The 107,579-nt window shown below is 39.9% G+C and overlaps 5 protein-coding genes and 1 long non-coding RNA gene across 8 annotated transcripts; all 6 read left to right on the top strand.

Annotated features, from left to right (window-relative positions):
• Positions 1-8,415: 8,415 nt before the first annotated feature.
• Positions 8,416-48,286, top strand: LOC117452949 (piwi-like protein 2). The gene is given in 14 exon segments (XM_034091774.2): positions 8,416-8,573; positions 8,576-8,600; positions 11,638-11,722; positions 15,411-15,503; positions 16,284-16,424; positions 18,191-18,304; positions 19,622-19,810; positions 23,856-23,957; positions 24,079-24,195; positions 28,736-28,824; positions 29,051-29,156; positions 38,010-38,263; positions 40,627-40,734; positions 47,760-48,286. Coding segments are annotated over 14 exon segments (1,734 nt in total). The 5' UTR covers positions 8,416-8,419; the 3' UTR covers positions 47,917-48,286.
• An 8,360-nt stretch (positions 48,287-56,646) lies between these two features.
• LOC117451868 (solute carrier family 22 member 7-like) lies at positions 56,647-71,109 on the top strand. Of its 2 annotated transcripts, none has more exons than XM_071204445.1 (11): positions 56,647-56,708; positions 58,261-58,703; positions 62,638-62,741; positions 64,027-64,181; positions 64,370-64,538; positions 64,637-64,760; positions 64,969-65,078; positions 65,580-65,794; positions 67,080-67,188; positions 68,922-69,128; positions 70,430-71,109. In XM_071204445.1, exons 2-11 carry the CDS (start codon positions 58,329-58,331, stop codon positions 70,548-70,550), a joined length of 1,689 nt encoding a protein of 562 aa, XP_071060546.1. In that variant the 5' UTR covers positions 56,647-56,708; positions 58,261-58,328; the 3' UTR covers positions 70,551-71,109. The 2 variants fall into 2 exon arrangements, with proteins under 2 accessions (XP_071060546.1, XP_033946108.1); XM_034090217.2 differs by lacking the exon at positions 56,647-56,708 and adding an exon at positions 57,593-57,699.
• A 955-nt stretch (positions 71,110-72,064) lies between these two features.
• On the top strand, positions 72,065-77,926 carry LOC117451869 (dynein regulatory complex subunit 4-like). The gene is made up of 6 exons (XM_071204282.1): positions 72,065-72,134; positions 72,234-72,311; positions 73,360-73,559; positions 75,372-75,563; positions 76,487-76,541; positions 77,915-77,926. Exons 1-4 carry the CDS (start codon positions 72,132-72,134, stop codon positions 75,397-75,399), a joined length of 309 nt encoding a protein of 102 aa, XP_071060383.1. The 5' UTR covers positions 72,065-72,131; the 3' UTR covers positions 75,400-75,563; positions 76,487-76,541; positions 77,915-77,926.
• A 4,444-nt stretch (positions 77,927-82,370) lies between these two features.
• LOC117453121 (dynein regulatory complex subunit 4-like) lies at positions 82,371-89,849 on the top strand. Of its 2 annotated transcripts, XM_071204283.1 has the most exons (7): positions 82,371-82,472; positions 82,573-82,650; positions 83,696-83,893; positions 85,687-85,878; positions 86,810-86,864; positions 88,300-88,506; positions 89,805-89,849. In XM_071204283.1, exons 1-4 carry the CDS (start codon positions 82,470-82,472, stop codon positions 85,711-85,713), a joined length of 306 nt encoding a protein of 101 aa, XP_071060384.1. In that variant the 5' UTR covers positions 82,371-82,469; the 3' UTR covers positions 85,714-85,878; positions 86,810-86,864; positions 88,300-88,506; positions 89,805-89,849. The 2 variants fall into 2 exon arrangements, with proteins under 2 accessions (XP_071060384.1, XP_071060385.1); XM_071204284.1 differs by lacking the exons at positions 85,687-85,878; positions 86,810-86,864; positions 88,300-88,506; positions 89,805-89,849 and adding an exon at positions 85,068-85,097.
• A 1,555-nt stretch (positions 89,850-91,404) lies between these two features.
• Positions 91,405-99,546, top strand: LOC117452853 (dynein regulatory complex subunit 4-like). The gene is made up of 7 exons (XM_034091643.2): positions 91,405-91,507; positions 91,608-91,685; positions 92,738-92,935; positions 94,762-94,953; positions 95,877-95,931; positions 97,358-97,564; positions 98,866-99,546. The coding sequence occupies exons 1-6, from the start codon at positions 91,505-91,507 to the stop codon at positions 97,387-97,389; spliced, it is 558 nt and encodes a 185-aa protein (XP_033947534.1). The 5' UTR covers positions 91,405-91,504; the 3' UTR covers positions 97,390-97,564; positions 98,866-99,546.
• A 915-nt stretch (positions 99,547-100,461) lies between these two features.
• Positions 100,462-102,394, top strand: LOC139434451 (uncharacterized). Its single transcript, XR_011643806.1, has 4 exons — positions 100,462-100,570; positions 100,671-100,748; positions 101,796-101,993; positions 102,252-102,394. It is a non-coding gene; the product is annotated as an uncharacterized lncRNA (long non-coding RNA).
• Positions 102,395-107,579: the final 5,185 nt, after the last annotated feature.

Raw genomic sequence — 107,579 nt, forward strand, 5'->3', positions numbered from 1 at the left:
GTATAAATGAGACGCAACATTAGCCACCTTTAGCTTAGCGGTGGAGACATGGTGAAGTCATGTGACCGTGCTGTAGCTCCTTATTATTATAATTATCTCTAAGGTTGTGGTGACTGATGTTGCACTGTCTGACCATTCCTGTGTTTTCTTTGAGAGCTCTATTTCTGTTCACACAAGTGTTCAAAAAGAGGTAACCACAAAGCGATATTTAACTGAAAATACTAGGGAAATGTTTACTCAGAATTTTTCTTCCACACTTGCCCCTGCTAACACCTCAGTAAATGAGCTAGTAGATCATTTTAATTAAAAAATTAAAAATGTTATAGATGCCATTGCTCCAACTAAGGTAAAGGAAGTGACTGGAAAGAAAATATCTCCATGGAGAAAGGCCATGGCCGTTAAAACAGAAAAAAGAGAATGTCGAAAAGCTGAACGCAGGTGGCGAAAAACAAATCTCCAGGTTCACTTTGAAATTTATAAAGAGAGACTTGGCTTTTATAATTTGGAATTGAAAAACGCACGACAATCGTTCTTCTCTGACATCATTACCAAAAACAAAAACAACGCACGTGCCTTGTTTGCTACCGTCGACAGACTAACTAACCCCCCAGTGTCAGTAGCCTCTGAATTTCTAACCACCAGGGCGTGCAATGATTTTGCCTTTTTTACTGACAAAATTCAGAAAATCAGACAAGCAGTCAGTGCGTCTGCATCAGGAACAGCAAATGTGTTGTCCCTGTGTCCACTTAACATCAATTCAGACACCATGACACAATTCCATCAGATTAATGATAAAAACCTAGAGGACATTATACAACTTCTGAAATCCGCCTCCTGCTGCCTTGATATTATTCCAACAGGATTTTTCAAAGATGTTTTGCCCTGCATGGCCTCAGAACTACTTCATATAGTAAACAAGTCTCTTCACTCAGGTATTTTTCCACAGGCCCTGAAAACTGCAGTCATTAAACCGCTCTTAAAAAAGATAATCTAGATGCTTCAGTAATGAACAATTACAGGCCCATATCAAACCTGCCATTTCTAGGTAAGATCATTGAAAAAGTTGTTTTTCAACAGTTGAGTAATTTCTTGCATTTAAATAGTTGTTTCGATGTGTTCCAGTCAGGCTTTCGTCCAAACCACAGCACAGACTGCTCTTGTAAAGGTCTTTAACGACATCCACTTAAACACAGACAGTGGCAGAACTTCAGTGTTAGTATTATTAGATCTCAGTGCTGCGTTTGACACTGTTGACCACAGCATATTACTAGACCGACTGGAAAACTGGGTGTGACTTTCGGAAACAGTTCTAAATTGGTTTGAATCCTACTTAAAGGACAGAAATAACTTTGTTTCTATAGGTAAATACACATCTGAGTTGACAAATATGACATGTGGGGTTCCTCAAGGCTCCATCTTGGGGCCTCTTCTCTTTAACATCTACATGCTACCACTGGCTCAGATAATGAAGAACAACCAAATAAGTTAGCATAGCTATGCAGATGACACACACATGTACCTAACCATTTCACCAGGAGACTATGCTCCAATTCAAACACTGAGTAAGTGCATTGAACAAATCAATGACTGGATGTGTCAGAACTTTCTCCAATTTAAAAAAAAAGATAAAACTGAGGTAATGGTTTTGGAGCCAAGGTGAGAACGTATTAAAAGTTAGCGCTGAGCTTCAGTCTGCAATGTTCAAAACACAGACAGAGCCAGAAATCTAGGTGTAGTCATGGACTCTGACCTGAGTTTCAACAGTCACATTAAAACAGTTACTAAATCAGCCTACTATCACCTAAAGAATATATCTAGGATTAAAAGACTAATGTCACAGCAGGATTTGGAAAAACTTGTCCATGCCTTTATCTTCAGTAGACTCGACTACTGCAATGGTGTCTTCACAGGTCTCACTAAAAATCTATTAGGAAGCTGCAGCTGAATTCAGAACGCCGCTGCTCGAGTCCTCACTGACACTAAGAAAGTGGATCACATCACTCCTGTTGAAGTCTTTACACTGGCTTCCTGTGTGTCAAAGAATAGATTTCAAAATACTGCTGCTGGTTTATAAAGCACCGAATGGTTTAGGCCCAAAATACATTACTGACCTCCTGCTAAATTATGAACCATCCAGATCTCTCAGGTCTTCAGGGACTGGTCAGCTTTCTGTCCCCAGAGTCAGAACTAACATGGAGAAGCAGCGTTCAGTTATTATGCTCCAAACATCTGGAACAAACTCCCAGAAACCTGCAGGTCCGCTGCAACTCTTACTACTTTTAAATCCAGGCTGAAGACTTTTCTTTTTGTCGCTGCTTTTAATTGAACTATTCATATTTTAGACTGCACTGTAACTTTTATCCATGTATTTTTTCTTGTAATGTTTAATTGAACTATTCATATTTTAGACTGCACTGTAACTTTTATCCATGTATTTTTCCTTAATGTTTATTTTATTAGCTTTCTTTTTTAATGCTTAATGTCTTTCATTTTTTTTTTAAAGCACTTTGAATTGCCTTGCGTTGAAAAGTGCTATATAAATAAACTTGCCTTTAGCTTAGCGGTTGTGACGTGAAGTCATGTGACCGTGCTGTAGTCCCTTTATAGCCCGACATTAGCCACCTTTAGCTTAGCGGTGGTGACGTGAAGTCATGTGACCGTGCTGTAGTTCCTTTACAGCCCGACATTAGCCACCTTTAGCTTAGCGGTGGTGACGTGAAGTCATGTGAACGTGCTGTAGTTCTTTTATAGCCTGACATTAGCCTCCTTTAACTTAGCGGTGGTGACGTGAAGTCATGTGACCGTGCTGTAGTTCCTTTACAGCCCGACATTAGCCACCTTTAGCTTAGCGGATGAGACGTGAAGTCTTGTGACCGTGCTGTAGTTCCTTTACAGCCCGACATTAGCCACCTTTAGCTTAGTGGTGGTGACGTGAAGTCATGTGACCGTGCTGTAGTTCCTTTATAGCCCGACATTAGCCATCTTTAGCTTAGCGGTTGTGACGTGAAGTCATGTGACCGTGCTGTAGTTCCTTTATAGCCCGACATTAGCCATCTTTAGCTTAGCGGTTGTGACGTGAAGTCATGTGACCGTGCTGTAGTTCCTTTATAGCCCAACATTAGCCTCCTTTAGCTTAGCGGTGGTGACGTGAAGTCATGTGACCGTGCTGTAGTTCCTTTACAGCCCGACATTAGCCACCTTTAGCTTAGCGGATGAGACGTGAAGTCATGTGACCGTGCTGTAGTTCCTTTACAGCCCGACATTAGCCTCCTTTAGCTTAGCGGTGGTGAAGTCATGTGACGTGCTGTAGTTCCTTTACAGCCCGACATTAGCCGCCTTTAGCTTAGCGGTGGTGACGTAAAGTCATGTGACCGTGCTGTAGTTCCTTTATAGCCCAACATTAGCTTTTTACTTCAGAAATCATAAAGTGCAGCTGTCATCAGCAGGTCATTGGTCACCCTGACTAAGGCAGTTTTCTGTACTGTGGCCCTGGCGGAAACCAGACTGGAATTTTTCAAATAGTTTATTCAGTGTTAGATGTTCCTGGATCTGAATGGCAACTACTTTCTCCAGTACCTTGGATAGGAATGGCAGGTTGGAGATGGGTCTGTAATTGGCTAGGACTTCAGGGTCTAAAGTGGGTTTTTTGAGGAGTGGTTTGATGACAGCAGCTTTTAATGGTGGTGGAACATGACCAGACTGGATGGACTGGTTTATCACTGAAGTGATCAGCGGACTTATGGCATCAATGTTCGATTTAACCAAAGCTGTGGGAAAGGGGTCCAGGGCACAGGTGGAGGGTTTCATCTTTTTGATGATGGCCTCAACTTCATGCTGCGAGATTTAGTGAAGCAGCAAAGAGGCTGGGTCGGTCCAGGCTGGGGGTTGACGGTCAGGACTAACAGAGCAGCGGAGTTTTGTGAGGAGAGAGCGGATGGTCTCTACCTTTTTCCTGAAAAATGTGATGAAATTATCACACTGCTCCTCTGTGGTGTCTTTGTGTAGCGGAGTCTGAGGTTTGAGGAGATGGTTTATGGTGGAAAAAAGTAGCTTGGAGTTGCCAGGGCTATTGTTGATGATGGCGGAGTAGAATTTTGACCGTGTGTCTCTGAGAACTTTGCGTAGGCATTTTGGTGGTCCCGGTATGCCTGTCTGTGAACAGAGAGGCCTGAAGCCTTGAAGCGCCGCTCAAGGACACGCCCCGCTGTCTTCATTTTCCTCAGCTCGCAGGTGTACCAGGGGGCTGACCGTGAGAAAGTGACTGTTCTAGTTTTGACAGGGGCGTGGAGATCCAGGAGACTGCTCAGAGATGTATTGTAAAAATCCACAGATTCATTTACTGATGTAGGAGTTATTGTGGAGAGATGCTGGAGATCCGAGGTCATGTGTGTTCATCGGCAGGTCGGTGGTGTTCTGCTTTGCTATAACTCAATACAATTAACACTGTTGACATAAAAGGTAATTGCAATTTATTTAACCAGGAAGACTCGTTATCTTTTATCTACAATTAGTATTTTTATATTGTGTTAACAGACACAACCCAAACATAGGATATATTAAATGCAAAGTTTAAATGGCTTAATCTGAATAAAAGTATGTATTTATGCTGGGGGGAAATAAGTTTTGTGACAGTCGCTCCAATCTATAATTGGTAACCTAGCAACCAACCAACCAAGCTTCAGCTAGCGGCAGTCAGACACTCGGGCATCTTCGAATCTTCTTACACATAAATATGGAAGTGTACGTTTTTGGTTGGAAAACATTGAATTTAGTGCTTGGTTGAAACCGGTGGAGGGGATCGTGTTTGAAGCCCGCTGCAACCTTTGCAAAAAAAAACGGTTAAACTCGGAGGGGGTAAAGGCTTTACAATCTCACGGTCAGTCAGGGAAACGCAAGACCCAAATAAAAACCGCCTTCCATCTCTTCTGTTTTCGCCAACGCTTCGGGAGCATCGATTGTGTCCAATGTAAGATCCCGCAACAACATGTGCTGTTATGTTCAGCCATCGTTCTTATGTCGAACGTGAATACATTTACTTTGTAAGCAATTGTGGGACGTATTTCTTCTTTCATAGCAATTTTCCTTCATACTTTCTTGCCGTGAAATTGGTCTTAAATTCTATTGAAAGTGGTCTTAAAAAGTCTTACATTTCAGTTGGTGAAACCGGCAGGAACCCTGTATTCACGTGTGCAATGCCTTGTCTTTTATGCTTCTGCATCGCAACATTTCCCATTGGGCTCAATAAAGTACTTCTTATATTATCTTAAAAGCCCTTTAATGGAATAAGCCAAACGTTGTCCCTGCATAATGCTACTATCAATTAGGATGGTCCAACGAAACAAGTCACTCTGCTTCAGGAAATGCACAATCTTTCTGTCTTATTCATAAAACCCCTTTTAATATGGAATAAGACAAACTTTGTCCCCTTATGAATAACGCTACCATGACGTTTCCATTAGGATGGTCCACTGACAGGAAATCACTCAGCGCCTTCTCTTTGTATTTCAAGGGTAATGAAAATCGTCGGGCTGAAGCTTGTCGGTCGAAATCATTACGATCCAGAGAGCGCCGTCGTCCTTGGAAAACACCGGTAAGTACGGAGACGTATTTGAACATTGGAGCATATACTCCATTTCAAAGCAGGTCCATTCACTATCGTGTGTGTGTGTGTGTGTGTGTGTGTGTGTGTGTCTCCCTGTGTGTGTAGGCTGCAAGTGTGGCCAGGTTATTCAACCGCTATCAAGCGCACAGACGGAGGCATGTACCTGAACGTGGACGTGTCGCACAAAGTCCTGAGGAATGACTCGGTCTGAATGTCATGTGAGTTTTTGCAGCTTAAAATCAACAGAATCAGACATATTTTAAATGCACGGCTTTACAGCAGCTGCAGTGCGGATTAAACGCAAAAGGGTACCCTTGCATATCAAATAAAAGGCAAGTAAAAGTACAAATAAGTACACCAGGTTAAGATGAAGTACGTTTGTTGTTACCCGGTTCGGAAATAAACACAATGCGTAAGTGTGAGTTATAGTATTTATGATAATAAAGCAAACGAGTAAAGAAATAGCTCCCGATATGAAGTCGGGGACATCAGCAGGGAAGAGAAAAATGTAGTGTGGGTTAGTGCGTATGTGTTGGGATCGGTGGGTCACAGGTTCAAACCCCACTGCAGTCAGCATGTCGTTGTGTCCCTGAGACACTTCACCCCAAATTGCACAGTACTGAGTATGTAAGTCGCTAACAAGTGACATGTAATGAAACAAATGGAAAGCATTCAGACAGTGGCAAGTTTACAGATGCATTCATGTTCTTATGTCAAACTTATGACACTTTATTTATACGATTAACATTTAATAAACTATGAATGTGTCACTCAACTGAGCTAACTGACGATATGAACCATCTTTAGCTAAATTAAAAATGAAGCTGCCGTTAGCACAGAACTGCACAAACAGATATCGATTAGCAAGCTGGGATTCCACAGGTTCCAGACGTATAAGTATCATCACTGAGCGATCAGAACGACGGGGGAAGCGAACACAGACATCGTAGCTTCACGGAGGAAACACGGAGATATTCTTCCCTTCGCTGTTTGATCAAAAGTTAATCCAATGTGTCCGTGTCACTTTGAAATGATTCCTGATAATCCATCTTCATGTTTATTATATTTAATAATGCATTTTATTTATGGGCGCCTTTCAAAGCTCTCCAGGACGAAGATCACACAGTAATACAAGACTTAAAAACAACAATCAGTTTAGAAACGTTATTAAGACATTGAATACGCCAGTTTGAAAAGGTGTGTTTTCAGGCTGGGTTTGAAGGTTGGGAGTGAGTCCATATTGCGGATGTCTTGTGGGAGAGAGTTCCAGAGACGGGGGCAGAGTGGCTGAAGGCTCGTGACCCCATGGTGGTCAGGCGGGCAGAAGGTACTAGGGATGCCAGCGATTATTCGTTACAGTCTCCATAATCGAATATTATTTTTTAAAATCGATTTTATTTATATATATTTTTTATTATTTATATGTTTTTTTTTTATTATTTATATGGTTTTTTGTTTTTTTTTGGCTTAGTTTCAACTAAAATATATATAAATATATATATGCTAGTAATAGTATTAATAATTGTAAATGGCCATTGGTCACACCACCAGTTTGTTTTACTGTAAACTTGGAGGAAGCCTGTGAGCAGAGCACGCTACACACCGACCACTTTCAAATCTATGCTCCAATGTTGGAGAACCGGAGTGATACGATTGGTGGAAGGAGTTCTGGTGATGATACGGGCGGCGGATTTTGGACCAGTTGGAGCTGACGCAGGGATTTGTGAGGAGGATACGAGTTTGAGCCTAGGTTTCAGAGCGTCACACTCATTCCTCAATGGTAACGTGTGTGTGGAACTTCCCCTTCGATTCTATTGGCTCTGACGGTTAAAAAGAGATGTCAATCACCAAAATCGACCAATGGGTTCCAGAGAAACGATAAATGACCACAAAGGTGGGTTTTTTTTTCTAAATCTCTCCAAAAAGGTCAAAGGCCACTTGTTTTGCATCAATCTTGATACAAGGCGCTTATCATGTGTTGTTTGGATTCCTAAAGCTTTTAGTACAGTCCCATCATTCAAGGGTGGTTTTCACTATAAGTAATGTTTTCTTTTTGGACGGACGCTATAATTTAAAAATGTTTACTGTGTTCAATCTTACTTTTAAAATGAAAACAAATCCATATTGATTCTGACTCTTCATCCAACTCACAGGTTTATCATTGCTTTGAGAGAAAAGAGGTTATTAATTTCCCCTTTTTAAAAGTGAAGTTATCGTTTGTTCGGGGCTTAAAGGGCTGGCCTAAAATCTTCATTTAATTTCAAACCTTTATTGACCCAGGTGTATCCTGCTCAAGTAGTTCCACATGAAACAACAACAACAAAAGGGACATTTTACAGCATCATTACAGGGATTACAATTTACAATAACTCTTATCTTGAAGCCATTTCCATTTGTTGGTGATATGCTACACTTGCCTTGTCATTTTATAAAATAAATATGAGGACATCTTTTATCATGTTTACTTTTGTATGTCCTCGAGACATGTTCATACAAATTTAAACATTGGATGTGCCATGACCATATAGCTATATAAATGTCATATTCTGTGGTATCGTCATACATATTTGAACACCAGGTTTTAAGAGAAGACGTTGTTAGTGCATCTGTCCTCCGAGACTAAACCGTCAATTCTCCCGACCACTATAACCCCTTCCTGTGGGAATGAAAGGTGAGCTGGAGGGCAGTGATGATTTCATCGATATATTATTTATAAAAGAACATCCCTGTCCTGGGTTTGCCCTTTTCCTGGAAAGGCCAAAAGACACGATGTAGCTTTTCTATTTAAAGTAAAAACGGATGTCTTCCAGGAACGTAATGTACCAAGAGTGCACGGAGTACTTCCAGGACGAATGCACCAAAGAGCTCATCGGAAACATCGTCATCACGCGATACAACAACCGCACGTACCGTATCGACAGCATCGAGTGGGACAAGTCGCCCAAAGACACGTTCACTTTGATGGACGGCACCCAACCACCTTTGTGGAATACTACAGGTGAGTTTTCGCTCTGAACACTGAGCGGGAACCCAACCACGATACATTAAAGGTCACCTATTGTTCAAAATCCACTTCTCCATGTCTCTTCTACGTCAACATGTGTCCCCTCTTCTTCATGTCTCTTCTACGTCAACATGTGTCCCCTCTTCTTCATGTCTCTTCCACATCAACATGTGTCCCCTCTTCTCATGTCTCTTCCACATCAACATGTGTCCCCTCTTCTTCATGTCTCTTCTACATCAACATGTGTCCCCTCTTCTTCATGTGTCCCCTCTTCTTCATGTCTCTTCTACATCAACATGTGTCCCCTCTTCTTCATGTCTCTTCTACATCAACATGTGTCCCCTCTTCTTCATGTCTCTCCTACATCAACATGTGTCCCCTCTTCTCCATGTCTCTTCCACATCAACATGTGTCCCTTCTTCTTCATGTGTCCCCTCTTCTTCATGTCTCTCCTACATCAACATGTGTCCCCTCTTCTTCATGTGTCCCCTCTTCTTCATGTCTCTCCTACATCAACATGTGTCCCCTCTTCTTCATGTCTCTTCCACATCAACATGTGTCCCCTCTTCTTCATGTCTCTTCTACATCAACATGTGTCCCCTCTTCTTCATCTCTTCTTCACATCAACATGTGTCCCCTCTTCTTCATGTCTCTTCTACATCAACATGTGTCCCCTCTTCTTCATGTCTCTTCCACATCAACATGTTCCCCTCTTCCCTCTCTTCATGTCTCTCTACATCAACATGTGTCCCCTCTTCCTCATGTCTCTTCTACATCAACATGTGTCCCCTCTTCTTCATGTCTCTTCCACATCAACATGTGTCCCCTCTTCTTCATGTCTCTTCTACATCAACATGTGTCCCCTCTTCTTCATGTCTCTTCTACATCAACATGTGTCCCCTCTTTCTTCATGTCTCTTCTACATCAACATGTGTCCTCCCTCTTCTTTCTGTCTCTTCTACATCAACACGTGTCCCCTCTTCTCCATGTATCTTCTACATCAACATGTGTCCCCTCTTCTTCATGTCTCTTCTACGTCAACATGTGTCCCTCTTCTTCATGTCTCTTCTACGTCAACATGTGTCCCCTCTTCTCATGTCTCTTCTACATCAACATGTGTCCCCTCTTCTTCATGTCTTTCTACATCAACATGTGTCCCCTCTTCTTCATGTCTCTTCTACAAACATGTGTCCCCCTTCTCCATGTCTCTTCTTCATCATCAACATGTGTCCCCTCTTCTTCATGTCTCTTCTACATCAACATGTGTCCCCTCTTCTTCATGTCTCTTCTACATCAACATGTGTCCCCTCTTCTTCATGTCTCTTCTACATCAACACGTGTCCCCTCTACATCAACACGTGTCCCCTCTTCTTCATGTCTCTTCTACATCAACATGTGTCCCCTCTTCTTCATGTCTCTTCATCAACATGTGTCCCCTCTTCTTCATGTCTCTTCTACATCAACATGTGTCCCCTCTTCTTCATGTCTCTTCCACATCAACATGTGTCCCCTCTTCTTCATGTCTCTTCTACATCAACATGTGTCCCCTCTTCTCATGTCTCTTCTACATCAACATGTGTCCCCTCTTCTCATGTCTCTTCCACATCAACATGTGTCCCCTCTTCTTCATGTCTCTTCTACATCAACATGTGTCCCCTCTTCTTCATGTCTCTTCTACATCAACATGTGTCCCCTCTTCTTCATGTCTCTTCCATCAACATGTGTCCCCTCTTCTTCATGTCTCTTCTACATCAAACATGTGTCCCCTCTTCTTCATGTCTCTTCTACATCAACATGTGTCCCCTCTTCTCATGTCTCTTCTACATCAACATGTGTCCCCTCTTCTTCTTCTCTCTTCTACATCAACACGTGTCCCCTCTTCTTCTCATGTATCTTCTACATCAAACATGTCCCCTCTTCTTCATGTCTCTTCTACGTCAACATGTGTCCCCTCTTCTTCATGTCTCTTCTACGTCAACATGTCCCCTCTTCTTCATGTCTCTTCTACGTCAACATGTGTCCCCTCTTCTTCATGTCTCTTCTACGTCAACATGTGTCCCCTCTTCTTCATGTCTCTTCTACATCAACATGTGTCCCTCTTCTCATGTCTCTTCTTCATCAACATGTGTCCCCTCTTCTTCATGTCTCTTCTACATCAACATGTGTCCCTCTTCTTCATGTCTCTTCTACATCAACACGTGTCCCCTCTTCTTCATGTCTCTTCTACATCAACATGTGTCCCCTCTTCTTCATGTCTCTTCTACATCAACATGTGTCCCCTCTTCTTCATGTCTCTTCTACATCAACGTGTGTCCCCTCTTCTTCATGTCTCTTCTACATCAACGTGTGTCCCCTCTTCTTCATGTCTCTTCTACATCAACGTGTGTCCTCTCTTCTTCATGTCTCTTCTCTCAACAGTGTCCCTCTTCTTCATGTCTCTTCTACATCAACGTGTGTCCCCTCTTCTTCATGTCTCTTCTACATCAACGTGTGTCCCCTCTTCTTCATGTCTCTTCTACATCAACATGTGTCCCCTCTGTGTAAAGAGACTCTGAAAGTTTCAGGAACAAAGATTCTCTCTCTTTTTGATCCATTTCTATAAAAACCTGTCTGAAAACGAGCTGATCAGATTTTGGCCACTTTATGATGTCATAACGATGTGTTGTCTTGTGTAGCCAATCAGCAACCAAGGTAACCCCCCCCCCCCCCCTTATCACCTGAATCTCCTCTAGAGCACCATTGAGTTCTTTGTAACCAAATGTCTCTCAGAGGGGCGTGGGGAGGGCTCCTTATTTCATCTAAAGTAACAGACAGAGAATCAGCACTTTGGAAACGGGCTGAACAGAGGGGATTATGGTAATGCTGCAATGATCTTGGTGTTTCAGCCAATCAGAGACAGGCTCTGTATATATCTGGACCTGTGATATATTGATAAAAACAGTATAATAGGGGACCTTTAATTAAGAGCAGCGATGAAGCCTCAACTGGTACTTACACGTGTATTTATTGCAATTTCTCGTGCTTTTTACAGCAAGAACTACGGGATTACAATTAAAGAGATGGACCAACCGCTGCTCATGCATCGCCCGAAGGAGAGGGCCAAGCCAGGAGGAAAGGTAGAATCTCACTTTCGCCTCACTTTACTTCTAACCAAATATTTCTCCTTTTTCTGACCTGTCTCTGTAAACCCGAGAGATGGTTTCTTCTTGAAAATCCCAGTAGATCAGCACTTCCTGAAAAACCACGTCACGGTCAAAGTAACTTTAGTAGGGCTGAACGATTAATCGATTTTAAATCTTCTTCTTGTGTGTCAGTCATCCACACCAATCAGAAGTGCTGTGCTCCACATGCACCAGCCATTGTTAACCAATCAGAAGTGGCCCCTGATAGAAGGTGATAGACAGATTGATCCAAGTGCTTCTGAAAGTGCCTGCCCTTTCCAAATGGCTTCCTATGGAGCTTTCCTAGATGGTTTCTGAGTCCGGTTAGTGATGCTCCGTCACATGTTTCTATTACAGGGTGAGTCTGAAACTGAAGCTTGACTTTAAAGCAACCCAACGGAAGTTTCATGTAAGTTTAGTTCTTTCACTCGTAGCTCGGGGTGCTAGAGACGGGAGTACGTTGATGCGACCTTCCTAGCCGGAGTTATGGCCACATTTGACAATAAACTTACGTTGGGACGCTTAAAAACAAATATCGCAATTAGATTTTTTTCCCAAAATCGTGCAGCCCTAAACTTAAGTCACGTTTCGTCCCCGTTCTGATGCTCTTCACCAGGGCGTCTTCACCATGCATTGAGTTGCTGCCATGTGATTGGCTGATTAGATATGTGCGTTAACGAGCAGGTGAACAGGTGTACCTAATAAAGTGGCCATTGAGGGGATAGTTGCATGTCTGTGTGTGATATGTTAAGATTAGATGGACTTGTATTGATCCCCATCGGAAGGTCCGGTGCTCCAGCAGCAATGGAATAAGAGAAATACAGGACGGAATGAACACGAGGAAAATACAAGTATTAGTAAACATGTCGGATTCAATTCAAGGCTTTGTTGTCATGTGCACAGGGCTCCTCCAACAATGCAACATGTGTATAGCACATCAAACTAATAAAACCAATCAAATAGTTCAAGAAATAACAGAATAGAAATAAAACAGTGCAAGAGAACAATATGACCTTCATCAAAGTGTGAATATGTGCATGTATAGCCGGTTGTTTTACATGGGTTACAATCGTTAAGCTTTGATTATGTCTGAGGTGCTTTGTGATTTAAACATCAGTAAATGCTTTAGGACTTTGCTAAACAGTGAGTCCTCTGTACAGGAGATCACTCGGCTGACAGCAACTCTTGCATCAGAATGCCATCTTGTGGCGACAACGGTTCATAGCAATGACTAGAAAGACACAACATATTTAGGTTCATTAGGATCGTCATATCCAGCTGTTTAGATTGTATCCGATGGGAGAAGCACTCTGTGTTTGCTTGAACAACCTACTTTATCTTTACTTGTTATATACATGAATACTATAGGTTCTGATGATTCTAAGTTGTACCAAAATCTTAATATGTACCAGTGAAATATTCAAATCGGAGGAAACACAATATTTATAAAGGCTCTATGTGTGTTAATATTTAATTTTGAATGAAGTTTTGTGAAGCTGGTCAGATATCCTGGCCTACAAACCATATTGTGCAGACTTAACACTAGGGTTGGGAACCGAAACTCAGATAAGAAAATGCCGGGTACCCGTACAAAATACACCTTTTCGGTTCTGCTTAACGGTTCCTAAACGCGGTAGACCCTGTATTCCAGCGGGTCCGTCTGCGCCGCGGTGACCCGTAGAATACAGGGCGGACCTGGAGAATCACAGAACGGCCGGCTCGGTTTGCTGACGGCCGGCACCGCCCTTATTTTTTTTTAACCGGCATCGTGTAAGTTGCGCTGTCAGGCGACCGAGGACCACAGTTGCCCCGCAGCGAGGCTCCCCCCGTTGACGGTTCACGAGCTCAGTCGCTTCATAACACCAACGATGGGTCGCGCTAACGCTCTGAAGTGAGGAGTCACTACACTAAGAAAGACGAGGCGCAGTGTAATGCCTGTTAATAGCTGGCCACAGGCACAGCTCAGTTAAAATAAAGCACAGCTATTGTGCAATACGTATTGTATTGCATGTATATTTTTTATTTGTAACAATTTCAGTTAAAGCTTAAAAGAATAAAGATATTTTTGTTATCTAAACGTTTGACCTTTTTCTTTTAATATTTTGGAATCGAAACGGGGAATCGATAAGAACTGGAATCGATACATTTCAAACGATACCCATCCCCACTTAACACATATTGTTTGGTATTTCCTCTTAAGGCGAGACACGGCAGGCAAAGACATCGTTTTTCATGCACTGGTCAATTTTGTGCTATTTTGATTCCACAACATGTTTTCTTTCAGTCTTTTGGAATGAAAACGTACAAAATACACATTTAGGTGTTTACTTTACTTTGTCTGTTCGTGTCTGTAGATTTCTCCTAAATTCATCAAAAGTTAGCGTTCTCTGAGATCCAGAGAACAGGAGGGTTTAGGTAGCGCCACACGGCAATCTTTCAAGGTCGTTTCCTCAAAATGAGTTGTTTCATGAGACATAGGATATTTCCACTTCAGTAGCACTTACACCAAACCTTCCAGTTATATTCCTATCAATATTCTGAAGGTTTTTAAAGAAGGGTTTGATCATATATAATTCATAGCCTGAATTATATAACATTTTATGCCTAGAAACATGGCGAAAATTGATATGTTAGGGCTGTTGACAGTATTTTCTGATTTATGGAGTGATACAAAGAGATATCCGAAATCCCTTCTGTGAGGGAAACTTCTGAAGCATTTGGAAACAGGACTCAGAGAGACACGAGGAGAGCTGGAGCTTTGATGGCAGTGTATTTGGAGTTACGGCCGGAGAAGAAGAAGACAGCTGGTGTGTCACGAGTTGACAGCGGTTGCCAAACCAATTCTGAAGAACTCTTTCTGCAGCTCGAGGTTTTAACTAGTTCGCAGTGTAATAATCAACATTCTTTATCAGCGAGACTACACAATGATGGACCCTGAATCTATAGAGCTCTCGTCCATAGAGAAGAATGTTCGCGAGGGAACCTTCGTCCCAGATAAAAGAAAGGCCTCTCGATGTCCCTGAATAATAAACTATCTCATGTCAGCTTGTGCTCGGTGATAAGCTGACATCAACAATGCGCCCAAGCTGCCCCTCCTTAAGAGAGATAGCAGCGATACCCAAGGCCGTAGACCTGTGCCGTGGGAAAGGAGACGGTGAGAGGAGAAAACGATGAACTGTGTCGAGCAAATGATTCTCTAACACCTTCTGTAAACACTTTAGATTCGAATATGACTACAAAATGAACAAGAATTTTGAACCTGGCTTTATTCAATGTTCAGATTTGTGTTCCTGAAATGTGTTAAAATATGCGCATATTAATGAGATAATGGCTCATTTGCATATTTAAACATGCTATTTCAGAAAACCTGTAATACAAAAAACAATTGTCTTAATGTAAGAAATTAACTGGAGAAATGTCTTGCTGATATCTTTAAGTTAAAAAAAGTACCCTATTCACCTGGAGTGTCTCGCCTTAATATATTTTGTATATAACAAACTCCTCCAATATCGCAATAACAGTCAAAAGACATGCAATTAGCTCATAATTTCTTAATGGTAAAGAAGGAAATGTAATAACAAATACGTCGGCGGACAGGTAACTCGCTGTGTAGATAACTTTAGTATTAAAATGTTTATTGCAGCAAATCATCACTGGAGAGATTCTGCTCGTGCCGGAGCTTTCCTTCATGACGGGAATCCCAGACAAAATGAGGAAGGACTTCAGAGCCATGAAGGTACATGTGTACTGTCTTTTATAATATATTATGTTAGACAGGATGTATAGCTTCGTTATGATTATTAGATATTAGTTCAAATACTTTATTTATCTTAGGGGAAGCTAGGTTTGTGACTTCATTTTGGAATAGTGTTTAATAAATACATATAAATGTGGATGTTACAATGCAAACAGTGGTGGATAAGTATTAATAGATATCAGGGGTTTCTTCTGTGATACTGTGGCGCTGATCTTGGATAAGATGTATACCAATTCCCACGAGAACATGACGCCCGTAAACAAGATGGCACCACGGACGTAAACAACAACATGACGTCAAAGCTGTCTGTTGCTCTGTTTCGACACCATTCTCCTATTTTAGGAATAATTGAACGGTTTGTGACGAACAGAAATAATGTTTTCTAGCATCGCTTTAAAGGTTTAGACAAAACTCTGGATATGTTGATATTCAAAACCAGATGATTTGCTATACAGTATTAGTCCTTGTATACAAATAATATGTCGTATTAGGAGATACAGGTCTGAAAATAAACTTAACACAAAAGGTAAGGCAATTGGTAGATTATTTCTTTGTTTGCATCGTATACCGTTGGAGAGCCTGTTTTCTTACCTTTCCAATGGCGCCACATTCGTGAGGAACGAGCCTTTGTGGGATGAGCAGCAGATCTGAGCATGTGGGGTGCGCCCATGAAGCAATCATCTACCAGAACACACATTGCCTTCCTTTTTGCGTTAAGTTCATAAATGTATGTATAATGATATGTTTCCTGTTCGTTAGGACCTGACCATGCACATCAATGTGAGCGGAGAGCAGCACACGCAAGCCATCAAACAGCTTCTGAAGAACATCAGCACCAACCCTGACAGTCAGAAGGAGCTGAGCCGCTGGGGCCTGGACCTCGACTCCGATATCATCTTGGTCGGTTTATATACATGTTGGAAAAATCTCACTCGTCCCCGGCTTGAGCTTCAGCCTCAGGATCTATGTGTGTCTGATCCTCTCCAGAAAGGAAGCAGTCATCACATACAGAGCATCAGCTAGTTCCTGAGCAGTGTCCTTCACATGCTGACATCCAAGAGAGGGACACAGTCACAAGATGGAGGAATTATGACTTTTCCTCAAAATTATTACTTTTCCTCAAAATTATTACTTTTTCCTCAAAATCTCATAATTACTTTTTTCTCAAAATTATTACTTTTTCCTCAAAATCATTACTTTTTCTCAAAATTCTGACTTTTTCTCAAAATCTCAAAATTCTGACTTTCTGAATACTTAAAAATGTTAATAATACCTCGTCACCGGCTTGAGCTTCAACCTCAGGATCCATGTATCTGTGATCCTCTCCAGAAAGGAAGCAGTCATCACATGCAGAGCATCAAGTAGTTCCTGAGCAGAGTCCTTCACACGCTGATATCCAAGAGAGGGACACAGTCACAAGATGGAGGAATTATGACTTTTCCTCAAAATTATTACTTTTCCTCAAAATCTCATAATTATTACTTTTTTCTCAAAATTATTACTTTTTCCTCAAAATCTCAAAATCATTACTTTTTTCTCAAAATCATTACTTTTTTCACAAAATCATTACTTTTTCTCAAAATTCTGACTTTTTCTCAAAATTGTGACTTTCTGAATACTTAAAAATGTTAATAATCTCTCGTCACCGGCTTGAGCTTCAACCTCAGGATCCATGTATCTGCACCAGCACTGGGTCTGTATTAAAAAAACGCTTACATTTTATTGATATTTGATTTAGAAAAGGTCACACATTTAACATCTGTATTTCATAAAGTACAATATACTTAGTCATATGTTAGGAAAGTCTCACTGGTCCCCGGCTTGATCTTCAACCTCAGGATCCATGTGTCTGATCCTCTCCAGAATGGAAGGAGTCATCACATACAGAGCATTAGCTAGTTCCTGAGCAGTGTCCTTCACATGCTGATATCCAAGAGAGGGACACAGTCACAAGATGGAGAAGTAGAAAGCAGTATTCAATGTTTACTTCAGATTAGCTCCACGTCAGAAATGAGCATGCTTGTCATATGTCTATCTCCATAGAGGCTGAATCATCATGTCAATCACATAGCTATCATCTGCCTCAAACAGTCCTGATGCACTTCCAGGTCATCAGACATCCTGTCATGTTCACAGCTACAGTTGGGATACCTTTGTTATCATGTTGCTCTGATATTGGAAGAGGACATCCAGTGTTTTCCCAACAATACAAAGGGGCTTTATTGGCATGACCACATTTTAAACATAGTATTGCCAAAGCATTCCACACAGGGCGTCATAACAGAACAAAACATAAATATCAACAATACATAACACAAAACATACTGTAGCAAATACATATTAGTATATAAGTGTTATATCAACATTTCATACTTCAAAGAATATTTTATCAGTACCAGTAAAAAGTTTGGACACACCTTCTCATTCAAAGGTTTGTATTTGTTTTAATTATGTTATACATTGTAGGTTGATGCTGAACACATCACAACTATGAAAGCGTACATGTGGAATGATGTAGTAAACATTTTATCCCGTGTCATGTTAAATTCAAACACAAGAAAAAGACACTGAATGCATGTGTTGCTTTTTACGCTTCAGGTGATCCTTGGCCACTTTATTTGTTGTATATATTGACATTAACTTCGACGTGTGTTCTCTCTCGTCAGACTAAAGCCAGAGTTCTTCCCATGGAGACCATCTGTCTGCAGTCCAACTCTTTCACCTGCGGCTCCGATGTCTCCTGGTCCAGAGAGATCTGCCGGGATCGTTCAATCAGCTCAGTGAGTGCTGTCTCCTCTTCATTTGTGATTTGGAGAATTTAGCGTCTAAAAACTGGGAGAAACGGATTCAAGTGGACGCCATTGAAATCAAAGTACTCGTTTAAAAGGTCTTAATTCCCTCATATTAATTGAAGTTTCTCTCTAAAGCACACTTTGCAAGATTACATATGAACACAGGATAACGTAACAACATCTCGTCCAGGGCGGTTATTATAAATTGCAATATGGACGAGTATAGAGTATCCGAATCGCAGTTAGCGCGATATTGGGGTAAATCCAAAATACGTGTAAATATCTGAATGAAGTACCGTAATTTTCGGACTATAAGCCGCGCCTTTTTTCCCATTTTTCGACCCTGCGGCTTATATAACGGTGCGGCTAATCTATGGATTTGTACAGCTAACGGCCACTAGGGGACCTCCTAAATCTATGGATTTTACAGGTTACAGTCCACCTTTAACTCTATGGGCTCTATGGCCGTTCCACGTCCGCCACCTTTAAGCGGCGGGTCGGAAAAGAGTGAGACAGGTCGCGCGCCAAAGTAAAAGTGGAACCGAGAGACAGAACGAGAGCAAGACAGACGGACATTACGAGAGCGAGACAGTTTGTGCACAGGAAGTTTTCATGCACAAACCCTTCGCTCAGTGGGAGGCGTGGATGACTAGCGGCGATAAATCATTCACCAAAACTGGTCGCATGCGAAAAGCAACTTTCGCTCAAGTTTGCGAGTGGATCCTGACGGCGTGGAGGAGTGTCAAAACATCCACGATCACCAACGGGTTCCGAAAGGCTGGACTGCTTACATATGGTAATTAAACATTAAAACACCTGCTTATAGTCCAGTGCGGTTTATAGTCCGAAAATTACGGTATTGTGAAGCTGCCGGGAAGTCCAAGCCTACAAATCTTATTCTACTGACTTAAATAAATACTCCATGTTTGTTACAGATCGTCTACAGCAGGGGGGTCAAACTCAAATACACAGTGGGCCAAAATAAAAAAAATGGGTACTCGTCGAGGGCCGGACTGGTTCAATGATTATTGGCAGAACTTATTGAAATGAACTTATTGCACATATTAAACCTGGAACTAACAAAGCTTAAATTATTGCCTATAAAAACAACATTAAATAATCAGTTGCATTCATTTCTTATGGCTCTAACTGCAGCTTCATTCCTTATGATTACATTTTCCCACAGGCCGACAACAGCTTCAAAAAAACTATTTCCCTCAAGAGAAAACCAACATGCCCTGCTGTCGTGAGAGAGACGGGGCATGCTGTATTTCTGTGTTTCTTCACTGACTGTCTCTCTCTCAGGTCCCACTGAACATCTGGGCCATCTTCTACCCTCGCCGCTGTGCAGAGCAGGCGGAGGAGCTCGTCTCCGTCTTCAACAAAGTGTCCGGTCCCATCGGGATGAGGCTGGCGCGACCGATCCACGTGGAGCTGAAGGACGACCGCGTCGAGACCTACGTCAAAAGCATCCACTCTCAGCTCACCAGCGAGGTATGAAAGAAACTTTGACAAATGCTATCTAGTGGCCAAAACTAAAAGGTCACCTATTGTGCAAAATCCACTTCTTCATGTCTCTTCTACATCAACATGTGTCCCCTCTTCTTCATATCTCTTCTACATCGACATGTGTCCCCTCTTCTTCATGTCTCTTCTACATCAACATGTGTCCCCTCTTCTTCATGTCTCTTTACATCAACTTGTGTCCCCTCTTCTTCATGTCTCTTCTACATCAACTTGTGTCCCCTCTTCTCCATGTCTCTTCTACATCAACACGTGTCCCCTCTTCTTCATGTCTCTTCTACATCAACACGTGTCCCCTCTTCTTCATGTCTCTTCTACATCAACACGTGTCCCCTCTTCTTCATGTCTCTTCTCAGGCATGAGAATCACTCACCTTTCGGCGAAATTCGCCGTTTTGAATCCAAAATAAGTCGTTTGTGTGATTCATGTAGATCTGCAATAAAAATATTTTTGGGGTATTGGCGAGCTGTTATGTGCCATCATGACCGCATGGTGTTCTTTTTGTATATATTATAATAATGCAGCGTGAGCTGAGTCTTCCTGCCTGTCGGCTCTGCTGCTCCGCGATGATGGTCTAGCTTCAGCAGCCACATTAGCTACGGGTGCGTTCGTTAATATTAACTGTGCGGTCCGGAGTCACTGTGGCACAGACTGGACCGCTGGTGAACAGCTGTTAGAACGGGCTGTTCAGGTGTTCAGAGCAGAGCTCCCTGTCGGAGCGCAGAGCGTGATGTGCACTTAGATGTCGCAATATTATCGTTGAGCTAGCTAGCTAGGTAGCATACATTGTCACTATCTGCTAACGTTAACTTTAGCCTTCGTTTTCTAATAGTTTTTTTTTCATAGGCAATAAACGGAGGTGGTATAAGTATAGATCTTGTACTAGAGTAAAAGTAGAAGTACTCAGATCTTGTACTTGATTAAAAGCAGAAATACTCAGATCTTGTACTTGAGTAAAAGTAGAAGTACCAGAGTGTAGGAATAGGAATACTCTGTTAGTAAAAGTACTGCATTCAAAATGTTCCTCAAGTAAAAGCAGAAAAGTATTCTCATCTAAATATAGTGAAAGTAGTCGTTGTGCAGATTGGTCCATTTCAGAATAATATATATGATATGTTTTATAATGATTGATCATGAAAGTGTTCTCAAAGCTGGTGAAGATGCAGCTAGTCTGAATGGCTTTGTAGACTGCAGGGTAGCTGGTGGATTTACTCCAGGTGGAACTAAAGTCTGATTCAACACTTGATTAGATTTCACATCATTCATCCAGATCTGTGAAGTAACTAAAGGTATTAATACATGTAGTGGAGTAAAAGTACACCATGTACCTCTGAACTGTAGAGGAGAAGAAGAACAAAGTAGCAAAACATTGAAATACTTAAATAAAGTACAAGTATCTCAAAATTGTACCCGCGTTTATGAATTTAGTTACTTTACAACCAGATGCCATAAAGATAGAAAGACTCAGCCTTGCACAGGAGGCATGACAATACATTTTCAAAATGCTCAACAGTGCTGCCAGAATTATAAACTGACACAATTAAAATAAATGCTTTTATATATTTCTATTAGATGTGACTCTTTGGCGTTTCTGTTATTATTAACTGCTGCTTTAGTTGTTCTGACTGCTAAAATCCTCTGTTATTCCTCATTTTAAAGCCGTTATCCCGTGGGGTCGGGGGGCTTGGGTCCTTGTCACCTTTTCCATACCTGATGAGTTTGCATCCCTGATAATACTGAGTAAGGAGGTCATAATATGTTTGACTCATGGCTGAAGTTAAGTTTCTCCAGCTCTGCCCAGGTTGGCAAAAAAATGCATCTCAAAATGCATCAGATTGATGCTTTAAAACAGGGGTGGGGAACCTCCGGCCTCCGGGCCGTATACGGCCCGCGAGACAATTTGGTACGGCCCTCGAGGTAATTTATAAACACACGCAAAAAATGAAACAAAATCTAGACCGCAAAAAAATTAAACAAGCGAGTGCCTGTTTTTCCTGGCCACGGTCAGGGTCCTTGAACACAACACGAGCCTAACGTGTCATCACGTGGTATTATGTCTCGACTGACAGGGGTGCAGTTCTGACGGAGAGCACCAGAACGCCACTCCAGCACTTCAGACATTGCAGTACCGATAAGTCCATACACATGCCGCAGTTTCTGCGTGTCTGTGTCTTTAGTTGAAAGCCCAGTGGCGATCTGCTCATCTGTCACACTGATCAGACAGTCAATAACTGTGTTGTTATCATTAGCATCTGGTTAGCTAGCTATGCTAACGAATATAAGAAGAATATTAAAAAAAGAGAGAATAAAGTAAACAGGTATAAAATACTATATGACAGTTATTAATAAAGAAGAATACAGTTTGAAAGGGGAGTGATTTGTCAAAAATCCATAAATTAAAAGAAAATCTGCTTACAGTTCTGTTTGGGTGTTGAGAGATGTGTCCATAGATCTCCTAATGTTGCTCTCAAAGTGCACCAGATTGATGCTTTTAACTTCAACATTTAAAAAAAAAAATCTTCCCAGGGGAGCATGCCCCCCGGACCCCCCTAGAGGAGTTAGGTCCCCCCCCCACTTAAATCATATTCACATGGATAGGAAACTAAATACATTTGCACACATCTTGTGTCCATATCTTTCTGTGTTGGTGGTCACGCCACACCGTGCACGTGCATACGCGAGTCATGGCGAGATATCTGGATTCAGAGGTTGCTTTTTCTTTGCACAGAATGAAATGAATGGGCTGTGATTTTAGTTTTTTTTAAGCAGAGGTCAATAACTTGTACGGCCCTCTGAGGATATTGTAAAAATTGAAATGGCCCTTGAGAGGAAAAAGGTTCCCCACCCCTGCTTTAAAATATGAAATGTTCTTCCGGGGGAGCATGCCCCCGGACCCCCCTAGAGGGATAATATCCTTCTCACCTTTTTCATCCCTGACCCGTTTTCATGCCTGTCTTCTACATCAACATGAGTCCCCTCTTCTACATCAACATGTGTCCCCTCTTCTACATCAACATGTGTCCCCTCTTCCTCTTGTCTCTTCTACATCAACATGTGTCCCCTCTTCTACATGTCTGTTCTACATCAACATGTGTCCCCTCTTCTTCATGTCTGTTCTACATCAACATGTGTCCCTCTTCTTCATGTCTCTTCTACATCAACATGTGTCCCCTCTTCCTCTTGTCTCTTCTACATCAACATGTGTCCCCTCTTCATGTCTCTTCTACATCAAAATGTGTCCCCTCTTCTTCATGTCTCTTCTACATCAACATGTGTCCCCTCTTCTTCATGTCTCTTCTACATCAACATGTGTCCCTCTTCTTCATGTCTCCTCTACATCAACATGTGTCCCCTCTTCTTCATGTCTCTTCTACATCAACATGTGTCCCCTCTTCTTCATGTCTCTTCTACATCAACATGTGTCCCCTCTTCCTCATGTCTCTTCTACATCAACATGTGTCTCCTCTGTGGAAAGACATTCTCTCTCTTTTTGTCCTGATCCATTTCTATAAAAACCTGTCTGAAAATGAGCAGATCAGATTTAGACCACTTTGTGATGTCATAACGATGTGTTGTCTTGTGTAGCCATTAGCCAATCAGCAACCAAGGTACCCCCCCCCCTTATCACCTGAATCTCCTCTAGAGCACCATTGAGTTCTTTGTAACCAAATCTCTCTCAGAGGGGCGTGGGGAGGGGCCTCCTCATTTTCATCTAAAGTAACAGACAGAGAATCAGCACTTTGGAAACAGGGGCTGAAACAGAGGGGATTATGGGTAATGCTGCCATGATCTGTTTGGTCTTTCCATATGCAATTGTTTGATTAATTGTGTCGCCAGAATAAGTATTTCAGACATTGAGGATGCTTGTTTCAAATGGGAGTACTGCCAGCATTTTGAAATAGAAATACCTGTCTTACCTTACCTCTGCATAAACGCATATAAATAAACTAATGCAAGAGAAATCCAGTTCATTGATTGGCTCTTGCCGCGATTGAATGTTCGTTCTTGTGTCCAGCCCAACATGCAGCTGGTGGTGTGCATCATGACGGGAAACAGAGACGATCTGTACAGCGCCATCAAGAAGCTCTGCTGTGTCAGAAGCCCCATCCCATCTCAGGTGTGTTCCCACGCTCCAAGTGGTTCTGCAAAGCTGGTCTACATTAGAAAAAGATAATGATTATTTTTCGTCTAAAATGTCGTTCTCTTTTACGTTCTTAAGTCTTTTTTTTTTATCGTAGGCCATCAATATCCGGACGATTTCCCAGCCGCAGAAGTTGAAGAGTGTGGCCCAAAAGATTCTCCTGCAGATGAACAGCAAGTTGGGAGGAGAGCTGTGGACGGTCAATGTCCCTCTGGTGAGTTTGTGTATTTATTAGAGATGTCCCGATCCGATCACGTGATCGGGGATCGGAGCCGATCACGTGATTTTCCAAAAATCGGGGATCGGGATTTTTTTTTTTTTTATCAAATTTTTTTTTTTATTTAATGTTACAAACAAAAATGACCATGTTCACGTCTTAAAGTCATCCTGAGGACTTAGTTTTGGTTTAAAATTACACAACATCATGTATGTGTTGCTTTCTTTGGGCTTGTTTAGACCTGGTTGCTTATTCCTCTGAAATCTGGCAACAGAGTGGGCGCAGTGTCTAATAGTAGCAGTAAGCTAACGAGAGGCTACGTTCAGCTGGTGACTCGGGAGTCGGGACAGAGCAAATGTCAGGAGTTTGGAAGTATTATAAAATTGAAAGCGAAGGCAGTGTAACGGCCAGATGCAATGTTTGCAAGGCAGAGGTTCCTTGTGGTGGAAAGAACAGAGCTACGTTCAACACGACCAATCTAATACGCTACCTGAGAAACAAACACCAACAACAACACGACGAGTACACAGCGCCCACTCGGGTAACGGCACTGAAACAACCGACACTTTCAGAGGCTTTTAAAAGGAAAGAGAAACTGCCCCAGAACAGGGAAAAGGCCAACACAATAACAGCCAAGATAGCTGAATTCATCGCGTTGGATGACCAGCCGTTATCTGTTAACTTTTTTTTCTCTTAATGCATTGCATAAAGATCGGATCGGGAAAAATCGGTATCGGCAGATTGTCAAAATCAAATGATCGGAATCGGATCGGGAGCAAAAAAAGGTGATCGGGACATCCCTAGTATTTATGCTTAAAATATCTATGAAGAGAATCAGGACACCTTATCCAGTTGGGCTCAATAGTTTGGGGAAAACATCGTGATTGTCCTGACCAATAATGTGGTGAAAAGTAACAAAGTAACTTTCCTCAAATACTGTACTTGGATAAAGTCTCAATCGCCACTATGTTTTGGAAGCCAATGTTGTGCTGTTTACTCCACTAAATACATAACGGCTTAACTTACTTACAGATTTAGATTATTAGCTAATACAAAATAACCATTTTTAAATAAACATTGGGATATCGTGATAGGTTAAGATATCCATCAGCTGTATATAGTAGGGATGTAACGATACCAAAAACTCACGGTACGATATTTATCGCGATAAAAAGTCCACTATTGAAAAATAAAGGGATTGCATTTTTTTTTTTTTTTATAGTAGTATTTTAAAGTGTCAACAATATAATAATCAGACCCTGCAATAGAATAAATCAAGCTTCACTTTAGCTTTTCAAGTAACTCAACTCTCACTCACTCGCTCAGCGTCATCAAGGTTATCTTTTAGGAATATGAGCACGTCCACATTTCCAGGTAGAAGCTGGGATGTTTGGGTGTTTACAAAATCCTCTGCTGTGGAAACAACTCTCTTGCTTGGTGCTGATGTTGCTGGGACGGAGAGATATGCTTTGGCCATGGGTAACAGCAGTGGGTCAAACGGTGCATCGTCTCTCCACCTCTTCAAAAACAATACGGTTGTTGCCAAGAAGGTGAGGCTTATTGACAGAGATATGAATATACTGTTGGTACTTGTCCATGTCTCTAGGTGTGTGCATGTAGCCCTGTAGATACGAGGTCCTTTTGTGTTATCTGTTGTTTTATGTTCATGGTGTAACCTACTTGCTGCCATGTTGGACAGGTCTCCCTTGAGAAAGAGATCGATTATCTCAATGGGACCAACTGGTTAAATAAAGGTTTAAAAAAAAATCGCGGTAATTTTTACCACGATATTCGATATATCGTTACATCCCTAGTATATAGTATTTAAATACATATTTTCCAGCTGTGATGAACACATGAATGCATCAGTAATTAGATATAGGAGTTTCACAAAGGCCTTTATTCAATACCCATACTTTTACTAAAGTAAGATTATAAATGCAGGACTTCTACTTGTAACGGAGTATTTTTAAAATGTTGTATTGCTACTTGTTTATCACACAGTGCTTTGTGTCAGAAAATTAACTACTAGGCAATCCATCAGAGCTTATGTTGCCATGCTAGGTGATGTTCAGGGTCATAATGTTCAAATAGTAGTTTATATAGGAATGCTTTTAGGGCTGCCATTGGTCATGTCGCGGAAACATTTAAACAGTTCAGGTCACATGCAGGTTTGATGACATCACATAACATTGCATTATTACCAGCTATTTTTAAGGGGTTGATTAATGTTACATTTGTACTAATTCTCTTATTTATATGTACATTTAATTGCTAAGCATGTAATGGCGCATTTCCACTACAGCGCGGTTTAAGCGTGCCGTGCCAAACCCGGCCCGTTTTTTGTTGCGTTTCCACTTGGCGTAGTTCCGGCTAACGGGTACTGATTCACAGTTTTTCTGGCCCTCCAAAAAATCGTGGTTCTTTCCGGGCCAACAACCGGGCTGAGTCGGGCTGAGTGTGCTAAACTAGTGTGAGAATCGCTGGCAAGGGGGCTACAACTACAACAAAATTAACATATTTGACCGTGATTTAATTGTAATACACGTTTCAAAATGATGCCGAAGTAACAACATACTGATACCGGTTAGTGAAAACCATGAATTAATGCTTTGACAAGTCTGCAGACAGACGGCAGGCGAAAAACCTTTTAAAATGCGTGTTTTCTGAATGGAGATCGGCTAAGCTAACGTTATATATGCTCCGACCGTCCACACTCACAACAACGGCCTACAGACATAAATAAACCAGCGACTGTATTCGCCACGACACAGACAGTCTGTGATTTGTACTTGTTTAACTTTGTCTAGTTTCTGAACAGATATGAGGAGCTGTGAGCTCTGAGGGCTAACAGCTAACGGCTGATGTTGGTTTTCTGTGGTTCGCATTGAAGATGACGTCACGGCTCCGCCTACACTGCGTTACCATAGTTACTGCCCCAGTTCCTAAACTGTAATGAAAACGCAGCATAAAGTGAGCCTGGCCTACAAAGGCCTAACTATACCGTACTAATCCGTGCAAGGCCCTGCAGTGGAAACGTGCCATAAGATACATTGCTTAGATAAGTTATAGCCTTAGACCAGGGGTGTCAAACGCAAGGCCCGGGGGCCAAATCCAGCCCGCGACTTCATTTCATGTGGCCCGCAAGAGCTCTGAAAGAATGTAATATGTTTATTGTACTTTACATGCTGATTTACAGATGCACGATGTCCATAAACTACATGTCCCACAATGCATCTTAAATTTGACTCTTTTTTTTAATGTCACTTTTTTTTCAGAATGTGGCTCTTCTTTTTTTCTTTTAAAATCATTTTGTGACATTCTCACTGAAGAGACTTGCACTTATTTGCCCTAGACTTCTGCTTTCAGATGTAGTTATTTATGAAGTTTTTACCCTATCCGATAATATCCAATGCAGAGGCAATAAAGTAATTACATTATTTATATATATTAAATATTTTTATATGTATGTTTATAAAGTCTTAAAGTTACAACCGGCCCTTTGAGTGCAACCATAATGCTGATGTGGCCCGTGATGAAATTGAGTTTGACACCCCTGCCTTAGACTACACATTTTCAATCAGAGTAACTTAGTGGTGCGTCCTAGGATCTGATACCCGTTAGATTAAATGATCTCTAGAGAAGAGAAGGAACCTTGAGTAACATTGGAACTGCATTCCGGAGATGTTGTTTATCATGTTAAGCCCCGAGCCTGTTTCCCAGGTCTCAGGCTTGAAAATGACATTCCCAGAACGAATGACCATATCTTCTAAAAGGGGAACATTAATAATCTTTTTTCTCAAAGCAATGATAAACCTGTGAGTTGGATGTAAAAAAGTCAGAATCAATACAGAATGATGGGATAGTAGACTAAAAGCTTTAGGAATCCAAAGTACAACATATAAGTACCCTGTATCAAGATTGATGCAAAAAAAAGTGACATTTGACCTTTTTAGAGAGGTTTAGAAGAAGCAAAACTCTTCTGGGGTCATTTGGGTGGATTTGCCATATATCTGGCCCCCCTCTGTCGATTTTGATGATTGACACCTCTTTTGAACCGTTAGAGCCAATAGAATCGAGGGGAAGTTCCTAAAAATCCCTCTAAACATTACCCATTGGTGAATGAGTGATGCGTAGCCAGAATGCCCAAAACCGGAAGCTGTCATACGCTCTGAAAACTGAAAACTAGGTTATAGCCATAAATATGATGATGGATTATCAGTAATCATTTCAAAGTGACACAGACACATTGGGTTAACCTATGGATTAACCTTCAGCAGTGTTTTTTATCGTTTTAATGCCATTGAACACAACTTTTGATCAGAAACTGCAAAAGGTAAGAATATTTCCCGTTTATGCTCCGTAAAGCTACGTCGTGTGTGGTCTGGGTTTACTTCCCCTGCCGCGAGTTTTGATCGCTTGCTAGCTGATCGCTTGCTAGCTGATCTCTTGTATCCGGTACCGGGGCATGGGGCTTAACTGGTTAAATAGTGAGCCGTAAATGGGGAAATAATGAATCTTTATTTCACTTTTATAGAAACACTTGATGGTGGTGGGTGTTGACGTCCACCATGACACCAGCAAATCTCATCAATCAGTCATGGGCTTTGTCGCAAGTCTGAACAGGTAAGGTGGTTTTTTTTTCTCAGTTGTTATTTATTAATATTGATTGTGTCGCACAATATCAAGAGTTTATTTTGCGTTTTTTTTGCCACACATAATAAGACTCACCGCTTTTAAAGTATGCAAAAAGTATTTTACAACATACATATAATATCTGCATATTAGTGATTTAAATGTATTAGGTACAAGATATTATAAACATTTTGTGATTTTGCTGCTTATTTCCCAGCTCTTTGACCCGCTGGTACTCCAGAGTCACTTTCCAGTCTCCCACTGAAGAACTGATATATGGCTTCAGAGTTTGCTTACTGGCTGCACTACGGAAGTACTATGAAGTAAGTATTGCAAGCACACATTACATAAAACATTTGTTATTCAATCCCCCTTCTGAACCACGCAGATAATCTTCTTCTTCGCTGGTTTCCTTCTCTAGTGTCGTAAAACAAATATCCACTGGGGGTCAGGAGTGGCATGTGTTAACTAAATAAAGCACGGGCCTTTAAAGAAACAATAACTTGAATCTCTGATGTGAATGCTCCATTAAAACAAAAAAGCACACAGACTTTATAGTCTTATGACCCAGATTCAAGTCAGCGTTTTATCACTTCCTGTCCCCTTGTCTCAATGGCTTTCTGAATGTGTTTTGGTTGTTAGTCTGAATTAATAAGGTCTGTGGTTAACACAAGCTAAAGAGATTTGTATTCTACGTCAGTAAATACCCCACTGTGTATAAATGAGACGCAACATTAGCCACCTTTAGCTTAGCGGTGGAGACATGGTGAAGTCATGTGACCGTGCTGTAGCTCCTTATTATTATAATTATCTCTAAGGTTGTGGTGACTGATGTTGCACTGTCTGACCATTCCTGTGTTTTCTTTGAGAGCTCTATTTCTGTTCACACAAGTGTTCAAAAGAGGTAACCACAAAGCGATATTTAACTGAAAATACTAGGGAAATGTTTACTCAGAATTTTCTTCCACACTTGCCCCTGCTAACACCTCAGTAAATGAGCTAGTAGATCATTTTAATTAAAAAATTAAAAAATGTTATAGATGCCATTGCTCCAACTAAGGTAAAGGAAGTGACTGGAAAGAAAATATCTCCATGGAGAAAGGCCATGGCCGTTAAAACAGAAAAAAGAGAATGTCGAAAAGCTGAACGCAGGTGGCGAAAAACAAATCTCCAGGTTCACTTTGAAATTTATAAAGAGAGACTTGGCTTTTATAATTTGGAATTGAAAAACGCACGACAATCGTTCTTCTCTGACATCATTACCAAAAACAAAAACAACGCACGTGCCTTGTTTGCTACCGTCGACAGACTAACTAACCCCCCAGTGTCAGTAGCCTCTGAATTTCTAACCACCAGGGCGTGCAATGATTTTGCCTTTTTTACTGACAAAATTCAGAAAATCAGACAAGCAGTCAGTGCGTCTGCATCAGGAACAGCAAATGTGTTGTCCCTGTGTCCACTTAACATCAATTCAGACACCATGACACAATTCCATCAGATTAATGATAAAAACCTAGAGGACATTATACAACTTCTGAAATCCGCCTCCTGCTGCCTTGATATTATTCCAACAGGATTTTTTCAAAGATGTTTTGCCCTGCATGGCCTCAGAACTACTTCATATAGTAAACAAGTCTCTTCACTCAGGTATTTTTCCACAGGCCCTGAAAACTGCAGTCATTAAACCGCTCTTAAAAAAGAATAATCTAGATGCTTCAGTAATGAACAATTACAGGCCCATATCAAACCTGCCATTTCTAGGTAAGATCATTGAAAAAGTTGTTTTTCAACAGTTGAGTAATTTCTTGCATTTAAATAGTTGTTTCGATGTGTTCCAGTCAGGCTTTCGTCCAAACCACAGCACAGACTGCTCTTGTAAAGGTCTTTAACGACATCCACTTAAACACAGACAGTGGCAGAACTTCAGTGTTAGTATTATTAGATCTCAGTGCTGCGTTTGACACTGTTGACCACAGCATATTACTAGACCGACTGGAAACTGGGTGTGACTTTCGGAAACAGTTCTAAATTGGTTTGAATCCTACTTAAAGGACAGAAATAACTTGTTTCTATAGGTAAATACACATCTGAGTTGACAAATATGACATGTGGGGTTCCTCAAGGCTCCATCTTGGGGCCTCTTCTCTTTAACATCTACATGCTACCACTGGCTCAGATAATGAAGAACAACCAAATAAGTTACCATAGCTATGCAGATGACACACAAATGTACGTAACAATTTCACCAGGAGACTATGCTCCAATTCAAACACTGAGTAAGTGCATTGAACAAATCAATGACTGGATGTGTCAGAACTTTCTCCAATTTAAAAAAAAAAGATAAAACTGAGGTAATGGTTTTTGGAGCCAAGGCAGAACGTTTAAAAGTGAGCGCTGAGCTTCAGTCTGCAATGTTCAAAACAACAGACAGAGCCAGAAATCTAGGTGTAGTCATGGACTCTGACCTGAGTTTCAACAGTCACATTAAAACAGTTACTAAATCAGCCTACTATCACCTAAAGAATATATCTAGGATTAAAAGACTAATGTCACAGCAGGATTTGGAAAAACTTGTCCATGCCTTTATCTTCAGTAGACTCGACTACTGCAATGGTGTCTTCACAGGTCTCACTAAAAAATCTATTAGGAAGCTGCAGCTGAATTCAGAACGCCGCTGCTCGAGTCCTCACTGACACTAAGAAAGTGGATCACATCACTCCTGTTCTGAAGTCTTTACACTGGCTTCCTGTGTGTCAAAGAATAGATTTCAAAATACTGCTGCTGGTTTATAAAGCACCGAATGGTTTAGGCCCAAAATACATTACTGACCTCCTGCTAAATTATGAACCATCCAGATCTCTCAGGTCTTCAGGGACTGGTCAGCTTTCTGTCCCCAGAGTCAGAACTAAACATGGAGAAGCAGCGTTCAGTTATTATGCTCCAAACATCTGGAACAACTCCCAGAAACCTGCAGGTCCGCTGAAACTCTTACTTTTAAATCCAGGCTGAAGACTTTTCTTTTTGTCGCTGCTTTTAATTGAACTATTCATATTTTAGACTGCACTGTAACTTTTATCCATGTATTTTTTCTTGTAATGTTTAATTGAACTATTCATATTTTAGACTGCACTGTAACTTTTATCCATGTATTTTTCCTTAATGTTTATTTTATTAGCTTTTCTTTTTTAATGCTTAATGTCTTTCATTTTTTTTTTGTAAAGCACTTTGAATTGCCTTGCGTTGAAAAGTGCTATATAAATAAACTTGCCTTTAGCTTAGCGGTTGTGACGTGAAGTCATGTGACCGTGCTGTAGTCCCTTTATAGCCCGACATTAGCCACCTTTAGCTTAGCGGTGGTGACGTGAAGTCATGTGACCGTGCTGTAGTTCCTTTACAGCCCGACATTAGCCACCTTTAGCTTAGCGGTGGTGACGTGAAGTCATGTGAACGTGCTGTAGTTCTTTTATAGCCTGACATTAGCCTCCTTTAACTTAGCGGTGGTGACGTGAAGTCATGTGACCGTGCTGTAGTTCCTTTACAGCCCGACATTAGCCACCTTTAGCTTAGCGGATGAGACGTGAAGTCTTGTGACCGTGCTGTAGTTCCTTTACAGCCCGACATTAGCCACCTTTAGCTTAGTGGTGGTGACGTGAAGTCATGTGACCGTGCTGTAGTTCCTTTATAGCCCGACATTAGCCACCTTTAGCTTAGCGGTTGTGACGTGAAGTCATGTGACCGTGCTTGTAGTTCCTTTATAGCCCGACATTAGCCATCTTTAGCTTAGCGGTTGTGACGTGAAGTCATGTGACCGTGCTGTAGTTCCTTTATAGCCCAACATTAGCCTCCTTTAGCTTAGCGGTGGTGACGTGAAGTCATGTGACCGTGCTGTAGTTCCTTTACAGCCCGACATTAGCCACCTTTAGCTTAGCGGATGAGACGTGAAGTCATGTGACCGTGCTGTAGTTCCTTTACAGCCCGACATTAGCCTCCTTTAGCTTAGCGGTGGTGAAGTCATGTGACGTGCTGTAGTTCCTTTACAGCCCGACATTAGCCGCCTTTAGCTTAGCGGTGGTGACGTAAAGTCATGTGACCGTGCTGTAGTTCCTTTATAGCCCAACATTAGCTTTTTACTTCAGAAATCATAAAGTGGTGTTAATATGCGGAGATTATCCTGCTGAAAGAAACGTGTTAAGTATCATAAACATTGAGAATATCTTTCCTGCAATAACTCAAAATCACATGGAGAAATCCCAATTGCTTTTTGTGGAGGGAACCAGGGAGATGCTGCCTTCAGGGTCAGAATACAAAAATACGTCTTCACTGCACCACTCTATTGCAATGGGATTTTTGTATTCAATCACCCACACCGCTTTGCTCTTTTCTGCTGTAACAAATGTAAATGTCCCCTCTGTGGGACGAATAAAGTTATTCTGATTCTGACACACAGCAGGGATGCAAACTTGTCACCTTTCTGCGAAATTCGCCGTTTTGAATCCAAAATAGGTCGTTTGTGTGATTCATGTAGATCTGCAATAAAAATATTTTTGGGGTATGGGGGGGCCGAGAGCTGTTATGTGCCATCATTACCGCATGGTGTTCTTTTTGTATATATTATAATGAAGCGCAAGCTGTGTGCTCGAGTCTTCCTGCCTGTCGGCTCTGCTCATGGATGTATTATAAGGCTCTGCTGCTCCGCGATGAGTGTCTAGCTTCAGCAGCTACATTACCTACGGGTCCGTTCGTTAATATTAACTGTGTGTTCCGGAGTCACTGTGGCACAGACTGGACCCCTGGTGAACAGCTGTTAGAACGGGGTGTTCAGAGCAGAGCTCCCTGTCGGAGCGCAGAGCGTGATGTGCACTGAGAAGTTTTTCTGTCACAATATTATTTAATGAATCGTTGAGTTAGCTAACTAGCATACATTGTCACTCTCTGCTAACGTTAGCTTTAGCCTTCGTTTTCTAATAGTTTTTTTCATAGGCTATAAACAGAGGTGGTATAAGTATAGATATTGTACTTGAGTAATAAGCCGCGTTCACACTGCGGTACTTTTCCCACAAAGGTTCATGCGAACTGGCAGGCTGCAAACCACTTCACGGCGTATACTGCCGCCCAAAGTCCCCGGCCGGAAGTCCCCGGAGTTGGGGACTGGCTTCAGTAGAAGCTGCTGGGAGTCCCAGCAGCTTCTACTGAAGCCTTCCGAGTAAATCGCCAGAACGCCAACACCTCCTCATCTCCACCGCTCCCATGTTTTATTTTGTGTTGCCATAAGTTAGTCTCTCTGCGTTTCTGCGCTGGGCTAATGCTAATGCTAATAATGCTAATGCGAGGATAATAAAATGGCGGCTTCACAAAACTTTTTGGGAGTTTTACGGGGCGTGGTTTGCAATCCGCCCAGCCAATCAGACATATAGCTCTTTTCTCACAAAAGAGCCGCTCGAAAGTCCCTGCTCTCTAGCAGGGACTTTCGAGGGGGTAAAAAGGTTCGCATGAACTACTTTTAGTACCGGCTCTTTTTGGTGTGAACGCGATCATGGACTAATTTCGCATGAACCTTTGTGGGAAAAGTACCGCAGTGTGAACGCTATAGAAGCACTCAGATCTTGTACTAGAGTAAAAGTAGAAGTACTCAGTTCTTGTACTGGAGTAATTAGAAGTACTCAGGTCTTGTACTTGAGTAAAAGTAGAAGTACTCAGGTCTTGTACTTGAGTAAAAGTAGAAGTACTTGAGTAAAAGTAGAAGTACTAAGATCTTGTACTTGAGTAAAAGTAGAAGTACTCAGATCTTGTACTAGAGTAAAAGTAGAAGTACTCAGATCTTGTACTTGAGTAAAAGTAGAAGTACTCAGATCTTGTACTTAGTAAAAGTAGAATTACTCAGATCTTGTACTTGAGTAAAAGTAGAATTACTCAGATCTTGTACTTGAGTCAAAGTAGAAGTACTCAGATCTTGTACTTGAGTAAAAGTAGAAGTACTCAGATATTGTACTTGAGTAAAAGTAGAAGTACTCAGATCTTGTACTTGAGTAAAAGTAGAAGTACCAGAGTGTAGGAATACTCTGTTACAGTAAAAGTCCTGCATTCAAAATGTTCCTCAAGTGAAAGTAGAAAAGTATTCTCATCAAAATATAGTGAAAGACAGTAAAAGTAGTCGTTGTGCAGATTGGTCCATTTCAGAATAATATATATGATATGTTTTATAATGATTGATCATGAAAGTGTTCTCAAAGCTGGTGAAGGTGCAGCTAGTCTGAATGGCTTTGTAGACTGCAGGGTAGCTGGTGGATTTACTCCAGGTGGAACTAAAGTCTGATTCAACGCTTGATTATATTTCACATCATTCATCCACATCTGTAAACTAAAGGGATTAAATACATGTAGTGGAGTAAAAGTACACCATGTACCTCTGAACTGTAGAGGAGAAGAAGTACACCATGTACCTCTGAACTGTAGAGGAGAAGAAGTACACCGTGTACCTCTGAACTGTAGAGAAGAAGAATAACAAAGTAGCAAAACATTGAAGTTAGAGATGTCCCGATCAAGTGATCGGGGATCGGAGCCGATCACGTGATTTTCAAAAAATCGGGGATCGGGAGAAAAAAATCGGGGATCGGGATTTTTTTTTTTTTTATGTCTTCATTTTTATTATTATTTTTAATGTTACAAAACAAAAATGACCATGTTCACGTCTTAAAGTCATCCTGAGGACTTAGTTTTGGTTTAAAATTACACAACATCATGGATGTGTTGCTTTCTTTGGGCTTGTTTTCATAGACCTGGTTGCTTATTCCTCTGAAATCTGGCAACAGAGTGGGCGCAGTGTCTAATACAGGGGTGCCCAACCAGTCGATCGCGATCGACCGGTCGATCGCGATCGACCGGTCGATCGCGGGGAGATTCCCAGTCGATCGCGAGATGTGTCTAAAAATAGAACAACAATATTCTGTTTTATCGTTAATGTCCTGTAACATAATCTTCCTGTGCCAGAATAATGCACTTGAACGCATCAAAGCTTTGTGATTGGCCGGCGTGACCCCATGTGTCGGGGCGTGGCTGGTGAGCAGTGGGCAGTGCACTAGTTCGCTAACGTTGTCCGTGTCAACAGGAGTGACAGTCCGCACACACACACAAGACCTCAATTATGGCAGAAGCAAAACATATATAATGTTCACTCCGAGTGGGAGGATGATTATTTTTATATCTATTCCAATTCAAAGTCCATCTGTCTCATCTGCAATGCCAGCGTGGCTTTATCGAAGAAGGGTAATTTAGGAGCGGCATTTCAAAACAGTGCACAAACGCTATGAGACGGAATTCCCTCCTAATTCTGCCCTACGCTCCAAAAGGGGAGGAGCCTGAAAGGACAGCTAAATGCACAGCAGTCCATTTTCACCAGGCCCAACAACAAGAGCAAGGCTGCTCCAGAGCATCTCATCGTGTCAGTCACGTTCTTGCGAAACACATGACGTCTTTCAAAGATGGTGAAGTTGTGAAAGAAGCTTTCCTGGAGGCTGTCGATGCGTAATAAAACAGTAATAACAGTAGCATTTCAACATGTTTTTGATATGATAAAAACTCAAGTTAGATACCGTTATTAATCAGCTGTAAGTTTGAGTTTGTTTGAACTTATTCATTATAATTATTGTACAAAATGGTATAAGAATGCAAACTTAAATTGATTATAGTCTATTATCAATTCAGGTTAAGAAACTAGTGTTGCTTGCATCCTATTTTAAAGGCATTTCTTTTTATACTCTACTAAAATGCAACAAAAAAGGGTTTGATTCTATTAATTTAGTCTCTTTTATTGCACTTTGGCAGCAGATTCCTGTGTAGCTTCAGATCTGAGTTGTCTTATTAGTAAGCCTCATTTATACTTTTGTAGCAACACTATTTTTATATAATGGCAAAGAAAGGGTTCAGAGTCTTTTCTTTTTTTCCTGTGTCATGTGGCAGCACTGTTCAATGTTTCTTGAAAACATTACCCACTGTAGTGACGTGTGCATAAACTCCAACTCTGTATCAACAACACTGCTGTGTAACTTCAGTTAAATACTTGTATGTGTGTAGATTAGAAAGAGGTAAGATAAAGGATCTGCAGTATTTTATGAAGTATTAATCGTACAAAGGTCAGTTTTATACAAGTAGAAGTGTGTATTTACCTGGCAGTAGGCTGTCAGTACGCCTCTCTATTTGGACTGGTAGATCTCGGCAGACTGGCAACTTCAAAAGTAGCTCTCGGTTCAAAAAAGATTGTGCACCCCTGGTCTAATAGTAGCAGTAGGCTAACGAGAGGCTACGTTCAGCTGGTGACTCGGGAGTCGGGACAGAGAAAATGTCAGGAGTTTGGAAGTATTATAAAATTGAAAGCGAAGGCAGTGTAACAGCCAGATGCAATGTTTGCAAGGCAGAGGTTCCGCGTGGTGGAAAGAACAGAGCTACGTTCAACACGACCAATCTAATACGCCACCTGAGAAACAAACACCAACAACAACACGACGAGTACACAGCGGCCACTCAGGTAACGGCACTGAAGCAACCGACACTTTCAGAGGCTTTTAAAAGGAAAGAGAAACTGCCCCAGAACAGTGAAAAGGCCAAAAGAATAACAGCCAAGATAGCTGAATTCATCGCGTTGGATGACCAGCCGTTATCTGTTACCTTTTTTTTCTCTTAATGCATTGCATAAAGATCGGATCGGGAAAAATCGGTATCGGCAGATTGTCAAAATCAAATGATCGGAATCGGATCGGGAGCAAAAAAAGGTGATCGGGACATCCCTAATTGAAGTATCTCAAAATTGTACCCAAGTATAGTAGCTACTTGTTGAGTTGATGAATTTAGTTACTTTACACCACTGGCTATACAGATAGAAAGACTAAGCCTTGAACAGAGGCATGGAAATACATTTTCAAAATGCTCAACAGTGCTGCCAAAATGATAAACTGACTGCTACACAATTAAAATTAATGCTTTTATATATTTCTATTAGATGTGACTCTTTAACGTTTCTGTTATTATTAACTGCTGCTTTAGTTGTTCTGACGGCTAACATCCTGTTATTCCTCATTTTAAAGCCGATATCCTGTGGGGTCGGGGGATCGGGTCCTTGTCACCTTTTTCATACCGGATGAGTTTGCATCCCTGCACACACTTGTCCATGTTGTTTTGTACAGGTGAACCACAACCTGCCGGAGAAGATCGTGGTGTATCGCGATGGCGTGTCGGACGGTCAGATGAAGATGGTGGAGCAGTACGAGATCCCACAGCTGATCAAATGCTTTGAGACTTTCCCCCACTACGAGCCCAAGCTGGTGTTCATTGTGGTGCAGAAGCGCATCAACACCACCCTCTACGCCTTTTCTGGAAACAACGTGGCCACGCCTCCACCTGGAACCATCCTGGATCACACCCTCACTCAGAAAGACTGGTCAGTGTTTTACAGGATGTCTGCAGCAAAACTCCAGATGTGCGAACACAGTAATCGTTCAAATATCAATGTGTGGGTTTCTTAACACTAGGGATGCCAGCGATTATTCGATTATTCGCTACAGTCTCCATAATCGAATATTATTTAAAATTTTTATTATTATTTTTTTTTTAATTTATTTTTCTGGCTTAGTTTCAACCAAAATATATATAAATATATATATGCTAATAATAGTAATAGTATTAATAATTGTAAATGGTCATTGGTCACACCACCAGTTTGTTTTACTGTAAACTTGGAGGAAGCCTGTGCAGAGCAGACTGCTGCTGCAGCACGCTACACACCGACCCCACCCCCACCCCCCCTCACACGTGCGACTAAAGATGAACAAAGCGGCAGGTAACAAGAGTTCCTCGTGGAACTACTTCGAACTTACAAGTCCAAAGGAAGTTAAATGCAAGCTCTGCGAAAAGACGTTGGTCTATCACAGCTCAACCTGTCGGGGGTCGGTCGAATAATCGATTATTATTCGCCAGGGCTGCCGAATAATCGATTTTGATCATGGTCAGTTTCTGGCAACCCTACTTAACACACCGTTGTTTTTTTTTGTTCTCATCCAGCCGTAGGTTATAGGAATAGGGCTTTGCGATAAGGAGAAAATCAAACATCACAATATACCCGATGAAATGCCCTGTAATCGATATTAGACAGTGGACTTTTGGTGCTTTTAACAAAGTATTTACAGAATTTATGGTTCAAATAATATCATCTAATACGTGGATTATAGACTAAATGGTTAAAGACAAACAAACAAGTTCAGAAAATTAATTCTCTTTCATGTTATGCAGCCTTAAAAACCAGGAAGCGACACTTGTGACGATATGTAGTAGTTTATCACAGTATAGATGTAATATCATTATATATTGTCCAGCCCTGACGTTGTGTTCTGTGACCCGTTGAATTCTTTGGTTTATTATTCTTGTTTTTTACAATTTAAAAAATGCACAAACAGAAAAACCTCGACAACATTTCAGAGAACATAGGATTAATTATTTCTAAAAGCAAACAGCAGAAGCTTCGGTAAGAATTCTTAATGTGTGTGTGAACAAGCAGCGAGGACACACACACACACACACACACACGTATGGAGCTATTTCAGGGTCATAAGTTTTGATCATTCAAAAAAATATAATTTATTTGAAAGTTCAAGTTTTTATCCTGAACTTTGAAAAATACAATGATGTATTCAAAATAAAAACAGTTATTTTAAATAATTTTTCAATTTGGATATTATTTTGATTCAGTTCAGGACTTTTTTTGAATAAAATATTTATTTTCAGATTTCACTTTTATACATATTTTGATATTTGAATCCGTATTTTTTTCCATTGCAGATTTTTCGTTTTCAGATTCAAAACAATTATTTTTTCAGTTTCTACCCTGAAATAGCTCCATACACACGGCGCATTTTCTCTCCTTCATATCTGAATATAACGACCCAATAACTACTACACAGGAAACGGAAACACCAACAGATGTGCGCGTCAGTAGAAATCCCTCAGCACACTACTATATATGTTGATACAAAGCTAGGTTACTGCCGGACTCACTGCTGCTGTTCTGGGATAATTAAGCTCCGTGTTTTGTTATGAAGGGAAAAATTAGGCGACAAATACTTAAGTCGACTAATTACATAATACTTGTTAGTCCAGGGGTGGCAAACTCAATTTCATCGTGAGCCACATTAGCACTATGGTTGCACTCAAAGGGCCGGTTGTAACTTTAAGCCTATATAAAAATATACATATATAATGTATATAAAATAATGTTTTATATTACATGATTGCCTCTGCATTGGATTCTTATCGGAAAGGGTAATAACTTCATTATTAACTACGTCTGAAAGCAGAAGTCTGGGGCAAATAATTGCATGTCTCTTCAGTGTGGATGTCACAAAACTAGATGCATTGTGGGACATGTAGTTTATGGACAATGTGCTCCTGTAAAGCGGCATGTAACCGTATAATAAACTTATTTAATTCTTTCATAACTCTTGCGGGCCACATAAAATGAAGTCGATTTGGCCCCCGGACCTTGAGTTTGACACCCCTGTGTTAGACGTACTGTGGGCAATCCCCGCAGGAGCATTTTTGGGGTGAAGTGTCTCAGGGACACAACGACATGCTGACTGCAGTGGGGTTTGAACCTGTGCTCCCCTGATCCGAATACCAACGCACTAGTCCACTGCGCCACAAGCCTCCTAATTGGTGGCAGCGCTCATGATGACACCATCGAAAACAGAGTATTTGCTGTCAGCTTTTTCACGTCTCTAACAGTAACGTTTCTGTATTTCTTTTATTCAGGGTGGATTTCTATCTGATGGCACATAGCATCCGCCAAGGCTGTGGACTCCCCACTCACTACGTCACTCTGTACAACACGGCCAACCTCTCTCCGGACATTCTGCAGCGGTACTGATCACCTTTATATTGTTTTCTCTACACTGAGCAATATATTGATTACTGCTACAAATGTAAAACATGTTTTTTCACTATGTATATACTTTTTTTTTTGTGATCACATTTGTATTGATTAATTCACAACATGTACAACCAAAAGCACAACATTTTTCTTTTTTAAATACAATTACTAGAAGTACATAAGAAAAAGAAAAAATGAGACGAAAGCAATTACTTACAAAATATACAAAATACATATGTAAGCTAAAAAATAATAACATAGACAAACAGAAATAAAATAAAACATACCACACCCTCCCTCCCAGACATATAAACACACACACACCAGGGTTTCCGTTAGCCGGTAATTACCGGTTTTTAGCTGGTAAAATTTATAAAAAACCGGTAAATTCAAAACCTGACGGTCAAAATGTCTGGTAATAATTAGGGAGGCTCCGATCGATCGGCCGCCGGTCATTATCGGCCGATATTCACTCTTAATAGTTTGATCGGTGCTCTCTATAAAGGCCGATCAGGAGAGCTGGGTCTGATCCATATGGACATAAACGCGAGTGAAGTGTAACCGGACGCGAGAGAGAGATCAGATCAGCTGCTGAGTCTGACCAAGACACGCAGCTCTGCAGGATCACCTGAAGCCCCGCCCTCTGTTTAGCGAGCTGCAGGAGCTGCATGAGAAACTGACGGGCTGTCAGGAGAGAGAGAGGGAGGGAGAGGATCCGTTTCTCCCGTGTTATTATTCAAAGTTGATGTAAACTTCTGAATAATGTACGTTATCTACTACAAGTAGTTTGTTTGAATGTAATAATTATGTTGTTTGTTGTTTGTGGAATCATTTATTGAAAAATGAATCTGGTCTGTTACGATTATAAACTGAAGCGATATAAAAATGAGCCCCGTGAACTGAGTTTTAAACTGAAGCATATCCGCTCATAGTCCGGTAATTACCTGCTTACGGAAACTCTGCTACACAACTATTATTATTATTATTGAAATATGACCGGTAAGTTTCAAATTAGTCCGGTAAAATAAATTCTACCCGGACATTTGACCGGCGAGAAAAAATCCTAGCGGAAACCCTGACACACACACTTATATACTTCCTGATTTATTTATTTTTAACTTATTTTTACTTAAAGGGGACCTATCATGCAAAATGCACTTGTGTACGTCTTTTAATGAATATGTGTCCCCGGTGTGTCAGGGAACTCACCAAGTATCAGAAAACACAACCCTCTCTCTTTTCCTCCATACCCAAATCTCTAGAAACGGGGCTGCAACGGATCTGATTATTATTTTAATTGTTCTGATGTCAGAAAAGGGGTGCTCCGCCTATATGGGCAACTCTCCACCTATCAGGGGAATGAGAGACCGCTCGAAAGCGCTGGAGACGCTGTAGTACATATGGCAGGCCTGTAAGTGGCGCTGTAGTCTGCCACAAAAGCAGAATCAGCCGTTGCAAAAACAGGACTGGAAAAGAGCAAATAGAGCGAAATGAGGCGTGGCTACAATGCATGATCTGTTTGTGAAGTGTTTTTTTTCAAAATACCAGACATGTTTTATAGGTATGGCTAGGGTTGGGTACCGAGAACCGGTTCCGGTTCGGAACCGGTTCTAACATTTCGATTCCAACGGCATCATTTAGAAATGTGAATTTCGGTTCCGCTTTTCGATTCCTGAGGAAATGTTTCTCGCCGCTCTCCGTAGCCTACTGCATGACTGCAGCGGGGCGGGAAATGTAGCGTTGTATCTACATTTCCTACAGTGTAACCTGAGACCAGGGCCGGCCCGTCGCACTGGCATTATAAATCTTCGCCTAGGGCGCCAGATCTGTGGAGGCGCTGCGCTGACAGCTCTGGGAGAAAAAATAAATGTTTTGACCATTGGTGCTCATCCTAATTTTCGGCCTTGATGTAACAACATTCATAATTAAGTAAATGTAACACCCTTTTCATCCCGGTTACACTTTTCATTTGCCCTGTACGATGGGCGCTGCAAGTGATGAAAATGAGGGATGTTGGCTTATCTGGCAACCGCAGCTCACAGCCAAAGTGCGAGGGAGAAGGGGAGGGTGCACTGGAACCGGCGCTGTTGTTATTAGCATCTGGTGCTAGCTGCTCTAACGGAAGAAGATGTTTCTACAATGATGTGGAGGGAGAGTCCTCTCCAGTCAGACTGAGAGGCTAATAACTTCAGCTCAGTGAGGTAAAGGACTCTGAGTGTTTAGATAGTTCACTTTAGTCTAAGTTATCTCAGTGGGTCTCAAACGTTTTGATCACAAGGCACTCCTTTATAATTATTGGGATAAAACAGGTTTGAAATCATTCCAATGTATACTATAGGACAGTAAACCAGACATATCGTTTTAAAAAAATATGCATAAATAAAATGGTAAAATAAGATATGAATGAACAACAAAAATAAAATGCGTTACATGTAGGCTATTTGTTATTTAATTATTAAAATGTAAACCGATCTTTTTCATATGGGTGTTTAGAGTTGTACCCCCTAGATCTAGTCTCTAGTAATTCTGCGTGTGCACCAGATTGAAGCATTTTACTTCAAAATGTTCAAACATTTCTTCCCGGTATGCCTGAGAAGGCAGATATGCTTGTTTTTCTCAACAAGAACTGTTTTTAAAAGTTGGACTGTTGCACTGTTGTAGCTTCAGTGGTTCTCAGGTTAAAGTTACATAGCAGTGAATATAAACAGACTGATTCATGTGAATATTACTTTAAACTAACCTGTGTAAAAGTTTCTCGAATAAATGTAATTTTATTGGTGGAAGAAGCATGTATCATTTTTTTACCCTGCCCCTCAAAGAATCGGAATCGAGAACCGTTAAGAACCGGAATCGAAAAGTAGAATCGGAATCGTGGAAATTCAAACGATACCCAACCCTAGGTATGGCCCTCCAATATATGTTTCAAATATAGCATGATAGGTCCACTTTAAGTTGTTACTTATTCCTAGGTTGCTTTTTTGGGTGTTCAAAGTATTCTGATCCAGTTGCATTGTTTTGAGTTGGATAGTAGTTTAACTTTTATTTTCTTGATGTTTTGTGGGAGAGAAACTCATTTTACAACATTTTAGCCTTTGCAGACCATTTACATGCACACAAACCTATATAAGACACTAGTGTTGCACGGTGTACCGATACTTGAAAGGTACCGCGATACCCTGCCGTTAAAAACGTTACGATTCCGCCGTTTCATTAGTATCGGTACTTTAAGAATGACGGGGAAAAGTACTCCGGAGAGAAAGTGCTGTTTTAATAAGAGCCGTGTGTGTTCAGCGCTCTGCTTCCACTCCCTGCACTGCAGCCGTGCCTGTAGTCCCTCCCCTCTCAAGCACGCTCTAAGTCCCGCCCCTCTCAAGCACGCTCTAAGTCCCGCCCCTCTCAGGCACGCTCTAAGTCCCTCCCCTCTCTCGTGCACGCGAAGAAAACGAGAAGCGTGGCTCAAGTATTTGAGCTATATCTCTGACAGTGAGGGCAAGCCTACGGACACCACGAGGCCTGTCTGTCAGACGTGTTGGTTCCCTTGGTTTGCAGGGATCTAAAACACATCAGACTTGGCTAAGCACCTAGCCGACCGGCATCCAGAGCTGTTTAAAGAATTTAAAGACAGACAGGTTAGCGAATATGATAGATAGGGTTCGTACGGTCATTGAAAACCTGGAAAAGTCATGGAAATTCAAAATGCAAATTCCAGGCCCTGAAAGTTATGGAAAACAATATTTTTCCCAAAGTTTTGGAAAAGTCATGGAAATGTGACTAAAGTTGCGTCAAATATAATTTACATTTTATCTAATCGCCGAAATAATCTGCGGTCGCGAGCTGTTATGTGCCATCATGACGCGCATGGTGTTATTTTTTAATATATGAAATGCGAGCTGTGTGCTCGAGTCTTCCTGTCTGTCGGCTGAACTCTGCTGCTCCGGGATGAAGGTCAGCTACATTAGCTACGGTGCGTTCGTTAACTGTGCGGAGTCACTGTGGCACAGACTGAGCCGCTGGTGAACAGCTGTTACAACGGGCCGTTCAGGTGTTCAGAGCAGAGCGGCAGAGCGTGATGTGCACTGAAGAGTTTTTCTGTTGCAATATCATTTAAGGAATCGTTGAGCTAGCTAGCATACATTGTCACTATCTGCTAACGTTAGCTTTAGCCTTCGTTTTCTAATAGTTTTTTTCATAGGCTATAAACGGAGGTGGTATAAGTAGATATTGTGCTAGAGTCAAAGTAGAAGTACTCAGATCTTGTACTTTAGTAGAAGTACTCAGGTCTTGTACTTGAGTAAAAGTAGAAGTACTCAGGTCTTGTACTTGAGTAAAAGTAGAAGTACTCAGGTCTTGTACTTGAGTTAAAGTAGAAGTACTCAGAAAAGTAAAAGTACTCGGATCTTGTACTCGAGTAGAAGTACCGTACTTTTCGGACTATAAAGCGCACCTGCATATAAGCCGCAGCAGCTAAATGGTCCGTCTGTCTTGCTCTCGTTCTGTCTCTCGGTTCCACTTTTACTTTGGCGCGCTACCTGTCTCACTCTTTTCCGGCCTCCAGCTTTTCCTGCTGGAGCCCGTCGCTTAAAGGTGGCGGGCGCGGACCGGTCCTAGAGCCCATAGGGTTAAAGGTGGTTAATTTTACCTGTAAAATCCATAGATTTAGGAGGTTCCCTAGTGGCCGTTAGCTGTACAAACAAAATGGGGGGGGGGAGGCACGGCTTATAGTCCGAAAAATACGGTTATCAGATCTTGTACTTGAGTAAAAGTAGAAGTACTCAGATCTTGTACTTGAGTAAAAGCAGAAGTACTCAGATCTTGTACTTGAGTAAAAGTAGAAGTACTCAGATCTTGTACTTGAGTAAACGTAGAAGTACTCAGATCTTGTAGTAAAAGTAGAAGTACTCGGATCTTGTACTTGAGTAAAAGTAGAAGTACTCAGATCTTGTACTTGAGTAAAAGCAGAAGTACTCAGATCTTGTACTTGAGTAAAAGTAGAAGTACTCAGATCTTGTACTTGAGTAAAAGTAGAAGTACTCAGATCTTGTACTTGAGTAAACGTAGAAGTACTCAGATCTTGTAGTAAAAGTAGAAGTACTCGGATCTTGTACTTGAGTAAAAGTAGAAGTACTCAGATCTTGTACTTGAGTAAAAGCAGAAGTACTCAGATCTTGTACTTGAGTAAAAGTAGAATTACTCAGATCTTGTACTTGAGTAAAAGTAGAATTACTCTGATCTTGTACTTGAGTAAAAGTAGAAGTACCAGAGTGTAGGAATACTCTGTCACAGTAAAAGTCCTGCATTCAAAATGTTCCTCAAGTAAAAGTAGAAAAGTATTATCATCAAAATATAGTGAAAGTAGCGACAGTAAAAGTAGTCGTTGTGCAGATTGGTCCATTTCAGAATAATATATATGATATGTTTTATAATGATTGATCATTGAAGTGTTCTCAAAGCTGGTGAAGGTGCAGCTAGTCTGAAGTACTTTGTAGACTGCAGGGTAGCTGGTGGATTTACTCCAGGTGGAACTAAAGTCTGATTTAACACTTGGTTAGATTTCACATCATTCATCCAGATCTGTGAAGTCACTAAGGTATTAAATACATGTAGTGGAGTAAAAGTACACCATGTACCTCTGAACTGTAGAGGAGTCGAAGTACACCATGTACCTCTGAACTGTAGTGGAGTCGAAGTACACCATGTACCTCTGAACTGTAGTGGAGTCGAAGTACACCATGTACCTCTGAACTGTAGTGGAGTCGAAGTACACCATGTACCTCTGAACTGTAGTGGAGTCGAAGTACACCATGTACCTCTGAACTGTAGTGGAGTCGAAGTACACCATGTACCTCTGAACTGTAGTGGAGTCGAAGTACACCATGTACCTCTGAACTGTAGTGGAGTCGAAGTACACCATGTACCTCTGAACTGTAGTGGAGTCGAAGTACACCATGTACCTCTGAACTGTAGTGGAGTCGAAGTACACCATGTACCTCTGAACTGTAGAGGAGTAGAAGTACACCTTTTACCTCTGAACTGTAGTGGAGTCGAAGTACAAAGTAGCAAAACTTTGAAATACTTAAATAAAGTACAAGTATCTCAAAATTGTACCCACGTATAGTACTTGTTGAGTTTATGAACTTAGTCACTTTACACCAGTGGCTATAAAAGATAGAAAGACTCAGCCTTGAACAGAGGCATGAAAATACATTTTCAAAATGCTCAACAGTGCTGCCAGAATTAAAAACTGACTGCTACACAATTAAAATAAATGCTTTTATATATTTCTACTAGATGTGACTCTAGTGTTAATTTCGTCAGCTATTTTTTTATTTAGTTTTAGTCTTAGTCCTGTGTTAAATTTCCTTTTTAGTTTTAGTCATATTTAGTCACCTTCATCCTGTTTTTATTTAGTCAAGTTTTATTCGACTAAAAGTCTGAGCATGTTAGTCTTATTTTAGTCGACTAAAACAGTAAACATTTTAGTCAAGATTTAGTCGACTAAAAGTCTGAGCATTTTAGTCTTATTTTAGTCGACTAAAACAGTAAACATTTTAGTCAAGATTTAGTCGACTAAAAGTCTGAGCATTTTAGTCTTATTTTAGTCGACTAAAACAGTAAACATTTTAGTCAAGATTTAGTCGACTAAAAGTCTGAGCATTTTAGTCTTATTTTAGTCAAAGAAAACTAATTATTTAATTTACTTTTTGTCAATGAAAACTGTTGAGTCTTTTTTAGTCATCAGATTATATAGAACATTTCAGTCAAACTAGTCTAGCCAAAACCAATAATTTGTCATTTTAGTATATATAAATAAATAAGATTATCTTGTCCTTATTTGATGAACAACACAGGTTGAATGATTAAGAAGCTTTGCAGAGAGTATCTGGTCAGATTTGTGGTGTTTTTACCAGCTGTGTTTTGGCCACATTGCTTCCCTTCTGATGAAACAATGCATTCGCTTTTTTTCTATTTTTATTAGAGCCTCTTTAACATGTTGCTGTGTTGCCATTCATTCCAGGATGACCTTCAAGATGTGCCATTTGTACTGGAACTGGCCGGGCACCATCCGGGTTCCCGCTCCCTGCAAGTACGCCCACAAACTGGCCTTCCTGTCGGGTCAGTTCCTGCACTCTGAGCCGGGCATCCAGCTCTCCGACAAGCTCTTCTTCCTCTGAGCTGCTCCGGTATCTTCCCCCGGCAAACTGCTCACGGCAAAACCATAAAATCTTAACCGGATGACAACAGACTCATTGGATGCTATGAAGGATTCATTACAAGTATTTTCCTATTCGGATCAAGCCTTAAAGGGTAACACCAAGATTGCACTACTACTGTAATAATGATGTGTTGCATATAATCGTTCTAAGTTCAAAACCAGTAGAAAGTTTGGAGCAAGTTTTCTTTAGTTTTTAAAGTATATTTTAGCCTTTGTTCCTGTGGCATAAGGATTGGTCTCTGTTCTGTTAATGTTCAGACCCACTGTGAAAGATTTTAATTTGTATAAACAGGTTAAAGATTTATAACATTTGATTTGAAATAAAGAGATTTGGAAGTTAATACAGTTTCAGCTTTATTGTCCTTAACACAAAAATCTGCATTGTATAAAGTACCTGCGCCTCTTTTTCTCTTCACACATTTAAACTTAATCACATTTGGTATATGTTGTGTCTCCATATTAAGTTGAATAATTAAATTAATATAATCAAATATATTCTTGTTTAACCCACAATGAAAATGCATTATATTTCATGTTCTATAAGCACAGTATACACAAACGTAAGTGGTTTGGTCAATTGAGGCCTATTATAGTGATACTATGGGTGTCAGTGTCTCGCAGAGGGAGACCGTTGTCTTCACTCACAGCTGGCTGTGCACAGCCTGAATCAATGGAAAAGTACTGGAGCCCCAAAATGTGTTTAGGCCATACCATAGGACAGTGACCACCAACTGGCGGCCCGCGGGCCACATCCGGCCCGCACGACGGGGGTGACTGTGGCGTTGGCGGAGTGGTTACTGCGTTCGCCCCCCCACCCATTTCTTTGTTTACAACGTCTCGTGAGTAAGGTGCAGTACCGGAGTCCAACAGAGAGGCAGCAGCTGCGGGACAGTAGACTGCGTACTGCGAAACCTTCCCTCCCCTGAAGAAGAAGTGATCCTTCATTGTGAAGAGTGGTTAATGCGCTCTGCACCACAGCAGTAGCCCCGCTGCGACGGAGTCCAACAGAGAGGCAGGAGCTGCGGGACAGTAGCCGAGAAGCAGGGTTGGGTTGTAACGGAAAACATAACGGCGTTACGTAATCAGAATACAAAAATCAAGTAGGCTAACTGTATTGAGCTGGCGTTACATTTGAAAAACGAGTAATCTGATTACAGTTACTTTCGTAAACCTGAAGTGAATACATTTTGGAATACTTATTGGAATTATTGGTGGAAAAGTTTCCTCTCAAAATGTAATATTCATTACCGGCAGAACTGTGTGCACACTGCACAGCGCTGCAGCATGTCTGTGAGCGAGAGAGAGATGCAGCGTGTCTGTGAGCGAGAGAGAGATGCAGCATGTCTGTGAGGCCCCGCCCCCGCACGCAGATGAGAGAGAGAGATCTCTTTTAAAATATATTGAAAGTTAGAAACGGAGATGGTTAGATAAAATGTGCAAGATAACGTTTATGTACCATTTCTTTATTGTCGAAATGATGACATTTCATAACGGGATGAAATCAAAGTGAATGGCCTGCTGCTGCTGAAGGCATGGGGCAAGTGACTGGAAAATGTTTTAAAAGTTATTACATCGTTTCAGATAATAAATAATAATGATAATTCATTCTATTTAGGGGCGCCTTTCAACGCACCCAAGGACACCTTACAATGCATAACATATTCCAAGGAAAGGTTTTAAGACAGTACAAAGAATGCAGTCCGGCCGGGTGATGTTTTTTATGTGGGGAGCTATCCAGAATGACACCAAGATGTTGTGTTTGAGTTCTTGATAAGCCATGAAAACAGTAAAAGAAGTGTCTCCTGTGCACCAAAACATACCCATCTGTTATGGAAAAAGAAAGTATTCCAAAAGTAATCTGAATACTATTTATAAAATTCTGGGCTATATAAAAATCGCTGGCCCGCGATAGTGTCTATTGGTTACATTTTGGCCCTTGGGCAAATGTAGTTGGTGATCCCTGACATAGCATAATATGTCCCGTCCTGCACACCAGAGGACCATGACCTTCTCCCACATATATGGGTATGAAGGAGGTGTCTTTGGTTTTTTCCTTTCCCTGTGTGGATTATAAAAAGCACTGTTTGAGAGGGAGAAAAGCTTCAGAGCGGGGTTTCTCCTTGGTGAGTTCTCTCAAATTAGTTTTGTTTTGACTGTATTTTACTAATACAACTGAAGTGGGCAGTTGAAGTTAGAATTTAATGTAAGAAATGTAAAACTGTGAATTGAGGTTTTATATTAGAAAAATACCACAGCAATATATATTTTGTAGGATTGTCATATTGTAACGAGAGAAGGTAAAAACCCTGTATAAGTGTGGACCATTTTCTTCAAATAAAATCTATCGATTCAAATAGATGACCAAATGTAAAAAAAACTAATTCAGTTGGTGACGTCATCACGTGTGTTTTGCGCGCCGTTATGCTCCAACGTTATCGGTCTTTTTATCGATACTGGAGACATTTAAAAAAGATGTCATATGTATTATTGCTACATACACATATCACAGTCTTAGTTTCGCCAACTCGTTTCTAATATGCAATAAGACAAACAAACCCTTCTGATAAAACAATGCATTCGCTTTTTTTCTCCACCTCATTGTAGCGAAAATGGCCCCAAATATCACATCGTTTCTTTCTCCCAAGCAGTGGTGGCGTTAGACTTTTTCGTTGTCACTCATTTTGACGGACAGGATCGTAACATTTCCGTCATAATCCATTTATTACCCGTCTAGTCTACTCTGTACACAACTCGTCACTCACTCACTCGCGCTGACGGGGGGGTATTCGGTTAACGCGACCACTGCTCCTAAGCCTTGTTGTTGCCATTTTATTTTCTGTTAAATAAGGTTAGTTAGACCATGAGTTAGACCCGCTAGTCTTCCTGACAGTTCACAGTGTGCCGCTGGCCCGGGTTGCGGTCGTTTAGTCCACAAATCAGCTCCTAAGGTCTATCCCTATCGTCTATCCCTTGACCTCTGTGTGAAACGTCACGGGGTTAAGGGATAGTGGATAGGAGAATTCAAAAGGATTTAGGAGAAGAGTGCGGTACTTTAGAGCAGTGGTTGTCAAATGAATAAAACGACATAAGTAGGCTAATGCATTTACACAAACTATTAGATTAACTACTTTATTCAAAGTTGTACAGTAATTCTGGATAATAAAATGGGAAAAATAAACGGGGTGCTCTCTTTTCCTCTCCCTCTCCTGACAGCCCGTCAGTCTCGAGTCGTGCAGCTCGCTGAACCTGTCATGAGTGACCCGACAGTAAAGAATACACATATTTATAACTAGTTTAGCTAGTTCTAAAGTAGATAAACTGCTAAGTGTGTTAAGTCTAACTCGTAGTGTATTTAATTTTTCTCCACTCAACGGTCCGTCACAGCGGCGGAGCTGTGGTCATGCAGAGCTGCGTGTTGTCCGTCAGCAGCAGCTAATCTGATCTCTCTCTCGTGTCCGATTATACTTCACTCGCGTTGATGTCCAAATCTGTCAGATCCAGCTAGTTCTAGTTAATTATATGACTGCCTGCTTATCAAAGGACACCTAAACAATAAGCGTTGCTTGGCAACGGCGTGTGGCCGCAAGTAGAGCGCAGCATTATGCATATATGAGGGCTCAAAATCCCATGCTCATAAAATGCTCATATTTGTTTCTCTTCATTCCCCACGCCACAAAATAAATAAATATACCAATTTTAGGAAAAGTAACGAAGTTTGAGCAGTGTGGGTTTTATATTAACATAGTTACACATATTTCAAAACGCGAAGTGCAATAACTGCAGTATAGCCTTCCTGTCACTGAGAATAACAAAGATCCTCAGTGAAGCACAAGCCCATGGTTCTCACTTCATTGCAACTTATTAAAAAGATCAGTTCAATGCAACTAATGTCGTCTTAGTGTTATTGCATGATGTTAAAATTGGTGTGTCATGAATTTAGTGATGGATTTAAGTTTTTCTCAGTTATGTTGTTGTTTTAATAAATGATGGTGCAGCACTGTAGGCCTACTGTACCTCTTTATATAGGCATTTTTTTCTTAAATTGTTTTTGCGCTGATCAGGGGTTACTTGGCTGAATCTTTTTTTTCAAAGGGGGTACATTATTGAAAAAAGTTTGAGAACCACTGCTTTAGAGAATCCGACTGCACTTTCACTATCCAACGTGTTTATGATGCACCAGTGGACGTCATAAATGTGCGTCTGATGCTGTGGGGAAACTACAGTTTTCTATGGCGGACTACAACATGGATGTATAATAAGAACGAGGGACTCACTCATCTAGAGACTCTGCACCGTGCTCTGATGCTGCTGCTTTGCTTTATGAACGTGGACAACAGAGAAACATATTCTTCATGACCAAAGTTGGAATTGAAATAATAAAGGAAAGTGAAACTTATGCTCGTCACCCTCTCCCTCCGGTCCACATCAATACAAATGATCCCAATACGTATGATTGTATGAACTAAAGATCTTAAAATCAATACAGATGTATTTATTATAAACGTTAGTCCTTAACATCTATCACTGTGTATATCACCATTCAAACATCTTTTAAAAGTTGAACAAACCCCACACAGCTCAGTAAAGACTGAAATGTTGACTTTATTTGGTCCTTTCAGTAAAAACTCATATTTCTCTTTTTGATACTGATGAACGTTCAGAACAAAGCACAACTAGTCAACATTTCACAGTCTTTACTGAGCTGTGGGGGTTGTTCAAAGATGGTTGAAATTGAACGTAAACTATATCAAACACCACATGCATGGCAGTTAACCCATTTTTGCCCACTATTTAAATTGAATTTAGTTGAAGTTAATACAAATATAGATGGTTTGTTTAAATAACTAGTGACAATAATAATAATTAATATAAAATATTGCAAAAAAGACATATATAACCTGGCCGGCTCAGTGTGTATTTCTTCAAGCACCACAAGATTCAGAGTTTATAAAGTACAACATGGGCCATTGATTGTGTCATTTCTCCAAACACACAGTAAAAATGCCTGTTTTGAAGCCTTACAATGGGGCAGGAAAAGGACTTTACATTGTTATACTTAAAGACAGGGCTATTCAGTTAAGAGAAGAGAAAAAGGAAAGCAAATTGTTATAATGGCTGATGTAACATTAATGACAGACATAATACGAGGTCCTTGGCACTGTGTGATCATGGGGTTTCACCCTTACAGCATCAGGCCACTGGAGTGTGCTGGAGGCTGAGGCGTTGACTGGGACTGATGAAGGATGAGGCTGAAGAATCTGTGACGAACTAGCGGCTGAGAAATAATCATATATTAAAAGACAGCAGCATCATAAGAGGGCAACAAGAGTGACGGAGTGTGTCAGTGTGCAGTCTACCATCCTCTTAAAATACTCTGTCCAACAATATCAGTCTCATGGAGAAAGGTTTTTTAACGCTTATTCAAAATAGCAGAGAAACATGCATTCTTGTTCTCAGGAGGGGACATTGACAGAGGATTGTTGGAAAAGTACACAGTAAGTACTTCATAGTACTTGTGGGGGTAGTTTCACTAGTACTGAGTCCAACAGGATCAACCTCACGAAGAACTAATGGCAACAAAAAAGAATTCCCTCATCAAACTTAGCAGAAGTGGCTTGATTGTGTTCTCAGCAGGGGACTTTGACAGAGTATTCCTCAAACCATACACAGTAAAAGTACTTCAATGTATTGTAAGTATAGGCTAACTAATACAAAGTCAAACAGTATCAATTTCATTAAGAACTAATGGTAAAATTATATTTGTATCACTCATCAAAGATAGCAGAAAAACATGCATTATGTACAGGGCCGGCCCTGACCAATTTGCCGCCCTAGGCAAGATTTTAGCTGGCGCCCCCCCCCCCCCCCAAAATGCAGACACTTACTATGATTCGCGCGTGCATGGTGTGGCATGACCACCAAAACAGAAAGATATTGACACAAGATGTGTGCAACTGTATTTAGTTTCCTATCCATTTGAACATGATTTAAGTGGTGGGGGGGGGACCTCACCTCCTCTAGGGGGGTCCAGGGGCATGCACCCCCGGGAAGACTTTTTTTTTTTAATATTGAAGTTAAAAGCATCGATCTGGTGCACTTTGAGAGCAGCATTAGGAGATCTATGGAAACATCTCTCAACACCCAACTGGAAGCAGATTTTCTATTTCTTTATGGATATTTTACAAATCACTCCCCTTTCAAACTGTTTTCTTGTTTATTAATAACAACTTTTTTGTACTGTCAATATTTTATACCTGTTTTTCATCTATTCTCTTATTTTTTTATAACTATAACGATCATATAGAAGTGTGCCTTTACCTCACTGAGCTGAGGTTATCAGAGCCTCTCAGTCTTCCAGGAGAGAGCTCTCTGAAGCTCTCCCCCCACGGCCGCTTACAATGTTAATAAAAGCACACAGAAGCTGTGTACGTTTTTTGGGAGTTTGATTTATTTTAAATTAACACAAATACAAGATTAAAACCTATAATTTCACACCATTATTTCAACAATTTCACATAAACCTCTGGTTTTTACTGGGACTGGGGCAGTTCAACTTGATTTGGGGGGGATGTGCCATAGTTTACGGGCGCTGTACGCAATATATGCGTAGTTCCGTTAGTATAAGATAATAAGATGTACTTTGTTGATCCAAAATCGGGAAATTGTGTTATGAAATTGTAAAAAAAATATGTTTTTTTTTTTTTTTTTTTTCGGCGCCCCCTATGGGTTGATGCGCCCTTAGCATTCGCCTATACTGCCTATGCCGAGGGCCGGCCCTGATTATGTACTATGGAGGGGACTCTGACAGAGGATTACTCACAAAGTACACAGTAAAAGTACTTCATTTTATTTCTGGTAGAAGTCAAACTAGTACCGAGTCCAACAGAGTCAGTTTTCTTAAGAACTTGTGGTAAAACATATTTGTATCACTCGTCAAATATAGCAGGAATGAAGAGCAGCTGATTTAAAAAAACAAACGCGAGAGACGGCTGAGTGACCGCAGTGCAGAACCACTGTATAGTTTAAATCTCCTAACAATGTTGTCCATTTTAGACATAGGCTTATTATATTTACAGCCTTAATAACATCCATTTTCTGGGCTCAATGTGTGTCTTGGCCGTTTTCGTTGTGATCGCTAAATTCCCCTTGTTTATAATAATCACCGGTCCTTCAGCAGGATACCGTCGTGATTCAAATGTGATTTTAGCAAACGAGTGCTTTTGTTTTGAAATCACTTCCGTGCGTTTCGCCCCGCCCCTCGCTCCAAGGACCATTTGACCATTTAGTAAGGTGAAAAGCAAAAACGCCTCTCAAACGCTCTTCCGTTTACGTGTTTAATAAAGAAAAACAATTGGAGTACATACAGATACACGGATTAGAGTCTCTAGATGAGTTTACAGTGGTCCCTCGTTCTTATTATACATCCATGTAGTCCGCTGTATAGAAAACTGTAGTTTCCAGCAGCAGACGCACATTTATGACGTCCGCTGGCGCATCATAAACAGTCGGATAGTGAAAGTGCAGTCGGATTCTCTAAGCACCGCAGTGTCTTCTCCTTTTGAATTGTCCTATCCGCTATCCCTTCACCTCGGCTGAAGTCGAATAGTCCATTTAGCTTAGGAACCTTCCTAAAGGAGTGAAATGACCCGGGAGTCCCTCAGTGGCAGCCATGATAAGTGCCGTTCCAATTCTCTAGAATGATGAGAATGAAAGGAAAGGAGGTTTCAAACTTCCTTTATAACCTCCTTTAGCTTAGGAACCACTGGACCTCCCTAACCGACAGGAGAAGCGAAAATGCTGCCCCACAATGCCTTGCAGCCGCAGCATTTGCCGTCACTCAACAGTCGGCCGTTCACGGAAACAACCGATTATGACCGAGAAATTATATCATGAAAGTTACGGTGCTTATTAAGCATTTTAAAACATAGGTGGTAAGTTGCCAATGTGCTTTGTTTTGAACGTTCATCAGTATTATAATCAAAAAGAGAAATATGAACGTTAGTTTTCACTGAAATGATCAAATAAAGTCAACATTTCAGTCTTTACTGAGCTGTGTGGGGTTTGTTCAACTTTTAAAAGATGTTTGAATGGTGATATACACAGTGATAGGTGTTAAGGACTAACGTTTATAATAAATACATCTGTATTGATTTTAAGATCTTTAGTTCATACAATCATACGTATTGGGATCATTGGTATTAATGTGGTCCGGAGGGAGAGGGTGACGAGCATAAGTTTCACTTTCCTTTTGTATTTCAATTCCAGCTTTGGTCATGAAGAATATGTTTCTCTGTTGTCCACGTTCATAAAGCAAAGCAGCAGCATCAGAGCACGGAGCAGAGTCTCTAGATGAGTTCACATCAGTCCCTCGTTCTTATTGAACATCCATGTTGTAGTCCGCTGTATAGAAAACTGTAGTTTCCATGGTTTCCCCACAGCAGCAGACGCACATTCAGGACGTCCGCTGGCGCATCATAAACACACATCATAAACAAGTGCATTCGGATTTTCTAAAGTACCGCAGTCTCTTCTCCTAAGTCCTTTTGAATTCCCCTATCCACTATCCCTTAACCCCGTGACGTTTCACTCAGAGGTCAAGGAATAGACGATAGGGTTAGAATTTAGGAGCTGATTTTTGGACTATTCGACTGCAGCCCCGGTGTAATTCAAATGTACCGCCGCGCGCAACACAGACACACAGCTGCAGCACCGGAAATGGAACTGCTTGGAGAACAACTGACTCTCAGAGATGTAACGTTATCTTTGATAATATTTCCTCGTCACTTTTCGTCAACGATATTGCATGTTGATTGTTTACTGCCGTCGGTGCCGTCTCTTCATCATCTCGTTTTAGTCATGGGAAAAAAGGTCGTTGAAGAACATATTTTGTCATAGTTTTAGTTCAATGAATGCACCGTTTTCGACTGTCTTTCTAGTAGCTCTACAGTCCCCTCCACGAGGTATGGTCAGGTATGTTATGCACGCTACTGTAGCAGCAGCAACACGCGGAGTTAACTAAATGATACAAACATGGGTTAATGATTAGAGGTAACTGAGTTATTTATTTTGTTTAAGTTTCAGCTATTCTGTTAACAGTTCTGTCATCAGATTATTTATTATTATTATCTTTTGATGTGAAATATTATTTATTTAATTTAAATAAAAAGCAATGTTCATTTTGTTCACAATTTGTTTAGTTAGTTTACCTTGTTTTTTTTCAAAAGAACTGATAAGAGTACCGTTAAAGGACCGGATCGATAAGCGGTATCGATAAAAGTAGTAGTACCGTTAAAACCATAACGATCCGAATAGTCGATTAATCGTTTCATTAATCGATTATCAAATTATTCGTGTGTTGCAGCCCTTCTGATAGGTCAATTAGTAGGTCTGAGTAATTGCCGGAATAAATTAACAGGCCTCCCGACTCCAACAATGTAATGCTAATTTTAAATAGTGAAGTTAAAAGCTTTCCTATGAAATATCAGAAAAGCTGAGGATTTCAGAAAGTAGTTGAAGTATTGTAAAAAAAAAAAAACAGCAGCTCTTTGAACTAATTACTGATTTCCCAGAGTTAAAGATCAACAGCTGTGTGCATTGCTGCTGATTGTTTGCAAGGCATGTTGGTGACCTTACATGCTGTAGATTGTAGTTGTGGTTGCATTAGATAATTGTGAATGAAGAAGTTTCGTTGTAGACAAAAAATTAACAAAATGTTCTCTGAAAAAGAAGACTAATGCCAAAGGTAAGACACTTTAATTTTGTATTTTATGAGAATATGCAGCATCGTTACATTACATTACATTTAGCTGACGCTTTTATGTATTCCACCAAGAAGATACAAACTTGTAGAAAACAGAATCATATAAGTACATCAGCCAAAACATTTCAAGTGCTACTCAACTGGCTTTAGATAAGCCAGTCCTTTATTAGTATATAAGTGCTCTGTTAGTAATTGTATCGCTCGAAGTGGAGTCGAAAGAGATGAGTTTTCAGTCTGCACCGGAAGATGTGTGCATCACACATGGAAAATATGTTGTTGATGCACTAAATGCACGTCATGAAGCCCAAGACGATATTTATTTACAGTAAACTCCAGTTAACCTGTTATTGAATAAAACATGAGTATTGTATTTGTTACACTACTTAACTTGTGCACGTTACTTAGTAATTTATGCAGATTTATTTAGTCATTCCACCATCTTATTAAGGAGCAATTGTCTGGCAGTGATAGCAATGGTCATTTTGTGCAATGACATACAAAACATAATGATTAACGTGGAGCTGGTGAATGTGTCTCTTCCAGCTCTTCTTCTCCTTCACTGCGGGAACATTAAGCTTCATGTCGGCGTTGACAGTGCAGCAGCAGCAAACATGAATTTTGACAGCCTACTCTCGGAAATAAATGGATTTGGAAAATTTCAAATCCAACTGGTGTTGATTCAGGCCTTGTCTCGAGTCTCGCTGCCCTGCCACTTTCTGCTGAATAACTTCATGGCAGCGGTTCCCGATCACCACTGCAACGTCCTGGACGATGGAGGCCTCTTCGGGAACTTAACGCAGGAACAGAAGCTGTCTCTTGGGATTCCAGCGGAAACGGACGGGACCCCGAGCTCCTGCCTGATGTTTACAAAACCCCAATATGAACATCTGGCGGGTTTCAACAGCAGCGACGAGGCTTTCACGGTCCGGTGTCAGAACGGATGGGTGTACGACAACAGCACATATAAATCCACTTTGGCCACAGAGGTAAGTGTCGCCAAATGACAGCAGTACTCCTTCATGTTATACATAATAATGCATTTTCGCTTTTAGCGCTTTTCTTGAAACTCAAAGACGTGAGAAGAGTACAAATTAGAGTCCTATTGGGTCATTCATAAATTCAAGGAGATATAAACAACTATATAACATATTTGCTTTTGTGGCTGCTAACCTCACTGGTCCCCTGTTGTCTGATTATATTATATATTTTTTTTTAATCGTTTATTTGGCAGGGACAATGCACTGTAATGAACACTTAAAACATTAAAATGTATCAAGCGTAACAGTGCCAGATTTACCTTTGAGCTAATTTCCATCCGCAGTCCCTCACATAAAAACATTTAAGAAATGTACATTTTACAAACATTGTAAAAACAAAATACATGATTTGCAAGAGAGCAAGAGCAGCATACACAAGTATTTATGACATGGTAATACAATATAGCAGCAACGACATATAAAATGCAGGAGGAGATACAAGAGCTCTACCTAAAGTGCAAGAGGAGATACCCCTGTGTTAAAGTGCATTTAGCGGTGATTGGTCTGTTTGTTTCTCAACCATTCTTTGAGTTGACCTTTGAAGCTATTGAGAGTGGGACGATCCCGTATCTCAGTTGGGAGGCTATTCCAGAAAGAGCTGCCTTTAAAGGTGGGGTAGGTAAGTTTGAGAAACCGGCTCGAGATACACTTGTTATATTCCATGGAATGCTCTGAACATCCTGATAGCAATGAGTATCTTAAATGCTTTGACAAAAAATCCATAAATAAATGTCACAGTGGAAGCCGTGGCGCTGTAAAAAGCACGACCAATCATCTGAGCCGGCTAAAGTAACTGGATGGCCTACCTGCCTGTCAGCCTTCCATCTGTGCACACACTTATCTCGTGCCCTGATTGGTCATGTGTGCGTTGTGTGTGTTGGAGGAAGGGCTCTGTAAGGAAGTAGCAGATTTGTTCCGGTTGTGTATTTTCAAATTCCAGTCCATGTAAACATTTATAAATAAAACACATACTTTTAAAAGACTTAAAATTGTCAAAACTCAGGAAATTATGTTTTGTGCTATGAATTTGGCTTTCTGTCAAACACCTTGATAGCCCTAATAATAATAATATACTTTATTTATATAGCACCTTTCATGCTTGACGCAAAGTGCTTTACAGAGTATGACAATCTACATCGCTACACCCCAGCCAGAGCTTTAAGGTCGGCTGACCAGCTGCTGCTGGTAGTGCCCAGGACCAGGCTCAAAACCCGAGGGCACCGAGCCTTCGCAGCAGCTCGCCCCAGGCTCTGGAACACTCTGCCCCTCCATGTGAGGTCGGCCAGACCCTAGGGGTTTTTAAATCTCACTTCTTCTCTCTGGCCTTCTCGTCTGAGCGGAGCACGACTCCTGACATTTCCCTGTGTGTGATTCTTTATTTGTGCTGTTTTATTTGTTGTAAAATGTTTTTATTGTGAAGTATTCATTGTACGTACAGCACTTTGGAGCGACCAAAAATCATTTAAAAAAAATGTGCTATATAAATAAAACTTGATTTGACAAAAAACGAGGAACATAATTAAAATGTGTTAAAAGAATACAACATGAACGGTGATACTACTAAAAATGAGAAGGCAAATTAAAAAGATAGGTCTTTAATTTACTTTTAAAATGTCCGACTGAGGTTGCCGTTCTAAGATCAAATATATAATCCTATGCGCTGTCCGCTAGAGTCTGTTGATATGCTCTCGAGATACGATAAGATGTACTTTATTAATCCCAATAGTCATAGAGTTGCAGGCAGCTATTGGCTGACATGATGTGGATTTGCAAGCATTGTAAGCATCCAAAGTTGAGCAATGTTCAACTTTTGATGCTCCCGATGCTTTCGAAGCCGTGAGATGCCAGGAAAGCTCCGCTCTGCTTCCCACAATGCAGTTCGGTGAAAAGTGACGTCACTTTTCACTTTTGACGAAGAAGCTTCCAACGCCGCTGCGTGGACGGGCCGTCAGGAGCGAAAGCTTTTATGTGCGCAGCTCCTCTTGCTTGGAACAGTCTTCAGAAAGATTTGAAACTGAGCAAATTGGTTCCACTGCCTGTTTTTAAAGCTCGGATAGGTGCAATGATACTGTTGGTACTTGTCAATGTCTCTAGGTGTGTACATGTAGCCCTGTAAATACGATGTCCTTTTGTGTTATCTGTTGTTTTCTGTTCGTGTTGTAACCTACTTGTTGCCATGTTGGACAGGTCTCCCTTGAAAAAGAGATCGATGATGTCAATGCGTTAAATAAAGGTTTGAATGAATTACAGAGTAAGAAAAGTATACAGATGACCGTAAAGATACAAAATCTATAAACTGTCTGACAATGGCGGAGGCTGCGGTAGAAATTGATGGGATTTACGTTTTTACCCGTCTGAACAATTGTTAAACAGCATTTCCGTGCACATGACTTTTGTTCACAGTTTATATGTTGGAGGTGTGTCTGTGTGTGCAGCGGCCTTAGAGACATTAAATACATCAGAATCTATATTTGATCAAAATAAGTCAAATATGGAAACGACAATATATATTTCTTGACAAATGTCAGCATTCATTCTGGTTGAATGTTTGAAATGAAATGCATAGGTTACAATCATTACATCAAGTGAACCCACCAGGATATTTCAACATGTATATTATCTACTTTTTTTAATGTTATTGTATTTCTATTTGAGATGCTTACATTTTGAATTGGTTATTTCTAGTCTTTCAATGTCCCTAATGTGAAATGCCTTGTCTTTTTATGCTGCTGCAACGCAAAATATCCCAAATTGGGATCAACTGCCTTTTTTTTACTCCCCAGTATTATAAACACTTTCTGTGAGTGTCCAGTTTTCTATAAGTCTTTTACTTTAACTTTATTTTTTTACCCTTCATTCCATCTTCATGTTCTTGTAATTTATTCTTTTTAGGTTCTTGATTTTTAATTTACTCAAAAAACCTCCCTTAGGAAATCCGAACATTTCCATCCATATATTTAATTTAGACAGACTGTCTTCACCATATTTTGCTCACATGACATCCATAATCGGACCCTCAGGAGAATGTACAAATCCCCTACCCTGCTTTGCTCCCATAACAAAGTCTTTAAGTGTTACCAAAACACCCCGTGTTACCAAAACACCCGTGTTACCAAAACACTATTTTTTAATCCGTCGATGATACAGATATCCCAAATATCCTACTTTCGAGCAGTCCCTCTCATAAATGTCATGTCGAGTTTAATTACGTTTAACTTTAAACAATTTAGACTCTGTACATCTCACCGAGTATTGAAAGCCCTTTGAGTTCGTTGGATCTCGTGAAGTCAATCGGTTCCACCCCGGCGCTGGTCCTCTCGTCCCGTACGGTTTCTGTCGAGGTAGAGGAGGATCCGAGGATCCTGGAGCGACCACCAGCGTCCGGAGGTGTCCCCAATCGAACTTGCAGAGATCCTGCCGACAAAGCCATTTGTTATGGAAATCTAGGACCCAACACAGCTGGAGAGTACAAGTGAAAGTGATCAAAACAAATAAATGGTGAATCAGACAGAGCTTGTCTTTCTAGTTATTTATTTGAAGCTTCAAATACATGATACAATAATAAATAGACACATGTCTGACAGAGCATAGAATAGTCTGCCAGAGTGTGCGTAGTACAATGAAAAAGCGAAGGTTATATAGGAAATGAGTGGGAACGTGAGAAATCTGTCTTCACACAGTCACATTGTTATTAGACATCTGGCCTTGAGCGGGAGATAGCATAACGGTTCGCAGAGTAGGGAAGTTCTGGTGTGACTGTGTATGAGTCTCCCAGTAGTCAAAGCAGCTCTGTGGCCTTGAAGCGCGTAGAAGAAAATCTTATTATGATGCTAGTACCTACTACCAAAATACCTTACTGATGCTTTTAATGTTTCCTCTGCAGTGGGATCTGGTGTGCAGCAGGAAGGGGCTGAACAAGGCAACAGCCACCATATTTTTTATCGGTGTGATGCTCGGAGCACCGTTATTTGGGTTCCTGAGTGACAGGTAGGCAGAGGTGGAAAGCACTTGTTAGAAAAATATCACTCGTCACCAGCTTGAGCTTCAACATCAGGATCCATGTATTTCTGATCCTTCAAGAATGGAAGTAGTCATCACATCAACTAGTTCCTGAGCAGTGTCCTTCACATGCTGATATACAAGAGAGGGAGTTACACAGTCACAAGATGGAGGAATACCGGGTCTTGTAGTTTTTCTCTCAAACTGTTGGCTTTTAAAATTTTAAAATATAACTCAATATTCTGACTTTCTCAAAATTATGACTTCTTTTCTCAAAATTATGACTTATTTTCTCAAAATTATGACTTTTTCTCAAAATTATGATTTTTCTTTCTTCTCTCAAATTATCAAAATTATGATTTTTCTTTCTTCTCTCAAATTATCAAAATTATGATTTTTCTTTCTTCTCTCAAATTATCAAAATTATGATTTTTCTTTCTTCTCTCAAATTATCAAAATTATGATTTTTCTTTCTTCTCTCAAATTATCAAAAATTATGATTTTTCTTTCTTCTCTCAAATTATCAAAATTATGATTTTTCTTTCTTCTCTCAAATTATCAAAATTATGACTTTTTCTCAAAATTATCTCGAAATTGTGACTTTTTCTCAAAATTATCTCAAAATTATGACTTATTTTCTCAAAATTATAACTTTTTCTCAAAATTATGATTTTTCTTTCTTCTCTCAAATTATCAAAATGATTTTTCTTTCTTCTCTCAAATTATCAAAATTATGATTTTTCTTTCTTCTCTCAAATTATCAAAATTATGACTTTTTCTCAAAATTATCTCAAAATGGTGACTTTCTGAATACTTAAAAATGTTAATAATCTTTTGTCACTGGCTTGAGCTTCAACCTCAGGATCCATGTATCTGTGATCCTCTCCAGAATGGAAGTAGTCATCACATACAGAGCATCAACTAGTTCCTGAACAGTGTCCTTCACATGCTGATATCCAAGAGAGGGAGTCACACAGTCACAAGATGGAGGAATAGAAAGCAGTATTCAACGTTTTGTTCAGATTAGCTCCACGTCAGAAATGAGCATGCTTGATGTCTCTCTCCATAGAGGCTGAATCATCATGTTATCACATAGCTATCATATGCCTCAAAGAGTCCTGATGCTCTTCTAGGTCATCACACATCCTGTCATGTTCACAGCTACAGTTGGGACACCTTTGTAATCATGTTGCTCTGATATTGGAAGAGGACACTCAGTGTTTTCTCAACAGTAACTAAGAGCATTTACTGAAGTTTTTCTTTTCATGAGCAGGTTTGGCCGCCGCCCCCTGCTGCTGGTGTCTTATTTGGGGACGATGATATTTGCCGTCTTGAGTGCTTTCTCCTCCTCCTATGTGATGTTTACCATCATGAGGTTATTGACTGGCATGGCACTCGCGGGAATAAGTATCATCTCCATCGCGTTAAGTAAGTTCTTGCACTATTTTATCTGTTTTATTCTGTTGCACTGTTGGAGGAGCCTGTGACCTAAGACTTTCATCGAATAACTACACTGTAGCTATGTACGAATGACAATAAAAGCCTTGAAAAAGTAGGCTAATGCTAAAACAATGCAAACAAGAAATTAAACACATTTCCCTTTGACTTTTCTTCAGATATTGAGTGGTTTGGCATCGAACACAGGACTTTCTCTGGAGTAATCATAAGCTTGGATTGGACGATTGGAAATATTCTTCTGGTTGGCATTGCGTACTTTATAAAAGACTGGAGGATGCTCATCCTGGCAGTGACTTCTCCCTTGATACTCGCCGTGATTGCTTGGAGGTATTCATATCTTACTGAAACTGAATCCTATGAGCAGTCATTGAGACATTGAACACACCACGTTGAGACACTGAACGCACCATACTTGTGTTTTACAGGTGGCTTCCAGAGTCTGCCAGGTGGCTGCTGGCAAACGGGAAGGCGGACGCCGCTCATTATTACATAACGCAATGTGCCAAGACTAACAACAGAACCAAGGTCATGGCCACCGTCACACCTGCGGTACGTTGATCTTCTTTGTAGCCAATTTAGTGTCTCTTTGCAGTTGTTTTGTGGCACTTTGTGTAATTGTGTGTCTCTTTGCAATATGTTTTAGTCTATGTATCATTGTGTGGTTCTTGGTAACCTTTTGTTTCTCTTTGTATCCGTCTACAAACGTTAAATGAAATGTCAGAATAAGAGAAAACACTGTAAATTTGCTTTCTCATAGGATTTCCTGCAATCTGCTCAAGTTGAAAACAGGGGAAATAAATACAGCATTGTGGATCTTTTCAAGACCCCAAATATCAGGAAACTCTCCATATGCTTAGGAATAGTATGGTAAGTGTCAATGTCAAGATATTGGGGAAGCCATTTGGGAAGTATTATCATCTGCTTTTGTTCTGAGAGTTAAATAAGAAGATCAATACCCAGACAGCAATAAGCTTAATGAGGTTTAAAGATTGAAAGAAGGGGAAACGAGCTAGCCTGATTCTGTCCAAAGTTTAAAAATTATAACAAAATGTGGCTTCGACATTTCTGATTGTGTATGATATACAAAAGCCAGATAAAACATGTTAATTATTGAGCCTTAGAGGTGTCGGAAGGTGGATTTTGAACTTGTGGCAGAGCCAGGTTAGCTGTTACTGTAATGTATTGTTTATGTGCTAAGCTAAGCCTGGCTTTTAAATGGATTTAACGATCAGAAAGAAAGCAAATAACAGACTGTATTTCATATTATGTGCAATATGGTTTATGATTGATGATACTGAAAGCACTGAACTAATCAAGCTCAGGTTAAATTTGAATAAAAAGTCTCATTACTTTGTTCCATTTGTCTAGGTATGGAGTTGCCTTCACATACTACGGGATAAGTCTGAATATCACTGGGTTCGGACTAGACCCATATCTCACACAATTCATATTTGCATCCATCGAAATGCCCATGAAGATCGGTGTGTATTTCTACCTGGAGAAAATTGGCCGAAGGTCCGGTGAGGTGGGAGCCCTGCTGTTGACGGGGCTCTGTCTCTTCATCAACATATTCGTTGCACAAGGTGATTCTAGTCAACGTATCTGAGGATTATCTTTGTCAGATATCTGAACTAGGGGCTGTTAATGCTCAAGATACATCTGGAAGCCTTAAAGCAGTGCTTCTCAAAGGCAAGGCAAGTTTATTTATATAGCACTTTTCAACACAAGGCAATTCAAAGTGCTTTACAAAAAACGAAAGACAAAGTGTGTTCCGTGAGCGCCCCCTAGTGGTCCGTGAGTATATTGGTACAATTTCACATTTGAAATAAATAAATACATTTTAGTTTTCCGCACTCTCGCAGGAATATCTCTGCAATGGAGCAAGCTAAAGTTTTGATTGCATGATATAGCCCAGCGCAACACCTTCATCACACACGTTGCCACTTGTTTGTACCATTTTCAGGCGATTTGTAATCTGTTCTAGAAAAACGATGTGATTTGGGATATTTGTGGAGTTAGGTGGTTTTTATTGGTTAAGTGGTCCTTGGTATGAAAAAGTTTGAGAAACACCGCCTTAAAGCATTAGAAAAAATGAATGCAAATGAATCGCATTACCAAGTTTGACCCAAGAGCCTGGGACCTAAGATCTTCATCGACATAACTACACTGTAGCTATGTACGAATGACAATACAAGCCTTGAATCTTGAGCTGCTCCTTCACTTCCACTGCGGAGATGTTCAGCATGATTTGGGAAAGCAGAGGAATTAGCTCAAGCTACATGTTTTGCATAAACCGTTGAACCATCACCGCACAACTGATGCATGACAAACCTGGGTTTTAAACGTTTTGAAGCCACAGGAGGTTAGGTGACGGTGTGACAAAAACACATGACTTACGAAACGATGAACTTCGGCTGACTTTCCAGAAAAAACTAATACATTATAAATCCAAATATCACTTTTGTGATCAGGCAATCGTCGAAAGTACGATTAGAGAAATAATGAGCTGAAAGTTGCGCCATCGATACTTTAAACGATGTGCCAAATAATGAGATCTACTAATGCGCTTAATTCTGTGTCTAAATCTAAATACTGAAGGCCGTCCACGATCAAACCCAAAAACAGATAAGTGTCTGTATTAAATCACAAGAATCTAACAGTGCTTAAAATATTAGTTACAAATAATGCTATAACTCAAATATGTCATAAGTCCATCAGAAATCAGTTGTTAATGGCTCCAACACTCGACCTGTAGGTGTGGTGAATGACTTCTTTCCCCCCCCCCAATATCCCAATTTACAAGTTAATAAAAACCTTGTGATTAATCATGATCACTCACAGATTTTATGTTTTGATATTTCCCCTCAGATAAGTGGATCGTTCGTACTGTGGTGGCCGTCCTGGGTAAATCGTTGTCTGAAGCCTCGTTCACCATCGTGTTCCTCTACACAACTGAACTCTTTCCTACAGTCATACGGTGAGAACAAATCCTTGTTCTTATTCTACTAATTCAATATTAACACAGACATTTAATGAAACAGACAATCAAACAAAATGAGTAGAAGCGGGAAGGCAGAAAGCTTATAAAGAAAATAGGGACCCGATTATTATGGCATTTTAACTGCAAACCTCGGATGTAGGTTTGTATGTATATAAATACACACAGAAATAAAAAAATGTGATATATATATACACACATATACAACATACACCCATTTCCTGTTGCGAACTTCGGACACGAGGCAGTTGGACTCAAATGCACGACTCCAGGAGGTAAAGAAATACTTAAATAAAACCTCAGGATAAGTAAACAAAAAACAACACTCCTAATGAGGTGAGAAAATACTTGATGCATGAAAACAACTACTGGTATCATAATGTTTTTTTTGGTTGTGCAACCATTAGCCAATCACCAACCAAGGTAACCCCCCCCCCTTATCACCTGAATCTCCTCCGAGAGCACCATTGAGTTCTTGGCTCCTTATTTTCATCTAAAGCAGGGATGGGCAACGCAGATTCACTTGGAACACACACACTAATTCCATGTGTTGTATGTAATTATTAACAAATATACTAAGTCTGACATCTTCATTGACATTTTACAATCAATGGGAACATCCTCTAATAAGCCAGTGAACAAATATCAGTTCACAGACATGTTATTTAATTGTTGTGGCATGTTCGTGTTGAACAGGTTGTTTAACAGTGGAATAAAACTATTTTAAACTATTGGAAAGCACGGAAAGTGTGTGTGTATTGAGATGAACCATTAAGAGGACATGAAGTCATGAACACTAACCCAGACATTAGTTATCTAACTTGAACCCAAGACACTTGTAGCCTCTGCTGACACAAGGGTCCACACAGGCACCGGTCAGCTCTCTGCTGTTCCTCAGCGCCGCCCCCCCCCCCCTCCGGCTGAAATGATGAATGAAAAGCGTATAGTAATCGTAGATAACACGGCAGTTTGTTTTCATCTGATTTCAAATAAACAAAGTCTTGGCTTTTAGAATATTAAACTTGTTTCGCTAAATTCAGATGATAAATAGAACCTTTAAGCTTCTGAAGGCATAATTACAAGAGGCAACTTCACGTCACAGCAGGCAAAACAACAGCCGCTGTTTCTTGTGAGGGTTTCCCGGGAAACAAACACAAACGCATCACAGATTATTTCCCGGTATTTGGCTGCCGAACGAAATCATGAACGCAGCTCGTCTTCTTGTATTCTAAAACGAATGTGTGCTTTTCTTCTCTGTATCTAATAAGTTGGCTTAATCTTTATTATTGCATGCCTTGGCCACTTTTGCTGTACATCAGGGGTGTCCAAAAACTACGGCCCGGTGGCCAAATGCGGCCCGCGGACCATTTTCAATCGGCCCTCACTCAGCAAATTAAAAAAAGTATAATGACTTGAGTATAATAAACTTCTGCTTGTCTTATATTGTACTTCTTAAATATATTATGTTGAAATATATTACACAGTATTCATGTGTTAATTCAGTCAATTCAAGTATTTTCAAGTATCAAGCATAATTTACCCACATTGGATTGACTTTTCCAACTTATCACAGAACTTATGAGGCAATATACCCCGAGTGAGTACCCAGCCCTTTGTATATTGTTCTGGATGTGGTCCTCGGTGAAAAAAGTTTGGACACCCCTGCTGTACATGTTCCAGCTGCGGGACTAATAAAGGTTTTCTGATTCCAGACAGAACGGTTTGGGCTTCACCTCCTTCATAGCGCGTCTGGGCGTCTCCATCTCTCCGCTCATCATGCTGCTGGAGGACGTGTGGCACCTCCTCCCTGCGGTCACTTATTGTGCCGTGGCGGTGGGATCTGGTTTAGTGGCGTCTCTTCTTCCTGAAACTCTGAACACCTGTCTGCCAGAGTGCATCGAGGACATTGAGAAACCCAGGTGAAGAGAACAAGAAGATAATCATTCATATATAAGCTAATGTAAACCCTTTGACACCTCACTATACTGCACAGCTAAAGAGTAACCCAGTCCAGTTGGCTCACCTGCAAAGCCAAGGGGGGTTATGGGTAATCTCAGCACATTCAGTGGTGGCATTTAATGAAGTACATTTACCAGAAGAGGGAGAAGTACTCAGATCTTGTACTTGAGTGAAAGTAAAAGTACTCAGATCTTGTACTTAATTGAAAGTAGAAGTATTCAGATCGTGTTCTTGAGTGAAAGTAGAAGTACTCAGATCTTGTACTTGAGTAAAAGTAGAAGTACTCAGATCTTGTACTTGAGTGAAAGTAAAAGTACTCAGATCTTGTACTTGAGTAAAAGTAGAAGTACTCAGATCTTGTACTTAATTGAAAGTAGAAGTACTCAGATCTTGTACTTGAGTAAAAGTAGAAGTACTCAGATCTTGTACTTAATTGAAAGTAGAAGTACTCAGATCTTGTACTTAATTGAAAGTAGAAGTACCAGAGTGTAGGAATACTCTGTTACAGTAAAAGTCCTGCATTCAAAATGTTCCTCAAGTGAAATTAGAAAAGTATTATCATCAAAATATAGTGAAAGTAGCGACAGTAAAAGTAGTGGAACTAAAGTCTGATTTAAGACTTGATCTTTAGAATAAATTAAATCTTAACGAGGTCGAAGAAGATCTTAATCGAGGCCCATTTTTTAGATTGTTTTAGATATTTATATGTAGGTCTTGTAATTAAATGGGGCTCTCAGTTCTCTGATAGGATACAGTTCAAAGTCCGGAAGAAGAACGTATCGGAAACTAGTTTGTTTAAGACAGTGACATTCAAATATTTGTTGATGTCTCACATGTAAATTAACTAGTGAATAAACATATAATGACTTGTAATTATAAGTAAAAAATATCCAACATCAGTATACAAAGCAAATCAAGTTATCTCCATCTTTACCAGCTGTGTTATAAACCAGTACTTTAACATTTATATATGATTCTGAAAGAAAAGCATAGCAAGTACTTTTGGTGCTAAAGTATATTTTGATGTACAAACTTCTATAGCTAGATTTTGAATGCATGCATGAGTATTTTTACAATTTAGTGGTGCTACTTATACTGAAGTAACACATGGGTACTTCCTACATTGCACAGTTTGTAACATCCTAACTTTTTGACATGTCTTAATCTTTTGCAGGTATCCTGAAATAACTGTTATGTCCCCCCTGAAATCTGCAATCCATAAATGATTGTATAATTAATTTATATGTTATCTATATTGCAGTAAACGATCAAGAGACAAACCAGCAGAGTCTGAAGTTGAAGCCAACACGGATCTGCTGTCCTTCAAGCGGCCAGCAGGGGGCATCTCAGCAACAAGAAGCCATTGTGGAGAAGTCTTATGAGAAGATTACCGGCTTCTTACTTGTTTTATTAACGCTGTTAACATTTTCCTAATTAGGTTATGGTGCCAAATGCTATGTTGTAGTCTTCTTTAATATATAATGATGTTCATTTTGTAAATCAAAGTACAATTTAGAGTCAAATAGCCGATAAAAGAGGATGTGCTTTCGGGAATTGTCTGTGTCTTTTCCCCTCTAACTTTAACCGGATGTGTTTTAGATTTTAAAATGTACTTTGGATGTATACAATATCTTGTACTTATCTTCACCTGCGTGCAAAAACACAACAGGGGCTTCAAAGAGCAGTATATTGGAGAAGCTAGCTTCATTATGCCTGTCGACAGTAGTTTAGTTTCACGGTTTTATGATTATTGATCAGTTGATGTGATATGCACTGTTTTGTAACAATCATATTGATAAACTAGCTAAAAATACTTCAGGATTGAACATAATTTAAAGCTGTACTGTATACATTGGATATACTGTATGGATAAAAGTCGGACAATTGAAGAAAAATAAGTGTAAATGTACTTGTAGGCAATAAAATTGTACCAAATGAGAACACGAATTGGAGTTTAATTGGAGTTGTGATGGTTGTGTACATGATCCCTTCTTTCTTGAAAGCTATGTAGTATACTACAATGATTATTTTAAAGCTAAAGGTCAACAACAACAGTAAAGAGTCTGTGTAATAGACAATACACAAAAAGATTCCCACCAATTTATTCTGATAAGAATAGCAATTATTAAACCAATTGAAAGGAATTGGCTTAAAGATAATATCTTAATCAACTCACAATGGACAAACCTAGTAATTTAAAGGTGGGGTAGGTAATTCACTTCAGAAACACTTAACATCCCGAGAGCAATGGATATCTTAAATGCTTTGACAATAAATACATACAAATAGTTCACCTCTGGAAGCCGTGGCGCTGTAAAAAGCACGACCAATCATCTGAGCCGGCTAAAGTAACTGGATGGCCTGCCTGCCTGTCAGCCTTCCGTCTGTGCACAAACTGATCTCGTGCCCTCATTGGTCATGTGCGCGTTCATGTGTGTTGGAGGAGGGGCTCTGTGAGGAAGTCTGAAGGAAGGGGCAGATTTTTTTCGGCTGCGTATTTTCAAATTCTAGCGCACTCGAGCTGGTTTCTCCATTCTTACCCTACCTTTAAATGTATGGAAGGGAGAAATGAACCGTCAGAAGTAAAAAAAAAAAAAGGTAAATTAAAGAACATATAACATTTATAACTAACAGTATTGTATTATTATTATTAAATAGGTCATCACTTAAATGTTGCACTTGGAGAAAGGGACGTTTATTTGGATTTTCTTTATATACTAATGCTTTAACTATTATAAAATATAACAATGTGTAAGTTGATATCTTTAGCTAAGGCTATCTATTAACGGCTACTAACGGCTTTGTTTTATAGAAGGAGAGAGTCTTTAAAGAAATCAAAAAATAACGGAATATCTGGGTGATGGTTTCCATGGCAGTGCATCTTTTGAATCTGTTTATTCGGTTGGGTTCAGATTTTTCATTTCAACTGCTTATAGTTGTCTGTGTCTGTACAACATTTCACGATGGTGAGTACACGTGTCTGTTAATCTGTTTTTATCACAATAATGACGGAAATCTGCTTTATTTGGAGGTTTTATTTATGTTTTTTAATGTATTTTCCCAAGGCCGAAGGAGAACCAGAGATGCAAGGCAAAGCGGTCGAGGAGAACTCTCCTGCAAAGGCAGAGAAAAGCAAGGATGAGGTCAGAGCTGAGAGATTCATTAAGACCATTTAGCGTGGCGTGTGGTGCAGTGGGGCTGTGCGTTCGTGTTCGGATCAGGGTCACAGGTTCAAACCCCACTGCATGTCGTTGTGTCCCTGGGGAAGACACTTCACCCCAAATTGCTCCTGTGGGGATTGTCCACAGTATTGAGTATGTAAATCGCTTTGGATTAAAGCGTCTAACAAGTAACTTGTAATGTAATTTAGCGGACTGAGTCAATTTGCTAGCTTAGTAAACCCGGAAATGTTAAGTGCCCCAAAGTTTTTATGTTAGAAATGTATAGTACGGGTCTCCAGCACATAGGAACTGCCGGATGCTAACTTGCATATGTTAGGCAATTTGCACAGTTAGCATACATTGCGTTAATTAAAATAAATGGGATTATAGCCCAAGTGATTTGGATAGTATTGGAGTTGTGTTGGGGTTATTGGGGATGCTGAGACTGCATTTTCAGGACCTGCAGGTCACCCTTGAAAAGAGATCTTTTGATCTCAAGGGGCTTTCACCTGGTTAAATAAAGGCTAACAATACATAATGTCAGTTTTAACAGAAAGTGGCCATATATGTCTCAGTGGGCGGATTTTTACTACAATGGGTTGCGACCATTGGATAAAGAGAGCACACGATGAAAATGATTACCTCCACTTTGGACAATTCAAATGTTCTGGGTAAAAAAGCTTTTTTGAAGTATTGAAGGAGCTGGTAATGACATTAATAATAACCCTAACCCTAACCCAGTGTTAAAGCAGTGAGTTTGGACATAAGTAGTTTTATCGTTTTCATGTACACAATATGCCATCAGCATATCATATGTGTGATAAGCCCATTTAAGGCCAGTACTGTATGCTTTTCACTTGGACTCGGCAACAATGGACAAAGGTTTTAATTGCAGTATTTTGATTGATTACACTTCCCTACATTCGCCTAAATCTCCTGATTCTGCTGCATTCTAGACTACAGTGTAGGTTCCAGTGATTATGGAGACACTTGTCTGATTTGTATCGAAACAACCACCTTCTCCCTGCAGCTGTGGGAGACGTATGTGAGTCTCCAAGAGGAACTGAATCGAGCGGTCAAAGAGAAAGGGCCGTTTGAAAATGAGAGGAGCAGCCTCACAACGTCCTGGAACACCAGCAAGCAAAGACTGGAGGCCTCCAAGGCGAGGATGAGGGAAAAGCTCCGGGTAAAATCAAGAAGTCCAGGGGCAAACGACGCAAAGAAATTGAAGTAAGCATCTCACACACACACACACACACACACACACACACACACACACACACACACACACACCACACACACACACACACACACACACACACACACACCACACACACACACACACACACACACACACACACACACACAACACACACACACACACACACACACACGTTTTAAAGATAGGACCCATCCTGCTGTTTGTGGTTTTTCCATTTCCTGTAGTGTGTTCTATAGGTTTTTCTAAATGAAATGGTCCTGCAAAGGATAAAATCCATGTTTTCCCTCCAGAGGGAGTTTTCTATTTCTATCTAGCTTCTATTGGCTAGCGCTCCAACACATGGCAGGCTAAGGGGCGGGACATCTCTAAGCGGCTGACCAATCACAACAGAGCCGGCCAGCTACCAATCAGAGCAGACTGGGCTCTGGTTTTCAGACAGAGGGTGAAAAGAGGTGCAGGCAGCAGTATGAGAAGAATAAAGAGCTTTTCCAACATTAAAGCATGGAGACATGTAGAGACACTACATACTGATATACACCTGAACATCAGCAGGAGAGGACTCTTTAAAGTAGGAGACACTACATACTGATATACACCTGAACATCAGCAGGAGAGGACTCTTTAAAGTAGAGACACTACATACTGATATACACCTGAACATCAGCAGGAGGACTCTTTAAAGTAGAGACACTACATACTGATATACACCTGAACATCAGCAGGTGAGGACTCTTTAAAGTAGAGACACTACATACTGATATACACCTGAACATCAGCAGGAGAGGACTCTTTAAAGTAGAGACACTACACACTGATATACACCTGAAACATCAGCAGGAGAGGACTCTTTAAAGTAGAGACACTACATACTGATATACACCTGAACATCAGCAGGAGAGGACTCTTTAAAGTAGAGACACTACATACTGATATACCTGAACATCAGCAAGAGAGGACTCTTTAAAGTAGAGACACTACATACTGATATACACCTGAACATCAGCAGGAGAGGACTCTTTAAAATAGAGACACTACATACTGATATACACCTGAACATCAGCAGGAGAGGACTCTTTAAAGTAGAGACACTACATACTGATATACACCTGAACATCAGCAGGAGAGGACTCTTTAAAGTAGAGACCACTACATATGTGCTTAATATGTCCTTTTCAAAAGTTTAAAGTCAATACTTTTTCAGTTTCCCTTCCAGTAGTCCCGTCAACGGTGCAGAACGTAATGACACCAGATGCTATAAATTAGAATTAAACTCACATAATTGAAAAATAAAGTCGTGATCTTCGTCTATTTTCGCACACACCATAGTATAAAACCACCCGTGTTATTTTTGTTGCAAATAGTTTAAATTACCTCTTATCCCGTCATAAAGACACATTTTACCCCGAGGCAACAGGAAGTCACTTTTAAGGGCTCTTCAGGTTCATAGAGCAAAAATATATATATTATCGGTACCTTTTTTACTATCCTATACAAGTATGTCTATGCTCCCGTAGTGTAAGCATATATTCCTGCTACTAACTGCAGTATTTTGACTTTTTTAGAAACTTTTTTAGAACATTTAATTAATAATATTTCATATAATATTTCATTTTTAGTTGTTAATTCTCTATTCCACTTTTTAAGTATTTTTATTATAATTTCTGAACACACTGATGCTGTAACAAAAATGTTTCCCCAAATAAAGTATATATCTATCTATCTTGTAAACAGAAGCAAATTAGTTTTTTTGTAACGTTATGTGTTTGCAGTAAATGACTTGTTTCCACCCCCAATCAACCCAATTTGATCATTGATTGCAGGAGCGAAAGCGGAACCTGGAAGAATTAAAGACGGCTCAACAAGAAGAGCTCTGTGAGCTGAAGATGGCGGCAAAAAGTCAGATAAAGAAGGGGTGCTCAGAGGTGGAAATGCAGGAGAAGAAGTGCAGCCTGCAGGTGGAGAGAGCCGAGCAAGAAGTCAGCGCTAACATCCTGATGAGGAAGCTCGAGCTGGTAAGAACTCACAACGTACAGATCAAATATTGCTTTTATTTTCACACTTCCAACTACTAGTTACCTGAAAAAAGGGTTTTCAGTTACCTAATCTGAGTATCAATATGTAAAAGTAATCTGATTACTTTCTGTTGCTTTTGGATAACGTCAATTTCAAATGTAATGCAATGGAATATCAGATGAAAGGAATATAAGTGTATTATTAAAGAAGTAGTATTAAGATATTTAGGATCAGAAATGATAGGAAAACCATGAAGCATACTCAGGCAGTAGCTTACACACCAACACATGAGCACATACTACAGTTTAAAAAAGCAGACATAAAGACAGAGCTGACAGAAAATGCTCCGTTTAAGTTTAACACACACACAGTTAAGCTCACACACACTATTTTATGAACGTATAGGTTCACCTGCTGAATTAAAAACAGAACAAAGGAAGCAAAGAAAGAGAAAACCATAAAGCAGATTCAGGCAGTAGAAGTATTCACACTTAAAGTATTATCCTACAGCTAACAGAGAAGAGATAACATCTGATGCTTTTACAACACACACTATATTATTTTTTTGATACTAACATTGCTAGCAATCCCCCTTTCTTCCTTTAAAGAGGAAGCTTTTAATATGTTTTCCAATTGATTCAAACCACTCTTATATGTTGGTATAGATTGAATATCATTCCTGACTTGTAAATACCAGAAGAATTGTGCTTAATCAATCAATCAAAGTGTATTTTTATACAACCCAATATCACACATTTTAGATTTGTCTCAGGGGCTTTACAGTTTGTACAAAATATGAAAACAACCCCCTCTGTCCTTAGATCCTCACATGGGGACACGGAAAAGTAAATTCAGTCCTAAGTTTTCAAAATGATATTTTCTAAACGCTGATTCTTTGTTTTATATATTTCGTTACCAACAGGAACATCAGGAGAAAATAAAGGAACTACATGTGAGACATGAAGAGCGAGTCAAAGGTAAATAAACGTGTGTCCCTTTTTAAAAAAGACAACATATCCTACTGATGATCAGGTATATCAGTATGTAGTGTCTCTACTTTAAAGAGTCCTCTCCTGCTGATGTTCAAGTGTATATCAGTGTGTAGTGTCTCTTACTTTAAAGAGTCCTCTCCTGCTTATGTGTTCAGGTGTATATCAGTATGTAGTGTCTCTACTTTAAAGAGTCCTCTCCTGCTGATGTTCAGGTGTATATCAGTATGTAGCGTCTCTACTTTAAAGAGTCCTCTCCTGCTGATGTTCAGGTGTATATCAGTATGTAGTGTCTCTACTTTAAAGAGTCCTCTCCTGCTGATGTTCAGGTGTACATCAGTATGTAGTGTCTCTACTTTAAAGAGTCCTCTCCTGGCTGATGTTCAGGTGTATATCAGTGTGTAGTGTCTCTACTTTAAAGAGTCCTCTCCTGCTGATGTTCAGGTGTATATCAGTATGTAGTGTCTCTACTTTAAAGAGTCCTCTCCTGCTGATGTTCAGGGTATATCAGTATGTAGTGTCTCTACTTTTAAAGAGTCCTCTCCTGCTGATGTTCAGGTGTATATCAGTATGTCGTGGCGCTACTTTAAAGAGTCCTCTCATGCTGATGTTCAGGTGTAATCAGTATGTAGCGTCTCTACTTTAAAGAGTCCTCTCCTGCTGATGTTCAGGTCAGGGTTTCCGTTAGCTGGTAATTACCGGTTTTTAGCTGGTAACATTTATTAAAAACCGGTAAATTCAAAACCTGACGGTCAACATGTCTGGTAATAATTAGGGAGGCTCCGATCGATCGGCCGCCGGTCATTATCGGCATGAGCATATCCGCTCATAGTCCGGTAATTACCTGCTAACGGAAACTCTGCTACACAACTATTATTATTATTGAAATATGACCGGTAAGTTTCAAATTAGTCCGGTAAAATAAATTTTGCCCGGACATTTGACCGGCGAGAAAAAATCCTAGCGGAAACCCTGGTCCAAACTACGGCCCGGTGGCCAACTGCGGCCCGCGGACCATTTTCAATCGGCCCTCACTCAGCAAATTAAAAAAAGTATAATGACTTGAGTATAATAAACTTCTGCTTGTCTTATATTGTACTTCTTAAATATATTATGTTGAAATATATTACACAGTATTCATGTGTTAATTCAGTCAATTCAAGTATTTTCAAGTATCAGCATAATTTACCCACATTGGATTGACTTTTCCAACTTATCACAGAACTTATGAGGCAATATACCCCGAGTGAGTACCCAGCCCTTTGTATATTGTTCTGGATGTGGTCCTCGGTGAAAAAAGTTTGGACACCCCTGCTGTACATGTTCCAGCTGCGGGACTAATAAAGGTTTTCTGATTCCAGACAGAACGGTTTTGGGCTTCACCTCCTTCATAGCGCGTCTGGGCGTCTCCATCTCTCCGCTCATCATCATGCTGCTGGAGGACGTGTGGCACCTCCTCCCTGCGGTCACTTATTGTGCCGTGGCGGTGGGATCTGGTTTAGTGGCGTCTCTTCTTCCTGAAACTCTGAACACCTGTCTGCCAGAGTGCATCGAGGACATTGAGAAACCCAGGTGAAGAGAACAAGAAGATAATCATTCATATATAAGCTAATGTAAACCCTTTGACACCTCACTATACTGCACAGCTAAAGAGTAACCCAGTCCAGTTGGCTCACCTGCAAAGCCAAGGGGGGTTATGGGTAATCTCAGCACATTCAGTGGTGGCATTTAATGAAGTACATTTACCAGAAGAGGGAGAAGTACTCAGATCTTGTACTTGAGTGAAAGTAAAAGTACTCAGATCTTGTACTTAATTGAAAGTAGAAGTATTCAGATCGTGTTCTTGAGTGAAAGTAGAAGTACTCAGATCTTGTACTTGAGTAAAAGTAGAAGTACTCAGATCTTGTACTTGAGTGAAAGTAGAAGTACTCAGATCTTGTACTTGAGTAAAAGTAGAAGTACTCAGATCTTGTACTTAATTGAAAGTAGAAGTACTCAGATCTTGTACTTGAGTAAAAGTAGAAGTACTCAGATCTTGTACTTAATTGAAAGTAGAAGTACTCAGATCTTGTACTTAATTGAAAGTAGAAGTACCAGAGTGTAGGAATACTCTGTTACAGTAAAAGTCCTGCATTCAAAATGTTCCTCAAGTGAAATTAGAAAAGTATTATCATCAAAATATAGTGAAAGTAGCGACAGTAAAAGTAGTGGAACTAAAGTCTGATTTAAGACTTGATCTTTAGAATAAATTAAATCTTAACGAGGTCGAAGAAGATCTTAATCGAGGCCCATTTTTAGATTGTTTTAGATATTTATATGTAGGTCTTGTAATTAAATGGGGCTCTCAGTTCTCTGATAGGATACAGTTCAAAGTCCGGAAGAAGAACGTATCGGAAACTAGTTTGTTTAAGACAGTGACATTCAAATATTTGTTGATGTCTCACATGTAAATTAACTAGTGAATAAACATATAATGACTGTAATTATAAGTAAAAAATATCCAACATCAGTATACAAAGCAAATCAAGTTATCTCCATCTTTACCAGCTGTGTTATAAACCAGTACTTTAACATTTATATATGATTCTGAAAGAAAAGCATAGCAAGTACTTTTGGTGCTAAAGTATATTTTGATGTACAAACTTCTATAGCTAGATTTTGAATGCATGCATGAGTATTTTTACAATTTAGTGGTGCTACTTATACTGAAGTAACACATGGGTACTTCCTACATTGCACAGTTTGTAACATCCTAACTTTTTGACATGTCTTAATCTTTTGCAGGTATCCTGAAATAACTGTTATGTCCCCCCTGAAATCTGCAATCCATAAATGATTGTATAATTAATTTATATGTTATCTATATTGCAGTAAACGATCAAGAGACAAACCAGCAGAGTCTGAAGTTGAAGCCAACACGGATCTGCTGTCCTTCAAGCGGCCAGCAGGGGGCATCTCAGCAACAAGAAGCCATTGTGGAGAAGTCTTATGAGAAGATTACCGGCTTCTTACTTGTTTATTAACGCTGTAACATTTTCCTAATTAGGTTATGGTGCCAAATGCTATGTTGTAGTCTTCTTTAATATATAATGATGTTCATTTTGTAAATCAAAGTACAATTTAGAGTCAAATAGCCGATAAAAGAGGATGTGCTTTCGGGAATTGTCTGTGTTTTTCCCCTCTAACTTTAACCGGATGTGTTTTTAGATTTTAAAATGTACTTTGGATGTATACAATATCTTGTACTTATCTTCACCTGCGTGCAAAACACAACAGGGGCTTCAAAGAGCAGTATATTGGAGAAGCTAGCTTCATTATGCCTGTCGACAGTAGTTTAGTTTCACGGTTTTATGATTATTGATCAGTTGATGTGATATGCACTGTTTTGTAACAATCATATTGATAAACTAGCTAAAAATCTTCAGGATTGAACATAATTTAAAGCTGTACTGTATACATTGGATATACTGTATGGATAAAAGTCGGACAATTGAAGAAAAATAAGTGTAAAGTACTTGTAGGCAATAAAATTGTACCAAATGAGAACACGAATTGGAGTTTAATTGGAGTTGTGATGGTTGTGTACATGATCCCTTCTTTCTTGAAAGCTATGCAGTATACTACAATGATTACTTTAAAGCTAAAAGGTCAACAACAACAGTAAAGAGTCTGTGTAATAGACAATACACAAAAAGATTCCCACCAATTTATTCTGATAAGAATAGCAATTATTAAACCAATTGAAAGGAATTGGCTTAAAGATAATATCTTAATCAACTCACAATGGACAAACCTAGTAATTTAAAGGTGGGGTAGGTAATTCACTTCAGAAACACTTAACATCCCGAGAGCAATGGATATCTTAAATGCTTTGACAATAAATACATCAAATAGTTCACCTCTGGAAGCCGTGGCGCTGTAAAAAGCACGACCAATCATCTGAGCCGGCTAAAGTAACTGGATGGCCTGCCTGCCTGTCAGCCTTCCGTCTGTGCACAACTTATCTCGTGCCCTCATTGGTCATGTGCGCGTTCGTGTGTGTTGGAGGAGGGGCTCTGTGAGGAAGTCTGAAGGAAGGGGCAGATTTTTTTCGGCTGCGTATTTCAAATTCTAGCGCACTCGAGCTGGTTTCTCCATTCTTACCCTACCTTTAAATGTATGGAAGGGAGAAATGAACCGTCAGAAGTAAAAACAAAAAATGGTAAATTAAAGAACTATAACATTTATAACTAACAGTATTGTATTATTATTAAATAGGTCATCACTTAAATGTTGCACTTGGAGAAAGGGAAGTTTATTTGGATTTTCTTTTATACTAATGCTTTAACTATTATAAATATAACAATGTGTAAGTTGATATCTTTAGCTAAGGCTATCTATTAACGGCTACTAACGGCTTTGTTTTTAGAAGGAGAGAGTCTTTAAAGAAATCAAAAATAACGGAATATCTGGTGATGGTTTCCATGGCAGTGCATCTTTTGAATCTGTTATTCGGTTTGGGTTCAGATTTTTCATTTCAACTGCTTAAAGTTGTCTGTGTCTGTACAACATTTCACGATGGTGAGTACACGTGTCTGTTAATCTGTTTTATCACAATAATGACGGAAATCTGCTTTATTTGGAGGTTTTATTTATGTTTTTTTAATGTATTTTCCCAAGGCCGAAGGAGAACCAGAGATGCAAGGCAAAGCGGTCGAGGAGAACTCTCCTGCAAAGGCAGAGATATGCACTGTTTTGTAACAATCATATTGATAAACTAGCTAAAAATACTTCAGGATTGAACATAATTTAAAGCTGTACTGTATACATTGGATATACTGTATGGATAAAAGTCGGACAATTGAAGAAAAATAAGTGTAAATGTACTTGTAGGCAATAAAATTGTACCAAATGAGAACACGAATTGGAGTTTAATTGGAGTTGTGATGGTTGTGTACATGATCCCTTCTTTCTTGAAAGCTATGTAGTATACTACAATGATTATTTAAAGCTAAAAGGTCAACAACAACAGTAAAGAGTCTGTGTAATAGACAATACACAAAAAGATTCCCACCAATTTATTCTGATAAGAATAGCAATTATTAAACCAATTGAAAGGAATTGGCTTAAAGATAATATCTTAATCAACTCACAATGGACAAACCTAGTAATTTAAAGGTGGGGTAGGTAATTCACTTCAGAAACACTTAACATCCCGAGAGCAATGGATATCTTAAATGCTTTGACAATAAATACATACAAATAGTTCACCTCTGGAAGCCGTGGCGCTGTAAAAAGCACGACCAATCATCTGAGCCGGCTAAAGTAACTGGATGGCCTGCCTGCCTGTCAGCCTTCCGTCTGTGCACAAACTGATCTCGTGCCCTCATTGGTCATGTGCGCGTTCATGTGTGTTGGAGGAGGGGCTCTGTGAGGAAGTCTGAAGGAAGGGGCAGATTTTTTTCGGCTGCGTATTTTCAAATTCTAGCGCACTCGAGCTGGTTTCTCCATTCTTACCCTACCTTTAAATGTATGGAAGGGAGAAATGAACCGTCAGAAGTAAAAAAAAAAAAGGTAAATTAAAGAACATATAACATTTATAACTAACAGTATTGTATTATTATTATTAAATAGGTCATCACTTAAATGTTGCACTTGGAGAAAGGGACGTTTATTTGGATTTTCTTTTATATACTAATGCTTTAACTATTATAAATATAACAATGTGTAAGTTGATATCTTTAGCTAAGGCTATCTATTAACGGCTACTAACGGCTTTGTTTTATAGAAGGAGAGAGTCTTTAAAGAAATCAAAAAATAACGGAATATCTGGTGATGGTTTCCATGGCAGTGCATCTTTTGAATCTGTTATTCGGTTGGGTTCAGATTTTTCATTTCAACTGCTTATAGTTGTCTGTGTCTGTACAACATTTCACGATGGTGAGTACACGTGTCTGTTAATCTGTTTTTATCACAATAATGACGGAAATCTGCTTTATTTGGAGGTTTTATTTATGTTTTTTTAATGTATTTTCCCAAGGCCGAAGGAGAACCAGAGATGCAAGGCAAAGCGGTCGAGGAGAACTCTCCTGCAAAGGCAGAGAAAAGCAAGGATGAGGTCAGAGCTGAGAGATTCATTAAGACCATTTAGCGTGGCGTGTGGTGCAGTGGGCTGTGCGTTCGTGTTCGGATCAGGGTCACAGGTTCAAACCCCACTGCATGTCGTTGTGTCCCTGGGGAAGACACTTCACCCCAAATTGCTCCTGTGGGGATTGTCCACAGTATTGAGTATGTAAATCGCTTTGGATTAAAGCGTCTAACAAGTAACTTGTAATGTAATTTAGCGACTGAGTCAATTTGCTAGCTTAGTAAACCCGGAAATGTTAAGTGCCCCAAAGTTTTTATGTTAGAAATGTATAGTACGGGTCTCCAGCACATAGGAACTGCCGGATGCTAACTTGCATATGTTAGGCAATTTGCACAGTTAGCATACATTGCGTTAATTAAAATAAATGGGATTATAGCCCAAGTGATTTGGATAGTATTGGAGTTGTGTTGGGGTTATTGGGGATGCTGAGACTGCATTTTCAGGACCTGCAGGTCACCCTTGAAAAAGAGATCTTTTGATCTCAAGGGGCTTTCACCTGGTTAAATAAAGGCTAACAATACATAATGTCAGTTTTAACAGAAAGTGGCCATATATGTCTCAGTGGGCGGATTTTTACTACAATGGGTTGCGACCATTGGATAAAGAGAGCACACGATGAAAATGATTACCTCCACTTTGGACAATTCAAATGTTCTGGGTAAAAAAGCTTTTTTGAAGTATTGAAGGAGCTGGTAATGACATTAATAATAACCCTAACCCTAACCCAGTGTTAAAGCAGTGAGTTTGGACATAAGTAGTTTTATCGTTTTCATGTACACATATGCCATCAGCATATCATTGTGTGATAAGCCCATTTAAGGCCAGTACTGTATGCTTTTCACTTGGACTCGGCAACAATGGACAAAGGTTTTAATTGCAGTATTTTGATTGATTACACTTCCCTACATTCGCCTAAATCTCCTGATTCTGCTGCATTCTAGACTACAGTGTAGGTTCCAGTGATTATGGAGACACTTGTCTGATTTGTATCGAAACAACCACCTTCTCCCTGCAGCTGTGGGAGACGTATGTGAGTCTCCAAGAGGAACTGAATCGAGCGGTCAAAGAGAAAGGGCCGTTTGAAAATGAGAGGAGCAGCCTCACAACGTCCTGGAACACCAGCAAGCAAAGACTGGAGGCCTCCAAGGCGAGGATGAGGGAAAAGCTCCGGGTAAATCAAGAAGTCCAGGGGCAACGACGCAAAGAAATTGAAGTAAGCATCTCACACACACACACACACACACACACACACACACACACACACACACACACACACACACACACACCACACACACACACACACACACACACACACACACACACACACACACACACACACACACACACACACACACACACACACACACACGTTTTAAAGATAGGACCCATCCTGCTGTTTGTGGTTTTCCATTTCCTGTAGTGTGTTCTATAGGTTTTTCTAAATGTAAATGGTCTGCAAAGGATAAAATCCATGTTTTCCCCCAGAGGGAGTTTCTATTTCTATCTAGCTTCTATTGGCTAGCGCTCCAACACATTGCAGGCTAAGGGGCGGGACATCTCTAAGCGGCTGACCAATCACAACAGAGCCGGCCAGCTAACCAATCAGAGCAGACTGGGCTCTGGTTTCAGACAGAGGGTGAAAAGAGGTGCAGCAGCAGTATGAGAAGAATAAAGAGCTTTTCCAACATTAAAGCATGGAGACATGTAGAGACACTACATACTGATATACACCTGAACATCAGCAGGAGAGGACTCTTTAAAGTAGAGACACTACATACTGATATACACCTGAACATCAGCAGGAGAGGACTCTTTAAAGTAGAGACACTACATACTGATATACACCTGAACATCAGCAGGAGAGGACTCTTTAAAGTAGAGACACTACATACTGATATACACCTGAACATCAGCAGAGGACTCTTTAAAGTAGAGACACTACATACTGATATACACCTGAACATCAGCAGGAGAGGACTCTTTAAAGTAGAGACACTACATACTGATATACACCTGAACATCAGCAGGAGAGGACTCTTTAAAGTAGAGACACTACATACTGATATACACCTGAACATCAGCAGGAGAGGACTCTTTAAAGTAGAGACACTACATACTGATATACCTGAACATCAGCAGAGAGGACTCTTTAAAGTAGAGACACTACATACTGATATACACTGAACATCAGCAGGAGAGGACTCTTTAAATAGAGACACTACATACTGATATACACCTGAACATCAGCAGGAGAGGACTCTTTAAAGTAGAGACACTACATACTGATATACACCTGAACATCAGCAGGAGAGGACTCTTTAAAGTAGAGACACTACATATGTGCTTAATATGTCCTTTTCAAAAGTTTAAAGTCAATACTTTTTCAGTTTCCCTTCCAGTAGTCCCGTCAACGGTGCAGAACGTAATGACACCAGATGCTATAAATTAGAATTAAACTCACATAATTGAAAAATAAAGTCGTGATCTTCGTCTATTTTCGCACACACCATAGTATAAAACCACCCGTGTTATTTTTGTTGCAAATAGTTTAAATTACCTCTTATCCCGTCATAAAGACACATTTTACCCCGAGGCAACAGGAAGTCACTTTTAAGGGCTCTTCAGGTTCATAGAGCAAAATATATATATTATCGGTACCTTTTTTACTATCCTATACAAGTATGTCTATGCTCCCGTAGTGTAAGCATATATTCCTGCTACTAACTGCAGTATTTTGACTTTTTTAGAAACTTTTTAGAACATTTAATTAATAATATTTCATATAATATTTCATTTTTAGTTGTTAATTCTCTATTCCACTTTTTAAGTATTTTTATTATAATTTCTGAACACACTGATGCTGTGTAACAAAAATGTTTCCCCAAATAAAGTATATATCTATCTATCTTGTAAACAGAAGCAAATTAGTTTTTTTGTAACGTTATGTGTTTGCAGTAAATGACTTGTTTCCACCCCCAATCAACCCAATTTGATCATTGATTGCAGGAGCGAAAGCGGAACCTGGAAGAATAAAGACGGCTCAACAAGAAGAGCTCTGTGAGCTGAAGATGGCGGCAAAAAGTCAGATAAAGAAGGGGTGCTCAGAGGTGGAAATGCAGGAGAAGAAGTGCAGCCTGCAGGTGGAGAGAGCCGAGCAGACAGTCATGCGCTAACATCCTGATGAGGAAGCTCGAGCTGGTAAGAACTCACAACGTACAGATCAAATATTGCTTTTATTTTCACACTTCCAACTACTAGTTACCTGAAAAAAGGGTTTGTTTTCAGTTACCTAATCTGAGTATCAATATGTAAAAGTAATCTGATTACTTTCTGTTGCTTTTGGATAAGTCAATTTCAAATGTAATGCAATGGAATATCAGATGAAAGGATATAAGTGTATTATTAAAGAAGTAGTATTAAGATATTTAGGATCAGAAATGATGGAAAACCATTGAAGCATACTCAGGCAGTAGCTTACACCACCAACACATGAGCACATACTACAGTTTAAAAAAGCAGACATAAAGACAGAGCTGACAGAAAATGCCTCCGTTTTAAGTTTAACACACACACAGTTAAGCTCACACACACTAATTTTATGAACGTATAGGTTCACCTGCTGAATTAAAAACAGAACAAAGGAAGCAAAGAAAGAGAAAACCATAAGCAGATTCAGGCAGTAGAAGTATTCACACTTAAAGTATTATCCTACAGCTAACAGAGAAGAGATAACATCTGATGCTTTTACAACACACACTATATTATTTTTTTGATACTAACATTGCTAGCAATCCCCCTTTCTTCCTTTAAAGAGGAAGCTTTTAATATGTTTTCCAATTGATTCAAAACCACTCTTATATGTTGGTATAGATTGAATATCATTCCTGACTTGTAAATACCAGAAGAATTGTGCTTAATCAATCAATCAAAGTGTATTTTTTATACAACCCAATATCACACATTTTAGATTTGTCTCAGGGGGCTTTACAGTTTGTACAAAATATGAAAACAAACCCCCTCTGTCCTTAGATCCTCACATGGGGACACGGAAAAGTAAATTCAGTCCTAAGTTTTCAAAATGATATTTTCTAAACGCTGATTCTTTGTTTTATATATTCGTTACCAACAGGAACATCAGGAGAAAATAAAGGAACTACATGTGAGACATGAAGAGCGAGTCAAAGGTAAATAAACGTGTGTCCCTTTTTAAAAAAGACAACATATCCTACTGATGATCAGGTATATCAGTATGTAGTGTCTCTACTTTAAAGAGTCCTCTCCTGCTGATGTTCAAGTGTATATCAGTGTGTAGTGTCTCTACTTTAAAGAGTCCTCCTCCTGCTGATGTTCAGGTGTATATCAGTATGTAGTGTCTCTACTTTAAAGAGTCCTCTCCTGCTGATGTTCAGGTGTATATCAGTATGTAGCGTCTCTACTTTAAAGAGTCCTCTCCTGCTGATGTTCAGGTGTATAATCAGTATGTTAGTGTCTCTACTTTAAAGAGTCCTCTCCTGCTGATGTTCAGGGTACATCAGTATGTAGTGTCTCTACTTTAAAGAGTCCTCTCCTGCTGATGTTCAGGTGTATATCAGTGTGTAGTGTCTCTACTTTAAAGAGTCCTCTCCTGCTGATAGTTCAGGTGTATATCAGTATGTAGTGTCTCTACTTTAAAGAGTCCTCTCCTGCTGATGTTCATGTGTATATCAGTATGTAGTGTCTCTACTTTAAAGAGTCCTCTCCTGCTGATGTTCAGGTGTATATCAGTATGTAGTGTCTCTACTTTAAAGAGTCCTCTCCTGCTGATGTTCAGGTGTATATCAGTATGTAGCGTCTCTACTTTAAAGAGTCCTCTCCTGCTGATGTTCAGGTGTATATCAGTATGTAGCGTCTCTACTTTAAAGAGTCCTCTCCCTGCTGATGTTCAGGTCAGGGTTTCCGTTAGCTGGTAATTACCGGTTTTTAGCTGGTAACATTTATTAAAAACCGGTAAATTCAAAACCTGACGGTCAACATGTCTGGTAATAATTAGGGAGGCTCCGATCGATCGGCGCCGGTCATTATCGGCTATGAGACATATCCGCTCATAGTCCGGTAATTACCTGCTAACGGAAACTCTGCTACACAACCTATTATTATTATTGAAATATGACCGGTAAGTTTCAAATTAGTCCGGTAAAATAAATTTTGCCCGGACATTTGACCGGCGAGAAAAAATCCTAGCGGAAACCCTGGTCCAAACTACGGCCCGGTGGCCAACTGCGGCCCGCGGACCATTTTCAATCGGCCCCCTCACTCAGCAAATTAAAAAAAGTATAATGACTGAGTATAATAAACTTCTGCTTGTCTTATATTGTAATTCTTAAATATATTATGTTGAAATATATTACACAGTATTCATGTGTTAATTCAGTCAATTCAAGTATTTTCAAGTATCAAGCATAATTTACCCACATTGGATTGACTTTTCCAACTTATCACAGAACTTATGAGGCAATATACCCCGAGTGAGTACCCAGCCCTTTGTATATTGTTCTGGATGTGGTCCTCGGTGGAAAAAGTTTGGACACCCCTGCTGTACATGTTCCAGCTGCGGGACTAATAAAGGTTTTCTGATTCCAGACAGAACGGTTTGGGCTTCACCTCCTTCATAGCGCGTCTGGGCGTCTCCATCTCTCCGCTCATCATGCTGCTGGAGGACGTGTGGCACCTCCTCCCTGCGGTCACTTATTGTGCCGTGGCGGTGGGATCTGGTTTAGTGGCGTCTCTTCTTCCTGAAACTCTGAACACCTGTCTGCCAGAGTGCATCGAGGACATTGAGAAACCCAGGTGAAGAGAACAAGAAGATATCATTCATATATAAGCTAATGTAAACCCTTTGACACCTCACTATACTGCACAGCTAAAGAGTAACCCAGTCCAGTTGGCTCACCTGCAAGCCAAGGGGGGTTATGGGTAATCTCAGCACATTCAGTGGTGGCATTTAATGAAGTACATTTACCAGAAGAGGGAGAAGTACTCAGATCTTGTACTTGAGTGAAAGTAAAAGTACTCAGATCTTGTACTTAATTGAAAGTAGAAGTATTCAGATCGTGTTCTTGAGTGAAAGTAGAAGTACTCAGATCTTGTACTTGAGTAAAAGTAGAAGTACTCAGATCTTGTACTTGAGTGAAAGTAAAAGTACTCAGATCTTGTACTTGAGTAAAAGTAGAAGTACTCAGATCTTGTACTTAATTGAAAGTAGAAGTACTCAGATCTTGTACTTGAGTAAAAGTAGAAAGTACTCAGATCTTGTACTTAATTGAAAGTAGAAGTACTCAGATCTTGTACTTAATTGAAAGTAGAAGTACCAGAGTGTAGGAATACTCTGTTACAGTAAAAGTCCCTGCATTCAAAATGTTCCTCAAGTGAAATTAGAAAGTATTATCATCAAAATATAGTGAAAGTAGCGACAGTAAAAGTAGTGGAACTAAAGCTGATTTAAGACTTGATCTTTAGAATAAAATTAATCTTAACGAGGTCGAAGAAGATCTTAATCGAGGCCCATTTTTTAGATTGTTTAGATATTTATATGTAGGTCTTGTAATTAAATGGGGCTCTCAGTTCTCTGATAGGATACAGTTCAAAGTCCGGAAGAAGAACGTATCGGAAACTAGTTTGTTTAAGACAGTGACATTCAAATATTTGTTGATGTCTCACATGTAAATTAACTAGTGAATAAACATATAATGACTGTAATTATAAGTAAAAAATATCCAACATCAGTATACAAGCAAATCAAGTTATCTCCACTTTACCAGCTGTGTTATAAAACCAGTACTTTAACATTTATATATGATTCTGAAAGAAAAGCATAGCAAGTACTTTTGGTGCTAAAGTATATTTTGATGTACAAACTTCTATAGCTAGATTTTGAATGCATGCATGAGGATTTTTACAATTTAGTGGTGCTACTTATACTGAAGTAACACATGGGTACTTCATACATTGCACAGTTTGTAACATCCTAAACTTTTTTGACATGTCTTAATCTTTTGCAGGTAGCCTGAAATAACTGTTATGTCCCCCCTGAAATCTGCAATCCATAAATGATTGTATAATTACTTTATATGTTATCTATATTGCAGTAAACGATCAAGAGACAAACCAGCAGAGTCTGAAGTTGAAGCCACACGGATCTGCTGTCCTTCAAGCGGCCAGCAGGGGGCATCTCAGCAACAAGAAGCCATTGTGGAGAAGTCTTATGAGAAGATTACCGGCTTCTTACTTGTTTTATTAACGCTGTGTAACATTTTCCTAATTAGTTATGGTGCCAAATGCTATGTTGTAGCTCTCTGTAATATATAATGATGGTCATTTTGTAAATCAAAGTACAATTTAGAGTCAAATAGCCGATAAAAGAGGATGTGCTTTCGGGAATTGTCTGTGTTTTTTCCCCTCTAACTTTAACCGGATGTGTTTTTAGATTTTAAATGTACTTTGGATGTAACAATATCTTGTACTTATCTTCACCTGCGTGCAAAAACAAACAGGGGCTTCAAAGAGCAGTATATTGGAGAAGCTAGCTTCATTATGCCTGTCGACAGTAGTTTAGTTTCACGGTTTTTATGATTATTGATCAGTTGATGTGATATGCACTGTTTTTGTAACAATCATATTGATAAACTAGCTAAAAATACTTCAGGATTTGAACATAATTTAAAGCTGTACTGTATACATTGGATATACTGTATGGATAAAAGTCGGACAATTGAAGAAAATAAGTGTAAATGTACTTGTAGGCAATAAAATTGTACCAAATGAGAACACGAATTGGAGTTTAATTGGAGTTGTGATGGTTGTGTACATGATCCCTTCTTTCTTGAAAGCTATGTAGTATACTACAATGATTATTTTAAAGCTAAAAGGTCAACAACAACAGTAAAGAGTCTGTGTAATAGACAATACACAAAAAGATTCCCACCAATTTATTCTGATAAGAATAGCAATTATTAAACCAATTGAAAGGAATTGGCTTAAAGATAATATCTTAATCAACTCACAATGGACAAACCTAGTAATTTAAAGGTGGGGTAGGTAATTCACTTCAGAAACACTTAACATCCCGAGAGCAATGGATATCTTAAATGCTTTGACAATAAATACATACAAATAGTTCACCTCTGGAAGCCGTGGCGCTGTAAAAAGCACGACCAATCATCTGAGCCGGCTAAAGTAACTGGATGGCCTGCCTGCCTGTCAGCCTTCCGTCTGTGCACAAACTGATCTCGTGCCCTCATTGGTCATGTGCGCGTTCATGTGTGTTGGAGGAGGGGCTCTGTGAGGAAGTCTGAAGGAAGGGGCAGATTTTTTTCGGCTGCGTATTTTCAAATTCTAGCGCACTCGAGCTGGTTTCTCCATTCTTACCCTACCTTTAAATGTATGGAAGGGAGAAATGAACCGTCAGAAGTAAAAAAAAAAAAAGGTAAATTAAAGAACATATAACATTTATAACTAACAGTATTGTATTATTATTATTAAATAGGTCATCACTTAAATGTTGCACTTGGAGAAAGGGACGTTTATTTGGATTTTCTTTTATATACTAATGCTTTAACTATTATAAAATATAACAATGTGTAAGTTGATATCTTTAGCTAAGGCTATCTATTAACGGCTACTAACGGCTTTGTTTATAGAAGGAGAGAGTCTTTAAAGAAATCAAAAAATAACGGAATATCTGGTGATGGTTTCCATGGCAGTGCATCTTTTGAATCTGTTATTCGGTTGGGTTCAGATTTTTCATTTCAACTGCTTATAGTTGTCTGTGTCTGTACAACATTTCACGATGGTGAGTACACGTGTCTGTTAATCTGTTTTTATCACAATAATGACGGAAATCTGCTTTATTTGGAGGTTTTATTTATGTTTTTTTAATGTATTTTCCCAAGGCCGAAGGAGAACCAGAGATGCAAGGCAAAGCGGTCGAGGAGAACTCTCCTGCAAAGGCAGAGAAAAGCAAGGATGAGGTCAGAGCTGAGAGATTCATTAAGACCATTTAGCGTGGCGTGTGGTGCAGTGGGCTGTGCGTTCGTGTTCGGATCAGGGTCACAGGTTCAAACCCCACTGCATGTCGTTGTGTCCCTGGGGAAGACACTTCACCCCAAATTGCTCCTGTGGGGATTGTCCACAGTATTGAGTATGTAAATCGCTTTGGATTAAAGCGTCTAACAAGTAACTTGTAATGTAATTTAGCGACTGAGTCAATTTGCTAGCTTAGTAAACCCGGAGGAAATGTTAAGTGCCCCAAAGTTTTTATGTTAGAAATGTATAGTACGGGTCTCCAGCACATAGGAACTGCCGGATGCTAACTTGCATATGTTAGGCAATTTGCACAGTTAGCATACATTGCGTTAATTAAAATAAATGGGATTATAGCCCAAGTGATTTGGATAGTATTGGAGTTGTGTTGGGGTTATTGGGGATGCTGAGACTGCATTTTCAGGACCTGCAGGTCACCCTTGAAAAAGAGATCTTTTGATCTCAAGGGGCTTTCACCTGGTTAAATAAAGGCTAACAATACATAATGTCAGTTTTAACAGAAAGTGGCCATATATGTCTCAGTGGGCGGATTTTTACTACAATGGGTTTGCGACCATTGGATAAAGAGAGCACACGATGAAAATGATTACCTCCACTTTGGACAATTCAAATGTTCTGGGGTAAAAAAGCTTTTTTGAAGTATTGAAGGAGCTGGTAATGACATTAATAATAACCCTAACCCTAACCCAGTGTTAAAGCAGTGAGTTTGGACATAAGTAGTTTTATCGTTTTCATGTACACAATATGCCATCAGCATATCATATGTGTGATAAGCCCATTTAAGGCCAGTACTGTATGCTTTTCACTTGGACTCGGCAACAATGGACAAAGGTTTTAATTGCAGTATTTTGATTGATTACACTTCCCTACATTCGCCTAAATCTCCTGATTCTGCTGCATTCTAGACTACAGTGTAGGTTCCAGTGATTATGGAGACACTTGTCTGATTTGTATCGAAACAACCACCTTCTCCCTGCAGCTGTGGGAGACGTATGTGAGTCTCCAAGAGGAACTGAATCGAGCGGTCAAAGAGAAAGGGCCGTTTGAAAATGAGAGGAGCAGCCTCACAACGTCCTGGAACACCAGCAAGCAAAGACTGGAGGCCTCCAAGGCGAGGATGAGGGAAAAGCTCCGGGTAAATCAAGAAGTCCAGGGGCAACGACGCAAAGAAATTGAAGTAAGCATCTCACACACACACACACACACACACACACACCACACACACACACACACACACACACACACACACACACACACCACACACACACACACACACACACACACACACACACACACACACACACACACACACCACACACACACACACACACACACACACACGTTTTAAAGATAGGACCCATCCTGCTGTTTGTGGTTTTCCATTTCCTGTAGTGTGTTCTATAGGTTTTTCTAAATGTAAATGGTCTGCAAAGGATAAAATCCATGTTTTCCCTCCAGAGGGAGTTTCTATTTCTATCTAGCTTCTATTGGCTAGCGCTCCAACACATTGCAGGCTAAGGGGCGGGACATCTCTAAGCGGCTGACCAATCACAACAGAGCCGGCCAGCTAACCAATCAGAGCAGACTGGGCTCTGGTTTCAGACAGAGGGTGAAAAGAGGTGCAGCAGCAGTATGAGAAGAATAAAGAGCTTTTCCAACATTAAAGCATGGAGACATGTAGAGACACTACATACTGATATACACCTGAACATCAGCAGGAGAGGACTCTTTAAAGTAGAGACACTACATACTGATATACACCTGAACATCAGCAGGAGAGGACTCTTTAAAGTAGAGACACTACATACTGATATACACCTGAACATCAGCAGGAGAGGACTCTTTAAAGTAGAGACACTACATACTGATATACACCTGAACATCAGCAGGTGCGGACGGGACTCTTTAAAGTAGAGACACTACATACTGATATACACCTGAACATCAGCAGGAGAGGGACTCTTTAAAGTAGAAGACAACTACATACTGATATACACCGTGAACATCAGCAGGAGAGGACTCTTTAAAAGGTAGAGACACTAACATAACTGATATACACCCTGAAAATCAGCAGGAGAGGACTCCTTTAAAGTAGAGACAACTACATACTGATATACCTAACATCAGCAAGAGAGGACTCTTTAAAGTAGAGACACTACATACGATATACAACCTGAAACATCAGCAGGAGAGGACTCTTTAAAATAGATACACTACATACTGATATACACCTGAACATCAGCAGGAGAGGACTCTTTAAAGTAGAGACACTACATACTGATATACACCTGAACATCAGCAGGAGAGGACTCTTTAAAGTAGAGACACTACATATGTGCTTAATATGTCCTTTTCAAAAGTTTAAAGTCAATAACTTGTTTCAGTTTCCCTTCCAGTAGTCCCGTCAACGGTGCAGAACGTAATACACACAGAGCTATAAATTAGAATTAAACTCACATAATTGAAAAATAAAGTCGTGATCTTCGTCTATTTTCGCACACACCATAGTATAAAACCACCCGTGTTATTTTTGTTGCAAATAGTTTAAATTACCTCTTATCCCGTCATAAAGACACATTTTACCCCCGAGGCAACAGGAAGTCACTTTTAAGGGCTCTTCAGGTTCATAGAGCAAAATATATATATTATCGGTACCTTTTTTACTATCCTATACAAGTATGTCTATGCTCCCGTAGTGTAAGCATATATTCCTGCTACTAACTGCAGTATTTTGACTTTTTTAGAAACTTTTTTAGAACATTTAATTAATAATATTTCATATAATATTTCATTTTTAGTTGTTAATTCTCTATTCCACTTTTTAAGTATTTTTATTATAATTTCTGAACACACTGATGCTGTAACAAAAATGTTTCCCCCAAATAAAGTATATATCTATCTATCTTGTAAACAGAAGCAAATTAGTTTTTTTGTAACGTTATGTGTTTGCAGTAAATGACTTGTTTCCACCCCCAATCAACCCAATTTGATCATTGATTGCAGGAGCGAAAGCGGAACCTGGAAGAATTAAAGACGGCTCAACAAGAAGAGCTCTGTGAGCTGAAGATGGCGGCAAAAAGTCAGATAAAGAAGGGGTGCTCAGAGGTGGAAATGCAGGAGAAGAAGTGCAGCCTGCAGGTGGAGAGAGCCGAGCAAGAAGTCAGCGCTAACATCCTGATGAGGAAGCTCGAGCTGGTAAGAACTCACAACGTACAGATCAAATATTGCTTTTATTTTCACACTTCCAACTACTAGTTACCTGAAAAAAGGGTTTTCAGTTACCTAATCTGAGTATCAATATGTAAAAGTAATCGATTACTTTCTGTTGCTTTTGGATAACGTCAATTTCAAATGTAATGCAATGGAATATCAGATGAAAGGAATATAAGTGTATTATTAAAGAAGTAGTATTAAGATATTTAGGATCAGAAATGATAGGAAAACCATGAAGCATACTCAGGCAGTAGCTTACACACCAACACATGAGCACATACTACAGTTTAAAAAAGCAGACATAAAGACAGAGCTGACAGAAAATGCTCCGTTTAAGTTTAACACACACACAGTTAAGCTCACACACACTATTTTATGAACGTATAGGTTCACCTGCTGAATTAAAAACAGAACAAAGGAAGCAAAGAAAGAGAAAACCATAAGCAGATTCAGGCAGTAGAAGTATTCACACTTAAAGTATTATCCTACAGCTAACAGAGAAGAGATAACATCTGATGCTTTTACAACACACACTATATTATTTTTTTGATACTAACATTGCTAGCAATCCCCCTTTCTTCCTTTAAAGAGGAAGCTTTTAATATGTTTTCCAATTGATTCAAACCACTCTTATATGTTGGTATAGATTGAATATCATTCCTGACTTGTAAATACCAGAAGAATTGTGCTTAATCAATCAATCAAAGTGTATTTTTTATACAACCCAATATCACACATTTTAGATTTGTCTCAGGGGGCTTTACAGTTTGTACAAAATATGAAAACAACCCCCTCTGTCCTTAGATCCTCACATGGGGACACGGAAAAGTAAATTCAGTCCTAAGTTTTCAAAATGATATTTTCTAAACGCTGATTCTTTGTTTTTATATATTCGTTACCAACAGGAACATCAGGAGAAAATAAAGGAACTACATGTGAGACATGAAGAGCGAGTCAAAGGTAATAAACGTGTGTCCCTTTTTAAAAAAGACAACATATCCTACTGATGATCAGGTATATCAGTATGTAGTGTCTCTACTTTAAAGAGTCCTCTCCTGCTGATGTTCAAGTGTATATCAGTGTGTAGTGTCTCTACTTTAAAGAGTCCTCTCCTGCTGATGTTCAGGTGTATATCAGTATGTAGTGTCTCTACTTTAAAGAGTCCTCTCCTGCTGATGTTCAGGTGTATATCAGTATGTAGCGTCTCTACTTTAAAGAGTCCTCTCCTGCTGATGTTCAGGTGTATATCAGTATGTAGTGTCTCTACTTTAAAGAGTCCTCTCCTGCTGATGTTCAGGTGTACATCAGTATGTAGTGTCTCTACTTTAAAGAGTCCTCTCCTGCTGATGTTCAGGTGTATATCAGTGTGTAGTGTCTCTACTTTAAAGAGTCCTCTCCTGCTGATGTTCAGGTGTATATCAGTATGTAGTGTCTCTACTTTAAAGAGTCCTCTCCTGCTGATGTTCAGGTGTATATCAGTATGTAGTGTCTCTACTTTAAAGAGTCCTCTCCTGCTGATGTTCAGGTGTATATCAGTATGTAGTGTCTCTACTTTAAAGAGTCCTCTCCTGCTGATGTTCAGGTGTATATCAGTATGTAGCGTCTCTACTTTAAAGAGTCCTCTCCTGCTGATGTTCAGGTGTATATCAGTATGTAGCGTCTCTACTTTAAAGAGTCCTCTCCTGCTGATGTTCAGGTCAGGGTTTCCGTTAGCTGGTAATTACCGGTTTTTAGCTGGTAACATTTATTAAAAACCGGTAAATTCAAACCTGACGGTCAACATGTCTGGTAATAATTAGGGAGGCTCCGATCGATCGGCCGCCGGTCATTATCGGCATGAGCATATCCGCTCATAGTCCGGTAATTACCTGCTAACGGAAACTCTGCTACACAACTATTATTATTATTGAAATATGACCGGTAAGTTTCAAATTAGTCCGGTAAAAATAAATTTTGCCCGGACATTTGACCGGCGAGAAAAAATCCTAGCGGAAACCCTGGTCCAAACTACGGCCCGGTGGCCAACTGCGGCCCGCGGACCATTTTCAATCGGCCCTCACTCAGCAAATTAAAAAAGTATAATGACTTGAGTATAATAAACTTCTGCTTGTCTTATATTGTACTTCTTAAATATATTATGTTGAAATATATTACACAGTATTCATGTGTTAATTCAGTCAATTCAAGTATTTTCAAGTATCAAGCATAATTTACCCACATTGGATTGACTTTTCCAACTTATCACAGAACTTATGAGGCAATATACCCCGAGTGAGTACCCAGCCCTTTGTATATTGTTCTGGATGTGGTCCTCGGTGAAAAAAGTTTGGACACCCCTGCTGTACATGTTCCAGCTGCGGGACTAATAAAGGTTTTCTGATTCCAGACAGAACGGTTTGGGCTTCACCTCCTTCATAGCGCGTCTGGGCGTCTCCATCTCTCCGCTCATCATGCTGCTGGAGGACGTGTGGCACCTCCTCCCTGCGGTCACTTATTGTGCCGTGGCGGTGGGATCTGGTTTAGTGGCGTCTCTTCTTCCTGAAACTCTGAACACCTGTCTGCCAGAGTGCATCGAGGACATTGAGAAACCCAGGTGAAGAGAACAAGAAGATAATCATTCATATATAAGCTAATGTAAACCCTTTGACACCTCACTATACTGCACAGCTAAAGAGTAACCCAGTCCAGTTGGCTCACCTGCAAAGCCAAGGGGGGTTATGGGTAATCTCAGCACATTCAGTGGTGGCATTTAATGAAGTACATTTACCAGAAGAGGGAGAAGTACTCAGATCTTGTACTTGAGTGAAAGTAAAAGTACTCAGATCTTGTACTTAATTGAAAGTAGAAGTATTCAGATCGTGTTCTTGAGTGAAAGTAGAAGTACTCAGATCTTGTACTTGAGTAAAAGTAGAAGTACTCAGATCTTGTACTTGAGTGAAAGTAAAAGTACTCAGATCTTGTACTTGAGTAAAAGTAGAAGTACTCAGATCTTGTACTTAATTGAAAGTAGAAGTACTCAGATCTTGTACTTGAGTAAAAGTAGAAGTACTCAGATCTTGTACTTAATTGAAAGTAGAAGTACTCAGATCTTGTACTTAATTGAAAGTAGAAGTACCAGAGTGTAGGAATACTCTGTTACAGTAAAAGTCCTGCATTCAAAATGTTCCTCAAGTGAAATTAGAAAAGTATTATCATCAAAATATAGTGAAAGTAGCGACAGTAAAAGTAGTGGAACTAAAGTCTGATTTAAGACTTGATCTTTAGAATAAATTAAATCTTAACGAGGTCGAAGAAGATCTTAATCGAGGCCCATTTTTTAGATTGTTTTAGATATTTATATGTAGGTCTTGTAATTAAATGGGGCTCTCAGTTCTCTGATAGGATACAGTTCAAAGTCCGGAAGAAGAACGTATCGGAAACTAGTTTGTTTAAGACAGTGACATTCAAATATTTGTTGATGTCTCACATGTAAATTAACTAGTGAATAAACATATAATGACCTGTAATTATAAGTAAAAAATATCCAACATCAGTATACAAAGCAAATCAAGTTATCTCCATCTTTACCAGCTGTGTTATAAACCAGTACTTTAACATTTATATATGATTCTGAAAGAAAAGCATAGCAAGTACTTTTGGTGCTAAAGTATATTTTGATGTACAAACTTCTATAGCTAGATTTTGAATGCATGCATGAGTATTTTTACAATTTAGTGGTGCTACTTATACTGAAGTAACACATGGGTACTTCCTACATTGCACAGTTTGTAACATCCTAACTTTTTGACATGTCTTAATCTTTTGCAGGTATCCTGAAATAACTGTTATGTCCCCCCTGAAATCTGCAATCCATAAATGATTGTATAATTAATTTATATGTTATCTATATTGCAGTAAACGATCAAGAGACAAACCAGCAGAGTCTGAAGTTGAAGCCAACACGGATCTGCTGTCCTTCAAGCGGCCAGCAGGGGGCATCTCAGCAACAAGAAGCCATTGTGGAGAAGTCTTATGAGAAGATTACCGGCTTCTTACTTGTTTTATTAACGCTGTTAACATTTTCCTAATTAGGTTATGGTGCCAAATGCTATGTTGTAGTCTTCTTTAATATATAATGATGTTCATTTTGTAAATCAAAGTACAATTTAGAGTCAAATAGCCGATAAAAGAGGATGTGCTTTCGGGAATTGTCTGTGTTTTTTCCCCTCTAACTTTAACCGGATGTGTTTTTAGATTTTAAAATGTACTTTGGATGTATACAATATCTTGTACTTATCTTCACCTGCGTGCAAAAACACAACAGGGGCTTCAAAGAGCAGTATATTGGAGAAGCTAGCTTCATTATGCCTGTCGACAGTAGTTTAGTTTCACGGTTTTATGATTATTGATCAGTTGATGTGATATGCACTGTTTTGTAACAATCATATTGATAAACTAGCTAAAAATACTTCAGGATTGAACATAATTTAAAGCTGTACTGTATACATTGGATATACTGTATGGATAAAAGTCGGACAATTGAAGAAAAATAAGTGTAAATGTACTTGTAGGCAATAAAATTGTACCAAATGAGAACACGAATTGGAGTTTAATTGGAGTTGTGATGGTTGTGTACATGATCCCTTCTTTCTTGAAAGCTATGCAGTATACTACAATGATTACTTTAAAGCTAAAAGGTCAACAACAACAGTAAAGAGTCTGTGTAATAGACAATACACAAAAAGATTCCCACCAATTTATTCTGATAAGAATAGCAATTATTAAACCAATTGAAAGGAATTGGCTTAAAGATAATATCTTAATCAACTCACAATGGACAAACCTAGTAATTTAAAGGTGGGGTAGGTAATTCACTTCAGAAACACTTAACATCCCGAGAGCAATGGATATCTTAAATGCTTTGACAATAAATACATACAAATAGTTCACCTCTGGAAGCCGTGGCGCTGTAAAAAGCACGACCAATCATCTGAGCCGGCTAAAGTAACTGGATGGCCTGCCTGCCTGTCAGCCTTCCGTCTGTGCACAAACTTATCTCGTGCCCTCATTGGTCATGTGCGCGTTCGTGTGTGTTGGAGGAGGGGCTCTGTGAGGAAGTCTGAAGGAAGGGGCAGATTTTTTTCGGCTGCGTATTTTCAAATTCTAGCGCACTCGAGCTGGTTTCTCCATTCTTACCCTACCTTTAAATGTATGGAAGGGAGAAATGAACCGTCAGAAGTAAAACAAAAAATGGTAAATTAAAGAACATATAACATTTATAACTAACAGTATTGTATTATTATTATTAAATAGGTCATCACTTAAATGTTGCACTTGGAGAAAGGGAAGTTTATTTGGATTTTCTTTTATATACTAATGCTTTAACTATTATAAAATATAACAATGTGTAAGTTGATATCTTTAGCTAAGGCTATCTATTAACGGCTACTAACGGCTTTGTTTTATAGAAGGAGAGAGTCTTTAAAGAAATCAAAAAATAACGGAATATCTGGTGATGGTTTCCATGGCAGTGCATCTTTTGAATCTGTTATTCGGTTGGGTTCAGATTTTTCATTTCAACTGCTTAAAGTTGTCTGTGTCTGTACAACATTTCACGATGGTGAGTACACGTGTCTGTTAATCTGTTTTTATCACAATAATGACGGAAATCTGCTTTATTTGGAGGTTTTATTTATGTTTTTTTAATGTATTTTCCCAAGGCCGAAGGAGAACCAGAGATGCAAGGCAAAGCGGTCGAGGAGAACTCTCCTGCAAAGGCAGAGAAAAGCAAGGATGAGGTCAGAGCTGAGAGATTCATTAAGACCATTTAGCGTGGCGTGTGGTGCAGTGGGCTGTGCGTTCGTGTTCGGATCAGGGTCACAGGTTCAAACCCCACTGCATGTCGTTGTGTCCCTGGGGAAGACACTTCACCCCAAATTGCTCCTGTGGGGATTGTCCACAGTATTGAGTATGTAAATCGCTTTGGATTAAAGCGTCTAACAAGTAACTTGTAATGTAATTTAGCGACTGAGTCAATTTGCTAGCTTAGTAAACCCGGAAATGTTAAGTGCCCCAAAGTTTTTATGTTAGAAATGTATAGTACGGGTCTCCAGCACATAGGAACTGCCGGATGCTAACTTGCATATGTTAGGCAATTTGCACAGTTAGCATACATTGCGTTAATTAAAATAAATGGGATTATAGCCCAAGTGATTTGGATAGTATTGGAGTTGTTTTGGGGTTATTGGGGATGCTGAGACTGCATTTTCAGGACCTGCAGGTCACCCTTGAAAAAGAGATCTTTTGATCTCAAGGGGCTTTCACCTGGTTAAATAAAGGCTAACAATACATAATGTCAGTTTTAACAGAAAGTGGCCATATATGTCTCAGTGGGCGGATTTTTACTACAATGGGTTGCGACCATTGGATAAAGAGAGCACACGATGAAAATGATTACCTCCACTTTGGACAATTCAAATGTTCTGGGTAAAAAAGCTTTTTTGAAGTATTGAAGGAGCTGGTAATGACATTAATAATAACCCTAACCCTAACCCAGTGTTAAAGCAGTGAGTTTGGACATAAGTTGTTTTATCGTTTTCATGTACACAATATGCCATCAGCATATCATATGTGTGATAAGCCCATTTAAGGCCAGTACTGTATGCTTTTCACTTGGACTCGGCAACAATGGACAAAGGTTTTAATTGCAGTATTTTGATTGATTACACTTCCCTACATTCGCCTAAATCTCCTGATTCTGCTGCATTCTAGACTACAGTGTAGGTTCCAGTGATTATGGAGACACTTGTCTGATTTGTATCGAAACAACCACCTTCTCCCTGCAGCTGTGGGAGACGTATGTGAGTCTCCAAGAGGAACTGAATCGAGCGGTCAAAGAGAAAGGGCCGTTTGAAAATGAGAGGAGCAGCCTCACAACGTCCTGGAACACCAGCAAGCAAAGACTGGAGGCCTCCAAGGCGAGGATGAGGGAAAAGCTCCGGGTAAATCAAGAAGTCCAGGGGCAACGACGCAAAGAAATTGAAGTAAGCATCTCACACACACACACACACACACACACACACACACACACACACACACACACACACACACACACACACACACACACACACACACACACACACACACACACACACACACACACACACACAACACACACACACACGTTTTTAAAGATAGGACCCATCCTGCTGTTTGTGGTTTTCCATTTCCTGTAGTGTGTTCTATAGGTTTTTCTAAATGTAAATGGTCTGCAAAGGATAAAATCCATGTTTTCCCTCCAGAGGGCGTTTCTATTTCTATCTAGCTTCTATTGGCTAGCGCTCCAACACATTGTAGGCTAAGGGGCGGGACATCTCTAAGCGGCTGACCAATCACAACAGAGCCGGCCAGCTACCCAATCAGAGCAGACTGGGCTCTGGTTTCAGACAGAGGGTGAAAAGAGGTGCTGCAGCAGTATGAGAAGAATAAAGAGCTTTTCCAACATTAAAGCATGGAGACATGTAGAGACACTACATACTGATATACACCTGAACATCAGCAGGAGAGGACTCTTTAAAGTAGAGACACTACATACTGATATACACCTGAACATCAGCAGGAGAGGACTCTTTAAAGTAGAGACACTACATACTGATATACACCTGAACATCAGCAGGAGAGGACTCTTTAAAGTAGAGACACTACATACTGATATACACCTGAACATCAGCAGGAGGGGACTCTTTAAAGTAGAGACACTACATACTGATATACACTACATACTGATATACACCTGAACATCAGCAGGAGAGGACTCTTTAAAATAGAGACACTACATACTGATATACACCTGAACATCAGCAGGAGAGGACTCTTTAAAGTAGAGACACTACATACTGATATACACCTGAACATCAGCAGGAGAGGACTCTTTAAAGTAGAGACACTACATACTGATATACACCTGAACATCAGCAGGAGAGGACTCTTTAAAGTAGAGACACTACATACTGATATACCTGAACATCAGCAAGAGAGGACTCTTTAAAGTAGAGACACTACATACTGATATACACCTGAACATCAGCAGGAGAGGACTCTTTAAAGTAGAGACACTACATACTGATATACACCTGAACATCAGCAGGAGAGGACTCTTTAAAGTAGAGACACTACATACTGATATACACCTGAACATCAGCAGGAGAGGACTCTTTAAAGAAGAGACACTACATATGTGCTTAATATGTCCTTTTCAAAAGTTTAAAGTCAATACTTTTTCAGTTTCCCAACGGTGCAGAACGTAATGACACCAGATGCTATAAATTAGAATTAAACTCACATAATTGAAAAATAAAGTCGTGATCTTCGTCTATTTTCGCACACACCATAGTATAAAACCACCCGTGTTATTTTTGTTGCAAATAGTTTAAATTACCTCTTATCCCGACATAAAGACACATTTTACCCCGAGGCAACAGGAAGTCACTTTTAAGGGCTCTTCAGGTTCATAGAGCAAAATATATATATTATCGGTACCTTTTTTACTATCCTATACAAGTATGTCTATGCTCCCGTAGTGTAAGCATATATTCCTGCTACTAACTGCAGTATTTTGACTTTTTTAGAAACTTTTTTAGAACATTTAATTAATAATATTTCATATAATATTTCATTTTTAGTTGTTAATTCTCTATTCCACTTTTTAAGTATTTTTATTATAATTTCTGAACACACTGATGCTGTAACAAAAATGTTTCCCCAAATAAAGTATATATCTATCTATCTTGTAAACAGAAGCAAATTAGTTTTTTTGTAACGTTATGTGTTTGCAGTAAATGACTTTTTTTTCCACCCCCAATCAACCCAATTTGATCATTGATTGCAGGAGCGAAAGCGGAACCTGGAAGAATTAAGACGGCTCAACAAGAAGAGCTCTGTGAGCTGAAGATGGCGGCAAAAAGTCAGATAAAGAAGGGGTGCTCAGAGGTGGAAATGCAGGAGAAGAAGTGCAGCCTGCAGGTGGAGAGAGCCGAGCAAGAAGTCAGCGCTAACATCCTGATGAGGAAGCTCGAGCTGGTAAGAACTCACAACGTACAGATCAAATATTGCTTTTATTTTAACACTTCCAACTACTAGTTACCTGAAAAAAGGGTTTTCAGTTACCTAATCTGAGTATCAATATGTAAAAGTAATCTGATTACTTTCTGTTGCTTTTGGATAACGTCAATTTCAAATGTAATGCAATGGAATATCAGATGAAAGGAATATAAGTGTATTATTAAAGAAGTAGTATTAAGATATTTAGGATCAGAAATGATAGGAAAACCATGAAGCATACTCAGGCAGTAGCTTACACACCAACACATGAGCACATACTACAGTTTAAAAAGCAGACATAAAGACAGAGCTGACAGAAAATGCTCCGTTTAAGTTTAACACACACACAGTTAAGCTCACACACACTATTTTATGAACGTATAGGTTCACCTGCTGAATTAAAAACAGAACAAAGGAAGCAAAGAAAGAGAAAACCATAAAGCAGATTCAGGCAGTAGAAGTATTCACACTTAAAGTATTATCCTACAGCTAACAGAGAAGAGATAACATCTGATGCTTTTACAACACACACTATATATTTTTTTGATACTAACATTGCTAGCAATCCCCTTTCTTCCTTTAAAGAGGAAGCTTTAATATGTTTTCCAATTGATTCAAACCACTCTTATATGTTGGTATAGATTGAATATCATTCCTGACTTGTAAATACCAGAAGAATTGTGCTTAATCAATCAATCAAAGTGTATTTTTTATACAACCCAATATCACACATTTTAGATTTGTCTCAGGGGGCTTTACAGTTTGTACAAAATATGAAAACAACCCCCTCTGTCCTTAGATCCTCACATGGGGACACGGAAAAGTAAATTCAGTCCTAAGTTTTCAAAATGATATTTTCTAAACGCTGATTCTTTGTTTTATATATTTCGTTACCAACAGGAACATCAGGAGAAAATAAAGGAACTACATGTGAGACATGAAGAGCGAGTCAAAGGTAAATAAACGTGTGTCCCTTTTTAAAAAAGACAACATATCCTACTGATGATCAGGTATATCAGTAGGTAGTGTCTCTACTTAAAGAGTCCTCTCCTGCTGATGTTCAGGTGTATATCAGTATGTAGTGTCCTCTACTTTTAAAGAGTCCTCTCCTGCTGATGTTCAGGTGTATATCAGTATGTAGCGTCTCTACTTTAAAGAGTCCTCTCCTGCTGATGTTCAGGTGTATATCAGTATGTAGTGTCTCTACTTTAAAGAGTCCTCTCCTGCTGATGTTCAGGTGTATATCAGTATGTAGCGTCTCTACTTTAAAGAGTCCTCTCCTGCTGATGTTCAGGTGTATATCAGTATTTAGTGTCTCTACTTTAAAGAGTCCTCTCCTGCTGATGATCAGGTATATCAGTATGTAGTGTCTCTACTTTAAAGAGTCCCTCTCCTGCTGATGTTCAGGTGTATATCAGTATGTAGGTCTCTACTTTAAAGAGTCCTCTCCTGCTGATGTTCAGGTGTATATCAGTATGTAGTGTCTCTACTTTAAAGAGTCCTCTCCTGCTGATGTTCAGGTGTATATCAGTATGTAGTGTCTCTACTTTAAAGAGTCCTCTCCTGCTGATGTTCAGGTGTATATCAGTATGTAGTGTCTCTACTTTAAAGAGTCCTCTCCTGCTGATGTTCAGGTGTATATCAGTATGTAGTCTCTCTACTTTAAAGAGTCCTCTCCTGCTGATGTTCAGGTGTATATCAAAATATAGTATCTCTACTTTAAAGAGTCCTCTCCTGCTGATGTTCAGGTGTATATCAGTATGTAGTGTCTCTACTTTAAAGAGTCCTCTCCTGCTGATGTTCAGGTGTATATCAGTATGTAGTGTCTCTACTTTAAAGAGTCCTCTCCTGCTGATGTTCAGGTTGTATATCAGTATGTAGTGTCTCTACTTTAAAGAGTCCTCTCCTGCTGATGTTCAGGTATATCAGTATGTAGTGTCTCTACTTTAAAGAGTCCTCTCCTGCTGATGTTCAGGTGTATATCAGTATGTAGTGTCTCTACTCTGACATGTCTCCATGCTTTAATGTTCAAAAAGCTCTTTATTTTTCTCATAGTGCCTGTGCTGCAGCCCCTCTTTTCACCCTCTGTCTGAAACCAGAGAAGTCTGCTCTGATTGGTTGCTAAACTAGTGAGAGAATTGCTGGCACGGGGGCTACAACTACAACAAGATGAACATATTTGACCGTGATTTAATTGTAATACACGTTTCAAAATGATGCCGAAGTAACAACATGCTGATACCGGTTAGTAAAAACCATGAATTAATGCTTTGCCAAGTCTGCAGACAGACGGCAGGCGAAAAACCTGAAGTTTTCTGAAACAGACATGAGGAGCTGTGAGCTTGAGTACTAACAGCTAACAGCTGATGTTGTTTTTCTGTGGTTTGCATTGAAGATGATGTCACGGCTCCGCTTACACTGCGTTACTATAGTTACTGCCCCAGCTACTAAACTGTAATGGAAAACGCAGCATAAAGTGAGCCAGTCCTAACAAGGCCTAATGAGGCCTAGCCATCCCGAGCGAGGCCGAGCGAGGCCCTGTAGTGGAAATGCGCCATTACATCGGGAAAGAAAATGTCCGTGAATCAGCTTACTATTTTTTTTTTAAAAAGTTAACTACCCAGGAAAAAACACTTTCATAGCCCTTATTAAAACCATAAGGGTTAAAACGTGTTTTATACAGCCATGGTGTTACATAGTGATGTAATCGATATAACCGGCCTGCTCTCGTCTATCCCACGTGCTCCACTGACATCCAGCACCTAGTTTTCAGGCGGCCTGTGGAACTGCCAGTCAGCTGTTCCTAAGGCTGACTTCATCTCTGGCTCCGCCTCCCTGCAGTCTCTGGATTTCTTGCTCTCACTGAGACCTGGATTACTCCATCCAACACATCCACCCCAGCAGCTTCTCTCCACAGCATATTCCTTCTCCCATACACCCAGACCCACTGGCAGAGGAGGGGGCACTGGTCTCCTGCTCTCTCCACATGGAGCTGTTCCCTCTTCGAGCTTCCTAACTTCACTCCTTCCACCTTTGAATTCCATGCCGTCACTGTGACCCATCCTATACAACTAACCATTGTTGTTCCTCTTACCGTCCACCAGGCGCCTTGGGGACTTCTTGGATGAATTAGATCATCTCCTCTCACACATCCCTGAAACTGGCCCTCCCGCTGTACTTCTCGGAGACTTCAACCTCCAGACGGGGAAGATAGACGAACTAACATCTCTGTTAACCGCCTTTGCTTTCTCACTGTCTCCGTCCCCACCGACTCATAAAGCTGGCAATTGTCCTTGATCTCATATTCTCAAGGAACTGCGCTACTTCTAACCTCTCTGTAAACCCGCTCCACACCTCCGATCACTTCTTCAGTTCATTCTCTCTACCCCTCTCCAACATAACAAACTAATCTCTTCTCATCCTGCACCTGTCCCGCCCGTAACCTCCGTTCCCTCTCCCCCTCCACCTTTGCCTCATCGGTGCTCTCAAGCCCTCCCTTCCTCTGAGTCGTTCCAACTCCTGCCTCCAAA

Source organism: Pseudochaenichthys georgianus, chromosome 9 (genome assembly GCF_902827115.2).
Source record: "Pseudochaenichthys georgianus chromosome 9, fPseGeo1.2, whole genome shotgun sequence".
In the NCBI taxonomy this organism is placed as follows: domain Eukaryota; kingdom Metazoa; phylum Chordata; class Actinopteri; order Perciformes; family Channichthyidae; genus Pseudochaenichthys; species Pseudochaenichthys georgianus.

Bases quoted from the DNA above. Each gene is read 5' to 3' on its own strand.
- LOC117451868 (XM_071204445.1), top strand. From the start codon at position 58,329: ATGAATTTTGACAGCCTACTCTCGGAAATAAATGGATTTGGAAAATTT. The intron at 64,761-64,968 runs GTACGTTGATCT...GCTTTCTCATAG, and splicing joins TGGCCACCGTCACACCTGCG to GATTTCCTGCAATCTGCTCA. The intron at 65,795-67,079 runs GTGATTCTAGTC...ATTTCCCCTCAG, and splicing joins CAACATATTCGTTGCACAAG to ATAAGTGGATCGTTCGTACT.
- LOC117451869 (XM_071204282.1), top strand. The intron at 72,312-73,359 runs GTCAGAGCTGAG...TTCTCCCTGCAG, and splicing joins CAGAGAAAAGCAAGGATGAG to CTGTGGGAGACGTATGTGAG. The intron at 73,560-75,371 runs GTAAGCATCTCA...CATTGATTGCAG, and splicing joins AACGACGCAAAGAAATTGAA to GAGCGAAAGCGGAACCTGGA.
- LOC117453121 (XM_071204283.1), top strand. The intron at 82,651-83,695 runs GTCAGAGCTGAG...TTCTCCCTGCAG, and splicing joins CAGAGAAAAGCAAGGATGAG to CTGTGGGAGACGTATGTGAG. The intron at 83,894-85,686 runs GTAAGCATCTCA...CATTGATTGCAG, and splicing joins AACGACGCAAAGAAATTGAA to GAGCGAAAGCGGAACCTGGA.
- LOC117452853 (XM_034091643.2), top strand. The intron at 92,936-94,761 runs GTAAGCATCTCA...CATTGATTGCAG, and splicing joins AACGACGCAAAGAAATTGAA to GAGCGAAAGCGGAACCTGGA. The intron at 95,932-97,357 runs GTAATAAACGTG...TTCTGATTCCAG, and splicing joins ACATGAAGAGCGAGTCAAAG to ACAGAACGGTTTGGGCTTCA.